Source organism: Oreochromis niloticus, linkage group LG23 (assembly GCF_001858045.2).
Source record: "Oreochromis niloticus isolate F11D_XX linkage group LG23, O_niloticus_UMD_NMBU, whole genome shotgun sequence".
Taxonomy (NCBI): Eukaryota; Metazoa; Chordata; class Actinopteri; order Cichliformes; family Cichlidae; genus Oreochromis; species Oreochromis niloticus.
This window is the reverse complement of record NC_031986.2, coordinates 43,312,939-43,454,645: the sequence shown is the minus strand read 5'-3', so window position 1 is coordinate 43,454,645 and position 141,707 is coordinate 43,312,939. Positions and strand designations below refer to the sequence as shown.

General features: G+C 40.1%; 9 protein-coding genes and 1 long non-coding RNA gene across 25 annotated transcripts in view; 7 read left to right on the top strand and 3 right to left on the bottom strand.

The window, feature by feature from the left end:
* The window catches only part of LOC100710211 (LIM/homeobox protein Lhx8), a 6,111-nt gene extending 2,054 nt beyond the window's left edge, over positions 1-4,057 (top strand). For all 4 annotated transcript variants that reach the window (XM_019352012.2, XM_003440007.5, XM_019352013.2 and 1 more), the window contains 5 exons: positions 637-857; positions 1,010-1,113; positions 1,886-1,981; positions 2,485-2,674; positions 3,569-4,057. In XM_019352012.2, the coding sequence (XP_019207557.1) occupies positions 637-857; positions 1,010-1,113; positions 1,886-1,981; positions 2,485-2,674; positions 3,569-3,645 (688 nt within the window). In that variant the 3' untranslated portion in view covers positions 3,646-4,057. The remainder of the gene's footprint in view (positions 1-636; positions 858-1,009; positions 1,114-1,885; positions 1,982-2,484; positions 2,675-3,568) is intronic.
* A 1,257-nt stretch (positions 4,058-5,314) lies between these two features.
* On the bottom strand, positions 5,315-45,939 carry slc44a5b (solute carrier family 44 member 5b). 2 transcript variants are annotated; one of them, XM_005479111.4, is made up of 22 exons: positions 45,638-45,939; positions 30,364-30,412; positions 23,894-23,967; positions 21,658-21,742; positions 21,293-21,377; positions 21,046-21,159; positions 18,946-19,006; positions 18,721-18,844; positions 16,858-16,941; positions 15,243-15,355; positions 14,811-14,942; positions 14,070-14,169; positions 13,877-13,969; positions 12,484-12,571; positions 11,762-12,024; positions 11,560-11,654; positions 11,354-11,457; positions 11,165-11,238; positions 10,182-10,252; positions 9,651-9,739; positions 8,593-8,677; positions 5,315-6,922 (listed from the first exon to the last, which is right to left on the bottom strand). In XM_005479111.4, the coding sequence occupies exons 1-22, from the start codon at positions 45,672-45,674 to the stop codon at positions 6,825-6,827; spliced, it is 2,118 nt and encodes a 705-aa protein (XP_005479168.1). In that variant the 5' UTR covers positions 45,675-45,939; the 3' UTR covers positions 5,315-6,824. The 2 variants fall into 2 exon arrangements, with proteins under 2 accessions (XP_005479168.1, XP_003440056.1); XM_003440008.5 differs by lacking the exon at positions 5,315-6,922 and adding an exon at positions 7,047-8,355 and having other exon boundaries at positions 45,638-45,926.
* Positions 45,940-54,605: 8,666 nt separating this feature from the next.
* st6galnac5b (ST6 (alpha-N-acetyl-neuraminyl-2,3-beta-galactosyl-1,3)-N-acetylgalactosaminide alpha-2,6-sialyltransferase 5b) lies at positions 54,606-81,052 on the top strand. Of its 2 annotated transcripts, XM_003440009.5 has the most exons (5): positions 54,606-54,762; positions 55,347-55,568; positions 73,533-73,942; positions 77,643-77,750; positions 79,836-81,052. In XM_003440009.5, the coding sequence occupies exons 1-5, from the start codon at positions 54,742-54,744 to the stop codon at positions 80,077-80,079; spliced, it is 1,005 nt and encodes a 334-aa protein (XP_003440057.2). In that variant the 5' UTR covers positions 54,606-54,741; the 3' UTR covers positions 80,080-81,052. The 2 variants fall into 2 exon arrangements, with proteins under 2 accessions (XP_003440057.2, XP_005479166.1); XM_005479109.4 differs by lacking the exon at positions 55,347-55,568.
* Positions 81,053-88,091: 7,039 nt separating this feature from the next.
* On the top strand, positions 88,092-92,938 carry ptgfr (prostaglandin F receptor (FP)). 2 transcript variants are annotated; one of them, XM_003439810.5, is made up of 4 exons: positions 88,092-88,259; positions 88,582-88,641; positions 89,010-89,818; positions 91,676-92,938. In XM_003439810.5, the coding sequence occupies exons 3-4, from the start codon at positions 89,024-89,026 to the stop codon at positions 91,985-91,987; spliced, it is 1,107 nt and encodes a 368-aa protein (XP_003439858.1). In that variant the 5' UTR covers positions 88,092-88,259; positions 88,582-88,641; positions 89,010-89,023; the 3' UTR covers positions 91,988-92,938. The 2 variants fall into 2 exon arrangements, with proteins under 2 accessions (XP_003439858.1, XP_019206717.1); XM_019351172.2 differs by having other exon boundaries at positions 88,092-88,641.
* Positions 92,939-94,852: 1,914 nt separating this feature from the next.
* On the top strand, positions 94,853-101,208 carry btf3l4 (basic transcription factor 3-like 4). Its single transcript, XM_003439811.5, has 6 exons — positions 94,853-95,043; positions 95,378-95,439; positions 98,329-98,442; positions 98,566-98,767; positions 100,496-100,555; positions 100,828-101,208. Exons 2-6 carry the CDS (start codon positions 95,386-95,388, stop codon positions 100,872-100,874), a joined length of 477 nt encoding a protein of 158 aa, XP_003439859.1. The 5' UTR covers positions 94,853-95,043; positions 95,378-95,385; the 3' UTR covers positions 100,875-101,208.
* A 196-nt stretch (positions 101,209-101,404) lies between these two features.
* zfyve9b (zinc finger, FYVE domain containing 9b) lies at positions 101,405-110,631 on the top strand. Of its 6 annotated transcripts, XM_005479108.4 has the most exons (16): positions 101,410-101,659; positions 103,052-103,761; positions 103,897-103,996; positions 104,089-104,291; positions 104,415-104,526; positions 105,864-105,986; positions 106,210-106,365; positions 106,477-106,701; positions 106,780-106,862; positions 107,004-107,108; positions 107,190-107,340; positions 108,023-108,103; positions 108,343-108,505; positions 108,767-108,872; positions 108,957-109,136; positions 109,944-110,631. In XM_005479108.4, the coding sequence occupies exons 1-16, from the start codon at positions 101,596-101,598 to the stop codon at positions 110,103-110,105; spliced, it is 2,724 nt and encodes a 907-aa protein (XP_005479165.1). In that variant the 5' UTR covers positions 101,410-101,595; the 3' UTR covers positions 110,106-110,631. The 6 variants fall into 6 exon arrangements, 5 of the variants coding, with proteins under 5 accessions (XP_019207237.1, XP_019207238.1, XP_019207239.1 ...); XM_019351693.2 differs by having other exon boundaries at positions 101,409-101,659; positions 106,780-107,108; XM_019351694.2 differs by having other exon boundaries at positions 101,409-101,659; positions 106,477-106,862.
* A 692-nt stretch (positions 110,632-111,323) lies between these two features.
* On the bottom strand, positions 111,324-124,404 carry elovl1b (ELOVL fatty acid elongase 1b). Of its 2 annotated transcripts, none has more exons than XM_003439813.5 (8): positions 124,247-124,404; positions 113,640-113,740; positions 113,326-113,516; positions 113,049-113,129; positions 112,886-112,942; positions 112,687-112,792; positions 112,329-112,465; positions 111,324-112,237 (listed from the first exon to the last, which is right to left on the bottom strand). In XM_003439813.5, exons 2-8 carry the CDS (start codon positions 113,707-113,709, stop codon positions 111,842-111,844), a joined length of 1,038 nt encoding a protein of 345 aa, XP_003439861.1. In that variant the 5' UTR covers positions 113,710-113,740; positions 124,247-124,404; the 3' UTR covers positions 111,324-111,841. The 2 variants fall into 2 exon arrangements, with proteins under 2 accessions (XP_003439861.1, XP_005479161.1); XM_005479104.4 differs by lacking the exon at positions 124,247-124,404 and adding an exon at positions 116,592-116,741.
* A 3,431-nt stretch (positions 124,405-127,835) lies between these two features.
* mob3c (MOB kinase activator 3C) lies at positions 127,836-132,627 on the top strand. 3 transcript variants are annotated; one of them, XM_005479107.4, is made up of 5 exons: positions 127,844-128,163; positions 128,454-128,585; positions 129,780-130,393; positions 131,230-131,432; positions 132,193-132,627. In XM_005479107.4, the coding sequence occupies exons 3-5, from the start codon at positions 129,976-129,978 to the stop codon at positions 132,220-132,222; spliced, it is 651 nt and encodes a 216-aa protein (XP_005479164.1). In that variant the 5' UTR covers positions 127,844-128,163; positions 128,454-128,585; positions 129,780-129,975; the 3' UTR covers positions 132,223-132,627. The 3 variants fall into 3 exon arrangements, with proteins under 3 accessions (XP_025758598.1, XP_005479164.1, XP_025758597.1); XM_025902812.1 differs by lacking the exon at positions 128,454-128,585; XM_025902813.1 differs by lacking the exons at positions 128,454-128,585; positions 132,193-132,627 and having other exon boundaries at positions 127,836-128,163; positions 129,780-130,389; positions 131,230-131,416.
* Positions 131,701-132,842, bottom strand: LOC112843798 (uncharacterized). Of its 2 annotated transcripts, none has more exons than XR_003216310.1 (2): positions 132,720-132,842; positions 131,701-132,186 (listed from the first exon to the last, which is right to left on the bottom strand). It is a non-coding gene; the product is annotated as an uncharacterized LOC112843798 (long non-coding RNA). The 2 variants fall into 2 exon arrangements; XR_003216311.1 differs by having other exon boundaries at positions 132,729-132,839.
* Positions 132,843-132,875: 33 nt separating this feature from the next.
* Positions 132,876-140,048, top strand: mknk1 (MAPK interacting serine/threonine kinase 1). Its single transcript, XM_003440011.5, has 14 exons — positions 132,876-133,019; positions 133,629-133,691; positions 134,174-134,276; positions 134,398-134,496; positions 134,574-134,671; positions 134,837-134,916; positions 135,017-135,090; positions 135,203-135,307; positions 135,414-135,469; positions 135,566-135,661; positions 135,779-135,973; positions 137,004-137,168; positions 137,275-137,318; positions 137,646-140,048. Exons 2-14 carry the CDS (start codon positions 133,638-133,640, stop codon positions 137,863-137,865), a joined length of 1,389 nt encoding a protein of 462 aa, XP_003440059.1. The 5' UTR covers positions 132,876-133,019; positions 133,629-133,637; the 3' UTR covers positions 137,866-140,048.
* Positions 140,049-141,707: the final 1,659 nt, after the last annotated feature.

Here is a 141,707-nt window from a genome sequence, read left to right as displayed (position 1 = left end):
ATCGCCCTGCTAAAGATGCTTATCAGCGCAGATTAAACGATAACATAAGTTTGGGTCTGTTTTCGTTAAAGGAAATACCCATGAAATCCGATCTGTAAAAAAAAAAAAAAAATACTACAAGTAATGCATTTGAGAAATTAGATATATCAAACACTGAGTCCTGTTTTATTAAGCTTTTATTACCGTACTTTCATTGTAACAATAATAATAATATACAATGCAGTCGGACCTGAGATTTGTTTCTGATTTTATTCAAATATCATGTATATCAAATTAATAAATGACCAATAAATGCATTATTATTTCTTACATTAATTTCTGTGAGACGACGAACTTCATAGTGACATAAATAAAAATAAATAAAACGACTTAGAGGATTTTTTTCCCCGTAAGTTTGGATAATTGGAGCAAATTGTGTGCCAGGTCCAGGGCGAAGGTCCATCTTTTATTTCATGTACCGGGGCCTATATCGAGGTCAGGTGGGGTTTTTCACCGTTCCTGTTGTTGTTTAGACTAAATTGTGGGATGATTATTTTGTGCAACTACGCGCATAAATAGCAGGAATAATTATAGGAATTTAAACTGTTATTAGCCTTTAAATACCATCAGGCTGTCTCCTTTGACCTTCACCTGCAGGAGATACGGCACTTGGTGCGCGTGCTGCGGACGGAACATCCACTCCACAGACTGGGTCCGCCGGGCGAAGGGCAACGTCTATCATCTGGCCTGCTTCGCCTGCTTCTCCTGCAAGAGGCAGCTGTCCACCGGGGAGGAGTTCGCCCTGGTGGAGGGAAAAGTGCTTTGCAGGGTTCACTACGACTGCATGTTGGACAACCTCAAGCGGGCGGTGGAAAAAGGTGAGGCCGAAGTCTCACCCCACCAAAATGACCGAGAATAATTTGCTCTCTCTCTGTTTTTTAAATATCGGTTTGACATTTATGAATCATCAACGAAGCCCCCAGAAACGGTATTATGTCTCATTTTAACATATTAATATATTTTGCTGCAGGAAACAGCGTTAACATGGAAGGAGCTGTGCCCACCGAACAGGAGATCAACCAGCCCAAACCCTCCAAGAGAGCTCGGACCAGCTTCACTGCTGACCAGCTGCAGGTTCAACTCCTCCTCATCCTCTTCTTCATTCATCACATAAGAATGCACAGAAAAAACAAGCAAAGACAAGTAGATTGTGTTTAGGTAAAAAAAAAAATGAATTAATGTATAAAAAAAAGAAAAAAGAAAACAAACAAACGCTGAATTATTCTATTTCTGGCCCTTAAATTGTTTTTTTTGTAATTCTTTTTCCTTTTTTTTTTTACATAGTACATATACTTTTTTTTTTAATTGAGGAAATTCACTTATATGTGTCAAAAAATAAAAATAAAAACTCAAAGGATTCAAGAGGAAAAAATGCCCTGATATTATTTTCACAGGTGGATAAGATGCGTCATTGTGTCTGACCGTCAGAGATGACATGATACAAGATATTTAATACATTTAGTCCCAATGACACGGAGGACAGAGAAGAAAAAAATTAAGTCAGAAATCTGTTTTTTAAATTGGACCATGTGCAGTTTGTCCTCTCTTAGCAATAATAATATTTATAATGCACATTATTTCAGCAATTCCCATTGTAGTTTTGTTATTGAATTAAAATGTAATAAATAAATCATTTAGACTTGTGCAGAATATCCCCAAATGCTTATATTTTCCACGATTTGATTAGAATGATCTGTCTGTGTGAATTAAACCCTCTTTGGCAGACTTTAAAAGGCAACTCTCAGATCTCCTCACAGTTACTCATGTTCAGATGAATCATGGATTTCCTTCCCACGGGACCACACAGTAAACCTTTGTGTTATTTTGTTACTTTGTGCACATGCAGGTGATGCAGGCTCAGTTTGCTCAGGACAACAACCCAGACGCCCAAACACTGCAGAAACTAGCAGAGCAGACAGGCCTCAGTCGAAGAGTCATTCAGGTCAGTAAAGATCGGTGCATGAAGACAAAGCGGATGATGGATATATCATCTGTTATGACATTTGTTGTTATGGCCAAAGCTGGATTTCATGTATATCAAGTGGTGTGTATAATGTATTGTGTGTAATTACTGCACTATCCAGACGACGTATGTTCCCAAACAAACTCCTAAATGACCAAACAGTTCAACCTGTAAGCTGGAATCTGAGTACAAGTAAAGAAAAAAATGCTGAGATACTTTAAGCAGATTTGAAATGCAGCTTCTAGTTTGACCCTTTTTTAGATAAGACACCTTTAACTGTTCTGACTGTTGCTGACTGTCCAAAAACTACAAGACAGTGACAGAGGTTTTACTCACAGGACAAAAGATGACTCCTTGACTGTAACTCTGTAAAAAAATGATATTTGTTTTGGCTGATGGAGTTCATGAGCTAAAACAGCGACACGCTTCTATTTTGGCCTTCAAATGCAGTCCTGCTAAAGGCGCTTGTCCCGTTAACTCAGGTCTGGTTCCAGAACTGTCGAGCACGCCACAAGAAGCACGTGAGCCCCAACCACACCTCCAGCACCCCCATGACCTCACTGCAGCCCAGCCACCTGTCCCAGCCCACCCCGACCCCTGAGGAGCTCCAATACACCGCCTACGGAGGTCCAGAGGGGTCGATGCTCTCAGCACTACACTCCTTCATAGACAGTGAGCACAAGACTTTTTATACATTTCCATGACTGTAATTAAATTAAATAGATTTTTTTATTCTTTTATTTCTAAACAATATATATTTATTTTATTTTAATTGCCCCCATTGAACATATGCATGCATTTAGGGTAAATGGACAAATATCTTAAATTCCAAACACAATAATTCTGAAATAAAGATGACTTTAAATCCAGGAACTTTAAATATTACAACCAGCATTTTATTCCATCTCCTGCTTCACTTTGACCCAGACAAACAGACAAACAGTAGAAACGACTAGAATAAATCCAGACGAAGAAAGAAAAACTTTATCCTGTTTGATATTTTGTCTCAGTAAAATAACGTGAAAAAAAAATCCCTTTCAAAGTTAGAGGAGTGGTAGATGACGAATGATGAAATGACGCAGGTAATAAAAACTGATGTGGCAGCCACGCTGCACATGATGAGATAGGGAAGTTTTGTCGTCAGATAGCAGATAATCAACCTTATGATGTTTTTTTGTTGTTGTTGCCATTCTTTTTGTGCTTCTTTTGGTGTAGCATTTCACCCTCCCTGTTTGATACTAGGAGGAGACACAAACCCAGCCAGGGAGGGGTGTGTGTGTGTGTGTGGGGGGGCATCTGGAAGGGCATTTGGCATAAAATCTGTGACAAAGCAAACGTGCGTCCGCTGGGATGTCCTCGGAGAAAATCAGGGAGCAGCTGCTCTAAACCTTCTGGAGATGTAATATTTGACCCTGTCAGGAGCGCAACGAGGAAACATCCAATCAAATCACAATGCAAATATATAACTGTGCTGTTGTCTATTGTGACTGTTACATATTTGAATACGATTTGTGGAAAATTGACCTGGATCAATATTCTCACTCTGCTCTCTGTTTGTGCCTGCAGTACACTCGCCTCCATCCTTGTTTCAACCGCTGCTGCCAGCCCACGCCATGACCTCGCTGCCTGTGTCTAACGCCTGAGCTGCCCTCTCTCTCTTACACTCACACACACCTTACCAGTGTTTTTCCATTATTAGCAGCAGTATTCTGCTACGTGTGGTAAATATAATTTAAAGTTTTTGTGAACCATAAAATCTGCCCGTAATATTGTTTGTTAAGCAAATTCTGGATCACTATCATTTACAGCCCTAAATGTACTGATGTATGATGGAAATGGCAACGCTTCGGTGCACGGCACACACGACATTATATATTTATATTTGTTTGTTGTCTGTTTGTTGGTGACAAAGTCTGATTGTGCTACTCTTAGTGAAAGCCACCAGCCCCACAAAAGTCCACTCCACATGAAGATGAACTGAATAGCAGTGTTGCAATTTAATTTATTGTATGTGTCGTCTCTTTTGAGAATAAATGTCTAATTTCACAAACCTGGGAGAGGAGTCTTTGTAAGCTTTTACACACGAGAGCTGAGGCCGTGCTGCGTTCAAGTCTCGGCAGATTTAGAAATTAGGAAATAGAAAAAAACAATTTATTGATGAAAGCAAACATTATTAAAATACAACTATATCTGTATGTCAAATGATGAACTTACACACAGGCAACATGTGTTGATAACACAAAAACACCTGAAACTTTTAATTGCATACATGGAAGAAAGAAATGAGCGAATATAGATAAAACTGAAGTGTTGCTCGTCTGTTTACGACAGGTTAGAGCACTGCATCTTCAGAGTTTGACTTTTAAGAGCTTGTGGTTAGAAAACTGTCTCGCATTATACCAAGAGAGACGTTTAACTTGTGTCTACTTGCTGACTGTGGTTGACCAAAAGAATCCAATTTCCAGACACAGGAGGGAGGAGAAGGCATATAAAAACACTTCTTTTACTTGACTTATCAGATCTTACGAAGTCACACTACCTGGAGTGAAACTGAACCTGAGTTACAAACGCAAAAAGATATCGAACTCCGACAGTAGTTATTTTGTGTGGAGAAAAGAAAGAAGAAGAAAAAGAAAAAGACAGAAAAAAAAACAACCTGCTGCATGCGTAATAAGCCCCACTGTGCTCTACATGCATCATTTCTCTTCTTTCTTTCAGATACACAAGGAGTTGTTTTTCTTTTTGCCTTTTTTTTTGAATGTTACATGTCCCAGCGTGCTCAGCTCCAACAGGGGCGGGAGGTGTGTGAGGCAGTCTGGCAGTGTTGTCACTCAGAGGCACCATGAGGGCAGGTTCTCAGGATTGACAAGCACGGCGCAGAGACTCACAAACATGAGTCACATCTGAAAGATCTAAAGGCGAACATCTTTCTAAGCGGTGCGTGAATCTACTCTGGTAAAAAGCACAACCTAGTAAAAGGTTGATGGCAGTAAAACACAAGGATGACAACTGGAGGATGGGGGTGTGAGAGAGGTGGTGTACACCCTGGGCAGGTCGCCAGTCCATCACAGGGCTGACACGCGGAGCCGCTCTCGCTAACATCGATGCCTGAGGGAAATTTTAAGCCACAAACTGATCTCCAAAAATCCTCTAAATCTTTTTCTTCCCAGACAGGAATCAGCTTCATCTGTGGCTCACCAACTTATCTAATAAATCTGTCCAACGGCAGCTTTGACAGGAGTGACTCACTAGTGTTACAAACAACCATGCAAGAACAGGACACACAGTAGCAAAAACACTTAACACTGTTACTCCAATAACAAACTTTGTTATTGTTTAAGGTTATTAATACAAGACTCAAATATTTTGTGTGTATTTAAAACCTATTAAAACCAATCCAGCATCTTTAAACCAGCTCCTCTACTATTTGTTTTCTTCTGCCCCACAGACATGTTACATACGTTTGCCACATAATGGGACCTAATTATATATTTCTTAAACTTATCAAAGATAAAAATGGTCAGTAGAGAAGCAGGGGTTGTGTGAGGCATCATATATTAAAAAATACATATCGATACTGTTTTAATAATACACATATGATTATATCACAAATAATCCAGCAATGAGTTAAAACTCGGACGTTAAGCCTTGTGGATTTGCTGTTCATCAGGTCACATGGTTGTATTTTCACTATCAATTAAACGTAATTGTGCCATTTATGTTTTCATTTGTACAGTTCTGGGTACAGACTCTTTCCACCTCCTCGGCTGGTGGTTAGTGTCATAAAAATAGGAACAAAACACAAAAACAACAATATTAAAGATGACTTAAACTGATAGCATTATTTGCTTTTCAATGGTCTGTACAGAGATGATGATTTTTATCTTTATTTGGATTAGTCTGACCACGATAACCACGCAGTGAAAATACGATACCATGACAGCCCTAACTGTAAGCGTGGTTACAGGAAGCGTCCAAGGGCACTCGGATTAGTTTGGAAATCCACAGTCACTTAATTCAAAGTGACCGCCGTCATCATCCTGTGATGGAAGCCTTTAAATCCAGTAAGAATGGACTCTAACACCAATGAGGTAACTTTCAAAGATTATCACTTTAACACTTTTTATACCTGTCACTGGTTTCAGTGCATTGTGACTGACACACAAGCCCACGTCAAAACACATGCAGAATTCTGAGTTTCTGCATTTCCTGCTGCACACAAACACAAACACGTCATTCTGCTTCACCCACACCTAATAAACCAGACCTGTTAGACATCTCTTGCTGCTAAATATCCCTTTAAGAACGTTGATAAAGATGTTCCAACAAATTAAACATAAACACAGTCGGCAATGAGTGGTGAATATTTTTCTCAATGTGAGACACCTGGAAAACTGCGAGAACAGAGATGAGCTGAAGTTTGACCATTTCACGGCAGGAACTCAGCAGTGCATCAACAACAGCACAGAGTGTACAGGTCATCTGCTAACGACTGGCACCACCAAGTGGTGAACATTGGCAACTACATGTTCCATTATTGTATGTGGCAGTAAAACGTACACAAATACACACATTTCCTTTACATAGACACGTATAAAAATATTCATAAAGACTTTTCACTTTTTAAACTATCACTGAGTCCATAAATTACTATGTGTGGGTGAATCTAATTATTCATGTTGCTTAGCTACAAGTTGTCAATTATAGTGTACAGCTTCAACTTGTGTACACTTCCATTAAATATGGCAAAGTGTTTATTCCCATATGCCACGTGGGTTTGTACCATGCTTTGGTGTTAACCTTTATTCTTTCTCCTTCCGGGCTACTTCCTTCTGTTCTTCTTGTGGAGGATCTTCCTCAGTGTTTTGCTCATGCGGAAGGGCCGGGCTGGAGCGCCGTCGTTCACCTCCAGATCCCACACTACGAGGCAGCAGCAGCAGCAGCAGCATGTTAAAAACCAATGGCGAGAGAATCATGCAGCACATCAAAATTTAACCTGTGATCACCTCGATTGTAAAAAATGAACGCCTCTGGAAATGCACGGGTCAGTAGTTCAACCATTTATGTTTATTCGCAAACAAAGATTCACATTTTCATTGGATTCATTGATAAAAAAATTCTCCTATACAAAAAGAACACTGAATAACCTCCAGACAGATGTGTGTATTATACTTAGTATTAAAACAGCACAACATCTGAACCATCCAATAAAAAAATTTACCAAAAATGGCTTTGACATCCTTTTATAAACTGTATCGCAAAGGTTCCTGGTGTTAGGTCTAAAACAGAATAAGAGGAACATTTTTTTTAATTTTTTTTTTCACATCTAGGCACATAAACTAGTGGCTGCATTCAAAAGGTTCCTGAAAACGGTCAGGTTCGGTTCACATCTTTTTTCTTTAAGCATAAACCATTAAATGTCTTTTAAAGTCTTGACCTCCAACAAAGCCTCTGTCTGGTTTACAGTACATCTATGAGCATAATGAAAACTTTAATGTGACGCTGTGCGACTGATTTAACATAAGACAAACCTGTTTTGCTAAGTGCAGAGTTCACACCATTTTTGGATCTGTGTGCTTGTGTTAGTATAAATATAGTGGTTATAAAACCAATGGTAAACACCAACAGCCAGCAAAGTAATCATGCTACACAGAAGAAAGAAATCACATGGTTTGTTTCCTGTATGTGAAAGTGCATACAAAACATGATTTTACATTAGAAGACCAAAGTGCGACAAGAGGGTGCCCCATAAGTCCACCACTTTTTTCATGGTGATGCCTTATGTCAAAGTGGCATCTGTACATTGTTTATGGTCCTCGTGTTTGTTTGGGTTAAAAAAAAGAAAGAAAAGCTTGTCTCGTTTTTAGTTTTCAGCCTGTGCATCCATCCTGCGAGTTGATGTGTTCCCTCTCGGTAAGGCAGAGGTCAGCAGAGAATACAGACAAGAAAATGACAAAGAGAAAGAAACACAAAAGTGTAGCAGAAAAAAAGGCAAGTATCTGAGTTGGCTCGAGAGAGGAAGTGAACAGTTAACTTAGTCCCCTATGCCTTTTCTGCGAGGACCCAAAGTAACAGCATGTCCTTTCATGTACAGGTCATCCCTGACAGGCTGGGTGGGGTGCATCCAGTTTCGATGTTTAGCCCTACAGTGCTTGCTCTCAAGCGTCCAGACCCCCACGCACACGGCAGATATGGAGAAGTGAGTCAGAGAGCCAAGAGTTTAGTAAAATGCATCACTCAGGAAGCAGCGCAAGTTTTGGCACCCTCCTCTCCTTTGCGCAGGATCTTGTGCAGGCCAGGAGACATGTAGTAGGGCCTGGAGGAAGAACCATCATTCCTCTCCAGGTCTTCACCTGAGACCAGGTCCCCGCAAAGGAACAGGAGGAGCAGGAAGAGCAAACAGCACACAGAGCAGCAGCCACAAAGAGAAAGGAAAGCAAAGACTCAGCAGAGATGATAAACAAGAAGATATGCAAGACAGCGATTATTTAAAAATGTTAAAAGGAAGAAAGAGTTACACAAAGCTGCTGACAGGAGTGCTTCTGCACCGTACAGTATAAAACAAACTAAACATGAAACAGCATACTTACAAAAGCACAGGAACAATGTGTCCACACACATAGCATAGACGTTAAAAAAGCCATGTGCGATCATGTAGGATCCAAATATCACCGTCTGAAAGAGTTAACAGGTGAAAGTCTGAACGTCTTACACTTTTCACTATAGTCTTGTGTTCCTGCTTTATTGTGCACACTGCACTGCAACAAACGGCAAAAACATTATGAAGAATATAAATCGCTGAGTCATAAATTCTAGAGCAAATTAATTAGTTTGTGCAGCACTGTAAAAACTGCAACTGTGTAAAGCTGTGAAGCTTTCCAGAACAACTCTGAATAAATATGTCATTACCAAGTGTTAAATATTTATAATTGAATATTTGCCAAAATAATGTTTTGACTATATTTAAACAAAACACAAGTAGAGGAGCGCTGCTTAGAAGCGCTGGTTGAGTCTGAACTTAAGAAGTGATTTTTCCACCGTACCAAGAAAACAAAGTACAACAAAGAATATAGATTACATCATTTTTTTGTGCACCGTGTAAAAGACCAAGTCAGAATATGAATATATTTTTGGACAATTAAACATTTTTCGTGATTGTGCCTCTGTAAAGAGAATTTTAAATCAAATCATCACGATGTGATTGAAGTCCAGACTTTCAGCTTTAACATTATTTTTATAGTAGTCCCTCATTTTCACTTTTAACTAGACAAACTAACATAACTTTATATGTTCATAACGTTGTTGCTGTTTTTTTAACCATAGAAATAATTCTGCCATCAGTGAACTCTGATAGATTTATTTGTATGATCTAGGGTTTATATATGATCTAGGGTTACTGAGGCCATCAAACTGCTTGCTAGTAAGTAGTCCAATTACTTTTGAGCCTCTGAAAATTGGGCACTGTGTACCTAAGTAAGTCCTAAAGATAAAACAAACAAACACATTTTTGTTAAACCCCATGAATAAAGGTAAAAGTCTACATTTCACTCACATATTGATTGTTTGATTTCTTTTTACAAAAATTCTGTCATTTTCCAAATACTAACTATATTCATCACAGTATAGATGTAGATTCTTAATTCCTTACCAATAGGGGGACCCAAATGTAATTTAGTGATGGCACCTCCTCTTGAAAAACTGGTATTTTACGTGAGAAGAAGAAAAACGCAAGAACACCTGAAAAAAATAATAAAAATCTGATTGAGTAACAAGCAAATATATATTTTCTTACATCATTTGAAATAAACAAAAACTGTCAAATCCTCATCGGCTTTAAAGGAGGTTAAGCACAGAGTGGGTAGAACTTGAAACAAGGGTCTCATGATATACTGAAGGTTTACAATAAAGGACGTGCAAATATAAAAAGCTGCTGAAACAAAACAACAAAGTGGTTAGGCCATGCAATAAATCCTTTCAAACACTGCAAGTATAAATTAGAGTAACTGCTAGAATCAAGGTTTACGTTTAATATATAAGCTCTTATAAAGTGAAGTGAAATCAAGGTCCTCCAAATTCATGTCAGCCACCTACTGGGATGTAAGTGTCAACTTATAATGATGCAAATTAAATAAGTAAATAAAACAGAGCTTATTGCATGAATCGAAATACAAAAACTCACCAACACTTCCTGAAATAAGCAGTTTTCCCAAGAACAGCAGAAAGTCGGTCACCTTGTCCAGGACGGCCACCCTGCGAGGAGGAAGACAACTTGAGTAAATGGACTGGTTCTTATTATAAACAGGGGTGCACATAAGTGGTCCGCAGGTGCGCATTCGCTGTCAAAATAAAAGACGCGTGTGCGTTTGCGTACATAAGATTTTCTGGAGGAGGACAGACATTTGTTTAGAACTCTTAAAGATGTCGAAGAAGCTCCTTTAAGCAATTACTTTGGTGTTCCTCCACCTCCAGAGAAATGTCAGGAGTCCGAACCGCAAAAGAAGCGCGTATTCTCGGAAAAGTGGTTGCAGGAGGTGAGCTGGCTTCAAACAAATGATGAACGCACAGAGATGTGGAGCAGAATATGCCGTGGAAATCCCACTCTAGCGGACAAAAACAGTGCCTTTTATATGTACGCAAACGCACGTTGCAACTTCTTATCTGGTGCGCGTCTTTTATTTTGACAGCGAATGCGCACCTGCGGACCACTTATGTGCACCCCTGTTTATTGTGCCTGTCACCTCTAGCTGAGCACCCTCATTCACCCATTCTAACATTTACATTCATACTCCAATGGACACATCAGAGAGCAACTTGGATCTTGCCCAAGGATATTTGGCATGCACATGGGAGCAGCCAGGGATCGAACTACCGACCTGCTCTACCTCCTGAGTTACGGCCAACCTCAAGTTGAGGTAGAAGAGAAACACAAACAGCAGAGACACAACCTCCCGTGCATTACGTGAACTGAAACTGCCCCATTACTTCACAAACATGAAAACAGTAAATATACTTCTTTGGTTTTTTTGCCCATATCTGTTACGTTCTGGCATTTTTTATGGTAAAGAAGAAGCTTTAGCTTTACCACCTCAGCAGCGTGACATCTGTACTCTGCTGAGGGTTTTTTTTAGCCATGTGGCTCTAAAACATTTAACTGGGACTTACCGAACAACATTCCTCATTAAGAGGAAGAAAGCATCCTTGGAGGAGGTGCAGAAATTCTTCCCATATATTGCCATCTGTTGGTGAGAAGCAGAGAGCGCTGGGTTGCGGGTAGTTAAGCACCGAAGCTGGACCAATTAACAGCTGCTAACAGATGTCTGCAATAAATGAGTGTTACTAGAAATTACTCACCATAATGAACGCATTTCTGTTTAGAAACTTGATAAAATGTTCCAGGCACCAGAAGCAGCATTTGAGGCAGCAGAGCAAGAATCGAGCGCAGGCATTTTGAGAAACTGGATAAAAATCAGGAACATAAATAAATACCATCAACAAAAAGTCATTTGAAATAATCAGTAATAAATTAGTAAGAGGCCTTGAAGGGTTTCCAAGCTTGCCTTTCAGTTTGTGATCCAGGTACTCGAGAACAATTCGGATCATCTGCACCACAGAAAGGATTAGCGACCCAAAGGCCAGAGAACCTGTGTGATAACTGCACCACAAGAGTGTAGAATATTAAATGAGAACACTTTCCTCACGTTCTTACTTTCAGGTTTCAGCTTCTTAACGGATTTGCGCTTGTTTTGGGACTGTACTCACCGTATAGCCCTGCTAAAGGAGGAGTACAGGGGGCATGCAGGGATGTCTTTTGGCTTCTTCAGGGCCCAGTAGTAGGAAGCGAAGGCCCCGGCCAGGGTGCACTGGCCCAGGGCGATGGTAAAGTTGACCAGCCAGAGGAACACAAAGAGGTTACACAGATGGAAAACTAAGATGTAGCGATGGTACAGACTCTCCCCACCGTAGAAGGCGAACATACACTGTGACCCGGGGCACACCTTGGTAATGTTGGTCTTACTGAAGGTCTGAAATAAAGCAGCAGATTAGATCTTGATGTGCTGTCAGATAGTAATAATAGGATTCTATTTGTCACCATAATCAAGATACTTAATCGCCACTATTCTCTTCTGGTCTTTCCTGCCTCTACCTTGAATATAAATTATTTCCACATGAATAGCTTTAAGGGAAATCCTTGCATATTCATCTTTTTACATGCTCAAATTACTCGTTGGCTGATAAATAACATCTGTCAGATAAATGTTTGTCGCTGCCAGCCACTAATTGAACTCGATTTACATCGGAACATCTAATCTATTTACATTGAGACATTTTATTAATAAGACATATTACACCTAATTTGACTAATTACGCTTTACTGCAGAGAACAAATCTGATCAAGAGATATTTTGCATGCCAAGTGATGGAGAAATTACACGGTAACTAAACATTTTCAGTAATAAACTGTAAGAGAGCATCGGGCTAACCTGTGGATTGCATGTGAGGTTTGCATACATGCATTTATCATCAGCAGGTGTGACCTTGTAGACTGCGTTACCCGATGATGCTAAGAAGCTGAGGGTAAACTAGTTAAAGGAAAATTTCAACACTCAAGAATCAGTGAGTTAAATAACATGTAGTTGGACTTCCTTGACTGCTTCACTTACTTGTTACAATGACTCACAGGCCATTTTATTAGGCACACCTGTACAACTGCTTGTTCACACAAATATCTAATCAGCAAATCACAAAGAAGCAACTAAGTGCTGAAAATCTCTGGGTGAAAATGCTGAAGTCAAAGGTCACAGGAGAAAGGCCAGACTGCTTCGATCTGATAGGAAGGGAAGAGTAACTTAAACAACCACAATCATTCTTATCAAGGTTTGCAGATGAGCATCTCTGAACGCACAAGACATCGAAACTTTAAACAGACGGACACAACAGATGCTACTCCTGTAAGCTCAGAAAACTGATGCAGCATAAGTTCACCAAAATTGGACAACAGAAGATTAAAAAAAAGGTTCCCTGGTCTGATGAGTTTCAGCTGGAAAAATGGGATGGTACAGTCAGAATTTAGCACAGACAATATGAATGGATGGCATGGATCCTTCTTGCCTTAATTCACTGGTTCAGGATGGTGATGGTGGTGTAATCATGTGGAGGATACTTTAGGCTGTTTAGCATCAACCATTTCCATCATCATGTCAAAAAATAATCTCAAATAATCTCAAATTAGTTTCCTGAACATGACAATGAGTTCATAAACTCAACCAGCCTCCACAGTCACCAGATCTATCCAACAGAGCACCCGTGGGATGCAGTAGAACGGGAGATTTGCATCCTAGACGTGCAGCCGACCAATGCGCAACAACTGTGTAATGCTGTCAGGACAACATGGACCGAAATGAATATTTTCAGCACCTTGTTGATGCCATTAAGAAATAAGGCAGTTATGAAAGTAACAGAGAGTCCAACCTTGTGATAACAAGGTGTACCTAGCAAAGTCTCCTGTGACCATATGCAACAACCAATCCATGCAGAGGTCTGACTTACCTGTGCCTGGTTCTAGAAGACTTTTTCCTCTCCACTGTTGCTGAATGCACGCTCAAAGGGAACTACTAGCTTTCCCTCTAATACTGTCGTCTTTACTTTTCTATTTCAAGTGTCCTGAGATAAATTATGCTGTGGCACAACATCAAAAAAGCTGAAAGACCTGTTTAATCTAACATCTTTACTGATATTACACATTATCTTGGGGATGATTCTAATTAACATGTTGCAATTCGTCTGTAGTAAGAAACAGATTGCTTCAAGGCAGCTCAACTCCTTTAATTCTCTACATGAAACTCTGCTTCAGTTTCTCAGTATTTGGAAGGATACACTGCTGTGACAGCCCAATAAGCGATGCAGATGGCCAGAAGGAAAAAGGTGATGACAGGGTAGAAGAGGGTGGACATGATGTAGCCGATTGCCCTGAAAAAAACCCAAGAAAAACATTAAATTCGTGAAAAAGAGCAAAACGCACTGTTTATTATTATTATGTTTAATTATCAGAAGCAGTATCCATACTCACTTGCTTCCCTCCTTCAGTAACGCAATAGCGATGCGCAGCCTTGACCTCAGAAATATCAGCATGATCACAATGACGGCTTCAGTCACAGAGAGCAAGATCACTACAAAACAAAGGTCGAGTCAACAGCAGCGTAACAAATATGCTTTTAGATATTTAGAAAGTGCTAGCTCAAAATGAGCACATGAACTCGTGAGTCATGGCTAAAAAGTGCTGGTTAGATCACAGTGGCCTTGAATACTAATTTCTGATCAGGTCATCCGTGAGTCCAAGTCAGTTTGTGCCAGATGTAAAGCAGTTCCCTCTGGGTGCTCCTGATAATTCAGATGACCTGACAGTCAGTGACCTTGACCTTTGATCATCTAAATCTAATCAGTTCAAACTTGAGTTCAAATGGACATCTGTGACAAATTTAAATAGATTCCCACAAGGAGGTCGAGAGATTTCCTTTTCACAAGAATAGGATGTCTGTAAGTACAGAACAGCATACCAACCTGACACGACAGCAAAGGCTGGGATTACACGCATAAAAGATCGAAACATTCCCAGTTCAAGCATCTAAATCAAAAATATTTGCTATAATCACAGTTTTGAAAAGCTCACCAAGACAAACAATGTCGACAATTTATGTTTGGTTTGTGAGGAATTAACAGCAGTAATACATATAACCAGGAAACTGCTGTGCACGTAAAGCAGAAACCAGCGTTACAGGAAGTGCTGCTTTGCTAGTGGATGACAACTTACTGAAGATGAGCCACGTCTGGCTTTGCTGAAGATAAATGCTGAAGTCTGTGTGGAAGCCAATGTCAGTGATGGTGACATTGGAGCCCGGCTTTCTGCTCAGATTGCTGTATTCCCAGTAACAGTGCCAAATGCCTGAGAGAGAGAGAGACAATGAAACAGTGAAGATGATCTACCAGTCTCGCCATGATGCTCACAGCACAACTGGTGGGAAAGGCACAGGTAAAATAATTTCTTTTAACATCTGCGAAGGTTCTCAGTCATCCAGGTCATCGCAGTCTAAGGAGCTTAGAAAGAAAAGCGTCTGGACTTCTTTAAGTTTGAAAACGTTTCAACTCTCATCCGAGAAGCTTCTTCAGTTCATTCACTTCAATTTCTTTTAACACTTGGACTAAATACACAGCAAACCAAAGGCAAGTGTTTCTGCATCCTCACCGTATCCCACTGCAACGATGACACCAAAGATGACGAGCCACAGTAGCACACCAGCAGTGTAGCGCAGCAGCAAGATGAAGAGCAGACTGACCACCATGGTTATCACCAGACCTCTGCAGCACCACAAACAAAACAAAAAAACAATATAAAGTCTTGTGAAAAACAAAAAAAAAAATATTTTAAATACCCAGACAAGCAACACGTGGTCATCTTTGAAAACAAGTTTTCAAAGTTTTTTTTTTAAAGGGAGGCTACGTCCACACTAGCCCAGATAGATTTGAAAACGGTGTTTTCGTCTGAAAACGCTCCGCGTCCACGCCGTCGTTTTCAGTCGTTTTCACAGTCCACATTGAAACGGCCGAAAACGCTTATGTTCCAGTACTGCGCATGCGTGAAACGCTAGACGATTCAACCTGCCTCATTTCTGTCTGCCGTTTATTTACTTTCCGGCTCTTTGATGTTTTCTAAATGGACTAACAATGAGGTGGAGTTGTTGCTGCGAGTAACACAAAAGTACAAAGTTGCAAAAGCGAGTGAGAGTTAAAGAATTTGAAGGAAAGCTATCTGGAGCATGTACAGACTGATATTAATCTTTAATAGGGCTGTCAAAACTGAGAGCAAACAAAACAAATGCCCCCCCGTTATCTTAGTTTAATTGGTCACATGACTGCATCACATGACTAAAATGCGTCATCGTTTTCGAAAAGGCTCCGTTTTCACTGTCCACACTGCGACGGGAAAACGGCGTTTTCAGATGTATCAGCTTTGGAGAGCGTTTTCCGTCTCAGTGTGGAGGGGAGGCCAAAACGGAGAGAAAAGATGCGTTTTCAAAGGAAAACGTATTAGTGTGGACGTAGCCTGAGTTAAAAGCATCTCAGAGCCTTGCTTTCATCTTTGGTGTCAAGTGTTGTGACTGCAATGTGTTTGTGACGCTGCTGTTTAGAAAAAAGTCTCAGGCAATAGTCCTCAAAACAGTCAAACTGCTGTTACAATCAGTGTCTCCAGGACCAACGTGAAGCTCAGAAGACAGGAATAAAACATCCCCGAGTTGTTTGGGCGTTCTGACAAGTATGAAGCATGGTGGTGCGTTATGATTTAGGGTAGCTGTGCTGCCTCTGGCGCTGGGCAGTTTCAAGAATTCTCTGTCATATCACAGCAAATCCACCGATCCGGTCAAACATGTCAGTAAGCTGATGTGAGACTGCTGAACAAATGTGCAAAACACGTATGAGAAATAATCTCTGCTACAGGTGACACAACAAATGTCTGAGGCCTGGGATGTACGCCATACAAAAGAATATAAGATCTATTAATTTCTATTTGTTAAAGGATTTATATTATTAAAGTATATCCCCTTTTTTTTAGTGGATCAAAAGTTTGGTTGTTCAAATATTAAAAAAAAACCAAACAACCTCCTCTTTAAACATGACTGCAAATACTGTGAGTTGACACTGGCCTGATGGGTTAAAATATGATAAACAGCAGGAGCATTTTTCTATCAAAGTAATAATGTGAACATTTTCATAATCTCATAAATGAATCGGTGATTTTTCTCTACCCACAAAGAGTCATTCATATGAATTTAATCACTAAAATTACCAAAAGCCATTCTTACATGAGGATCCAGATCCAGGAGTTTGCATAATCTTCGAAGATCTTCATGCCGACTTCTTTGGCATTCAGCAGACTGGCGATACCTCTGTGGTTCAGTAAAAAGGTGAAATGGAAAAAAATAGGAGGAAGAGGAGTTGACAGTGATTAAACAGCACAGGGACGCACTTTGGTGGATTTATGCTAATGCCGCTTAGTTCACAAGGATTTCTCAAAAACGTTTTGACACCCGATTGATCTTTACTGCTTTCATCATTGAACAGAGATAGCTATAGCTCTAAAATGTTTTTGATAATGTCAGTTGTAAGAGCTGCTCAAGTTTCATCAAAAAGCCACAAAACAATTAGTTACATGAGCAGTACTGGCGGCTGGTACAGCAGGGTGGAAAACAGTATAGAAGTGAATATCATTCAGAGGAGCACTTTGTGGTAAAGCCAATAGTATAATAGTGTTAGATCAGGAAGTCACGTTTTCATTTCCACAGTAATAAGTAAACGTCGCAGATTCAGTATTATCTTAATCTCCACTGAAGATGTTCTGCTTTAAAACCCACATAGAGTTTTTGTTGAATATCAGAATTCAAACAGAACAGGAATCAGAAATTTTGCACCAGTAGGTGTGGATGTGAGAGTTTGTGGTAGTTTGTTTCTCGGTGTTAGCATGTCCAGGGCATACCACACCTTCTGCCCAATGTAAGCTGGGATAGACCTCAGGTCCCCTTCACTCTAACTCAGATAAGCACAAAAGAAAACGCCTGTTTATTTCACAGGAAAGCTCGCCTTCTGGGTTCATTAAATAGCTCCACTTGTCATTAAACACTTGGGGAGTATTTAAACTACAAAACTGGCAGCAAAGTCAGAATATGATTACTGAAAAGTTTACTGTAGAAGTGACTCAGGTATATCTTGAAATTGGTGAGACATAGAGGGCAAGATAACACTGCTGTGGGACAAACAGGACACCAGCATCAATTCTAAATCTTACTGTCTAATTAAGCTTCCTAAAGGTCACTGTCACATACAAGAGTTTGGATCGCTCCCAAAATCTGCGCCAGGAGAGCAAAACTAATGACCACCAGGGGGCAGCACAGCACTCTCTATTTTACTTCACACAGAAGGTAGAGGGGATGAGAAAAGGGGATGACTTGATGTTTTGAGGTATTAACTTGCCCTATTTTGCATCTAATGCCACAAACAAAAAACTATAGGAATGTATTCTTATTGATAAACAGCACAGGTGAGAAGGTTAGTCTATATAAAGCAAGTGGCTAAAGCAGAAGCAAAGTTAAAAAGCTGAAATAAATCATTTTTGAGCCCTTTCTACTTTATGTTGGCGGTTACTTGGCTAAAGAAAAAAGCATCAAGTTATATTATTCCAGGTAGATTACTGCAGCCACACAAATCATGTATGATCATGATATCAGCTCATTGGTTTAAATACATGATTTTTGAAGTTTGCTGCCTCAGCCCTTTTACATGCTGATAACATATATACATATATACAAAGCAGCTAAGCTTGTAGAGACCCATAGTGTTGGCTTGGGTTCTTGAGCTTGTAGGTAAGCTTTATTTTCATGCAATAAGCATGCAGATGACTTTGAATGTGACTGAACACATTCATGGGCATCAGTAAAATGCCAACTGGTCCTACCCTGTAATATCTGTCCAGATCTCTCTGGGTGCAGAGTTGGCATCCCTACAGACAGTATAACAGTTTAAAACACTTTATTCTAGAGGGGATTTTTTTAAAATGTAGTTTCATTGTTTGTTTTGTTTGCCAAATCTTAATCTGTGATTCTCCTACTGCTAAAAATGAACCCGTTAAACAAGTAGGGCAAAGACTGGTGTTGCAGGGGAGCAGATCTTACTTGGCAGCATCTTTGAGGTCGTCGACACTTCTCTTGTTATTTTCACCGTCTTTGAAGATGGTCTGATTGGCTACAGTTAAAATTCCATTTCTTCTAATGAAATCAGGGAAGCACCGCTGAAGGACTAAAACACATTTGTAGATATTTTTGTTGTATTTACCCTCTTGGCAGAACAAACAGTAACTTATTGAAACAATGTATTTAGAGTTGCTCGGATTCACTTACAAGGTCTGCTTGGCACAATCATAGACGGGCAGTCTTCATCTCGTATGACTTCTCTGACTGACTGAAAGGGAACAGAACAGATAATAATTCAAAGAGCTGAAAACAAGTGACTTTTCCCTGAGCGTTCACTCCTCACAGCCTTTATTACAAAGACAGAAAAGAACTTCTTTTCTATTAAACTTTGCGATCTTGTTTTGCTTGAATCTGTCATGTCTGCTTGAGTATTTAAAAAAATCTTGTATGTTTCTCTATCATTCACAAGTCCTGCAATGAAATGTCCAACTGAAAATGCACCATAAATAAATGTAATTTAAAAATACTTATGCAAGTTACAATAATTATCATTTATCTAAAAACTTACCTAAGTAAACTAAACACACAACTCAGATTTTACAGACAGACATTTTATCAACCGATTCACACTATAACCAGGGTTTGCCTCTTATCACTTCATTTAATTTTATTTAATTTAATAACGGTACAGTACTCTGTTTTTGGTAACCATTGTCCTTGATGTAAATATGTAAAGATTGTGTATGTTTCTGTTCTGTGTCTTGTGTACTGTTTGTTTGTATATGTGTCTTTCTTGCTGCTGTTACACCCAAATCTCCCCTTGTGGGACAATTAAAGGATTATTCTATTCTATTCTATTCTATTCTATTCTATTCTATTCTATTCAGAAGGCCACATTCTTTAGGTGACTGCAGACATGTTGCATGCAGCATCATACACGTCGCTCTTTTTAAAATTATTTGGAAACAGGAAGTCCTTTCCAATGCGACACTGAAACATGAATCAACTGACGATAAGCTGGCAAGAGAAAGCCCAGTTTAGTGACAGCACTGGGACTTTCCCCAACTTTGTTACGTGTTTACACGTGTTACAAAGAGCGAAGAGATGCCATGCATTAATGTGCTGGTTCGGTTCTATTCTATTCTATTCTATTCTATTCTATTCTATTCTATTCTATTCTATTCTCTGTGACAGAGTTTGTCATACTTAGTGATGACGTGGAAAGCGGAAACTATGATTCAATTCAGACAGTCTGACTGAGCTGTAAAGTACTCCCACACAACACCTCACTTTCATGTACCATAATGCCAGCGTCATTGCCACCGAACTGCTGCCAGTTGACGGAACAGGGCTGTGATAAGCATGAGTGGCTGCTAGCTCACCTCCGCCCAGCTCTTGAAGCTCACTCAAAATGCGCTCTTCATTATTAGAAAGACTAAAACTGATGAAATCGTTTCAAAAATGTTCTAGAAAAAAAAGAAAAGGTCCAAAGAGCTCTGAAAAACTCAGAGCAGTTCTGTGTTAAAGTCACGAGTCATCTCTCATTTCTTTGTAATAAGTGTCAGGCCTAAAAAAATACCTAAGAAATAGGAAAAAAATATCCAACAAAGTCCTGAAAGGAACTGAGAGATGCACCTGACCATTCCACAGTGTGTCTGTAAAATATGGTGGAGGCTCAGTCGTGGTTTGGGGTTGCATTTCAGCCTGTGGTGTTGGGGTCTCGTTCAAATTCTGAACATAGAGAAGTACCATCAGATGGTGATCCTTCATGTAATGCCATCTGAAAATGTCATATTGACGGCGACTTAATTTTCAGCATGACAATATTTCCAAACACACTGCCAGTGCAGTACAAGCATTCCTGGATATAAAAACACAATGGACCACTGTCAGTCATGGATTGGCCTCCTCAGATCTCAACAGTATTAAAGCCGTGTGGAATCATCTTGACAGAGAACAGAACAAAAGGCAGCCAGCATCCAAAGAATAGCTTTGAATGTCCTTCAAGAATCCTGGAGAACTGTTCCTGAAGACTACTTGAAGAAAGCTTGCCAATAACGGATCAGGTGGTATTTAAGAATAAAGGTGGAGATACCAAACACTGACTTTCAAGCCTCTTAGATACTCCTATATACTCTTTCTATATTTATTTTTGCATGTGTCATTAAGTAACTGCACATATTTCCCAGCTAAGTGTCCAATGTATTGTACATGATCTGGTCTCAAAGCAGCAGTGATTTAACACTATCTCACACGTCCATCGAGTTTGCAAAAAGGCAAAATGCCCTGTTACCCTCCGTCTCTCACCTTACTGCCAATCTCGAAGCCTGGCTTGCAGAATTGCTTGTAATATTCCCAGTTTTTGGTATTCATTGCATCCAGGAGAGTGGCAAATCTGTCAGGGCACTTTGAGACGCAGAGCTGAGGAAGGCAACACATCGTCTTAATGAGAGCGCCCATCAATCTTGCATAATCGTGCGTGGCGAAAAAGTTGGAGAGAAACATCAAGCACTGTACACTGAGCTGCAAAACGGGGCTTCGTTCAATCTCCTACCTGGGTTGTAGGGCACTGGAGGTTAATTAAAACTGCAGGATTGGCACATTTCAGCATGTTGAAGTAGAATAATATGGCTTTGTTTCTGTGAAGACAAAAGATGAAGACAAAAAAGGGGAGTCAGATTAGACAGATCCAAAAGTCCATTACTGTGCAATGTTTTATCAGCAAGCATGGTGCTCACACTCACACAGCGTGCTGCGCAATAAAACTTGCCAGGATTAATCAAGAATCATCTCAGTGGACTGAATGGTAGACAATGGCTATTGTTCATGTAAAGATAACAACATAATGCTGACAGACAAATTGGACAACATAATTATTCCACTGTAAACAATTTAAGAAGAAGACAGTTTTCCACTCACGCATTGGGGGTGTTCTGCTGGCCACAGAACTGACCGCGGCTGTCTGTTGGATAGACGACCTTCCTGGGGTCACCGTGAATCCAGGCTGAAACGACACCAACAGAGCTTTTCATTTCAGTTGCTTGAATTTTAAAATCTGCACAATCATCCCCAAAATCATTTTCATGTATACTCAAACTGTCTCACTCAAACTGGTCTACCTGCTTAAGAACATGAGGCCACTGGCCAGCCCATTACCCCAGTTCAGACTGTCTGTATTCCTAAATGACAAATGCTAACATTTTCAGACATCTACTTTACTCTGAATATAACTAAGAAAATGATCTGCTGATAAAAACCAAAAGACACACATTAGCATTCAGATACAGTTAGAACAAAACGAAACCTCTGCACTATATCAATAACATTTCTGAGTGCCTCATGCCAAGGCCATGTATGTTAAAAGTAACCAAAACAATTAAGAATACAAAAATGCAAATTTATTTAAGCAAGGGTATGAATAGTAATTAAGAAGAAACACAACAAAAGACAAAGAAATCAATCCTCTAATTTGTTCTGTTCTTTTTCTCTAGATAGGACGGTGGCAGCCCTAAAAATCAATTTTCTGAGCAATGCTTGTGTTTCATTAATTTAGCCAAGCTAAACAACACCGTGTTAAGGCCTTTCACCTTGCCAGTCAATGAAGGACTGTGCTGAATGTGAGGCAGCACAATTAAGATGCTCTACAAGTCACAACAAGGACGATGACACTGCAAAGGATGAAGGCAGAAGGCCACATTCTTTAGGTGACTGCAGACATGTTGCATGCAGCGTCATACACGTCGCTCTTTTTAAAATTATTTGGAAACAGGAAGTCCTTTCCAATTCGACACTGAAACATGAATCAACTGACAATAAGCTGGCAAGAGAAAGCCCAGTTTAGTGACAGCACTGGGACTTTCCCCAACTTTGTTACGTGTTTACATGTGTTACAAAGAGCGAAGAGATGCCATGCATTAATGTGCTCAGTGAAATAAAGTCTAAAGGAAGAAAGGTTAAATATATCCAACTTATTCTACTTATCATGAGAAACTCCCATTCTTTGATGGAGCTGTGGATATCAATTCCAATCAGACATTTTGTAAAAAGCCATCAGAAATTCTGAACAGGTCAACCAAACAAACCAAACAAACAAAAGTGCTGACAAATGTAGTTTTCTTTTGTTTGTTTGTTTTGCGGTAAACCTCAGCGAGTACACACTGCTACCACAAGTTAATACACTTCCAAGGTGGAAGACGGTCAAATTTTAGGAAGTCAACACTGCAGCAACACATCATTAGATACATCTTGTTAGTAACAAGTTGGACCCCCTTTACCTTCAGAACTATCCAAATTTTTTGTCACAACAAAGTGCTGAAGTCAGTATTTTGGTCCACATCCCAAAGGTGCTCTACTGGACTGAATACAGTGGACTAATTTTCATTTTCAAGAAACCAGTTTCAGATGATTTGAGCCGTGTGACATGACACATAACAATGTAGTTTCATTGTTAGCAGCAGCACTCAGGTTGGTTGTGGCATTTGAAATAATGCTCAGCTGGTACTATGGGTGCCAAAAAAAGATCCTGGTTGAAGCAGTCTGGCCATTTTTCTCTGACCTCTGATATCAACAAGGGATTTTCAGCCAGAGAACTGCTGCTCTCTGGATATTTTCTCTTTTTCTCCAAACGTTAGAGATGGTTGTGTTGCAAAATCCCAGCAATTCAGCAGTTTCTGAAATACTCAGACCAGCATGTCCGGCACCAACGACCATGTCAAACACAAAGTGACTTAAATCACCTTTATTCTCCCTTCTGATGCTCGGTTTAAACTTTAGCAAGTCGTCTTGTCTGCATACCTAAATGCATTCAGTTGCTGCCATATGATTGGCTGACTAGATATTTGCATTAAGGAGTGAGTCCGGTGAGTGTATCAAACAGCTTTGGTCAAGCAGTAAAGTTGTTTGATATACTACAAGTGTAGCTGGAGTTTTGACCTCTTCAGACAAAACCTCACTGGCAGAGCACACAATTTGCATTCACCTTTCCTTTTTATACCATGAGCCATATGGTGCGCCTTAAACTACCTGCAAGGACAGGGTATCAAAGAAATTCATTCTTCCGCACCACAGCCACACATACCTCATCATCGTGCGTACATGTTTGTGTGTCATTAAGAAAGTTTGTGTGATGTAATCACTAGCAACCTGTCAAACTCACCCACGGTACCCAGAGCGATGTATCCAAGGATGACAATGACAAAGATAACACAGCAAACCACATCAGTGCAGCTCCTGGAAACAGAAAAGGGATGTGGGAACAGTGTGTGACACAGGAATCCAAGATTACGAGTGGAAAACAGTCTAAATCAGTAATATATGCAAATATATTTAGTAATGTGTCCCCAGGGAGAATATGAAATTAGCTTCACCTCACAGAGAAAAAAATGTATAGTGTGTGTTGACAATGTAATTACTATTGCATGGTAAAGGAGTTCAGTACTTTACTTCCAGAGATGAGTAAGTGTCATCTGTGTACTATGTTTTCAGAGAAACTGCAGTAGAGCTCTACTGACTTCCTGATGAGACTCTGAATCCCCCTCAGGGTTAACTGTCCCGCAGCCACAGAGACCGTTATTTGAAGTTTTCCACTCTCACTTCAGCAGCCTTAGTCTGCTAGTTTAAAACTGCATCTCAGAGTCCTTCTCCCTCTGAGTCTTTATTCACCGTCTCAGTGTTTCCCAAATAACAAGCTTCCTCCCCCCGGCCCCGCCTTCCTTTTTAAAAATGCTGTCCATCCAGGCTGTTTTCAGAACCTCTTAGTGCCAGCCTCAGCCATGAATGAAGCCAAGTTTAATCTACCGTGCCCAGCAGTACCATACATGCATAACCTCCCCTTTACACCATATGGTAATGAAATTGACTTGAGACCCTCATCTCCTCTGGATTTCAAAGCCAAGGTCAAAGGAGGCCTAAACTCAGAGAAGTGCAGTGTTTCCTCTGTGTACGTCTTTGAACAAGTGAACTGTCCTTGTTTTGTATGCAGCGTGGTTACACGCTTGTTTACAGGCACTACTGCTCTTCAGCCTCCAAACACTACTTCACAATTACCAAGCAGGCAGTAAGGACTGAAGCACTGATGTACAGACATAATACACAATGTGGAGGAACCCATGGAGACAGGGAGAGTAGCTTAAATAGACAGTAATGTGTTTACAGTGAGTGAAGTAAATTGAAAGCATTTTTAGGGAAACAAGCAAAACTATTTAGACTGTATGCTTAGCTTAGACTCTGAGATTTAGGCTCTGCTGTTTAATTTAAGCTTGGATTGCAAAGGATTTAGGACTGTTTTCAAGTGCAATTAGCAGATCATTTTTATAGCCCTGCATTAATAACTGCGGTAAAGCTCACAATCTGTCTTAACAGCGGTGGTAGCTTGCTGAAAACAGAGGGCAGGAAATCTCTTCTGTCCCAGCAAGGCAGCCTATACTCATTGTTTCCGGTTTTAAAATGACTTTATTATCATCTCTATTATCTGAACTGCACTAAGACTGCAGATAATTGCAAACACAAAACGTGATTTAGCCACTCAAAACCTGGACCGTGCTTTTAAAGATGGCTTTACCATATCTGGTTTCATATTCAAGATCAATATTTTGATTATGGAGTGATGGAAACTGGGAGATTCTCTTTTTACAGATACTTCCCTAAAAATTGTGTTACAATTTGAAACAACTTTCTGGCATTTTATAGATGAGACAATGAATTCAGAGAGTGACTTGACTGAGAGATTTAACTGATAATTTAAATAGACACTTGGCACTTGTGAAATATTTTGAGGTGTAAACCATTTTCTGGAAGCACTGCAATTATTTTTTGGAGATAAGAGAGGAACAAAGGCAACTGAAGTGGGCACGGCTCTCCCAAGTGAACACAGCGGCAGTTTTACACTGACAGTGGGTATGCAGTGTACAAAGACAACCTGCTACACTACCAGCAAAGGGAGGCAAGAGAGTATCGTTTCATTTAATTCAAAAAAGAGCTGTCAGTGTTGCTATGGCAATTATTGCATTCCTTGCCTCTGAATCCCTCTCTATCCTCCAGCTGGTAAATAAGTTAGCTATCACTCAGTCACACATCCTATTTGATGAGCTGGGAAGATATGAGGGCTGGGAGTCTTAAGCTGAAATCGCTTCATCGTCACTTTAATATGACTGTTACTGTAGGTCTGTTGTGATTTTCATTCCCCTCATATGGAAACAACTGCAATTAAAAAAAAGAAGGCCAAAGTGCAAACACAGCAACTCGGCGTTAAAAGAAAGTGACCTTTGAAACGTGCTACGGTCAGTGTTGAAAGGAAGCTGACAAAGTGAGCAGAGTGAAAACAATTCAGCTTCGTTCTCTTATCTCAGGAAAACATAATTAAACAAAATCTATTTGGCTTCCAACCTGGGCTCAATCCCAAGCTTTAGATCTCTTTAGATGTCTCTTACACATACCTTCACACGAACCAACACTTTTCTCTGCTTGTGGACTCTGTTTGCATGCAGTACTGCTTAGCAAGAAAAAAAATCAGTCCTGGAACCTTTGTCAGTGCAGCGGGAAACTTTTGTGTCAGTATTATATTTGCAAGGCTGATATTCTGCAGGAGCCAAGGTGACACAGATGGCAGAAGTGCCACAGAATAGCGTGGGTGCCATTGTGGTGTGAATCTGCCAGACTGTCCCTCCTTTGTAACAGACATTTACAGGAAGGAGGGCCAGATTTTCACACAAAAGGGATATTTCACATGGTCATGAGAGCCATTAGGGACAATTTTCCAAGTGAACAGTATTCCTGACAAACATTAGGCCCAGATAGGCAAGTTGTCACATGTAGTGGGCGAAGAGAAAGAATTGGAAGCAAAGTTTAAAGGCACATTTATTGAAGGGCTAATTATAAAAAGGACTAAATTAGAGTGGTGCAGATGTGGCAATGACTGCATCTTTGACTCTTATAGGCAAATAAAATTAGCACTACAGCATGCCCACTTCTGTGTAGCTTGCAGAGGACTGCTCAATCAACAGATATGGTTACTTCATTTTGGCTTTGAGCTTGCATGAAAAACAAGACGACCACAGAGTTGGTTCTCTTCCAGTTCTCATTAAGAAAAAGCCTTAGGGCCACAGAAACATCAAAGTATCCTTGGTGCCTTCACCCACCAGTAGCGGAGAAATGGGCTGGAGAGGGTGGGATAAAGAGGCACAGGAGAACTGGAACATGCCTCCGCAGCAGCGTGCCAGTCTGACATCGAACATGAAAGAGGTAAAAACCTACATTATCTCTGAAAATGACTAATTCAAGAAAAGCCTACAGCGACACCCTCAAGGAGTTTTGCTTCATTGCAAAATTCCACCTGCCATTGTAATAAAAAAAGGTTTTCTTACAGTATAAATCTAATTTATCAGGTTGAGGAAGGATAAAGACACTACTAATATAAAATCTTTTCATCAGATTTACAGCCATGTGAAAAAGAAAGTATGGCCTTTTTACATGTTTATGTATCAGGACATAATAACAATCATCTTGTTCTTGCAGGTTATATAATCAAGTAATTACAACCTCTGATGAATAACAACAAATGACATCTTTATTCCCATCTTTAGCCCCCCCCCCCCCTCCCTGCTTTAAAATGACATGCCCAACGTGAACTGACTTTTTCTCTGCAATTACAAACTCTGTGTAAAATATCTTGGTATCAAAGTAAAGCTGACACTTGTGAGACTTCATCACAGGTGCAAGCATCACAGCAAATGCCATTGTGTCAAACTAACTGAGGATAAAACACAGAAAAATATAAAGGAGTTTTTCTGGTCTGGTCTTTTATAGCATATAACACCCTTGAAAATGTGCTGCGGCAGATCACAAAGTAATTGTCTTAAAACAATATGAATCAACATATGGACAAAGCTTGATGCTGCTGAAACGAAGCAGAGAAAGTTGCCCAGGTTTTATTAGATACACAGCTAAGCGTTTTGCAAAATTTGGCATGATTTGTGAAAGTTAACATTTCTTTGGTATTGAATAGCAGAAATTAGGCTTTCTTGTCAGAGTCACTTTTGGGGGAAAAAACAGCGTCCGACAGCAATGGTAGACCGGTGCATAACAAGCAAATGAATAATGCAGAAAATAGAGCTGTTTGATGGAAATCTGGTCTCAAAGCACACTGAGTGATAGAGCTATGCAGGAAATAAGACAGCAAAAGTAAGAGGGAATTCATGACAATGTCTTTCAAACATGGAGCGTAGTTTTCGTCTTCTTTTGCTGCTGGTTCAGTGAATTCTGGAATGAAAGTGACGAAACTTGTAGTTTCTGAATCTGTGAGATGTCGGCTTTCAGCACCCATGTACGTGCTGTGAACGGGAGACGTCTACCTGCTCTTTAATTGTTTGCTGTTTTAGCTGTTTGATGTCGTTGAAATGGTTTTGTGAGCTTTTAGTTGAGATTCTGATGAATGGTTAACTGATGGTTAACAAAAACGCAGAAGCCCTATGTGAAAATATTAAATATCAAATGTCAGTTCACCAGCAAGCGTGACCGCCTCTATAAAAACAGACGTTTTAGAATTTTTCAGGTCTGGATTTTGAAGTTAATATTAACACAATGTCAAGAAGGAAAGTCTCAGCAATGACCTTAAAGTGGCTATTGCTGCTGCCCATTATTTTGGAAGGACATTTCCAAACAATTTCAAGTCTATCATTCTTCCTGTAGAATGGAACACATTCAAGACAGTTGCCAGTCTTCCTGAGAGTTGAAGTCCCAGTAATTTCACCTCAACATCAGACTGTGCTCAGAGAAATTGCAACCCCCCCCAACCCAAGAGCTACATCTCAGACTCTACAAGCATTAGCAGACGCTTATTAGCAGCTCTTGACAGCACAATTAGAAAAAAGACTGGATAAGAATGGCTTGTTTGGAAGAGCTGCCAGGAGAAAACCTATTCTCTCTAAAAAATACATGGCAGTATAGCTTAGGTTTGCTAAGTTGCATCTAAATTAATTAGATTTCTGGAACAATGTGTTTTGGACATTTGGCAAAACCCAAACATAGCATCTCAGCACTAAAACCAACTATCAGCATGGTGGTGGAGGTATGACGGTTTAGGCTTGCTTTGATTGAGTCAACTTCCACTGTATATCAGAGTATTCTAGAGTCAAAAGTGAAGCTGTCCATCTGTCCAGTGACTAACGCTTGGCTGAAACTGGGTCACGTAGCAGGACAATCATACGGTGGCCCTGAGAGGCCAAACGGACTGCAAGCTAAGAAAACACCAGCAATAAGAAAAAGGCTGCAAAAGCACACAAAACACAACGGAAATAGGAAAAACAGATTTCCAAAAGCACAAGGGAAGTGTTTCAGGGGAGACAATAACCTGACGGACCAGTTGCAGGAACCCAAACATGCTAAGAATTGCGCTGGGAGACACTTAAAAGAAGTGGAGGATCCATCGGTTTTGTGATGAAAGAAAAGATTAGAGGTAAGTGTGTTAGCCTGACTATTAGCCTAAAACTCCGTCATCAGTATTAAATGAGTTGTGAAATTAAAACACACTTACCTAGCATGTTTTGATTCCTGCAACTGGTCCGTCGGGTTATTGTCTCCCCAGAAACACTTCCCTTGTGCTTTTGGAAATCTGTTTTTCCTATTTCAGTTGTGTTTTGTGTGCTTTTGCAGCCTTTTTCTTATTGTTGGTGTTTTCTTAAGTTGCACTCCGTTTGGCCTCTCAGGGCCACCGTACAATCATCCCAAGCACAACAGAAAATCTACAACAGAATGACTGAAGAGCAAAGAATCAAGGTGTCACACTGGCCCGGTCAAAGTCCAGACCTCAACCTAACTCAAATGTTATGGCAGGACCTTAAGAAAGTTGTGCATAAACAAATGCCTTCAAACTGTAAAGAAGAGCAGGTCTAAATGATCCACAATGATGTGAGAAACCGATAAAATCTGACAAAAACAAATACTCCAACTTATTGCTGCTAAAGGTGGTTTTACAAGCTACTGAATCATATTTATTTTTTCCACACACGTAATATGTCAGACAGCGGCTACTACAGACATAAGCAGTGTCAAGCTCAGTATTTGCTATCACTTTACTAGCTGAAAAAAGCTAATAAGAGCCTCAGTGCATTTTCGTATAATGTTAACACTTAGTAATGTGAACATTTTGTTCCATGAGCCTGGAGACAGAGTACTCGTTATCATGAAATCTCTTGTGTGTACATCTGTTTCGTGTGTGTCTGGCTGGCTGCTAATGTGTGTCATTGGGTTAACTCCAGCCACCAGCTTGACTTATGGCCATTGATCTGTGTGGTGGAGTGGAGAGATCTGCCAGCACTCAGGCCTCAGTCTTTATTAATGTAGCATGACAAATAATCAATCTGTCAGCCTCAAACAGCAGTGTGCGCCCAAAAAATGATACACTGAGCAAACTCAATACACATGTAAGGAGTCAGATGTTTGGAAGGTCAGTTCATCAAAATAAAAAATGCATATTACGCTAAAAAGTTGTATTGGTGTCTTCTGTCTTACACATTCCAGGTGAATAAAAATTAGCTTCTTGTTATAAACTATCGAATGAGGGTGATGTTATAATGTCTCAAAGTGTGTCTGTAAATGTATTTTACACAATAGTCTGAAGATGCTGAGTACCTGTTCTGAACAGGCCCTCTGAAGTTTGGGTCAAACTTGCGAGGTTCACCTATAAGACAAAAAACAGTACGGACAAATTAGTAACAATACTGTGGAGCAATCAAACGAAGCAACTATTCACTGACAGAGTTAGCAAACAGTGCACAGAGATAATGCTACAGGAAATCAGACAAAGTATTCTTTAAGTCAGATGACAGTTTTTATGATGCCTCTGCTTTTGAGCAAAAATGTAGAGCAAAAAGAAACATTACAAAAGCAGGATAATTTTGCAAAAAATCTGTGAAAACACTTTATTACAGCATAGGCAATGAAAATGTTCACCTGCTGTGGCATTCAAATGGTCAGCACCAACTAACTAGGTCATTTCACAGTGCAAGTTTCCTAGCAAATCTGGCAGAGTGGGAGCACTACAGTAAGGCAGTACAGTAAAGGCCAAAACAATATGAACAGGGAAGTATAATAAATCATCTTAACGAGTCTTAATCCGAAGTCATACTGAGGCTTCCCCATTTGACCCAACTTGAAACTGAAGCACAGTTGCAGCACTATTTGTCACCCAAGAGCCTAACTCTGACTTGTATGTGTAACAGATGCAACTGTATTTATCATCGGTTGCTTCTTTGGTCTATAAGTAGCCTGCACCCTGGCTGAAACTAATTATGACGTGTTGCTGAGGACCTATTAATCATCACACATGGAGTGCAATATCTGCAAGCAGCTGGGGCAGACTTCGGGGCATCATGAGTGGGCCTATTTCCCATCTGCCTTTTTCCCAGGCTGATCCTGTCCAGACGTATGAGCCAGTTTTGCTTCTAAAAGTGTGAGGAATGAGTACACTGTACATAGCAAATACATATTATTCAGCCTGTTCTTAATGTACTGTACTATTTTAGAACACCCACATTTCCCCCCAAAAAATCATGTTTGTATCCACTAAAAAGACCAGAAATCAATACATCTCCACAAAGAGCATTGCCAGTTTGACTTTGTTTGGTTAAAAACATTTACCGTATAGTAATGTTGCATTTTAGTAATCAAACTGCAAAGTATAGCATGCTTTCTGCTCTCCTGAACAAGGGAACTCAACCGTTAGAGCACAGAAAGTAAGTTACTGCATTTTCTGTAGCTCTTATTTATTTGTCATTACTGTTGAAAAACCCCGCATTCATCACTTAAATGAAAAAAGGAAATGGAATGCATGTTTGTGTTAAATGCTAGTTCTATTATCAGGCCTAAAATGTGCTCCCTGTAAGTATAAAATCAAGATAATCGCTTTCGTCTGATGTGGCTTTTTACCTGAAAAACTGGAACAATCGCGGCTGAAGAACGCAGGACACAGAGAGTGAAATCGAAATAAAGTCTTTAATTATTTGCAGAGAAGCAGTCAAAGAAGGTAAACAATACAGGGGCAGACAAAAAGGCAAGATCCAAAAATAGGCAAAATGTCCAGGGTGTTGGTACAACTCACTGGGCCGAGCAGGCAACGCATATGGTGTTAAGCTTTTGCCTTGGGCCAATAAAGTCTGAAGAAAAGTTCCAAAATAACAAACAAAAAAATAGTCACAAGATGAGAAAATCCAAGAAAACACAAAGAACAAATGAAACAATAAACAGGATAAACTACAAAACAGGAGGATAAGCACAAGCATACAGCTAGAAAGCTTAACAAGGAGAGTAATGTCAAATACGAAAAAAAAACAACTGACACTAATGAAGACGGGGCAAACAATCACAAACGGGTCAAAACAGGAAGTAAAACTAGCAAAAGTATAAGCAGGTTAAGAGTTACAAAATAAAACAGGAAGTGACTTAACAGAAACCCAACATCAAAAACAAAAATATTAACACAATGAAGGAGCCCAGCTGAACATTGAAGCTATGGTCAAAGTTAATTCATTTGAATTAACTTCTGCAATCGTGCATGAGTTACTGCAGAGGTTAATGTGAAATGAACAAAGCATTGGCTCAACTTTCTATCAGTGGACTGTGTACACTTGTGCATTTGTAGAAATACATATTCCTCTATAGTCTGTTTACTACTGTTCATGAAATGTTCAGTTTATCTTTAACCAACCTGTATCACGTCCGTCTTTCAGTAAAGCCCAGAAGCTGCTCCTCACAAACTGCCAGATTACATTACGGATCCCTAAGTGAGTGTTTTACCACTCTTGAAAAAGTGTTTGGCGTAGTGTTATTCCTATGTGGTGTGACAAGAGGGATTACTAAAGCCAATATTGCAGTATAATGACAACACACTGAAAGACAGTAAAATGAGTCAGAGTCCTTTAAAAAACACTTTACTTCCTCTACTAAAGTGCTGCAGTCTGAAGGACAGAAATGCCAGAACCATCACCCAAGAGGAAAGAAATGGGCTTGCGGCAAGTGAACAAAAAAAGCTACACACAAATAACGAACCATTTGTCATTTATGGATGTACATGAAGCATAAAAACACAAATAACAAGTGAAAAGTTCATCAGACAGTGGGTCGAGATTACATTTAAGCAAAAACGGTCCCTCTTTTGTTTTCCAGAGAGACTGCATACCTGCATGCAACCAAAGCCTGCTGAACATTAGTGGGTCATTACTCAAGACTACAAATAGAAACCAGAAAGCTTCAAATATGAAAAATTTTGTCAATTGCCAAAATATTCAAGATATCTGTTTGTAGAGATAAATGCACCCTGAGCACATCAGGCACTAGTCTGAACCACTGGACTACGAGAGTAAAACAGAGGAAGTGGGTGACCAGCGTTTTCACTAGCTGTTGCTTAAATAGACTGTATAGTTGTGATGGCAGCAGACTTGGCATGACACAGATCTCAATGACTGAAATAGCAACTGCTGGGCTTTGAGCTACAATTAAGGATGACGCACGCATGTTTAATGTTTATAGCACCACACGCAAGTGAAGATCAAATAGCAGTACAGCAAGACATATCCACAGCACTAGACATTGAACCACACCAGCATCTGAAGTATAACAACCCCAACCAGCGTGGATGCTGTGTGAGACTGGCCTTTTTAAAATAATAAGAACCAAACGCATCAGGAAAATGTCACACTGTCTTTCTTGACCACATTATCTGAAACATCCAGTTATATGAGGCAACAAACACATCAACTGTTCACGGATCAGTGGAAATATAACACTGTGATATCACCGCAGTATTGTGAGAACACAAAAACAACGCTCGTAGACCTGTTTTAGGGGTCCCGTGTTTTTTTCCATTCTGATAATGAGGAAAGAAGAAGATCAAAGGTTTTAAAGGATGTACTGTAGGTGTGATGATGACCATTTCAGCTTCTTTGTCACAGAAGCAATAAAAACTACGAGCTGTCCCCCTCATGCTACATTATTTGACACGAGAAGGTAAATGTTTCCTTTCCCTTTGTCCTTGCTGTTAAAAACTTCAGTTCCCAGCCATCTGCTTGGCTATCAGTGAAAGTCACTCACTTGAGTGGTGTTTTAGGTCTAAAAATGGTAGATGCTCTGGATTAATTGTATGAATTCCTCACCCAAGGACACAATGTCACAAAACCAGGTGCTCTTTGCAGCTTTTGTCGCACTGCTATTGAATAAGACGACGCTGAGCTTATTGTTTTTAACTAAGAAGTCTGTAAGGTTCACAAAAGAGCTCGCACAGAAATGCTAAAATGATGTAACAGATACACAACAGGTAAATGGCCTGTATTTATATAGCACTTTTCTGGTCCCTAAGGACCCCAAAGCGCTTTACATATCCAGTCATTCACCCATTCACACACTGGTGATGGCAAGCTACGTTGTAGCCACAGCCACCCTGGGGCGCACTGACAGAGGCGAGGCTGCCGGACACTGGCGCCACCAGTAGGTAACGGGTGAAGTGTCTTGCCCAAGGACACAACGACCGAGACTGTCCGAGCCGGGGCTCGAACCGGCAACCTTCCGATTACAAAGCGAACTCCCAACTCTTGAGCCACGATCGCCGAGGCAAGCTCAAATAATCAATGCTAACAACAGGGCAATACTATGAGACCCTCCACAAATATTTTAACTGCCAAGTACTTTATGTCAGACAAAGAGAGAAGCAATTATAATCCTCTTTATCTGCACCTGCAGTCAGGTAGACTGCACTGGACTGCAGTGTGCACCAGTAGTCCTTGTTTTTCTCTGTAGCCTTGGCACGTAAACCCGTTCACCACCTGCTGCAGGTTCTGTTTGGTGTAGCCCAAAGATACAGATACAGATAAGAATAAGGGAGTGTGCAGTCTGATTCTCTGAATACTGAATACCACTAAAAAGGCGACCTTGTTTGTCTGCCTGTGAAGAAACTGTAGACAGTAAGGGCCGGGTTAGCTGGTTAGCAGCCAATGAAGGCAGATGATGCTGTTCATTCAAATAGATGTGATGAAATAAAAGAAAAATGCTAAAGTAGGTCAACAAATATATTTGGGTGGTTGTTAATACAACTGGGCTGCCGACCAAAGTAAAATCTTTGTTTGGGGAAACACTTCCCTATAACAGCATCATTTCATCTCATTAACATAATATTTCAACTAATTAGACTATTAGACAAGACAACTATTAGTACGAATACAGATTTTATTTTAATATTACAAATATGTGTCCGTCTCCACAGTGCTGGAACTATTGCGGTGAAAACAGGTTAGTCCATATGGTGAGTGGAGCTGAATCACACTGGGATCAAGGAGAGTCAGTGGTGAGAAGACAGATTGTGGTGCAATAAATGTCAGGGGGCACAGTTTTTTCCAGGTTTTTCACAGCAGGGGGACCAAGCGGTCTGGCACTGGTTAAAACCCCAAACTGCCAAAACAATGCTGCAGTAGGAACTTAAAAACCTGATTTCTACAATAGCAGAAATATTCAGCTACTCATATCTAAAATAAATACCTAATATCTAGATATCTAAACAGAATCAGAATAAAATATCCAAACCTAAAAAAAAAAATCTCACACCTCTTCATTCTAACACAGTAGCACTGAGGAGAAGGAATATGTGCCTGAGCTAAATTTAGCTTTAGCTGCTTTCCTGACTCACAACACGAGCCTGAGTACTTCCACCAGGCTTTTGTACCTTTCTCTGACCCTCAAATCAGATTTCAGCGAAGGGTTAAGAGAAAGTGTTGAAAATCATCAGCGATGCCGGGCCACCAGCAGACTCTGCATTAGATAACGGCTGTTTAGCCTGCGCTGCAGTCTGCCAGTGCAGGAGATGAGTCTGGTGGAGTGGATGTGTTTGCTGGCCGTAGTCAGACTGAATGGGGGTCTGTAGTCAAAAACGTTCGGAAAAAGCCTGGCAGGCATGCTACACTGGGACAGCTAGAGTCGCTGTTAGATGCATTAACTGCTGGTCTCCTCTATTGACATAGTGTTAGATAATGCCACCGTGTCCTTCTGTGACTGAAAGATTTATGCACAGCCCAACGATCATGGTGGTAATCGAGAGCTCTGAGAAAATAAGGCTTCATGGGTTGAAGAATTACACATCAGGATCAGACAAAGGCTTTGGCAGAAACATCTCTCCACATTTCCACTTGTATTCGTGGCTGGTCTCCCACAGCAATAGGATTTATGGAATAATTTGGAGGGGTGAGAACATGCATAAAAAATAGTAAAACACTTTCGTTTATCATAAAATTAACAGTATATCTGCATACAAGCAACTTCTGCTCTCTAATAAAAGATGTTTCAGCAGTTGATGGAAGCAGATCCTTTTTTTTCTACATGTTTAAGTTTGTAGAAGAGCTAGTGTGATGAGGACCCTTGCTGGCCTTTTACACACTACTATTTTCATTGCACTAACAGAAATGAGCTGTCAAGTTGAGACAAACCTTTTCTTTCACTTTACCAAGATTGCTCCTGTTGTATGTGTGTCAGAAAGACGGGGTGGTGGGTATATCATGTATTCCACCTGTGATTATTGTATGATTAATGTTTCTTTTGTGTCATCAACATATATATTAAAAAAAGATGCTGCATAGCCTGAATAATTAATGCAAGTCTTGTTATTTAGGCTAAAATGAACTAGTGACTGCAGAAAAAAAGAAACAAAACACTGATGTTTTATTTCACTCAGTTTCTATCACGGGTGACTTTGGTTGGTGGTCAGTGCCAGTGGATGGTCAATCAACTTGCCTGATACACTTTTTTATTGACCCCAAGCCACCATACCATTGTTTATGTCCAACTGTTTCCCAGAGTATATCTGAACGGACTAACTAGGTCTATCTGGTGACTAATTTGAACATTTTCTTTTACATTTATTCACCTCCACACCACGTCCGTGACTGATTTAATAGAGCAGAATTCCCTTGATGCAGTTTTGAAAACTCAGGCACATTGACCAGCTAGTCCCAGCAGGACCCCAGGACGCTGTTGTGGGAGCCCTGGATATCATTAAGCTACCTCTTACGAGATTCTCTTGTTTTGTAGTCGGACAACCTCCAGCTCCATGATCGTGGACTGCAGCCACCGAAGGTAGCTGTAAAAATCTGCTGCCAGTTTTTACACTACTCTAACCAGAAAGTGCAGGAGGTGGAAAACTGGGTTTCTACCTGCTAGATCAAACTCACCAAGGTGGCAGAGCAGAACAGACTACCACTGCCAACTCCGAACCCAACAACATGTTTATTGTTTAGTGAATGCACACAAGCCAGATCTATGCTAAACATATCATTTTAAGGGACATCTGTGGACAATTTGACGATCAATATAAACCAATAAGCAAAGGACTGGGTGTATTAACTCATCAGCTCTTTTCCTCTCCATTTGCCTCTTCCCTTCTCCTCTCTGTGCTCACATATACTGCATTTCAATACAGCTCCATTTCTAATAAAGCTGTTCTCATATACACATTTTTCTCTTTCTTCTGGAAGGGAACAAGCATAGAATAATGACTTGGATGCGGCCAATTAACTACGTATTAGTTCACTGACACAAAACATCTTTTTCAAGCCACTGCACTGCTGAAATCCTGTATTTACATTTAAAAATAACTTCTCAAACAAAATGTTAGAAGCAACAGACTTAACTCCTGATCAGCTGCTGTCCTGTCAAGTGAATGCTGCTCTCATTGGTTCTCTGGTACTCGCATATACGTCTTCCCGAAAGGGCGTAGGCAGCAGTAGCCCTGCTGAAATTAAAGCTACAGATACTGCAACAGGCCACTGGAACAGCGAACAGAAAAAAAGTATATAGAGAGATGGAAGAAAGAATGATCTGTGCTTGAAAGACACATTTTGGAGATATGTGAGACTTGCGTTAATGTGTTAAAAGGGGTATGATATGGGACCTTCAAGGCCCATATTTCCTGTCAGATTCTGAAGTACAGGATGTGCTAACACTGACTACAGAAAATCAACTTCAAAGTGACAGTGCTGGAAGCAAACTAGATCTAACAACTGCCCTGGAGCGATAAAACTTCAGAGAAAAGTCAGAGAAGCAGTTCATTTCAGTGCATTTCAAAATTTAGGAGAATAACCTGCAGACTTACCTCCTTTGCATCACTTTTAGGAAATCTGCTCAGAGATTACACGCACATTTACTGCGCTACATCATATATCGATTACCACACATAAAATGGGTGGAAATATTAACTGCAGAGTACAGCATAACACACCCTCCAGACTACAACTTGTTCACTTCCCTTAACCTGTTTCCACCCTTCCCCTTCCCAGGGTTACTCAGCTTGTAGCCATAAACACATCCAATATAGACACATCAGCACAGGCAGACACAGGCACCAGTGTCCCCTGGCTCCACTGTCCAACACAGGCCTCTTTCATACCGTGGTCAGGCAAACAGCTCGAACACTGCAGGTGCTCTGCATGGGTTGGGTCAGAGGAGCCATTTGGAAAGGACTATTTTTTTTGTTGTTTTCACTCTCTGTATTCATCTACATTTCCACATTTCCAGGAGCCGGAGAGAGTGAAGTGCTGAGAGATTTCACTTCTGTCAGAGCTACGTTGGGTTAGAGTGTTAGATCCAGCAGTAGTTAAAAAGAAAAAGAGAAAACAGAAATTTTAAAAATTCAGCATAATGATGTTGCTCAGCAGGGGAGGCATAGTCTGTAAGTCTGAATGCTGTGTACAGTATATTCATTCATATTTGATCAAAGCCTTGGCTTTTGCCAATCCACAGAGGAAAGCAACATCAGTAATATGGCTTTGGGATTTTGTGTTTTCCTGTAGTCTTTATTTAAAAAGCTACACACATTCAGGTTTCTTCTGCATGACACAGAGGCAACAGACCTACTTGGGTGGATTAACTATAAAAGGAGATACCAGGATTATTTGTAAAGCACAGGTTTATTGTCAAGGTTTGTTGAATCAGGAAATGCACACGTAGGACCACACAGGGTCATGAGGCCAAACATTAACTTGCAAGTCTCCTACAGTTTCCCACAAAAAACACAATCATCTGTTCTGAAAGAAGACTTGTTTCCTTTTTTTAAAAAAGGAAAGAAAAATGGGCAAATCTCTATGTAGCATCATCTCACCCTTTTTCTCTGCCTTTCTTCTACTGCCCTTCTGTACAGAATCATATTTCTTCCTTTCTTGTACTTTCTCTCTTTGGAGTACAGTACAACCTTTAAAGTGCTTGTCTCCTCATTGTAACAAGACAACAACATCTCAAGCTCTGGTTTAGGTTTACTTACTGGAGTCCCTTGGGATCCTCTTAAATCTTGGCAGATGGTAAAGAACTGTACTTGGAGTATCTGACTTGCTAGTCCTCTGAGTTAATTCCTATTAGTAAATGAAGAGCATTTACTGGGCACATAGTGGTAACTGACATCCTTTCAAGCAGTGAGAATAGTGGGACACGGGTTGGGATTCAACCCCCGAGAGGGGTGTCAGCATCTGAGTGTCAGATGCTGACAGCTTGGCCTGCTGCTCCAAGCAGAAAAGTAGCAGTATTGTAGCTGATTCTTTGTGACCTTGGTTACTTCTGCTGGAGCCTACAGGCATGTCAGTGGCAGCCCTGGGTTTCTGTGACATGAGACTCGCAACTGCTACTGTAGATTAGTGACATGCTCAACTGGCTTAGGTCAGGATTTATAAAGACTTAAGAGTAAGAGGCTAGATCTCAATATCCAAATACGCAGTAAATCAAGGTGAGAAAACACATATTTAGGGTGTCGTACTGATACATACAGAAAAAAAGGCCATACTCCTGCAGTTACCCACTGTGTCTTTTACAGTGCCTCTGTAGTGGTATATGATGTAGGAGGCAGCCTTAGCCTTTAAAGACAACGAAAACTGATCAGCTCTGATAATTAGTATATGCAGAAAAAGTTACCATACATAATCCTACCCTTTAGGCAGGCTTGTTTGCATGACTTAGGAAAATTAGATTTTAAGATTTCTGTAATCACTGAATGACTAATTGAGATGAGTTTTTTTTCCTGTTTATGCGCCTCATCTCACTTTACACATTAAAGTTTAACAAGTTTTATGTGAAGCATGATGCAATTGGGCTTTTATGAGTAGCAGCACAGTAGGAAGGATGTAACACTGCTATTAAAAAATTTCATCATATGCACTGTTTTCTACTATTTTTTTTAAATAAAATGAAAAACACATTGAAGTGACAAAAGGCTGGCAAACTGCTGAAGCTCGAAGGGACGAAATGCTTCGCAGAAATAAAATCCAGGTCTTTAAATTTAGTCTGTCATTAAATGTCAAGCACCTGACTTGTAGTACTGTAATAATTAGTCCATTAATATATTAGGTGATTAAAGCAAATTGATTTATAATTGTTTTAATAACTTCATTCACATGTATGCAAAAATGTAAAAACATTTGCTGTCTCAAATGCAAAACTTTCTGCTCATCTTCTCTGTTTTTAGGCATACTAATTGCAAAAGCTCTTCTCCAAGGGAGGCTGGGGACATTGAGAGAGTGTGGTCCATGGTCCACACGTCCATTGTCGACACTGCTGTAAGGAGCAGCAGCCACAAGGTGGTTGGCCCCTTAACCAAATGGTGGGCAGCAGAGGTGAAGGGAGCCATCAAGCTAAAGAAGGAGTCCAAGTGAGCTGTGGTGGCTTGTGGCAGCTGACGGTTACCGACAGGCTAAGTGGAATTTGCATATAGAAGTAGCTGAAGAGAAAACTGGGATGTGGGAGTAGTTTGGTGAGGCCTTGGAGCAAGATTTTCAGTCGTCCTTGAGGGAATTCTGACAAACAATCAGGTAACTCAGGAAAGGCAAGAGGTCTAAGGAGCTTGGAAAGAAAAGCGTCTGGACTTCTTTAAGTTGCTTGAAGATGTTTCACCTCTCATCCGAGAAGCTTCTTCAGTTCTAGGTTCAAATGGTAGAGAGTCCCTGGGACACCCCCCCCTCCCGAGAGGGACAATGGACCCCCTAATGATCCTCTACCTAATCACGCGAGCCAAGGAGTGAAAACGGGTGTGGGTCACAATCAGCCAAAGTTTCAGGTGAACCTGCTGTGAAACCTGGCCCCACCCTGTCATGTGATTTCCTGAGGTCAAATGGCCCAGGATGTGAGTGGGCGTTAAGGCGTCTGGGAAGGGATCTCAAAGCTGGATTATAGATGGCAGACAGTTGGTGTCATAAGCCACCGCCTCTGTTCAAAGTGGATATAGATGGCTTCTTTCACTTCTCTTTCAAACCATCTGTCTTCTCTGTCCAGAATGGGAACATTGGCATCCTCGAAAGAGTGACCTTTGTCCTTTAGCTGCAGATGGACCGCTGAGTCTTGTCCTGTGGAGGTGGCGCTTCTATGTTGTGCCATGCGTGAAACACCTTCAAGCAACTTAAAGAAGTCCAGACGCTTTTCTTTCCAAGCTCCTTAGACTACGATGAGCTGGATGACTGAGAACCTTCACAGACATGAAAGGCAAGAGACTTCAGCTGAGAATATAGTGACACAAGGATCTCCTCTATCTCAGTGACACACCTTCTGTAATGGAAGCAATTTGGCAACTATCACTGTGACTGAGGTCACTTAAGTATTCAAAATGACAGCCCAGTTTCTTCAGGCTCTGGATATTACTGAGCTGTCTTAATTGACAAGCCTTTGTAGCATCACATGTAAGTCCAGACCAGAGAGTGTGCTCCAGTATCAGAGAGATCACATTCCTCTGCCTGTCTGGGAAGATCTATGCCGGGGTGCTGGAGAGGAGAGTCTATCTGTTAGGTGAACCTTTGATAACTTGGAAAACACATCTGACTTCACCCCTCGTGCCTATAGGGGGTGTTTTTGGATTATGGGGTGAATAACTCATTGCTACAGGCCATTCAGTCACAGTACAACCTTAGTGATGACGTGTTGGTAGTAAGACAGGCCCATTTATGGTGACACTTGCAGACTGTCACTGGTTAGGTTCGTAACTTTTATGTATAGAATTTCTAGGTGGAGCCTATTGGCAAAGGGTTTCTGCATTGGCAGCCTCAGGATCACATTTCTTCTCTTTGCAGATGATGTCATTCTTCTGGCTTATCAGGCAGTGACCACCAGTGTAAATTAGGGTGGTTTGCAGCTGAGTGTAAAGTAACTGTGATGAGAATCAGCATCTCCCACTTTAATACACTGATGCTCATTCAGAAAAGTGTGAAGTAATAACTCTAGTTACTGACACATGTATTCGTGCCACAGCTGCACTCCTGCAGGAACCATTTGAGGTGGTTCGGTAAACTGACTAGGATTCCTTGTGGACTCCTCCTAGGTAAGACATTTTAACCACGTGGGCACACACTGCAGAGATTATCCCTGTCAGATGACCTCGGAAAGCCTCGATGAGCCAGAGGAGGTGGCCCGGGGTAGGGAGGTCTGAGCGACTGCTGCCCTTGTGATCCAAATCTGGATCAATGGCAGAAAATGCATGGATTGTTTGAGTACAGGTAGCCATGCTGTCAGTCTTTTCTAGTTCCACTGATCACCCAAGACTCAAAACAACTCAAGACTGTGTGCCTGGCATGAGCTGTTTCTCATCTCCCTTTTATTTTTCAGTGTATCTTTGGGTCGTGTTTCATAAGTCACTTTCAGTGTCACTTAGCCTTTTAGTCCTAAACAAACACTGACTATATTTGTTCTGCTAAGTGGAGATTTCAATTCTGCTTGTTTTGCCCACAAAAACCTCTTTGCTAAATGTCTTTTTCGCAGACTCAAATGAACGGCCATCCAGTGTTATGCAAAAGTGAATCTCAGAAAATATTTACTGACACACCCTATCACAAGTGTGAATAATATAGTTCACATTTCAGGCACTGGCATGGCTATTGCTTAAGAAAATGCACACAAAAGCACATGCTCTTGTTAAAAATAATGAGAAGAAATGCCATAAATACTAACAAAATCCTCTGCAGAGTGAGCATTAGTCTTTATTTGAAACAGGTATTTGGAGAGAATTAGTGACACTTAAAAAGCCTTTAATAACACTTAGTCTAGGGTGCAAAATGGGCCATTCAGCCACAACCTTCTCCAACTGCAATTTCACACGAAGATACTGTGAATGTTTGGATTCTAAACCATTGCCCTCAGCTTCCTGTCAAGAGTCTGCATTGACTCAGTATAAAAATGCAGCGTTTAGGGAAGCTGCCCATGCGAGAAATTTGTTAATTAACAGTGTGCCCGACTCAACACTTTCTGTGGTGAATGGAACTCATATCTATACTGTTACTTACAAAGCTGTCACAGAATGATTATGAGCTACTCTCCTATTTTTCTGACTGACTGAACATTTCAGCAGTACAGTGAACACTTGCTACATAGTTAGAAATGTTATATAATAAACTGGCCTCAAGAGAACACTTGAATCTGACTATTACCAAATATAGGACAGCTGAATGTGAAGGATATTATGGCTCTATGCATTATGTTGCTCCTTTTCTTACAAATACGATCATTAATAAGCGAGCTCAACTTTATATTAGGGTAGGTAACAGTGTGACATCAACAATGTCATGATGTACAGTATTCTGGTATTAAATTTGTCTGTTAAAACAAAGCCAAAAACCTTTACTTTGCTCCTTTGCCAAGCTAGCCGTTTGAATAAAAGCACCAGGGAGTCAACGACATAAAGTAGCTGACCTGAACACTGGGAGGCACAATAACTCCATCCAAAGCTCTACTAACTAGGTGGTTAGATGCTATTAAGGCTAAATTACATCACCTAATTAATTGCTGCCTTCTAATTCATTCATGCAATAGAATATAAATGCAGGTACAGTAAACGCTAACCGTATTCTGTACATCAATAATGTATACAAAATTATACACGTGTTTGCTTCAGTTAGCCTGTTACTCATGGCATTTTACACATGTCAGGTTTATGATGTGCTGCAAAGTACCAGCTTAAAATCGTGAACAAGACCTGACTGGGGTCTGACATTCCCAGTGGTGAGCTGTATGTCTGTGGAGAGCACTGAGAATCAACTACTGCTGACAGGCTGCAGTCTTGACTGGCAGAGTGCTGGAGTCATGAGGTCTGGGGGACAAACAGGGGCAGAATATAGGGAGGAAAAAAAAAGAAAAAACAAAACACAGCAGCTATCCCCATTAGAAGCTGTCAGGAGCAGACCTGACAATGCCTGTGCTACTTTGAGTTATTTTGTGGGCATTGCGACTGTGTACAGTTTGGTCAACAATTCATGATAAAATGCATTTGTACTTGATAATGATGCAGAAGGCTGTGTGGAAATCGATAAGAATGACATATCATCTATCAAATTAAGTTCTGCATCATCCCAGCGGTTGAACTGAATAACTGAAACATATCTTTTGGTATACCTTTGATTCTTTCTCACATTTCTCACATAAAAGGGCCAAAGATTTGGCCTATCACTGTGGCAGATAGCTTTGTCTGGATTTCAGTGACACTGTAGTGACACAGCACAATAGTACCAGCTGAAAAAAGGAGTAAATCTGTGAGATTTACTGAAAAAAAGGTCAATTATTCAATAGAGAGAAAAAATAGTATTAGCTGGGGAACTCTTTGTTTCATAAAAAAAAAATACTCTACTGTCTGTGTAGCATCTGGTGTTGATAAAGGATTATATTGTTTTGATGAACAACATGATTACTCAAGCGGGTTAATGGACAGTGGATCTGCACATGGATTATATATTCCATTATATGCCTGCAGGGGCAAAAAGAGTGGGAGAGAAGAAATATCCTTTGTTACGGACGAAGGACAACTTGCTGTGAACCTTTACCATAAGACACATTATCTGCAATGCTAAATTAGGAAACAATGAAAAAACTCTACACCTCAATTATTCGTGCACATTTTATTTAAAAACCCAAATGTTGTTGGACGTCAGATAGGCTAAACTGTCTTCTCAGGAGTGGACACTGGTGACCTACCTTGCTTAAGTCCCTGTAAATCACAGCAGGGAGCATTAATCGAGATTAAAAGGATTACACAGAGTGAGCAGGGGACTAGTTAACTTCAAATGACGAGTGCATTAGGTGACTGTCACACGAATGCATTGTCAGCTTTATAAAAAGCTTTAGAAGGAATTATCATCTGACTGTTCCAACTAAAATATCATTAAGTATTATGATAAAATTATATTATAACGACCCTGCCTCTAATTAGCTACTTAGTTGGTCTTTTATCATAAAACCTGATCATCTTTTGGCTTTGGATTGGTGTAGGACAAAACAAAGCAATTTGATGACATCATCTGGAGCATCAGAAAAAAAAAAACGACGGGTATTTTTTTTTCTCTAACTAAAAATTGATCAATTAGTCGACAGAATTATGTGCAGATTAATCGATAATGGTGGCTAACTGCAGCTCCCACTAAAACCCCAAAGCTGTCCCGTTGTCATGATGTTATACAGCAGTTATAGAGCATAAATACATCGGCGTTAACAACAAAGGCGACATAATAAGTGGAGCAGAAAGTGGAGATGGGACTATTCTCCTATGGTGGGCACTTTTACACCTGGTAAACAAAGCAAGGCAAAAGATCACACCACTGCAGTTAATCAAAGCCAGACGCACGGATTCTTTTCGAAGCATATACTGCAACGAAACTCGAAAACACGTCCTTCTACTTATTTGAGGCAACATATCCGCTTGAAATGTTGTCATACCGTTACTGCGTATTTCACGCCAACCTTTAAATAGCCCTACAGTAGTTAGCAGCTGATAGTGCAAGCTAGCTACCGTCCCTGAACGCCACAGCAAAGGGTTAATAATAAAGACTCGGGCCAAAGAAGATATTGTTAAATCCTGCTGTCATAACGTTACAGGGTACAAAGGCAGAAAAAAATCTCCTACAACAAAGACAACCCGACTCACCATAGTAAGAGGTGGGGATGTCCGTTTTTCTAGCCATGGCACTTAGCAGGACAGATGCAGCACCGTCGTCTTGGTTTTGGAGACTGCATATGAGAGTCGAGGTGAACCCCAGCTGTTTTAATGCCTCCCAGTAGTCCCGTCGTGAAATAAACACAGAGGTCTTGGGCTCTTGGTCGGAGGATGCTTCGGCCACGCAGCTGAGCGTCAGTCGTGTTTACAGCGCGACGTCATTAATTATTCCAAAACGGTCTTAAAGGGGACGCTGCGCACCCCGGGCCCCTGTCCCGCTTCCCTTTGTTACATTCAAAGCTCGCTCACACACGCAGGATGTTGTGCAGTTTGGGCATCAGGCACCAGCCGATTTAAGCAGCTGGTGAACTGCTAGGCAGGAGTTAGCACGCTTCCTGCACCTCCAAAAGGAGTAGCCGCTACTTGTGTTAATTAATAATACAGTCATTTTTGCAGCAAGTATTTTTAGGCAGTGGCAACTCTGTCCGCACTGAGCCGTCCAGTGGAGAAACACTGACCTCAGCTGGGTTTTTCGTCACATTGCACATCTTCCTGAAGTCACCAAAAGTGACAGAAAAAATCAGAGGTTCAGGTTTGCGAGACATCGGTTTTTAAATCAGGTCTGACCCTTGTTAAAAATCCCCTAGTGTTCAACATTGGAATCACACAGTCGGCCTTGAAAATAAATGATGCTGAGGAGGCCAGCTGCACAGAATAAGTAAAAATACCTTTGTGAGCACACGAGCAGAGATAACAAACTGCAAAACGTGTTTGCATATTCTGAGAAATGTGGTGAAAGAAGGCCAGTCTTGCACTCATGGAAAAACATTGATTGTGGGTACTGTAAGACTAACCAGGAAACCAATGAGCAGAAGAGTTGATTGGTCACCATACCTATTAAAGCTGCAACCTCAGAGATCTGCCCTGGATGTTACCTCCATTATAATGGAATATAATCACCTTTTAATGACAGTATATCTGAAATGTTAATACCTAATGAGAAACTGGACCGGGCATTTGTATTAAACTGACATCTAAAAAGTGATGTCTCTCTTAGAGCGCTGTGGATGAAAGTAATGAGAGCTCAGGCTGCCAAAGGCTGGTCATTAAGAAGGGATTGACTTCCCGGGGACAGATTGCATGTTGATGTGGCAGATTCACTGCCAGTAGCACACCGGGAGAATCAGAATCACATTATAGCCAAGTGCAATAAAGTAAATGTAGGACAATTTGTCTTTGTGACATTGGTGTAGGACAATCGTTTCTCAGCTTTTTATGGATGAGAACAGTTTAAATGAAACAACACAGAGATCCAACTGAGACCCTCAGGCGTGACTAATACAAAGGATAGTGAAATAACAGAAATACATACATACATATATATATAGATAGATAGATAGATAGATAGATAGATAGATAGATAGATAGATAGATAGATAGATAGATAGATAGATAGATAGATAGATAGATAGATATAGAAATACATATATAGATAGATATCCAGCATAGCTTGGTCAACAGAAGAACAGAATTTAAGTGCTTGTGTTTCAATCTTAGATTTTTCCTGTGCTTTATATCTTTGAACTTCTTTTTTATCAGTGCCAGATGCCTTTGGATTTTAAATAGATTGAAAAAAAAAAGCCAAAAGGAGCCTATTTTTAAAGCACTGCTGAAAACATGTTTTTTTTCTTCTGAGTATTTCTACATTAATAGAATCGAATGGTATCAATACTTGTACATTAGTAAATCTGAAAAAAGAAAGAAACATGGTCTTAATAACGAAAGTGAATCTTTAATCTAACTTGCTATGTGTTTAATGATAGAGCTATGAAGAAGTTATCGAATCAAACAAAGAATCAGTTTATTGCCAGCACTGGGAAAGCTCATGAACCCTCTGAGAGTTGAATAAGAACAATAACACGATTCGTACAGTAGGTAGACTGTGGCTCCCTGCTAACTGTATTATCCAGAGTTTCCATTTGCATCCATCTCCTCCACTGTCATTCAGTGAAAGAGATGGATGCCACCAGCTTGCTTATTACGTAATCATGAGGGTACACAACAGATGCAGTCACATTTTACACTGTTTGCAATCTTTTTTTTTCCACCTTATGAAAAAAAGGTAATTTCTTTATCCACATCAGCTATCCTCTTGCAGCTCGTGAGAGTGAGTTGTTTTTTTTTTTGTTTTTTTACTTTTATAATCAGAGGCAGAAGGCGATGCTTTTAACACAATCACCCTTTGTCTTTTTCTTTCAGTGGTTACAATTGCTGCAGTTTCAATCAACTCTGCAGACACTTACAAATTGAAACCCTCCATAAGTTCATTCATAAAGGGTAATTTAGTGTCAATGTACAGACCCAGTATCGCCGTACTGATGAGCACAACAAGTATAGAGTGCAGCAGGTCATTGGTATAGTGTTTTTTTCAATCAGTTGGATAAACACAACAAATCTGAGAGACATACATTGCACAATGGGTAACAGGAAATTGCATCTGTGATTGGTGAGGATGCCGGCCGAGGAGTCAATGATCTTTGTGTAAGGGGAGACAATTTACAAAGAGAATGGACACTTTGTATTTCCTGGGTTTCACAATGCCAGAGCTTGTATCTAGCTTTGGATACTCTCTCTTTTGTGTGATAACTATAGGCTACAGTGTTTGTCTGGAAGAGAGAGTGCAATAACATTTTAATTGCCACACCAACACCTGCACCATTCTTAACTTCAGGTGCATTACAGACTTATTTTGGTAATACAGCTAAACTGGTGCATTGGTTTTTCAAATTATTTGTAAGGATACTACTGGGTATTTCACTTTCTTCACTATTATTCATCACTTTGCAATAACAAGGCAATAATTATAATGTTAATAACTGTAAGGTCTAGAAGTATCTTTTTGTCTAGGCAGCTCTGCTAGAGAGAAAATAAAGTGCCATATCACTTTTAATTAAACCAGTGAATATATATGAAGATGCTCAGCTCTGATTCATTTGTGAGACGGCTTTACAGTTGGTCAAACTTTTCAGCGTTTTACTCTTTAACATAAACAACTTTGTTAACTGGGGAGGTAAGTGCACTGTCTCGACTTTTAGCTTTTTAGGTGTCACCTATGTACTCTTCAAACTGGGGACAATATAACGAGTAATTGCTATTGGCACAGCAAACAGGTGCAAAGAGAGCAGATTATTTCCTTCATATTGTGTTTGGCTCAACACAGCCAGACAGCTGCCTGGCGCCTCACCGGATAGGAGGTTGGAGTTAATTAAAAAAGGTTTTGTTCCACAGACATTTGCCTTGCTTTGCTTGCCGTGTGCTCCCCGAGGCTGTGTTTTGAGATGCGTTTGAGACCTCGGGGACTCGTCTAATCAAAACACACAGACTGCTAGCCACCTAATCCTCTGAATTCACAATAACAAGGTGCTGTATGAGACACTGCTCCTTGGTGATGCAGATAATTTGGCGATTACAAATAGTCTACCGGTGGTGTAGGCTTCTATCATCTAGTGCCACAGCAAAAAAAGTCAATAAGAAAAACTCTTTACGAAACTAAGGTGTGGATGTTATACTGCATATCCATTGCAGGTAATCATTACTGCCTCAACCTGCAAGCTGTGGTTGTTTCTGTTATATAATTCATTTTACCTTTGGCACTGCTCTAAACTAAGTGTGGTAGGTCATACGATATCATACGTTTTTTTCATTTCTTACTGGCCAACTCCACTACAATACAACTCACTTCTTTAAGCTGATCTTTTGTTAAATACAAATGTACACACATGACAGTATCTTAACTTTGGAAATCTGTGTAGGCCTTAATTTAAATTATACTGACTGAAATCAGCAAACATGACCTGACAGTGTTGTTCTCAGATTCTTAGGTTAGTAAATGATTGCTTTGAACGTCTATGGCTGAAGTACATTATATAACAAAGTAAATCAAGCCTTTGTACACTGGTTTTCAAAAACAGTTGTATCTGTCTAAGTTGTACAGTATTCGCTTATATTGACATACGTATGTCTGTCAAAAACTAAATATACTCTTATTGCTTCCATAGGAGTTAAGAGGATAAGTAGCAGCCAGGTGCTAATCAAATGCGTTTGGTTAACTGACCTCGAGCAAGTGTGAGCACATCTATAAAAGCAGAAGTTTTGGCAATATGTTGGTCTGGATCATTCAGACCACAATCTTCCTAGAAGTGGACGTTCCATCAGGTTCCCTTAGACACTACGAGCCTCTATTAGCATTTTAAGTGTTACAGTTCAACACTGTACAATTAGAGGAAGACTGAACAAGTATTGCTTACTTGGAAGAGTTGCCTAGAGAAAACATAATCTCTTTACAAAGAACACAACAGCAAAGATTTGCAGAGTTGCATGTAAATAGATCAGAAGACTTGCTTCTGAGACTGAAGTGGAGATGCTTGGCCATAACGCACATCATCACAGCAAAACTAAAAACAGGACCTCAGCACAAAGGGCTCATATTTACTGACTGTCAAACACAGAAGTAGAGGGGTGATGATTGGGCTTGTTTTACAGCCATGGGACCTGGTCTCTTTGAAATCATCGAGTCGACCGTAAAGTCCAAGTGTACCAAACTATTCTTGAGTCAAATGTGAGACCATCTGTCCAAGAGCTAAAGCTTGGCCTAAACTGAATCTTCTTTTTCAAATAACTGTATCTATTTTTTGGATGCCTTGAAGCACTGACCCTTTTCCTTTCTGGTCTATGAGACCTTAATACCTAACACAAAGCAACCATGACTCTTTCAACATGGATCTTATGTTGTCTCATGCGTCTTCTCTCACTGTTTCATTTTGAAGGTGTCAACAGACAAAATCTCAGTGAGTGTTTCACACAAAAAAAAGTCAGGAAAAGTAACCATCTTTTTGTGAATCTTCTCACATTTGGTGTAAGTCATCTTGAGACCCTTTAGATTAATCTTGTCATCTTTTGCACGTTTGAAGCAGAATCCCAGCTCGGGAATAAATGAGCAACTGAGAGGTTATAGAAAACATTTGATGTAAAATAAAACTGGAACATAAAATTATAATGTGGTTATGCAATAACACTCTGTCTTATTAAATATTACTTTTTCTTGTCTCCTATGCTATCAAATTCTGTGGTAACACATTGAACCATATGACACAACTGTGTTGTAATATATTGCATTACCTTGTGTCATCTTGTATCTTTTTATATTCTATATGAATCAACGCATCTCTCTTTCATGCGGAGAATGTCTGAGCTAATTAGTTCAACAAGGCAGTTTTGTAAATCCGGGCCAAAAACATAAAAGAGGAGACATGCTGCTCCCATCGCTTTTAAGGAGGCTATTCAGATTTTTTCTCTCTTGTTTTTAAAGATCATCTTCTAATTGTTGTACTTTGTGCTGTTTTTTCACATAAATTTCTTATCATTACTGTATATACATATACAATTATTAGTTTATACTAGACGAAGCCCATAAAAAGATGGCTCCTGACTTGATTCCAGCTTCTAGCAAATCCATCTCCCATGAGGAGCTTTAGCAGCTCATGTTGCGATGAGAAATAAAAAATATATATCCCTGTCCTTAAATGGGATATTCAAAAATCTACTTTACTAATAAAAATTGTGTTGCACCAAACAATTGTCATCATTTTTGTCTTTTATCCCTGACATAAGGACATAAGGAAGAAAACATTTAGGTTTCTCCAAATAACTCAAAAACCATTTTCTGAAATCACTCCTTCTGTTCCTTCAGCTTATACTGTGCAGCACAAGATTCATTTCAAATACAAAAGGCTTTCACTCCCTCGACATATTTAATTCATGATAAAAAGCCAGTACATGACTACAGCCAAAATTACATTTCCTTTTCTGACTGTATACAGATACAGGGAGTGCAGAATTATTAGGCAAGTTGTATTTTTGAGGAATAATTTTATTATTGAACAACAACCATGTTCTCAATGAACCCAAAAAACTCATTAATATCAAAGCTGAATGTTTTTGGAAGTAGTTTTTAGTTTGTTTTTAGTTTTAGCTATTTTAGGGGGATATCTGTGTGTGCAGGTGACTATTACTGTGCATAATTATTAGGCAACTTAACAAAAAACAAATATATACCCATTTCAATTATTTATTTTTACCAGTGAAACCAATATAACATCTCCACATTCACAAATATACATTTCTGACATTCAAAAACAAAACAAAAACAAATCAGCGACCAATATAGCCACCTTTCTTTGCAAGGACACTCAAAAGCCTGCCATCCATGGATCCTGTCAGTGTTTTGATCTGTTCACCATCAACATTGCGTGCAGCAGCAACCACAGCCTCCCAGACACTGTTCAGAGAGGTGTACTGTTTTCCCTCCTTGTAAATCTCACATTTGATGATGGACCACAGGTTCTCAATGGGGTTCAGATCAGGTGAACAAGGAGGCCATGTCATTAGTTTTTCTTCTTTTATACCCTTTCTTGCCAGCCACGCTGTGGAGTACTTGGACGCGTGTGATGGAGCATTGTCCTGCATGAAAATCATGTTTTTCTTGAAGGATGCAGACTTCTTCCTGTACCACTGCTTGAAGGTGTCTTCCAGAAACTGGCAGTAGGACTGGGAGTTGAGCTTGACTCCATCCTCAACCCGAAAAGGCCCCACAAGCTCATCTTTGATGATACCACCCCAAACCAGTACTCCACCTCCACCTTGCTGGCGTCTGAGTCAGACTGGAGCTCTCTGCCCTTTACCAATTCAGCCACGGGCCCATCCATCTGGCCCATCAAGACTCACTCTCATTTCATCAGTCCATAAAACCTTAGAAAAATCAGTCTTGAGATATTTCTTGGCCCAGTCTTGACGTTTCAGCTTGTGTGTCTTGTTCAGTGGTGGTGGTCTTTCAGCCTTTCTTACCTTGGCCATGTCTCTGAGTATTGCACACCTTGTGCTTTTGGGCACTCCAGTGATGTTGCAGCTCTGAAATATGGCCAAACTGGTGGCAAGTGGCATCTTGGCAGCTGCACGCTTGACTTTTCTCAGTTCATGGGCAGTTATTTTGCGCCTTGGTTTTTCCACACGCTTCTTGCGACCCTGTTGACTATTTTGAATGAAACGCTTGATTGTTCGATGATCACGCTCCAGAAGCTTTACAATTTTAAGACTGTTGCATCCCTCTGCAAGATATCTCACTATTTTTGACTTTTCTGAGCCTGTCAAGTCCTTCTTTTGACCCATTTTGCCAAAGGAAAGGAAGTTGCCTAATAATTATGCACACCTGATATAGGGTGTTGATGTCATTAGACCACACCCCTTCTCATTACAGAGATGCACATCACCTAATATGCTTAATTGGTAGTAGGCTTTCGAGCCTATACAGCTTGGAGTAAGACAACATGCATGAAGAGGATGATGTGGACAAAATACTCATTTGCCTAATAATTCTGCACTCCCTGTACACTTTCAGAAAAAGCACCTTATTCAACACACTGTCACTATGGTGATACCATCTAAGGTTTTCCAACAAGGGGTACTTATTTGTAACATTGTGCATTAGGAAGAACACTGGTAGACCTCTGGAAATTGTAGGAAAAAAATCAAAATTGATTAGAAATACCAATTCAGTTATTTATATATTAATGGATAAATTTAGAAACATTGCATAGTGCTTACTAACTAAAGCTCTATCTCACACCTGCAGAAATCATTGTCTTTACATTGTGGTAGGAAACCAGTGGATCCATCAGGTAGAGGGATACACAAAATGAAATATGTGTAAATGTATTGAATATTTTTATTTACTGTAAACAACCAGGTAAACTTAAAAGTTTAGAATGTAATCATAATATTACCTCATTTGTTTTTCTATTTTACCAAATGCCTTACATCTAGAAAAAACGGTGCAACATGCATCTTTTATTTCTTGAGGAGATACCGGATGCTTTATCAGTTACATCTTGCTAGTACAGTTCCTTCGGCCTTAATTGTTCATGGATTAAACAAGGTTCTGGAAACATCCCTATGGTTTGGTCCATATTGATTGTAGCTGTAGATTTGTCATCTACACATCCATGATGTAAATCTCCCATTCCACCAAATCCCAAAGATGCTCTGTTGGATTGAGATTGATTTGAGATTGACTACTGAGGGCATTTGAGTGTAGTGAACTCATTGTCACTCAAGAAACCAGTATGAGAGTATTTGAGTTTTGAGACATTGTACAGCCATCAGAAGATGTGTACACTGTGGTCATAAAGGGATGACATGGTCAGCAACAATACTGTGGTGTTTAAACAATGCTCAGTTGGTGCCATGGAGCCCACGGTGTGCCAAAATAAGATCCCCTATGGCGTTATACCAGAAACAGTGAGCCAAAGCTGGATGGATTCATGTTTCCCATTCTTGGTTGACATTAATGACACCTACCGTGGTCTTCTGTTGCTGTTCATCTGTTTCAAGGTTCAACAAGGAACAGAGATGCTCTTCTGCATCTTGGCGGCAACGAGTGGTTATTTGAGTTGCTGTTGTCTTGTTATCACCTCACAGAAATCGAGCCATTCTCCTCTGGCATCAACACATTTTCACCCAGAGAACAGCGGAAATGCTCAGAGCAGCCCATCCGGCATGGAATCAATTAATGCCCAGTTGATGCTTTAATATATCTAACTAAACTAATTTCTGAGAGCTTTGGGGAAACATGGGGGACAGATGTTTTGGGTTGTTTTTTTTAACCTATTTTTCTTAATCATTTGAAGTATTTTAAAAAAAAATACATTCACATGTCTATAACACCAGAGATTAATACATGTGAATTTATATTTACAGAGAAACGTTGCAGGAGTATTACTGTTTAGAAAAGGCTGTATGTCTCCAAGTAACACCTGAAACCCTCTAAGGAAACGGAGGAAAGTCGGGAAGTTGAGTTGTTTAGGACCATGAGGAGCGCGCTGTTGAATGAGGGCTTCCAGGAGAGAACGGGAAAAGAGTAGTGGAGTGTCGTTTTCTTTAGCTGCGCGGTGATCCCAGTAATGCTGCCGCTCAAGTGTTGCATGCTGAAGAGTCCCGACGCCTAGCATGAAGAACCGCTCTGCGCTTGGACAAAAGGGGAAATGAAGATGAAGATAAAAGTGGTAATTATGAATGAAAGCCGTCGGAAGTATCACTGTAATATTCCACTGTGGGGAGCTTTTTTTTTTAATGTTTCTGCCTCTCAGAAGTGGAGTTGCAGATTGAGCTCTTTCACCAAATGTGACCCATTTGCACTTTGCCACATACGCGTAATATTCACAGAGAATAATCCTACAACAGCTCGGCCGTTTAAAGTTTTTTTTTCCTGCGTGTGTTGGGAGTGGGGATGGGGTTAAATATGACACGTCTGAACTGAGCAACCTAACAGTATTTTTGCAGCCTTGTTTTAAAACGTGTTTCCTTGTTGACAGAGCATGTTGAGCGCATTTGAGAAGAATAGCTGGCATTACGTTTTCAGCCTTGCACGAGGAAAGCGCTGTTGTGTTTGCTATGTTGCATTTGCTTTGAAAGCTGGCAGTTAATTAGTCAAAAAGAAAGAAAGACCGAAAAACAATCCTGACCAAAGGTTCAGATTTCATCCTCAAGCTTATGGCTGCGTTGGTCCTGAACTGACTGAACCTTTCAGATCAAGTGCTCTGGCGTGATGTTGAGATTTGTCTTTCTGGTGTTTCACGTGTCCCTGCAGTGCCAAGGGGTTAGTGGCATCATCATCGTTACCATGGTTACCGGCTTTTTGTTGGTGTACAACAGCAGTTCTGGTGACAGATCAGCTTCCTCGTCAAGTTCTTCCTCCTCATCGTCCTCTTACCGTTTGGATGCGCGAGTTCAGTCCACTAAAGCACCGGACAGATCACAGAGACTCCAAACAACATCTCTGGAGGGGTACTCAGGTGTCATGGATCATAAGGTAAATACGGACCATCTGTGCCCCGTGAAACAAGTCAAGTCCTGTTATAGGCGGTAATGATGCTGCACCTGGTTCTTTGAAACTCCAAAGCACTTGCATGCATATTACAAACAGAGATATTATGGTCCACATTTGTTTTTGCTTTTTTGTTTTTTATAAAAGCTGCTTAGGAATTGAAAATGTGCAGGATATAGACCATCTCAGATGTTTAGCAGTAATGTTATCTCACCTGAAAATCAAAAATGAAACTGTTTCCATTTTCAAAGATATCAAAGATATAACATAACACACAATGGCAGTGTTTGGAGTGTTTGGGTCCTTGCCAGTGCATTAGGTGCCTGCACAGAGAGGAGGAGGAGGTGGTTTAGTCCTGGAAAATATATGTTTGGAGGTGAAGTGAAGTGTCTGGTGGCTAAGTGTGTTTTGATTTAGGCACATGGATGCACAGAAACCAGTGACACGACAGAAACTCATGGGTCATAAAATACTGCAGAGTGACAATGTTTGGAACAGAGCAAGAAATTCGAATTCAGCATCTTTATGATGTTTTTGACAAATTAACAGTGCTCCAACCATCTCCATCAGACTCTACATGAAGGAAGGTGAATTCACTCTATGCATTTGGACATCTTTGTAATCGGATGGGCATATTATGAACATCTATCCCTCAGAAAGAACATTGATTGCGCTGATTGCTTTTTTTTTTCTTTTTTTTTACCAGCTGTACCTAATTTGTATTCTGCTGTCATCCAGATAAAGCAGAGAGTAGCATGTAGAGTTCAGGTGTGCACTAAAAATGTCTTTTTTAAAAGTGACTGAAAACTCATTTGTGTATTTAATTTTTGTACTACTTTATGTGCCAGACAGTTTTTCTTTTTTCTTTTTTTTTCAGCAGCAGTGAGGTCTTTTCATTTTAACTTTTCACAATTTCCAACAATAAAAAAGTTCTAAAAAACAGTTAATTAAATTGCTTAACAAATTCCCTTAAGAAAGCAGCACGAGTCTATTAAAGGTTTATTTTGCCCTCAAAGGCTTTTATAATACCATCTGATCTCTTAAGCATGACCTCAAAGTTCTCTTTATAGTTTACTCTGTTGCTTAATTCATAATTAATGTCTTCGGCATGAAATATTTAGTGACAAACGCACTTAAAACAGGGCTTTATATTGTACAGTAGATCGCACAATAATACATACAGAGAAAAACCCAACAATCATATGACCCCCTATGAGCAAGCACTTTGGCGACAGTGGGAAGGAAAAACTCCCTTTTAACAGGAAGAAACCTCCGGCACAACCAGGCTCAGGGAGGGGCGGGGCCATCTGCTGCGACCGGTTGGGGTGAGAGAAGGAAGACAGGATAAAGACATGCTGTGGAAGAGAGACAGAGATTAATAACAGATATGATTCGATGCAGAGAGGTCTATTAACACATAGTGAGTGAGAAAGGTGACTGGAAAGGAAACTCAATGCATCATGGGAATCCCCGGCAGCCTACGTCTATTGCAGCATAACTAAGGGAGGATTCAGGGTCACCTGGTCCAGCCCTAACTATATGCTTTAGCAAAAAGGAAAGTTTGAAGCCTAATCTTGAAAGTAGAGATAGTGTCTGTCTCCTGAATCCAAACTGGAAGCTGGTTCCACAGAAGAGGGGCCTGAAAACTGAAGGCTCTGCCTCCCATTCTACTTTTAAATACTTTAGGAACAACAAGTAGGCCTGCAGAGCGAGAGCGAAGTGCTCTAATAGGGTGATATGGTACTACAAGGTCATTAAGATAAGATGGGGCCTGATTATTTAAGACCTTGTATGTGAGGAGCAGGATTTTGAATTCAATTCTGGATTTAACAGGAAGCCAATGAAGGGAAGCCAAAACAGGAGAAATATGCTCTCTCTTTCTAGTCCCTGTCAGGACTCTTGCTGCAGCATTTTGGATCAGCTGAAGGCTTTTCAGCGAGTTTTTAGGACATCCTGATAATAATGAATTACAGTAGTCCAGCCTGGAAGTAATAAATGCATGAACTAGTTTTTCAGCATCACTCTGAGACAGGATATTTCTAATTTTAGAGATGTTGCGCAAATGGAAGAAAGCAGTCTTACATATTTGTTTAATATGTGCGTTGAAGGACATGTCCTGGTCAAAAATGACTCCAAGGTTCCTCACAGCATTACTGGAGGCCAAGGTAATGCCATCCAGAGTAAGAATCTGCTTAGATACCATATTTCTAAGACTTTCAGGGCCGAGTACAATAACCTCAGTTTTATCTGAATTAAGAAGCAGAAAGTTAGCGGTGTCAGGAATAGAAATATTGTCCTGCTATTAGTTGCTGCTATTTTTATAATCATCATTAACATTTCAGTATTAATAGTGAGGTTGCAGTTAGATGCATTCAGATGTTCAAATATATGGTTATAGCCTTTATTACAGGTCCAAAGAAGAACCATTTTAAAGGGTTGAGTTGAATCTATAATTTAAAAGTTATTAATGCTTTTATGATCTCTGTGTAGAGGGCAGAGACAGGAAAATACTCTCTGTGCCAAAATGAGACAGGAAACGAAACGCGTCTGCAGAGCATGTTTTGCAGAAGTGAAACCGAAAGCAGAGTGACTGCAAGCCAAAGAGCAGGGTGTTATGCATGTATCGTTGATTAACACACACTTAGTTAGAGGAATCACTGATAGGGGAAAGTTCAGTTAAGGTCAACTAAGGTTCAGAAAAGCAGATGCACGTACAGACAGACAAATAGTGAGAGGTCATGACACGTACGCAGTACACAACATGCACGCGCCCTTGCACGTGTACGCACTCACACACACACCAGAACAGATCTATTTTGGTAGGGCAGAAATGCAGAAGTGTGCCGAAGTACTTAGAGGAAGTGCACCCGACAAGCGACAGCGAAGAGGGGAAGCACCGACCCGAAGACAATGTTTTTTAGAGCAATGTTAAAGGTCATGGAACATTTTGTGGTTTGGATTGACGTAAGCTGTACCTTGTCTATTTTTGCAAAAGAGGGGGGCTTTGTTATTGTACCCATATAAAACCTTGTCTCATGATTGTAAGTTCAGTTCAACACTGATTGGGTTGTTGAACTCACACATGTGTTCATTAAAATGCCGTCTAAATTGCACACGCCTGGATCTGTGGTTTTTATGGATTCTTCTCTCAACATTGAACCCTAACATTTGGGGGCTCGTTCCGGTGAGAGAGAGGGAATGTTGGGGTTTTGGTGAGATCCGGGGTCCGTGGTAATTGGACGGGCAGACGGTAATCAGTGGTGAAAGTGAGTAGGCATTCCCCGGGGCATTTAAAGGTAAGACACTGCCTGTTGAAATATATTTCCAAAAGGTGTCACATTGGGCATGTCAAATTAAAGTCTACTCACTGAAAATTACTGGTAAATGTCTGTTTTTTAATTTTGGTGAAGTTTTCATGAAGTTTACCGGTTGAAGTAATGATAATGAAATGGAAGTTTATAAGTGACAGTACTGAGTAATGAGAATAAAGGAATGAAAAGAGAATTAAAGCAGTTGGACTGCGAAGTGAACTTAGAAGGATAGGGAATTTGGTCATTGTGTGGGGTGAAGCCCCGTTGGTCATTTGATCTACGTGTGATGGTCAGTTCGTGGGTTCAAGTCCCTTTATGTCCACAACGGGAGATCTGCCTCAATCTTAATCCTGATCCGGGTGTAGATTGTTGTTTCAAATTATTATAAATTTTTCTAGGACGACAGCGGCGTCTGTTAAGAAGCGCATTTTCTCCTTGGTAACGCTTGCACCTGGGCAGGACGCTGACCCTTGGCCTACCCTGAAGAGTAGGGATAGTACCGTCGACAGCGGGAGAGAACTTGGGAACCTCTGAAATTGCTAGGAGTTAGAGTCTCCTATTTTTGCGCTTATTGGGTATGCTGGCAAATTAAGTTAGGTTTAGAGATCTGGACAGGACAGTCTGGGACCGCCCTGGTGAATTGAGCACAAAAAGTCTGGGACTGATCGGTTGGAGCCGTTATGTTCTATTATCGAAATTACATAGGAGTTGAAAAGGCCTAAAAAAAAAAATCTGTGCAGTTGTAATTTAAGACGTCTGTAATATAAAATATGAGATCTATGAGTAGGATCAGTCTCTGTGTTAGTCATGCACAGCCGGATGTGCACTGATTGTGTGTGTAAATGCAAATGAGCAGCAGTGACGCGCAGAGAGGGTGGTTTCAGTTTTCGAGAGGACTGAGCTTTTTGCTAAATGCCTGTATATAAGAGGTTGGTTTTGCTTATTATGAGAGTGTAAATACAGTGTGAATATATTAGTGTGGATGCATAGTAAATGACTGAATTTTGATAGATGTATAGTTCGTGAGCCATAAATGTTGGTGTGTTCATTTTCAGTTATGTGTGTGGGGAGAAGCCGTGAGGATGATGAGAGGTTTCAGTTTTCTTTTTCTTTTTCTTTTGACTTGCTCTTTCTGATCATGGAAGGCATGTCCAAAATACTCGTATGAAAGCGTATTTCGAGTGATTTTAACTGTGTGAGTGCTGTCAGTATTTGATTTGAGTGACTCTGCGTGAGTTCTCTGAGTGAGAGAAAGGCAGTGCGTGTGAGACGATTTATGGCGTCTGAAAGAGGTGAGAACTTTTAAAGGTGTGTATGGAATAAAGGAGTGTGAAATATATTTCTTGGGTGATGAAAAAGTAGGATGTGCTAAAGTTTGAAAGTGTTTTTAATTCAAGAAAACAAAAAACAAAGGAGTTAGATTAGTTTGAGGAACAGGAAATATTGCTCTGTGTATCGGGGCTGCAGCAACAGGAAATAGTGAACAGGAACTGTGCATGCCCATATATGGGAACTGAGTGTGTGCAGAAAGAACACAGAGAGACAGACGAGGAAATGGGAGCAAATGAAGCCTTTAAGAAAAAATGAATATAATACTAATTATATGGTCAATACAGGTGGGCGTCTTTCAACTTTGCAACCTTGAGTTCAGCAGCAGAAAAGTAGATTAAAAGAATTGGGAGAATAAGCCAGTTTTTGGCTCGAAATTGTGCGGCTGGATCTCTCACTTTGTCCCTGAAGCGGAGAAGAAGTTCAAAGGACAGTCAATCGCCTGATGAAGACCGATAGAACATCGTGAACTTGAATACAGCAGGCAAACGACAGTGCCACTGATCCATTAACCCTGATGACGACTGACGACCAGCAGCAGCATGTAAGAGTAATGTAACATGTACTGTGAAAATACAGGCTGGGCAGTTGAACAGTGGGATAAAGAATTGTGGAAGAGCACTGGACATTGAGTGATATTTTGCCATGCTGGGACTTAATCTGAAAGAAAGACTGTAAAGAAACAGAGAAGAAGACAGCAGCTGAGTTGAGACTGTGTTTGCTGGAGCTTTGAAGCCCGAATAGGACATTGTGCAGAGAGGACCAGTGAGAGATGAAGCTGGACGAGTTTGACTGCGAGAATATAGGATATAATTGGATTGAAAATTGAAACCTGAACTCATGAATTGTTTAGGGATGTCCACCATAGCATAACAAAGAGGTAAACATTAGAAAAGGTAGGAATAATGAACGAAAATAATTGTCATTACCTTAATGAATAGAAAACACACATACAAATTGTTACATGTGAGATTATTTTTGAAATGAATCAGAAGTGAGATAGTTTGAATCTAAAGCTCAGTGGTGAAATGCATAAATTAAATATGAATATATAGGATGCAATGAAGAAACAGCTTACACGTAGTGTACATTAACATGAATACATCGCAAGGCAACGAAGAACTCAATGAATTAATTTAATGAAGAAGCAGTTTACACCCAATTAACATAAAATGCAGGGAAGAACACGCTTACATGCATGGCATAATTGGTGTTTCTGATCAGAGATAGAGAAATGGGTTATTTAACCACTGGTGATAATAATGAAAATGTCTTAGTTTGTTATTTTCAGGGGTAAAGCAGACCCAGGCCAATTCTCCAGATGCAGGAGTCTGAAGAAATTACAGGTTAACATGAATGGATATGTTAAGGCAAGTTTCTGGTTGAATTGTTCACAGCATGATGTGTCCAGGAACCTGAAAAGCAAGCCCCAGCTCCTGGCTGAAGACCAGGAGGGCGGTAATTTAAGGTGGGAAATCAAAATGTGGGTTAGTAACTCGGGGAAAAAGAAAACTGACTGCTTAACTGGAGAGTTGGGAAGAAGTCTGGGAGACTGTGAAGTCATAGATGCAAAATAACATATACCCATACACACACAAACAGAAAATGCATTAACCTTATAAAGACAAGCTCCTGAAGCTTAATGAACAGATATTGATTAAAAACCTGGCTAAGAACATAAGCATATGCAATGAAGATCTGCTTGCTGCTTGTATGAGTGAGAGAATGGTGTGAATGGTTAATACAATTGATGGAAAGATTTAAAATAGATGGAAAAAACAAAAGAAAAGTGTCTATAAGAGTGACTCAGGAGTGCTCTTGCACTGATTTATCAAAGTAAGTGATTAGTATAGAAAGAAAATGAAAATAATTCAATAACGTGATAAAGTTTAAACATGTATTCCTCTTGTTAAGTTGGCTGTTGAGCTGTGGGTTTATGCAAATTAGCTGGAGTGAGTGAGTGACAAAGACACTTCCTGTGTGCGTGTGTGTCGGAGGCTTTCGGTTCAGTTCAAGAGAGAGCAGTGGCTGTTGAAGAGTATTGGGAGAAATATATAATGGTAAAGTATCAGGATATTTGATTACGGTGGTCAGGTCTGTTCAGAGGGGCAGATTTGGACAGGAAATTTATAATTTAAGGATGATATGTGGTTGAAATTGGTTTTTATCTTGTGCTGAATGAAAACGGTCTTTGATCTTTTGACGAGGTTTTCGGTGTGTTGAACGGGTGAAATTTAAGATTGTTGAAGATTTTTGAGGTTGTTGTTTTATTTTTAATAGAGGGAGTTTTGATAAACATGGACATGTCTAAAAGGGCCCATAGTTTTTATAACAGTGCACTTAGAAAAAACCTGTCAGGTGATTTTGTTTTGTACTTTGAGGAGCTAATAATCAGCTCTCTTTTTTCATTTTTGTTCTAAGCAGGCCTGGAAGAGAGTGAACGGACGGCGCTGACAAAATTACCAAGTACAAAAATCAGGTGGGCTTTACAGAATTATAATTGATTACAATCAGAGACTGATTGGCGGCAAGTCTCTGTCTAAAAATGGATTGTATCGATTCAATCCAGTCAAAAGTATAGAGAACTATTTTCCTAAACAGGAAAACGAAATAAAACGAATGATAGAGCTCATTTTGCTGATGTGGAGCATCTGATGACGTGCGCAGGAGGCTGCAGATCAGCAAAAATATCATGTGTGAATGCATGTGAGTGAATGTGAGTGACTGGACTAAGGTGGGAATGAATAAATGTGGACAGATTTATCATGTGAGGAAAAGAAAGGGGATGCTTTGTTTTGCTTTTGCCATAGGCAGGACAAGTGGGAGACTTAAATCTGGGGAGGCTGATTTTGGGATGCTGATGTTTGCTTTGAGAAAATTTCTTTTTACGGGGGTTAGATTATGGGATTACATTATATTGTTGGGAGAATGCTAAATGCTAAAAGGGAAACATTGTTTGATGAGATTCAAGTTACCATTAACTGAGGTAACTCAGGATTAATAACTGTTCTGTTCAAGTTTATTTTTTGTTATGACATAGACGGGATCATAAAGGGAGAGTTGAGTATGAAATGTAAACTACAGGTTTTGTTTTCAGGAAGTTCCAAGGATCCAGACCTTGCATGGAGCAACGAGTTGGAGAAGATTTGACATGATGATTAAATTGATTTTGTTCTTTAAACACAGGTTTTCAGGGCTGAAGCAAAACACCGGAGAGGAGAATTGCTGAGCGGTTCTGGGAAATGAAATGACTAACCTTTTTTCCTTTTAATTTGTTAAGCTTGGGTGGAGCATGTTGAGTTTTTTGCCACATGAGATGTGTCAAAAAAGAGAGGGATTTAAGATTTAATTTGTTTAATTTGAAAGGGGTTTTACTAGGATTTTATAATGATTGGGGTTGTTTGATAATCTAGATATAGTAAAACTGAGGATTTGTTAAAAGAAAGGATTAAAATGAACTGAATTAGGTTTAGAAGATAAAATGCGGTGTTCATAAGAAGTTGTATACAAAACTTAAAGGGGAAACTGTGGGAATAAAGGATATGCTTTGGGGAAAATAGTGAACATTTTATGAGTAGAAAATGTGGGATTTTTCTTTTTGATTTTTAGGATAAGTTGTAACAGTGACATAATGCTAGAATGTTGTTATAAGGTAGGCTTTAGGGTAGAGGAGAGCTTTTTATGAGGATGTTAAAAGTCTCGCTGACTCAAATGAATAATATTGGAGATTATATATGTAGAAATGATTTTTCATACACATTGCATTTTGGTGCCTTTAACGGAGTTGTGGCTCAGAGAGTCGTCTCTTGAGGGTCATAAACTTTTGGTTAACGTTATGATTAGCCAATCTACTGTGAGAATGACCTGAGTTTTGAAGGATTGCACACGCTTACAGACATACAGAGTTCATCAACACACAGGACAGTATTGATTTGAGGCCTAGGGCCTGAAATTCCTTTAGCTTTTAACTGAATTTGAGTTGGCCCAATAACAAATGACAGAAAGAGGAACTGAATAGGAGTTTTGCTTGTAACTAAACTGAGTGACATATAAAATATTGAGATAACAGATGCAGCTCTAACTTAGTCCTCTTATATAAAAAGCAGTTACAGAATACAGAAATACAGAAAACAGAAGCAAAGGGAGAAAGCTCATATATTTTGGTTAAGTCTGATAAAGTTTAAGTTAGAAGGAGTCATTACATTAAAAGCAGCAAAATGAAATAAAATGATAGATTCAAACAGGTTATTACCCAGAAAATGGGAGTTCAAAATACAGTTAGAGTTCAGCTTTTAGCTATGATGAAGTTTATCTAGGAGCAATTAACTAGGTGCTTACACTTAGTGATTAAAGTGGTTGTTTTTTCTTTGATCCTTTTAGTAGAATAAGCCCTTATAATGATTTTATGATGATTTTGCTGGTGAGAGGTGACTTTAGATGAGAGGCACTTGCAGCAGCAGGGACAGTTTTGTGCACAGGATGTTGATGATCAGATAAGGAAAAACAGGAAACGTATGACAGCAGTGCTGTAAGACTGTTAGAAAGCTGTAGATTGAGATGAGTGATGTTTAAGATTATATAGGAATAAAAGTCAAAACCAAATACGAAATTAGGTTCATGTTTTGAGAACAATCGAGGAACAGAGTAACTTAGAGCATAGTAGGGAGAAAGTGTTTTGTTTCCTTTGCAGGTGGCCAGATTTCCACTAGAGTGGGACCCAGAAGAGGAGCAGAGACCACTTAAGCATGAAGTGTTCTCAAGTGGGAGCGGGCATTTTATAACTAAGACCACCTAGATGACATGAGGTTGTCTGATTTGTTAAGTCACAGGATGCCAAGAGAGGGTCAGAGCTAAGAACAGTGATCCTAAATGTCCATGATGTCTGGGATGGACAGGGGAGCAGCTGAATGGGCCAAGGAGTGACCCAACACACAGTATGGTGACCTCTTGTGGTCAAGAGGTCAAGAGTGGGAGTGTCAGGAATAGAAATATTGTCCTGCTATTAGTTGCTGCTATTTTTATAATCATCATTAACATTTCAGTATTAATAGTGAGGTTGCAGTTAGATGCATTCAGATGTTCAAATATATGGTTATAGCCTTTATTACAGGTCCAAAGAAGAACCATTTTAAAGGGTTGAGTTGAATCTATAATTTAAAAGTTATTAATGCTTTTATGATCTCTGTGTAGAGGGCAGAGACAGGAAAATACTCTCTGTGCCAAAATGAGACAGGAAACGAAACGCGTCTGCAGAGCATGTTTTGCAGAAGTGAAACCGAAAGCAGAGTGACTGCAAGCCAAAGAGCAGGGTGTTATGCATGTATCGTTGATTAACACACACTTAGTTAGAGGAATCACTGATAGGGGAAAGTTCAGTTAAGGTCAACTAAGGTTCAGAAAAGCAGATGCACGTACAGACAGACAAATAGTGAGAGGTCATGACACGTACGCAGTACACAACATGCACGCGCCCTTGCACGTGTACGCACTCACACACACACCAGAACAGATCTATTTTGGTAGGGCAGAAATGCAGAAGTGTGCCGAAGTACTTAGAGGAAGTGCACCCGACAAGCGACAGCGAAGAGGGGAAGCACCGACCCGAAGACAATGTTTTTTAGAGCAATGTTAAAGGTCATGGAACATTTTGTGGTTTGGATTGACGTAAGCTGTACCTTGTCTATTTTTGCAAAAGAGGGGGGCTTTGTTATTGTACCCATATAAAACCTTGTCTCATGATTGTAAGTTCAGTTCAACACTGATTGGGTTGTTGAACTCACACATGTGTTCATTAAAATGCCGTCTAAATTGCACACGCCTGGATCTGTGGTTTTTATGGATTCTTCTCTCAACATTGAACCCTAACAGCGGCCATCCAGGTCTTTATGTCTTTAAGACATTCCTGCAGTTTAACTAATTGGTGTGTGTTACCTGGCTTCATGGATAGATAGAGCTGCGTGTCATCTGCATAGCAGTGAAAATTTATGCTATGTCTTCTAATGATGCTGCCTATGGGAAGCATGTATAATGTAAACAGAATTGGTCCTAGCACTGAACCCTGTGGAACTCCATAGCTGACCTTAGTGTGTGAAGAGGACTCTCCATTTACATGAACAAATTGGAGTCTATTAGATAGATATGATACAAACCACTGCAGCACAGTACCTGTAATACCTACAGCATGTTCTAATCGCTCTAATAGGATATTATGGTCAACAGTATCGAACGCAGCACTGAGGTCTAGCAGGACAAGCACAGAGATGACCACTGTAATCTTTTGGTCGTGTAAGCGGCACCTTCAGCAGTAATATAGTACAAAGGCCCAATTCTCTGACCCACTGCATTATCACAGGCTCGTCTTTGAGATAGATGGAGCATTCACACAGCATTATGTCTCCCCTCGGTGAGAAAGATATACAGCAGGACACAGCAGAGTGGAAAGCATGCTGCAATGCTCAGGCAGCACTGGACAGGAACGGATTTGGAGAAAAAAAGTTTTGCTTAGTGTTCACCTTACACTGCTCAGCGATCAATGAGACGAGAGTGTGAGAGTCATGCTGCTTTGAAGAGAGGATTGATCCTGCTTAGGCCTGTTGGATTCGTCTCTGTGCTATCTTGAGTAAGCTTGATTCTAAGATCAGCGCTTCTCTGAGATGTTGAAACAGTAATCATATCCCTTTAAAGCAAATGAAAAAGAATCATTTATCTCAGATTTTGCAGGTAGTCTTAGGAGAAATGAATGCAAGCTGCTTCACTTTGGACTTTGCGCGTGGGCACTTTATTATTCATGGTCTCTCCTGTTCATCCAACCCCTCCTAGCTGACAGGTGATTTGTGATGGATCCACACTGCGACAGTTTCATACTGCTTAGTGTCACTCTGTACCTCCCTCCCATGGGGGGAGATTCAAGCTCTGCTGCTGCTTCATCCTCTGTCAGAGCCCAAGAATGACTAACCAGAGCAGACCTGCTGCAGGATCTGTGGAGTGGGTGGATCCTTCCGTATAGTTCCTTTTAGGGTCATCTCAGGTCTGCTGCTGCTTCTGGTGGAGGGAATCTTGGCTTTGACACAAGTGTGTGTGCAGACACAGAGACACACACCATCACACAGCACGAGTACACTCACGCAGACACGCTGTTAAAATTTTATGCCCCCATCAGAGCCAGAGATGCTTGGGAATGTGAGAAAAGCTCTATCTGGTGTGCCTGCTGGACCCTGATTATTGCCTGTATTAACTTATGTGCATATCTTGTTCACATGGGCTGTGATTTCACTAAGGTGGGTGGTGGTCTGTGGCGGCTTTGCTCATTTATGCATCACCCAAGAGGTGGCAAAACACCCAGCACACATTAATCACTAAGACTGTGCTGCCTCATGTAGCAGAGGGGTATAGGCTTAACATTTGGCTTTCCTCTCTTCTCATTTCATTGCTTAAATGTGTGAAAAGAAAACAGCAGCGTTGAAACCCACAACTCTCCGTACTGCAACATCACACATCAGAGTTATGGTGCATATTTGTGTGGAATAGTTTCTCATTGTATTTCTCTCTGTATGACTTCTGCAGCGTCTGCAAGTTTTCTTTTTGGGAGATTTCTGCCTCTAGTATGTGTTTCTTTTCTTTGACGTGTTGCAGTGATTAGCGCTGCTGACTTGAACAGATTCTTTCACACACACACAGGTTAACACACTCTCGCTCCATTCTTCTGCTTGGCCCCTCATCTTCCCAGCCTCACTGATGTTTTGCCGATTCGAGTTAAAGAGATGTTGACCTTTGAAGAACTGTCAGCAGAGCCAATCTACATTGGCCTTTATAGTCTCTAATCACAAAGCCGGTGTGAAAGCACGAGTGTGGACTGTGTGCCAGCGCAACTTTATGATGTACCTACTTATTATGGGCAATGCCTCTTTGTGCTCTGACAGCTTTTAATGCAGCCAGCCTGGGAGGAATGGGTGCCATTATAATGCTGCAAACTTATTCTGTCTTTACCTGTCTGACGTTCAATTTAAAGCCGTCTCGTAGTGTACAAAGGCAGCTTATATTAACAGTCAGCGTGTGAAAAAAGCAGGAACAAAATAAATTCAGCTCTTTGAGCTCACTTAATGGATGACTTAGGATATACACATTTAAATTCAGCTCAAGGTAAGGGAGCACTCCTGGTAAAACAGGCGATATTATCAGCTATAACACTCAGAATGATAATACAACGCCTAATTTGTTGTCTAGTTTTTACTGAAAAATTAGGCGAATAGCAATAGTCACGAGGAAATCATAAATATCACCAGAAGAAAATGATTTTTTGTCTCTTCTCTCTCTCTTAGTTGACTTGAGCAGAAGAAGAAGACAGGTGCTGTTATTGTCTTAACTATTTCCTCAAATTGAGAACAGATTTGGAATTGCGACCTGATTGTGTGTCATTGGCAGGAGCTTAATGAGATGTCTAGAGGAACTGTCGGGAGGATTTCATTGTAATTAATTGGTCTCTGGGAAAAGAAAGCAGCACTGATCGTGAATCCCTCATGCCACAGAAGAGGGGCTTTTTCCATCTCCTCCTGCTCTCAGCTGAGCCACTAGCCCAATTCTGTGCACTTTGGAAAGTATTCAGTGACAATGTTCAACATCTAAATGATTTTAATTCATTTCTAGAAAACGCATCTCGTTTTTTTCCCACTACTGCTCCTATCAGAGGATGCTACCATGACAGGATAAGTCTTTCTATTGCTCGCTATAATCAGAAATCCAATAAAAAAGTCTAAAACCAAATCAAACAATTATTGTCTGTGCATTCTTTCTGTGTATGCAGAGAGCGTTGTTATTATCTGAACATGATTACAAACTAATTATTGAGGCACACTGCAGATAGCATGTTTCTACAGTTAAGCTTCCATAAGTGAACTTCAAATCTGCAGCTGAAAATAAAATAAATAAAGCCCTAATTATTGTTCTTAAATTGTTTCTGAAAATGTCTCTATGGAGACCACTGGGCTTGAGTCTAAGAGTCAACTGAGATACAATATGGAGTGTGCCCACTCAGTTCTGTTGTTGTCAGCCTATTGCCATAGATGCCAGCAGACACATTACCCTCTAGCAGTCTCTGTAGACTAATACCATTATGATCAGTGCTAAACAGACACCAGAGCAAGTTACCTGGATATCTAACAGTCATATGAACAAGTGCACAAAAAATCTCTGATTGAAGGTAATTCAGTTTCGTAATGTGCTTGGCTAAAACATGCTCTTTTTCCAACCTTAACCCTACATGTTGATCATAAACCTAACACGTAGCTTTACCTAAATCTAAAACAATAACTTAGTCCAAAAGATAAGTCAGAAACTGATGGTGAGAGACAAGCGGGTGTAAATCTTCACGTTCCTTATCTGGGGTTTAATCTGTGGTTAATTACGACAGCAAGAGACATTTTTCCCAGGTTTTCTTCATCACTTCTGTCTGACCTCTAAATATCTCATCCCAAGACTTCTTCCTGCAAGTCTGTGCGATGTAACCTTTTTAAACCGAGCAGGTTTGCAGACATGAATTTGAAGACTGGAGGCACAATAGAAGAAGCTCTTGTTCAATATCAAAGGCTGACTGATGGGGTTTGCTGTGAAAGCAATTATGATCTTGGGTTCCCCTGGGAAGTGTATAATCAGGATCATACTGATTAGTCTGGAGTCAGTGAGTGGGCGGTAATTGACTGGGACTGGAACCAGAGCCGTACTCCGAACTGCATCTTCTTGTCCTGCTCTTAACAATATGGACCTCATTAATCCAGTCAGCTTCACATCATGTTTCAGTGAACAGCCTCGGTTGAAATTAGTGTCTTTTTAGGTCATGTTAATGCAGGAAAGCGTATTGCTTTAAAGGTTGTGCATTATTGATCAAGGTAGACAACCTTCTGTCTGCATAATAAAGTCTGAATATGGGTGCGTAGGAGTCAGCAAGTGTTAAAGTGATGGTTGTTTCATGAATCAAAGGACAAATCAAAGGTAATTCAAGGCTGATTATGAGTGAAAACTACTTGTAATGAATTCCATTCATTTATTTATCCAGTCACTAGTCTGTGGGTTGCACCTTCAGCTGCCTGGCCTCTGAAATATTCTGCTTGTGATTTTGAAAGCCAGTCTCGCTGTGATACAGGGTTTATAAGTGCCTATTTCCCAGCAACATCAAGCTGTCAGAAGCTCTGGGAGCGAAGCTGGAACTTCAGCATCACTGTCAAGGACACTTTTATTATTTCACAGGCACTTTAAACTATGACACCAGCCTGGCAACCTTCACTTGACTTTCACTTGTTTAACACACCTTCCTGACTTTTAACATTATTATAATTTGGATTATGCTTTGGAGTAATTGCTTGGACAGTGCTTAGGGGAAAATGCACTTTCTCTCTCTCTGTTGTCTGCAGAGAAAGAAAGACCTAAAAGGACTGTGATTCTTCCCAGCCAAGACGGGGAGGGTGTGTTTGTGCAACCAAGTGTGTAATTTGCTCCTACCTACCTGATATTGAGAGAGCGCGCACATCCCAACAGGGATGATTTTGGGGGGGGGAAGTCTGCTGGAGAATGGAAATGTGATGAGTGTTCCTCTGCGAACAAAGACTTATTGAGTGTGTTTGTTTGAAGGAATTCCAACTAGTTTTGGATCTAGATGTTTTTCAGACTGTTGCAAATTCTTGCCAGAGAAACGTGATCTCATTACATATTTTGGGGCTACATTGAACTCGCCACACAGATTTACAGACATCTCCAGACATTGCTCTCCTACACACAATTACAAAGAGACACACATGCACACAAGGCAATCATTCAGCGTGGGGTCACAGAGATAGTGGGGGTGTATTATAAATATAGCTGTGGTAGCAGTGCAGCCTCTGGCGCTGGTAAAATCACCTGTCTGCACACATACACACACACACACACACACACACACACACACACACACACACACACACACACACACACACGCAAACACATTCCCACCTCAGAACCTGATGGAGTGTGAAGTACCGAGCACAGTTCAGAATGCCAATGTAGCTCTCTATTAGGGTGGGGAATAATTCATGTGAAGAGTCTCTGGGTGTTTGCTGTCGGATCATTCAGTCTGAGCTCGCATTTTTCAAGTTTGAAAAACCTGGTTGGATGCCACAACATGAATACCTGGTTCATACAATTCAAGCCCAAACAAGCACTCTTCACTTCAATGCTGCAGAAAGAAGCTTGCATGAACAGGATTTTGACCAGTGCATGTTGTCCCTGTTTTATGTTTTTTTTATTTTAAGTGAAAACTGCTGAATAAATGTGTGATGTTGATAGAAAATGAAAGCACTGTGTCAAATAGCCTCTGCACTATACTGTCAACTGTTTAAATAACAGACAGAGGAGCCCAATACAAATCTAACTGCTTGATTCAAGACCTGTCTGGATGCAGCCGAATCATAATCAATGATTGAAAGGGCACTACTTGAATTTGCTTTAAACTCCAGTGGTAAAATCTTCACTTTTGCCCAAATCTCAAAGATGCTTTATATGCTTCAAGCTTGCTTAAGCTTTTCGTGGTTGCCACTAGAGATGGACCGATCCGATATTACGTATCGGTATCGGTCCGATACTGACGTAAATTACTGGATCGGATATCGGAGGGAAATAAAAAATGTAATCCGATCCATTAAATGTCAAAAAAGCACCTCACGAAACTTGCAACACCGCGTAACTCGGCTCATAACCGTAGCACGTCTCACGTGATAGAGCGGCTGTGTGTATTTGGAGCCTCGCTACCAAACCAGCATTTCATCTCCCAGAAAGTTATCCCAGAGAGAAGTAAAGCAAGTGTGTAAGTTCATCTCTGAATTTTTGTAAAGCATTCCCATGTTAAGCTTAACAACCGATATATGGAGCGACTGCCTCTCTCTCTCTCCCTCCCCTTCCTGCAGCTACTTCAATCGTGAAACTGCTTAACGATCAGCTGATCGGCTTTTCTGTCGCGAGTCCGTCTCTCTTCTTTGTATTTGGCCCACTTTGCACCAGAAAGAGGAAACCAGCGGCTGAACAACAGCAGCACGTTTAAGCTTGATAAGCTGTTGTTAGAATTTATTTAATATTACTTTCTACACCAGGATCCTTTTCTACGTAGCTGACGGCTGGTAACTGTGCAGGGGCGGATCTAGCAAAGTTTAGCCAGGGGGGCCGATAGGGCATTAACAGGGAAAAGGGGGCACAAAGACATACTTTTCTTTCTTATTCTCATTTAAAATACGTGGCTTTTAATAAATAATTATCTGAATCTTACACCCAAAGTTTTAATCTCTGATGTAAAATGTATAGAAGTCCATTACTGTATATAGTAACTATTAAGTCTAATATACCCTAGTAAGCTATAGTACTTTTTCCTTTGGGAAGGTACCATCTGTGAATTCTGCAATTCTGTTGAAGAAAGATGTTGAATCTATTTAATTCTTGAAAAATAATTTATTTCTGTGCATTTTTTTTCACCCTGCATCAAATTAAAGTTGATTACATCGATTAAGCATCATGAGGTGGAGGGTGGGGGGTGGTTCCCTATTAGTTAGGTTGCTTAATATTTCTGCTAAGTACTCTTTAAAATACCAGAATAGGGAGGATGGAGTAGGTTTAAGTTTATTAGATTGATCAGTGTTGCTGAACTATGAAATATTTTGGGTGCAGTGTATTTTTTGCATACAGGTATAACAGAATAGCTTTAGTGTTATTGTTTATTTAAACTTGAGTATGAACTTATACAAAATGCAGCAAGATATTAAAAAACAGTTTTATTGATTAAAAAACACACTATATCGGATTCATATCGGTATCGGCAGATATCCAAATTTATGATATCGGTATCGGTATCGGACATAAAAAAGTGGTATCGTGCCATCTCTAGTTGCCACATTTTAAAATCAAGCAGAGCATCTCAGAAAAAATAAGATTTGACTTGATCGTATCTCATTTCCCACATTTAAATATGTCAACAACTACTGAACGCAAATATTGTTGGTTTTTGGTTCTCAAAGGCTAAAAAACACTTTTTAACACACTTTTTATCTTCATGTGTTTAAGATACATTTTCAATCATGTAAGTAAAAATAATACAGTATCTTGCACATCAAGTTGGGATCTCGCTCTGAAGCTACATCTGGTTTTACGGAGTGCCAGAGAGATTTAAACTTACTGATCTGAAACTGTTAAGTCCATCTGCAACTTGTGGTTGGATTTTTCTCTTCCACCACTTTGTCTCATTAGATAATGTGAATGAAACTGCAACAATGTCTGACTTTTTCCCCTTTGAACTTCACAGCTGCTGAAAATGCACTGCAGGACTTGTGCCCTGGTGACCAGCTCTGGGCAACTGACAGCGAGCAAGAGGGGCGAAGAAATCGACCGCTCTGAGTGTGTTATTCGTATGAACGATGCTCCCAGCCTCGGGCATCAGCAGGACGTCGGTCGGCGCACAAGCCTGCGTGTTATAGCTCACTCCAGCCTGCAAAGGGTGCTGCGGAGCAGGCAGGAGCTCCTCAACATGAGCCAAGACACAGTGTTCATCTTCTGGGGACCAAGCAGTTGCATGAGGCGTGATGGAAAAGGCCATGTTTACGACAACCTAAAGCTTTTAAACCAGCTGCTACCCAAACTTAAAATCTACATTATTTCCAGGATCAAGATGCTGAAGTTTGATGAACTATTTAAAAAGGAAACTGGGATTGACAGGTAAATATTCACATGATGAGTGAGTTTTATATTTTTGGGACTTGAATGAGACAAGATGGAGAGGTGAAAAGAAATCAAGAGACACACAACACACAAAAGAACTGTCATTAGTGTTTACATTTAAGGGGAATATATTCCAAAGATAGGTAAGAAATTAGTATAAGTGCTTTCCAGTTTTTTATGTACAGAATTCAGTACACAGCAGATGTATGTTTTTCATAAGCAAAGGCAGGAGTAAGGGATTCCTTATTCATTATTTTTTGTTTTGATGCATAAACGTAAACACAGTTTAAAGAATGCAAAAACAACAGGATGCACCAGACACTGATATTACCTTCGAGATGTAAAATACAACTTGTGAACAAACTCCAAACCTACCCTGATTGTGCAAACAGGATGTGACGGATATATGAGCTGAGCGAGAGGCTGCGATTTGGATGAGGCTTTAATGAAGAGCTGCAGCAGCTCCCAGACATGCCAGAACCCTTTGATACATGTGACTCAATCTTTGTAGATGTAACTACGTGAGTGGCTGACACCTTTGCCAGCATTCGTGATAGTTTTGGCAATCTCCCCTCAGGAATTTGCTGACATCTGTGAGTCCTTATATTGAGGCTATGATCATCATTCGCTCGCTGATCTGAAAACTGGAGAAAAACAAGTAATGTATGGGAAGAATCCATGCTATAAACTGGCTAATCACAACCACTGCAGGCTGTGTTAATGTGACATGTAGTTACATTTCCAGGGAGCAGCACATCAATTCAATTCAATTCAATTCAATTCAATTTTATTTATATAGCGCCAAATCACAACAAAAGTCGCCTCAAGGCGCTTTATATTGTACAGTAGATCGCACAATAATAGATACAGAGAAAAACCCAACAATCATATGCCCCCCTATGAGCAAGCACTTTGGCGACAGTGGGAAGGAAAAACTCCCTTTTAACAGGAAGAAACCTCCGGCAGAACCAGGCTCAGGGAGGGGCGGGGCCATCTGCTGTGATTGGTTGGCGTGAGAGAAGGAAAACAGGATAAAGACATGCTGTGGAAGAGAGACAGAGATTAATAACAGATATGATTCGATGCAGAGAGGTCTATTAGCACATAGTGAGTGAGAAAGGTGACTGGAAAGGAAAAACTCAATGCATCATGGGAATCCCCGGCAGCCTACGTCTATTGCAGCATAACTAAGGGAGGATTCAGGGTCACCTGGTCCAGCCCTAACTATATGCTTTAGCAAAAAGGAAAGCTTGAAGCCTAATCTTGAAAGTAGAGATAGTGTCTGTCTCCCGAATCCAAACTGGAAGCTGGTTCCACAGAAGAGGGGCCTGAAAGCTGAAGGCTCTGCCTCCCATTCTACTTTTAAATACTCTAGGAACAACAAGTAAGCCTGCAGAGCGAGAGCGAAGTGCTCTAATGGGATGATATGGTACTACAAGGTCATTAAGATAAGATGGGGCCTGATTATTTAAGACCTTGTATGTGAGGAGTAGGATTTTGAATTCAATTCTGGATTTAACAGGAAGCCAATGAAGGGAAGCCAAAACAGGAGAAATATGCTCTCTCTTTCTAGTCCCTGTCAGGACTCTTTCTGCAGCAAATGCTGCAGAAAGAGGATTAAAAACATCCTGATTATTATCAGGATGTTTTTAGGACATCCTGATAATAATGAATTACAGTAGTCCAGCCTGGAAGTAATAAATGCATGAACTAGTTTTTCAGCATCACTCTGAGACAGGATATTTCTAATTTTAGAGATGTTGCGCAAATGGAAGAAAGCAGTCTTACATATTTGTTTAATATGTGCGTTGAAGGACATGTCCTGGTCAAAAATGACTCCAAGGTTCCTCACAGCATTACTGGAGGCCAAGGTAATGCCATCCAGAGTAAGAATCTGCTTAGATACCATATTTCTAAGATTTTCAGGGCTGAGTACAATAACCTCAGTTTTATCTGAATTAAGAAGCAGAAAGTTAGCGGCCATCCAGGTCTTTATGTCTTTAAGACATTCCTGCAGTTTAACTAATTGGTGTGTGTTACCTGGCTTCATGGATAGATAGAGCTGCGTGTCATCTGCATAGCAGTGAAAATTTATGCTATGTCTTCTAATGATGCTGCCTAAGGGAAGCATGTATAATGTAAACAGAATTGGTCCTAGCACTGAACCCTGTGGAACTCCATAATTGACCTTAGTGGGTGAAGAGGACTCTCCATTTACATGTACAAATTGGAGTCTATTAGATAGATATGATACAAACCACTGCAGTGCAGTACCTGTAATACCTACAGCATGTTCTAATCGCTCTAATAGGATATTATGGTCAACAGTATCGAACGCAGCACTGAGGTCTAGCAGGACAAGCACAGAGATGAGTCCACTGTCAGAGGCCATAAGAAGATCATTTGTAACCTTCACTAAAGCTGTTTCTGTGCTGTGATGAGCTCTGAAACCTGACTGAAACTCTTCAAATAAGCCATTCCTCTGCAGATGATCTGTTAGCTGTTTGACAACTACTCTTTCAAGGATGTTTGATATGAAAGGAAGGTTGGAGATTGGCCTATAATTAGCTAAGACAGCTGGGTCTAGAGATGGTTTTTGAGTAAAGGTTTAACTACAGCCAGCTTGAAGGCCTGTGGTACATAGCCGATTATTAGAGATAGGTTGATCATATTTAAGATTGAAGAATTAATTAATGGCAGGACTTCTTTGAGCAGTTTTGTAGGAATGGGGTCTAAAAGACACGTTGATGGTTTGGAGGAAGTAATTATTGAAGTTAACTCAGAAAGATCAATTGGAGAAAAAGAGTCTAAATGAACATCAATGGTACTAAAAGTAGCTGTAGATAATATTACATCTGTGGGATGCATCATGGGATTTCATCATCAGTGTAACGTTTCAGAGGCATCTACAGATATAACATACCTCCAGTGTACATTTTATGCAAAGGTATAATTTTCCAATGGGAAAGGCTAACAAGTGTATGCAGCTGGTTGGCATCAGGAAGTGAAGTGCTTGCACTGTAGTCCCAATCCTGCATCTCAAATAAAATTATCTTTAATATTGCATTAAAAAGTAATAACATTCTAAAGAAACAGCTCACAAAAGTCTTGGCTGGAAAAAAAGAATACATTTTATCATCAAACAATTCAAGCTGGGTTACCAAAGAGGTATACACGTTCTTTGCTTTTATAGAGAATATGAAGCGGAGGCACGTTTCCTGACTTTTAACACATGATAATTGTCTCTTTGCATACGCGGGACAGGCAAAGTGAAAAATGGCTGAATGTGACCTCGCAAAAAAGACAAAGGCAGACAAAGACACCTCACTGTCGTGAATGCAGCTATTCATCTAAACTCATTTGCATGTGAACAATAAGCCAACAGAATGAAAAACGGAATAAAAATGTTGCATTTGAATGGTAATCCAGTCACTTCTGCTCTCGTGTAGCAATAGCCGGTGTCAGAATGAATGTTTTTATGTATTTATTTTATTTTCTATTCTATTCTATTTCTTTTTTTTAACAGCCCAGGTATCAACTGTCACACAGTTGGCTACAGGGTTTCCTCTTAAGCGACTGATCAGATGAAATCTAAAAAATATGATTTTACCGTCTTTAATCTTTTCTGAACAGGCAGTAAGAAGGAAGTGCGCTCAGTATATTTTTGTAAAAATGGTAAGCTTCTCTTTTCTTCCAGGAAGAGTTCCAACTCCTGGTTGAGCACCGGCTGGTTTACTATGGCTATAGCCCTGGAGCTGTGTGATAGGATCAACGTCTATGGCATGGTGCCTCCTGATTTCTGCAGGTAGATTCCTGCAGTTTCTTTTTCTTCTCCAAATATTTATTAGCTTTGCTTCATTTTTTTTTTTAAACTTAGCATTCCTTAACTGTTGGAAGATTAATATGACATGTAGATATTGATTGATAAACCACCATGGCAAAAACATAAATCCATCCAATTTAAATATTTTGGTTTTTAGCAATATTGTGTCAGTTTATAATTGGGTAAAAAGCCAGCAGGGTTTTTATTTTATATTATGAAGTAAAGACCCTACCATTCTAAAATATGATATCTTTTTTAGTACCAAGGCATGTGATAGTAGTTTTAATAGACTACAAACTATTATGTAATTACTGTATAATAGAGCATTGAAAACCTATGATGAAATGACACATTATTATTGGCAATGTTTAATTTTACAGACGTACAGTTATTTAGTCTTGAAAATCTTGTTAAATACATGAATTTTTGTCATATTTGTCAGATTTTACACAATATGGTTCCTCCACTATTTAGTCGGTTTATTACTAATAGGATAAACAAAAAACAAATGGAAAGAAGTCTGACGTTACAGGACTCTATTATTTCTTTGAGGAAGAGCTCTTTTGGTCAGTCTGCATTAAATGTAAAGGTGTGTAAGAGTGGAGCACTGTGTCAGCGTCAGAGAGCAGAGTAATACTTTGAAATGCCAGTTAAATAAATTAATAATCAGTTGATTGATAAGCAGATTGTAAGCAGTGAGTTGGTTATTCTCCTATTGCCAGCTTGTTTCCCTTCACTTTGGGGCTTTTGGTATGTTTTCTTTTTCTTCTTCTCCTTTTACTTTTTACTGTTTTTAGGTGCCTTTTAAGATGTAGCCAGGGACCACATGTTTAAATTATCCCAAGGCTAACTCTTGTGTCTTTACAGCAATGTTTATTAAAAAAAAAAATATTTAGATAAGCTCCTTAATCATCTGAGCATTTGAACTGCAGCACAGCTTTTGCTAAATTAGCCCTGTGGTAAGTACAATATGGAGTCATTTGGTGATGGTAAGCTAAGTACCGAGTTTCTCACTGTTTTGCTCTTTTCCGACTCCCAAAAGAAATATCAGTGTTCCACCATATTTAACATCTACTAACTAGCTTTGTCTAATGGGTGCAGTGGGTTCGGAGCTGCACAATGCAGCAGAAAACAAGACATACCAATCCGCCGAATGCATTGTTATTAGAATTAAATAATTGTACTGAGAGAGAGTGTGTCACACATGCAAGTGGTTATTTATGGAAACCAGACAATTAAAGTGATTTCATATGCACACACTTTTAACCCTTATTCACTGGTTTGTGAGTGTTGTTTTCTCCTGAGCATGGAGTTTTGTCTGTTAAAATATGCATTGAGATGCTTTATCCTCACGGCAGGTTCAGTTTGTCACTTCCTGTTTCAGCCAGTGGGCCAAATAGTGCATGAAGCAAATGGAACAATTCTTCTGTTTTGTGCTGCAGCCTCACTCTGTGATTTAGTGTGTGCCGACACCACTGATGTTTCCACATAAAATCTTGTCTAGTGCATCTTTAATGATGTCTTCCAACTTGTAATGGTAATATAGCATTTACTCCCTGCAGTGGCAACTTCATGTGTCTGTTACTGCCTTGCAGTCAGGCTGCTGAACGACAGCACCACTGAAAACATCTTCACATTTTACAGTGAAATAGCGCTACTGAAAATATACTGTACAGGTTTCTATCATGTGTTTTTAGCATTTAAGAGACACCGGAAAATTTGTTGATTTTATTTTCTGACATTTGGCCACAATGACAAGAACACAAAGAACATTTTGAAAATTCATGGCACTCTCACGTGTCACAGAAAGCTCCTCCACTGAGCTTGGTGTAAGCGTGAGTGTCAGATGAATAGGAGAGTGTGTAATGAACATTTCTGTGAGTGCAGATTCTTCTGATCTTTCTGTTTTTCTTTGTTCCTTCTTCTCTTTATTCCCCTCTCCGACTTGTTTCTTTCCCCCTCCCCAACCATGAATCTCATAATTACACACTATTTCGACATCCCTCCTGTGCGCATTGGCTTTCATGCTATTTCATGGCTTCCTCCTCTCTCTTCTCGCCTGTGTAGATCCTCCTCCCATCCTACTGTACCATATCATTACTATGAGCCCTCGGGGCCCAGCGAGTGCTCCATGTATCTTTCTCACGAGAGAAATCGGCGAGGAAGCCACCACCGTTTCATCACAGAGAAGGCAGTATTTGCAAACTGGGCTCGAACCCGTGACATCCACTTTTACCAGCCAAACTGGAAGCCCTCTCCCATCGTCACCACCGTGAATGGCTCATACACTGCAAATCCAGCCGGATCCTGAAATGCACCCCAGAGACACCCCAGAAATGTGAAATATGTGTGTGGATGATTTTCAGCGTTCAGATTCCCTCTCTGGCCAGTATGAATACACAAGACAGCAGCAGGACAGAGCGAGCTGCTTGTGGCTGTTAGCCGACTGTCTAAGCAGCTTGGCAGAATGGGATCATTGCGTAACAGCAGCACAAAGCCTCAACAATGCTTTGGAAGTGTAACTCTAAAAGGATGAATTTCATACTGGAATCAAAGCCATGAAGGTTGTCTCAAGTGTGCTTTTTACACAAAATGCTGCTTTAGTAACACTTGAGCTGTCAGAGAGGAAACGGGCAACAGGAAAACAGTAAACACTGAAAAAATGGGTGCACGGCTCATTTATTTCTATCAATTAAAATGGAATAAAAACTCTTCCATATGACGCTAACGTCATGCCTTCAGTGTTGTGCTGATGACGCATAGGATAGTAGTAGGCTAATAGACCACTTTACTGCTGGTGTTCACTGATGATTATGTCTTCAGATTCACCACGCATCTGAAATTGTGAAATACCATGCTTACCTGCTATTTTTTATGCACAGGTCCATTCACGCGTGGCGAGAAAAGAAGGGACTATATTCATCATTTTCATGAATAATAAACCTAGCTTTATGATTTTCGACTAAAGTGATCGGAATTCATGAGACACTTCACTCACAAGCACAAATGTCAGCTTTATGGTGGATGTAAAAGCGTATCCTCTTGGGATATAAATGTCTGCGACAAATTTCACAGGAATTTATCCGATAGGTGCAGTCTGAATGAAAGTGGAGGACCAACCAAGTAACAACGCACGGCTGGACTGGATTTTTACATTACTGAGTTGGATCATTTACGCTCTCAATGTCTGTATTTCCACATTCCTGTAAGAAAGTCATGTATAGTTTGCCAATATTTGGCAAGATTCATTAAGTGTGATGGAAATAAAATTCTTGTCACAAACATGGCACAGTACATCATGTGTAAATGTAATCTACCCTCGATGGAAATCATATTTAGACACAGTCCAGTTTATAGAGACATGTTAATTAGGTCTCATTTTGCTCTCTAGCTCTCTGTAACAGATTGCCCCTCAAGAAAGCCCTGCCAGCCCATGTGTCTGATACTCGAGGCCATGATTTGTTTTGTGATTAAATCCAAATGTCAGAACAAGTCCTCAAAGGCTTTTTCCTTGACTACCAGCCAAGTCAGCTACTCTACCACAGATAAAAATGATTATATCAAAGTGTCCTGAGCAGCCGCTCCGGTCTTGACCCACAGGCTTCTGTCTTCTTTCTGTTCAGCATACCAATAGAGGGAAACTGGATTCTAGCTGGGCATGATATTGACCTGTCCAACCATATCTCCTGGGTTAGGGGGAGCAGCATGACTACTGCAGAATTCAAGGTGTTTCATCCCGCAGAGGTGGCCTGCAAAAAAAAGGCAGAGTGCTGCCTGTTTCTGTGTTCATTCACTTTTTACCAGAAGGACCAGCACTCAGGTTGAATCTTAATATTGTAAGGCTCTCAGGTGCTCTGAGAAAAGCCCATGCTGTGCTGCGGTGTCATGCTAAGTGGACTCACTGCTCCTTAGATCTGAACAGTGTGCACTGTGCACCAATTACTGGCTCTTCAGGTAGAAAGGTTGAATTTTAAAGACCTGAAAGGACAAGTTGGCTGCAAATGAGCCTGCTGTTGCTATCCTAAACACCTCCTTGAGGCCGCATAATCATTTCCATTAAATTTGGAACCGTTCAAAGAAAAAAAAGGATAGCATCAATGCTGTGATGTAGGCAATTTGGAAAATAAACAGAACATACATCTTGGATGCCAAATGGCATTTAAAACATCATTTAAACGTAATAATACTTTATTAGATAAATAGTTTGACTAAAATATTCTGAGTTAGATAAAAAGACCATTACCACCATTATCTCTGTAAGTAAAAATGACCCAGAGCCCAAAGACACTTAGCTTAACTTATTCCAAGAAAATCACTGGAAACAGAGGGAAGCAATAAGCCAAGCCAAGCTGAGTTTATCGATATAGCACATTTCATGTGACAAACATACTATAGAAACATTATAACATTAATAATAAAGCATTCACTAATAATACTAGTGTGTAAAATGCCTTTGTTTTCTTTGCTGGGCTACTCCCTGACAAAAAATAGGCAAACTGTGAGTGTGTTTACTATTATGTTGGATCACACTGAAATATAAATCATGTAACCTCCTCTGGAAACTGATTGTAGGAGATTAATCATAAAATGTACACACACACATATATATATATTCCATATCAAACAATAATGTTATTCTGTACATTTCCCCATAGCAAGAATATGCTTTATGTCTCCATTTTTCAGTTCATATAAGAATTATCATCATAAACAAGATATAAAGTAGTACGACAGTGTTTGTTGCCCTGGTAGTAAAGGTTTAATCCAATTTAACAGCTATGTTTTCTCTGAGTCACTACCAGAAACAGTGTAAAACATCCAACAAATCCCCAAATCTATCATTTCCATTACCAGTGTTCCAATCTGAGTTTAATATTCCCTCTGTGCTTGGCTGTGAGGTCTCTGTAGGAGTAATTGAAACAGCAGCAGGATAAAGTCACAATTTCCTCTCTCCAGGAGTATTTTCCATTATGGTACATATCACATATACTCTGTGGAAGCACAGAAATTGGCTAGTGACAAATATGTCCTATTCATGACAGCTGAGTTTTATCAGCAAGTCTGCAAAATACCATCATCCTATATGGAGCCAAGACACATAAGAGATAAGAATTCCTGGTGTTTAGTTTTCTCAGACTACACATCATCAAGGCTCATGATGCCTAAAAAACTGTAAATTATCTTCAAAGAGAAATATTCGAACAAGTGCTTAAATCATATATTGTAATGGTAATTTCCATTCAGGTCTGTATGTTCTGAGTCTACACTGACACCTGGTGGCTTCACAGATTATCAGCATTTTTTTTTCACTGATCCTCTGATAACATCTTAGTACTATATATGAGAAATGTGTCAGGCTGTATTTATACCTGTAAACATGGTCACGATGGCCTGTTGAAGTTCAAACTGATCATCAGAATGGGGAAAAAAGGGTGATTTAAAGTACTTTGATTGTGGATTTTATTCATTTTTTTCAGATTAGCTGATCTGAGTATTTCAAAAATGGCTGATTTACTGGTATTTTGCTGTACAACCATCTCTAGGTTTGATAGAAAATAGTTCAAAAAAGAGATAAAAGATATCCAGTGAGCAGCAGTTCTCTGGGTAAAAATGAACTGTTAATGCCAGAGGGTTGAAGAGAAAAGCCAGACAGCTTACACTTGTCTTCACAAAAGATGTGAAGACTGCTGTGCGAAGTACACGTTAGATTTAAAGCAACCAAAATGTACTAAAATGGTTTTGGAATGTTTCATATCTCAATAAATTTAAGTGCTTTGTCATGTGAAAGCTTTCTGCAACAGCACCCCCAAATGTTAGATACATTTTGATAAAATGTTACTGTTTTCCATGAAAGTAAGATTAGAGAATCTAATTGATTACAACACACTAAAATCATTGTTGCCTTTTTTCTACCATGCAAATATTTTCTTTATAGTAAACGTTGTAATGATGAAATCTGAATTCATCCAAGAAAAGTTTGGTCATCTTACTGTTTTTTGGGGAGATGGTAGAAAATATACTCACTACATGTTGATGTGACTTATTTTGTGTACATCTTAAATGACTTCTTGATATGCTTGATATTAATGTGCACATTGAATGTGCATCATTTAACTAAAAGATAGTCTAAATAAAAATACCTTTGCAATATTATTAAAAATTGAATTCTGATACCTTAAACAGTTGTTTCAGATTATCATTACATAGTTCTGGATTTTTAAAGCTCTGTCAGATATTATCAGAGAAAAACACATATTAATCTTTATGTTATAAATCCCTGTAAACTTAAATGCATTGTACAAGACATTAAGATGCAATTAATCTTTTCATCTTAAACCCAGCAGGTGGAGACACAATAGGCTGTTTGCTTCCTGTAACTCTAGTGTCAGGAGGTGCTATGTGTGCAACAGTGTGCTCAGGGACGATGTGTGCACAGGGATGATGACAGAAATCCAGTAGTGACTGCCCCTGGCACCGGGCACACAGAGATTTTGCCAGATTCTCAGAATCTTTTGAAGACATTATGTACTGTAGATGATGAGATATTCAATTCTTCACAATTTTGCATTGAGGAACATTATTCTAAACTCATCAAGAAAAAGTTTTCCATACAGGATCAGTTGGGGGTCCTTGTTAACAACAACAGCCTCCAGTGCTGTCTTGTACACGTCTGTAAAAAAACAAAAAAACAAAAGAAACAATCTCTTTCTTTTCTTGCTACTCTACATGTTGCTAAAAGAAAAACAGCAGCAGCAGCTACTTTTCATCTGTTTCTTTATTCTCATTATTCATATTCTTACCCAGTGCTTGATTTATAAAACAGGTCTTGGAACACAGACAGGGAGCTTTTCCAATGAGTCAAGGCAGAGAAAAAGTGACAGAACACATAAATAATCTGCACTGCCTGGAGAGTACTAGAGCTGGCTGCCCTAACACTGCCTGCAATCATAACACTTTTCCTATAGTATTCCTAATTCATAATAAAAAAAAAGCTCATGCCAATGAAAAAGAAGCCTCAATTTTCTCATTGATTACAGAGTTAAAGTCTGAACATGAAAAAACACAAAAGACAAAGGCGTACTTGTTTAACATGCTGGAGGAGCACACAAAGGTCATTAGCTTAATGAGACTCAGGAGAATGTAGATCTGAGTAAATACCAACAGGAGCTGAGTTTGTTTGTTGCTTCAAGCTGTTTGTAGGAGTCTTTCCTCTGAGCTTATTTGATACCTGCAGCTTCACAAAACTACATACACCAGCATCCATTTGTGAGTTCTCAGAGCCAGATAGTTGTGCTTGTTTATTTGCATGGCACAGAGTGGAAACTTTATTAGTTATTTATGAGAATCTGACATGATCATTTCAAAAATAGAAATGTAATGACAAAAAGAAAGAAAGAAGAGACTGTTAACAAAACAGCAAAGACAGAAACAAGTGACACGAGATGGAGTTACAAACGCTTGTGTTTTTAGTAGGTTTAGTCAATTAGTATTTTAACTTTACTGCAACGACAGCAGATGTAAGATGAGACCATAAATCCTTTATCACAATATAAGTTATGTCCCTACAGATCTCTGTCGTGCTGCAGCTTGTATCCAAGGTCAGGAAAGAGGGACTATGACACAAAATTACAATGTGGATCTGAAAGGTGAGCCAGGATCTGACAGCTGTAGGCTGTTGTTATTGTCAGATAATCCACTTCTCTCTCAAGTGTTAAGTACTTGCATGATCAAATTTGTGCTGTATCTGAAAACGAGGTTAACGTGAGATATTTGGCCTTCATCCAACCTGTGTCCAAACTGCTGAGGTGACTCCATTTTGAGCACATTTCGCTACTTCTCCCACTTTGCACCAACTCTGCTGAATTAACAATTTCAAACTGAAGGACATTTGCTGGGCAGGGTTGCAGAGACTGAGTGACAAATGGGGCAAAGTAATGACGGTAAAGAGAAGATGAGTGAGAACAGAAAGTACGTTACCTGTGAATCTTTGCTCCGGAGTGGTTTTCTGAGAAGATGGGAGATGTGAAGAAGAAGTAACAGTACCACTGGCAAAAAGCCTGCATTATGGGTTATTTTCCCATTTTGCCCCATCTGCTCACAGTTCCATCTGAACCCTGCTGAGTCAGCCTGACTATTAGAACAGCCCCATTAGATACACCCAACAAAAGAACGCGATTGTGCTCCCATGCCTGTGCTTATGCTGGTTCTGCTACTTGTCAACACTACAGTAGAAGGTGTAATGTCACCTCAGATGATTGCATCAGGAGTCACCTTTTCGGATAATTAGTGACCACCGGGCCCCATAAGACAGCAAAGAGAAAGGTTTCATTACCACTTCAAGATGACGAGACATTCTGTTTTCGCAATGAGAACAGACAGCGGTAATTACAGACTCAGGAGATAAAATCTGTGTGAATGGAAAAGAAAAGTACCTTTTCTCCTTTTCCTTCATCTTTTCTTGTGGTTATTGAAAGCTGTATTATGACATGCAACTAGGCAGGCTGCTGGATCATCTCCCACCTGCATTTTCATTGTTCAGACTGCGCTTTCACTGGCAATTTATTTTATGAAAATATAATTTCAGAAATGTTATACTATCTAATTTTATAAGAGTAGGTATGTTTCTTTTATTACTAATTGATTCTTCCGGCAAAATATATCATTATTATTCCTGAATGAAAGTCTTTAGCATTTTTATCTTTTTTTTGCTTAATGGTTTGCCTTATTTTATTCAAAGGATGGAAATGAATAGCAAAGAAAAGACTATGGTGCTCTTATTAATACTTAAAGCTACTGATACAAATCAATAAAGGCTTTGATCCAGGAGCTATAACTTCTGTGTGGCTGAGGTAACAGAGATTATTGGGTCACAAAAAAATACAACTTTACTGTTTCTAATATATAAAATTATGAATAAAATCTTGTTTTTAAGTAAAACACCATCATTGTTACTGTTTCATTGTTTTCAGTGATTTAACACCCAAACCTCTTTTTCATTTCCAAATAATCATATGATTCATAAGTGATCATAATCATGTGAGTATCAGTAGTATGTGTGCAACTAGTTTCTTCTTCTTCTACTATCCCCATGCAGTAAATAATTCCTTTTAGAAACCTTTGCTCCTTGTTGTGAGCAAGTAAGTGTGGAGCATGTGGAGTATGACAGCAATTTGTCCTCCCTCATCAGATAAATCACAAAGGATCAAAAAGATCGAACTTTGCCCCCAGAGCAGACAAAACTGCACTTCAACATATTCCATCTGGTTTGTAGGCAGCGCTAGAATCATGTGCAGTGTGTATAAACAGCACTCCTAACAGATTTGTTGTATTTTGTCAGAAGCGAGAATCTCTAGAATTAGACTTAGTAGACAAAGAAAAACGTACAAATACGATAGAAGGACAGATGTGGATTGGGTAAAGTGTGGAGCTGAACCACACTGAGTCAGGAGAAGAGTCAGTCTGTGAGAAAGACTGTGGGGAAGTGAGCTGTAGCTATGGAAGAGTATAAATTCTTAATTGCTGCTGACCCACCAGTCTCCAGATAGTGTCAGCTTTCAATAAGCCATAAAACAGCTGCAGTTATAGCTTAAATCTTTATTTAAATAAGTAACTCTACAGATTTTACATATCAAAAAAGGTTTAAGTAATTTTTGCGTATGTGGGGGAAAAAATTATTTAAATTATTTTGTGACTTCAGGAGTACCTGAAAGAAATCTCATGCACTGGATCAAGTAATGCCTCGAACCTCTAAACCCCTTTTCTTATATCAGATTGAGGCTGATGGCTCCAAACTACACATGCTGCTTGTCACCTAACACAAACAAATCTCCGGTCCAGCAGCCGCCAGTGGAATTATGATGAGCAATAAGAAGAAAAATGAGGGCAGTGATGATAAGATGACATTTACTTTTTTTGGCTCTGAACACTGAATCGATTTCGATCGAACTCTCCATCGTCTCCACAGACTGCAGTGATGGTTTAGTATTTCTTTAAAATAGATAATAATGTTAAGCACAGCATGTCCTTCAAATGACTTTTAAAACTTCTGAGAAAAAACATCTAAAATGGGTTGTTTCTTCTGACAGAAATGCGCACTTACTTAGAAGGTCGCTGACCTTTCCTGATCCTTTTATGGGATTTGTGTTGCGCTCAGTTCACCAGCCTTTAGTTTGTTCACATTTCTTAAGGTCATGGCTTCTTTCTTTAGCAGACCTCCATGGAAAACGAGACGCCTGATGGCAGATGAACAAAAATGACTTAATGTCCGGCTGCATTCTTTGCCATGTGGAGAAAAAAAGGCGGGGTTGACTAATCTGGAGTGCAACAAATAAAAGGACACTGGCCTGAAGAGCCTAACGCTTGGGCACGTCCATCAGAGAAGAGTGATGCGGTCTTAGGGCGTTTGGGTTCAACTTTATGTAGACATTTGTTATCGAATATTCAATTCATGAGAAAATCCGATGAGACGCGTCCGACACTGCTGATAACTGCGTAAGTACTAAATACATAGAGCAATACAGAAAAGAGAGGAAGACTTTTCGATGAATTTGCTCACACGTGGAGACGCTGGATAATTACAATCATCAATACAATGTTAGCTTGGCAACATTTTATCAGTCGGTGCAATCCCCAATCAGAGTGTTGACGCACATAGAAGAGGACGAAAGCAGATTCCTTGGTGTGCAGCCTCTTGAGTTGTGTCTGAGCTCACAGCTCGCCTATGCGCTCTCATCGAGACTTGGCACCTGCTGCAGACGGAACAAGGACTGGAACAACATTAACTGGCGCGCTGACGTCTCTTCTTTTTTTAAAGACAGAGACCAAGGAGGCTTTTAACTTATGGAGAGTTATCCCAGCGAAGCCCAAACCTGAGGTAAGGAATTATTTATTGTAATTAACCAAACCGAGGAATCTTCAATAGTCAGACAAAGGTCATGAATTTGAGGAAAGTAGCGTTCACTGCACTCTGATGTGATCTGATTGTTCCTATTGGAAAGAGAAAGTAATCTAAATGTTTGAACGGGGACCCTGAAAGTGGACAGATGGATGAGTGGGAATTACTCCAAAAGCCATCGCAATAGGAGTTTAAAGTGTATATAGGCTTTATTCTTGAAAATATTAATAATATTAAACTTGTGTCTTACTTGCTTCCAAGACAATTTTATCAGTAGATTTCATCCAAACCATTATTTTTGGTCTAATTGAATCACACAGATATTTTCCATTTACCTTCTCTTTCAGACTTAATTCCAGCCATGTCAGCTAACGGGAGTTCAGAGTCCAGCTGCAGGTCAGAGGTTAGACCCACCAATAACACCTGTTTCCAGAAGGAACTGTCTATCACTGCATCAGTAATCTCTATGACTGTTGGCATCTTCTCCAACAGCCTCGCTCTGTTTATTCTGCTGAAATCCTACAGCAGCATCCGCACAAAGTCCAGGGCATCCTTCCTGCTGTTTGCCAGCAGCCTGGTGATCACAGATCTGCTGGGTCACCTCATTAATGGATCCCTGGTGCTTTTTGTGTACAGCGCTGAAAAGAAATGGGAGAATTTTGATCCTTATCAAATCATATGCACCATCTTTGGGGCGTGTATGGTGTTCTTTGGCTTGAGCCCCTTGTTCCTGGGAAGTGCTATGGCTGTGGAGCGCTGCATTGGAGTCACCAGGCCTATCTTCCACTCCACAGTGTTGGCATCACACCACATGAAAAGGCTCCTTGGGGTCATCTGGCTGCTTGCTGCACTGGTGGCTGCGCTGCCTGTAATGCTGTCGAGGCCCTACAAGGTTCAAAGCTCCAGGAGCTGGTGCTTTTTCCATATCGAGCAACCCAAAGACTGGCTGGATGTGCTCCTGCCGCTGCTATTTTCATTGCTGGGGCTGCTGGCACTGCTGCTCTCCATTGTCTGCAACACACTAACAAGCTGTGTTCTAATACAGGCTAAACTGCGCCACAAGCATCACTGCAGAAGCATGCCTTATCACATAGAGATGATCTGCCAGCTCCTGGCTATCATGCTGGTGTCCTGCATATGCTGGGGCCCATTACTGGTAAGACCTCCTCAGCACACCTTTAACTAACAGTTAAAAATTACAGGGAAAAATGAAAAATGACAGAGCGTAGAGTGACAGTGAGGAAGCTAAGCTGGATTTGTTCCCTGCTACCTAAAGCCTTGAGTTAAAAGTCTTTCCATATATCTTTGTTAAAGCAATGTTATGTTCCCTCATACTGTTGCATTTCTGATCATTAAACTACTGCTGTTGGTTAGTGTGTCCGTGATGCATTTTGAAGATGAGTAAGTACATAGTATCCACATTACAGCAATAATGGGAGTTTTTTTTTTTAATACTAGAATTGTTAGCAAACTTAACAGCTGCTTACTGGAGGTCAGAACAAGAAACCACATCACACTCCCACAACAATAAAAGCCTAACTGAGCATAACTGAAATATTAATGACAGCACCACTAAATGAATGCCTGGAGATTAAATATTACCAGTCATCTGATTCTTTGCAGCATTAGCATTTATTTAATTAAGAAACCCAAATAAAACAATAAATTAAACTACACTAAAGTCAGTGTAACCAAGTAAGATTAAAAGGTTAATGTAAATTAGATTAAACACACAAATTTAAGTAATGTTTGCATTTTCACAGTAGTTTAATAACAGTGTTATCATAGTTACTAAAACTAAATGCTAAAACCAAAACCAGATGTGAGCAAACATTTTAGTGAGCTAAATTAAAAATAAAAACCAGATCTTTGAAACTGCCTTATACTGAAAAAAGAATGTAACAAATTTTACAGCTTCGCTGATGAGACTTTGATAGATGTGTTTACTGACACTCTGCATGTCTGCAAGACTGTGAGTCAACTGCTTTCAAAAGGTGTTTTTATTTTAGCACCTATATTGATTTCCATAAATCTTGCTTCTGACATATGGCCTCCATGCACTAATAACAATAAAAAGACTAAAAGTAACACTGAAACAAATGAAAACTAAACTAAAACTGAAATTTAAATAAAAAAACACTCTGGAGCAAACTGAATTAAAAACAAAAAGTCAAAATGAAATTAAAAAAGGGGAATAAATGTGATAAGATGAAACCATTTGGAAGAAAATCGATTGCAGAAGCATGAGCATGAAGACAGAGAGAAGAGTCATCACAATGCAGACTCCCAGATGAAGGTGGTGGAGAGTAACATGGCCCCTGTAAGCGAGCGGTGATGGAGCTGAGTGTGATAGGTGACGGGGGTTTTCAATCGAGAGGCCTTTAAAAATGACAAGGAGATGGAGATGAGAAGGAGGAAAGCGAAACAGAAGTGATGAAAAAAATAAGCAGAAATAATAATAGCTGTTATCACCAAGAGGAACGGAGACAGAATGTGAGAAAACAGATCCTCCCTAACTCCGGTAATAACATACCCGAGCACGTCTGTGGTGTTCTAAGCAAGCTCTGTTTGTCTGTCTTTGCATTTTAAAGGGGTCGATACAAACAGGTTTTTCTCCACTTCCATCACTGTTCTTTTCTGTCCTTGTCATCATCATGTAAAAGATGTCTGATGTTTAATTGTTGTACATTTGTGGAAATCAGTAGATGTATTAATTAAGGACTTGTGATGCCAGGCAATAGATGCCATCGCTCCTGGACAGACAAGCTTTGAAGACTCTTCCAAATAATCATGGTTTTGAATTATTCTAATTCTAATAATTTTTAAAAAAAGAAAGTAAATGCTTTGAATTAGAGATCTCTTAATAACAACAAAGATGCAAAATTGCACACACTAATCTTACCTCGCTTTTCCTGTAACTTCCCAACCAGTCTAACACAACCAGTCTAAAATTGTTTTCTATTAAAGTATTTGATAAATATTTAGAATAACTGTTTTTCTACCACTCCAATAGATCCATGTCACCATTCTGAGTACCAGAGCCACAGATGAGTCTCCATCTTTTAGTCTGCTGACTATACGCATGGCTACGTGGAACCAGATCCTGGACCCGTGGGTCTACATCCTGCTGAGGAAGGCTGTTCTCAGGAAAATCTTTGTGTTGCTTCACAGCTGTTGTGGCTTGAAATTTTACACCCTCAATTGGTGGCAGCGCAGTATGCTCCACAGCTCAGTGGAGTCCAGCAGCTCCAGTGGTGCTCCATCTGATTGCCGCTGCCTCGGTAAAACACCTGTGCATAATGTTGTCATCAAATCCATCACCTGAACCTTGTCCTGAGTCTTTTATCTGAGAATGCCAAGGTACTGAAAAACAAAAGGAAAGAAAATCATTTGGAATACTAGAAGGACATTTCTAAAGAAGGCTTATCCTCAAACGAGGTCACTGTCCGATTTGCAATTTTAAAGTGACCCAGGTCTAAAACAAAATTCCCTTGATTCTTCCTTTGCATGTGCTCTTCCTCTTTGCAAAGTTTCATCCCATTTCAGCTTGGTAGTCTCTTGCAGATGAATAAGACACACTGAGACACTAGAAGACTTTCAAAAATGCACTTACACAAACCACAAATGTTGTAACATTTGCAAAATGATCACCATAAATTGTCACTATTACTGTATATTGTGGTATTGACTGTTTGTTCTAAACTTTTAGCCCCGCTTTCTGCATCAGGGCCATTAGACAAGTTCTATCGAGAACTGTCACAGTGTTAGAGATGAACTAACAGTCACTGTTAAGTCGTAGACATTGTTTTATTCATTCCTGGCTTTGTCCCACATGCAGCTCCAGCCTGCACCTTTGCACTAATATTTATTGATTGTGACTGAGTCTTCTTTGACCTTACATGTTAACTTTTTATTATAAGGATTCCAGTATAATGTGTTAATCATTTGGTTTGCACAGATGTGCATGACATGATAAACATGCAAAAAATTTATAGATAGACAGATAGACTGCAAGGCGTGACCAAATGATCATCCTCCACCAGCATGCTGACAGTCACTATGATGTGTTTGTGCTAATATTGTGCTATACTTTGTTTTCATCAAACATGGCTGTGCATTAATGCCAAACATCTCTACTTTGGTGTTGTCTGTCCAAAGCACATTATTCAAGAGGTCTTGTGATTTGTTCAAATGCGACTTTGCAAACTTAAGCCATGTTGCTTTCATGCTTTTAAAGAGAAGAGGCTTTCCACTGGTAACCCTGGCATTTAGCAGGACCAGAAGCAGTAAGTGTATACCAGTACTTAGTGTTTCACAGGACTGTTTTACCTGAAGCAAATATTTTGTGTTGAAAGTCTAGTTGATGTTTAAAACAAGCTTTTCCCAACAATTTCACCACAACAGAAAACTCTTGCTCATTGAGTGTTTTGAATGTTATCAAGTGTTTTCTTTTGTTATAGTGTGTGAGCTGTTAACGATATGGTCTATACTGTACCAGCCTTTAAACAATGTAAGCCTGCATTATGTTATAACATGGACCAATTGAAAACATGAGTTTTGCCTGAATCAGTACATAAGTTTGATGTTTTAAATGGTTCGGGTGTGTGTTGTGCTTTTCTTTCAAAATCTTGTAAGAATGATCAGAGTAAGAAGTTTCTGATTGAAGTATAGAACGCTGCATTCAAGTGTGATCATGATCAGAACGAAATCGGATGTTTTGAGAGGATAGTCTTTCAGCAGATAGGTAGTCTGCTGGTAGGTGCATTATCACTTTGTAAATGTGATTTTTTTGCACCGCTGCTTCTGTATCATGCCACATTTTTTTTTGCAAAAAACTAAAAAACTTTCCAATGTGTTTGTCCTGTACTGTGTAATAAAACGGAAAATGGAAAAACAAACCATAAACATTAAAGAGAAAATGGTGAAAATGTTCTTTTTTTAATGCGTTGTAGTCAAGATAATGTGAGTTCACAGCGAGGTTTTCTCTACCTAAAACATCTTTCGAGGACAGAGTGCGTCTTGTTTTAGCCCCAAGGAGTCTGAAATATGAGACTAGAATAGGCAAGAAATCGGTGATTTCTTATTATAAATTATTATGTATTTTGAAAAAGAATGGATTTTGCCTCTTTTGTGAGTGTAATTTTAAAACTGCATGTTATTATTTAGTTAGTTATTACATCCCATCTGTTGACAAAACAGAAGTATGAGATAAAATCTTTACTTTGAGTGTCCTGAACTGTAGTCATATAACATTGCTTTAAGCACTGTAGAAGTCTACTTTCCACTCCAAGCTCTGTGTGTGATTGGGTGACTAGGTGTCACTTTATGCAGAACTTCACATATTGGCACACATTGTTTGATTAACAATCGTTTTCAAAAGCAGAACTGGAAATGGACTAACATTACATAGCTTATTCTCTACATTAAGGTTTGAATTAACATTAACATGCATGTTTGCATGATTTAGGACAGTGGATGGAAGACAGGGTGCTTGGAGGAAACCCGTGAGTGAGAACATGAAAACTCCAGACAGAAAGGCCCCAGTTGGGGTTTAAACCAGGAACCAGTGCACCACAACAGCACCCACCTAAACATGTTTAAGTCTCTCACTAAACCTGTGGTTCAAAATGAGCTCAGTTAGTCTATAGACAAACTCACAAGTGAGACAGAACAGCAGGTGAAAACGGGATACATGAATAAATACTGGAGCACTGTAACCAAAATAATTTCCCCTAGGGATCAATAAAGTATTCTGATTCTGATAAGCCTGTTACAGAAGGCCATAAAAAACAGACTTTTGCTTCCATCCATGCTTAACGTAGCACTGTTCACTGGGAAAATTGCATTTGCAATGACAACCCTGCAACTGTGCAGTTTGTGACTGAGTGAGTTTTTAAAAGTTAGATTGATCAGGCTTTCAGTGAAAAGTCCCACACACATACTAACGGCCACACATTGTTCCCACACTCGGCATACGTTTTTTTTGTTCTGTAATATTGACTATAAGGGGATATGTACACGGGTAAAAACCAGAGTGGGTTCAGTTTCCCACACTGTGGTCCAATCCGCTGACAGTGTCACTTTACAGTATTAGTGTAGTTTTAAACAGCATCCCATAGGTGGCAGCACGACACCAAATCCCTCCCGCTCGTCGGAGACGAAGAAGGGGTGGGACGGTGGGGGGAGATCGGCCATATGATGTATGACGTCATCTCTTCCTCATCACCTCCATCTTTCGGTGTCGCATGCCTCTGTGCTTATTGGAGCAGGCTCGTTCCCGTAGATGTTGGCTTTTGTGAGAGAGGTGCGGTTTTTGCGGTCCGTGCGGTTGTTGGTTTGCGGACGGAGCGCAACTGCCGGCGCGAGCGGAGCAGCGATACGGTGTGTGTTCACTGTGCTGGGCCGAGTGTTGTGTTTTCATCTCTGCAGCTGTCTGAGGCGCACACACACACACACACACACACACGTCTGCTGTCAAGTTAATGTCAGCTCCAGTTACAGTTGTATCTGCTACATCTAGCTTTCCTCTCTCTTTAACATCTCTATTGTCTCGCCTTGTTTTTATGATAATAATAATAATAATGATGATATTTTTCCGTATTTTTGTAATTTTGCTCATGTTGTTGCTCCAGCTAATGTTGCAGCAGCATGCAAATACTCCTGTTGTTTTAAAAATAAATGTGTTTTTGCCTTTATTTTTTTTTTCCTCCTATAGTTGAGAACATGAATCAGGAAAAACTGGCAAAACTTCAAGCCCAGGTGCGGATAGGAGGAAAGGTAAGTTGTAAAAATGAAGGGATTTTGATTGTTGAGCTGGTACAGCATCACCTAGGACACAATAAGCAGGGTGGTTATTGTAGTTCTGCAGTTCGTTGTTATAATTACCAGTTACTGCCCTTTTTTTAACTTCTTCATTTAATTGTGTTGCCTGCAGAAAAGAAGCACTGATTGCACAATCAAATTGGCTGATTAAAAACAAAAGAAAAAAAGGAATCAAGTTTTCATTAAGGTGCCCATTGAGTGGTGTCTTAAATTTCTGATATGATATTTTATTTATTTGTGTATTTTATTAAAGTTTTTCCTCATTTTAAACAATAAAAAGCTAGATCATATCAATCCTTTTAGAAAAGTTGCCTCATTCTCCTCACATGCAAAGTTTTTAATGGTCTGGCCCATCATCTCTTAAAGACCTCATAGTATCATATTATCCCAACTGAGCATTTGGCTCTCAGACTGCAGGCTTAGTTGCGGTTCCTGGACTTTCTGAAAGTAGAATGGGAGGCAGATCTCCTTCCAGCTCCCAGTTTGGATTCATAGACAGACTCTCTCTGCCTTTAAGGTTAGACTCAACACTCTCCTTTTTGATAAAACTTAGTTAGGGATGGCTCAGGAGACAGTAAACCATCCTTTAGTAATGCTGCTATAGGTCAGACTGCTGCAGAACTGCATGTGATGCACTGAGTGCTTCATCTCTTTGTGTTTATACACCACTGCAACGTGTCATTAGATTTGTATCTTCTCTCCCTCAGTCTGGGTTCTGTCCTGTCCCCCTGTGCTCTCCTTTTCTGTTCTCTTCTCTTTCCTCTCACCCTCCCTATTGCTTGTGGCAGATGGCTGGCCCTCTCTGAGACTGGACCTGCTGGAGGTCTCTTCCTAATTAAAGGGAGGTTTTCCTTCTCACTGTCATTAAGTGCTCGCTCAAAGGGAGTCACTTGATTGTTGGGGTTTTCTCCAGTTCTGCCTCCAGACACTTTACAGAATAAAGTATCTCGACAAAACTGTTGTTGTGAATTGGGACTATATATATATGAACCTGAACTGATCAATAGAATTGAAATCATTGTCTGATATTATCAGCTGATATTAAAAGAGTAAAGAAGAGATGGAAGAAATTTGGAAGCTTTTTTTCATCACTGAAAAAGGGAAAACACATTTTTTTATTATTAACTCAAAATTTTGAGCTACTAACTCAAACTTCTGATATAATAACTAACTGAATGTTAACTTAGCTCAGGCAGTCAGGAAGCTTCCATAGAGAAATACTTTTTAACCATGCTATGAGTTTTGACGTTCCACAGTTTGACCACCAGAGTTCAATTAAATTTGATTCAATTCAAATTCATTATTAATATAGCACCAGATCATAACAACAGTTGAATCAAGGCGCTTTATATTGTACAGACCGTACAGTAATAGACAGGAAACAGAGAAAACCCCTGCTGTCATATGAGGGCACATGTTAGGGAAGTCCATTTTACGGCTTATGTGTGGTATTGTTGTCACCAAGTTCTCAAGTTTGTGAACTTGAGAACGAAGCAACGTAGGACTTAAATTGATACCATGTGTACCTACTAAAAAACTTGGACGAGTTTGAATATCGGTGACGTCGACCTCAAGGTTAAGGTCGGACTTTAAAATTGATAAATTGACAGGTGTCTCTACTAGGAGGTTGAGGGGTACCACTGGCCACTACTGGTATTTTTGTGTCTGAAAGAAAAAAATATCAGCTGATATAATAGAATATTAGATTTTTAAATGACCACTAGTATCACTCTTATATCGATTAGGCTTTACTTTTAATCCTCGAATGATTAATTCGTAATAATTCATAAAATTCTGTCATTCGACAAATGGTAAATGGCCTGTATTTGTATAGTGCTTTACTTAGTCCCTATGGACCCCAAAGCGCTTTACACAACCACTCATTCACACACTGGTGATGGCAGCTACATTGTAGCCACAGCTGCCCTGGGGCGCACTGACAGAGGCGAGGCTGCCGGACACTGGCGCCACCGGGCCCTCTGACCACCACCAGTAGGCAGCGGGTGAAGTGTCTTGCCCAAGAACACAACGACCGAGACTGTCGAAGCCGGGGCTCGAACCGGCAACCTTCCGATTACAAGACGAACGGCCGACTCATGAGCCGCAATCCATTATTTGTTTTGTGTCTAATGGCATGATTTGGATTCAGTATTTGATTTATTCTCTAACCCATTATTTCTTCTAATCTTTAACTGTTTATATTATAATGAATGGCACCCTGCTGCCCTTATTAGGGGTGTGAATTGAAAACCAGTTTCAAAGTTGTCTGCTGTTATTGGTGTTGACATGTTTTGTTTTGAGATGATAAAACATTTGAGTTGATGCTGTATATACCTTCTTTATCCCCCTCCTCTCTCTTTCTCTCTCTCACACACACACACACACACACACACACACACACACACACACACACACACACACACACACACACACACACACGCACGCACGCACACACATATGCAAACTGAGAAAAAAGATCAGCCAACACACTTCCTAGTGATTAAAGTTAAAGTCTTTTTATAACTGATTAACTCACGATGGTATTTTTATGCAACAGACTCTGATCTCTCTAGTTGCACAATAGTTTACTTTTGGCTTCAGGGTGACTGGCTGAAGACATTGTTTCACTCTGTAAAAAGTTAAATGATGACTAAAATTATTAGTGAAAGGGTAATTTTGTGTTGTCCAACAATAAATAGTAAGCAATCAAAACTGGACAGAGGATTTAAACACAATATTTTGTAACTAGCCAAACATTTTCTGTCGCTGTATTTTTCTCCTTTCTTCTTTCACAGCCTATGACTTAGAAAAGTGTTGATCTGATTGTATATTTTATGTTCTCAGGGCACTGCACGCAGGAAGAAGAAGGTGGTTCACAGAACTGCAACAGCTGATGACAAAAAGCTTCAGAGTTCACTAAAGAAGTTTGCTGTCAACAATATTGCTGGAATTGAGGAGGTAAACTGACATAGGTGAATGTGCGGTCGTGTAGAGCAGACCGCTGTTTAGTTTTTCAAACGCATCAGTAACGTGCATGGACATGAGTGACTTGAGAGAACTTGGGTGATCTTTTCTCTTCAGGTGAACATGATCAAGGATGACGGGACTGTGATTCACTTTAACAACCCCAAAGTTCAGGCCTCTCTATCCGCCAACACCTTTGCGATCACCGGCCACGCTGAGACCAAACAGATGACAGAGATGCTGCCCGCCATCCTCAGTCAGCTTGGAGCAGACAGCCTCAGCAGCCTGCGCAAGCTCGCAGAACAGTTCCCTCGGCAAGGTGGGTCGCCCTTCAGGGCTTTGATTTTTATTATTTCATTGACTTTATGTTCATTTTTGGTATCAGCTTAACTTGTTTGTACCAAAAAGAATAAAAGAGGTAAGGGACACAAAGGTAAGTTTACCTGTTAAGTAGATGACTCGAATTTTTCCTCTTAGTTGGGATTCATTTTCACTCGCTTCCTTTTTGGGAGGATAATTTGTAGTTGACACCACAGGTTGAATATACTTTGATTCATGAGGAAGAAATTCTTGCAGCAGCTCATGTGAAATATATTCACACCCTCTTTCAAAAGCATTTACAGCTTCCGGCTTTCTTGGGTAAGGCTCTACAATCTTTGTCCACCTGGAAATGTGCAGTTTATCAAGTTCTTCCTGGTAGACGCCTGATTCTAGGAACGGTTCAGGTGATCAAGTGCTTCTTGGAATGGTTAAAGCCACATTAACATCACAGAGGTCGATTGAGAGCCGTGTGACCTTGTGGTGGCTTCTTCTTCTTTTTTTTTGTCTTAACATTCAGTGTATATGCAGGTTTCTGCCTTTCTAAGCTGCTGCATGCCCCGTCAGCTCAGTTTGCTCCATTTGAACCCCAGTCAAGTTCTAGGCACGTCTCATATTTTGGGTTATTGATAATAGATTGACAGGAAAATGTAAATGTTGTCAATTTCAAAGAAGAGCTACAACACAGTTAAATATGCAAATTCCACTTTATACTTAATATTTACTTTGCACAGTGAAGCAAATCTTTTAAAGATTAGATTTTGCAGATGAGCCAAGATGGTATAAACATATACTGGCCACTTTATTAGGTACATATGTTCATCTAGTCTTTAACAAACATATCTAAGCAGCCAATCACTTGAGAGCAAGTCAGTGCATTTAGCACAGAATCAAGCATCAGAGTGGAGAAGAAAGGTAAAAGTGATTTTGAACATGGCATGGTTTGTGGTGCCATGAAAACGTTCGTCTGAATATTTCAGAGGCTGCCGATCTACAGGGATTTTCCCGCACAAGAAGGTAACCTCTAAGGGTTTACAGAGAGTGGTCTGAAAAAGAGAATATATCCAGTGAGTGGTAGTTCTCGGGATGAAAATGCCTTGTTAATGCCAGAGATCAGAGGAGACCAGCCAGACTGCTTCAAGCCAATAGAAAGGCAACAGTAACATGTTAGAATCAAGTTTTGCAAAAAAAACATCTCAGAACCAGCAACCTGTCAGCGAACAGCAGGAAACTGAGACTACAATTCAAACAAGCTAAGGCAATAAACGACTGGAAGAAATGTTGCCTGGTCCAATAAGTCTCGATTTCAAGTGATATGAGCCAATACTGTTATATCATAGAGATCAATACCAGCATATATGATAGAAAACTCTCAGCTCAACAAAACCTCTCAGCTCTGTTTGCCAAATACAGAGACAAGCAGTGTGTCCACATGCCACCAGTGCAGCTTCAGTGCTCCTTTCATTGATTCTTCAAGTCTCTGGGACTCTGTTAGAGGGATGGGCCTCATTGTTCTGAAAGCTATTCCCTTATTGTGGAGAATGCTAACAGGGTGATGCCAAAGGCCACTGCCTATGATCCATCGCTCATGGTTTGTGAATGGAGTACTGTCATACTGGAAGAGAACACTCTTATACAGATATGCTTCGTCATGGGTTAAAAGTCATTATTCGAGGCAACTTTCTATCACTTTCCAGCTAAAATGTGTTTTTTGTGCATTTCGTCTTAGCTCTTGAAAGCAAGGCTCCAAAGCCAGAGGACATTGAGGAAGAGGATGATGATGTGCCAGGTATGCAGTGTCACATGTATAAAAAGAAGAATGGTCAGAATAAAAACTTAGAACACAGCTACACTGTGTTAAAGTGCTAAATTACACAAACTGTAAAACAAATTTTCATTGTAGTATAGAAGATTGCTCTTTTAATTTAAGTCAATTTGCTCTTTTGAATATTTTTCTGCAGCCCTTAAAAGTTAATACAGTTGAACTCACGTATGTGACTTTAGACTTTAGATTTTTCCTCTAGTTTAACTATTTAATGCTGTGCTTTTGCTGTTCTGTAGATCTCGTGGAGAACTTTGATGAAGCATCAAAGAACGAGGCAAACTGACAGAAAAATTCACTGGACTGAAGTGAAGCCTCCATCTGTCTTTTTGAGTCTAGTTATCAGGGAATATCAGACACTATCTCCAAATATATCCCACAGACTTTTACGTGTTCCAATGACCTACAGATGTCTGAGTCACACACTAGCACTACTAGGTTGTGTATTTAGAAAGAGAGAGAGAGAGAGAAGAACAAGAACCCAACGCTCATCTGGTAAACGGTGAATCCCTTCCACACTGTCAGTCACTATCAGATTAATGTGGTCTTTAAAGCCAGTCTTAAGAGATTTTTTGTGTGTTTTGTTTATTAAACAAAATAAAGACGTTTAACATTTTTTTTAAATGATGCTGTGATCATTGACCGAATGTTCTGAATGTTTTTATCAATAAATCAAAGAATTTTGTGCAGATTCATGTGAAAAGAAGCCTTGTCAGTTTCCTACAGCATGACAGGTCGTGCATAAGGCTTGATTTTTATATTTGGCACCTTAGCTCTGCTGTCTTGGCTTATACACCGTCCTGCGGGCTGTGTGGACAGCAAACTGGGGAGGGACATTTCTGCACACCTCTTGAGTTTCTTCAAAGAGCTGCAGAGAGGCATAGGGGAGGAGGGAGATCACACAGAAGGGGGGTAAGAGAGAGGCGAAATCATCCCATCTTTCGCTTGTGAGCAAGGCACTGCTGCTTGAATCCATTTTCCTCTGCGCTCAGATGTAACAGGATAAAATGCTGAAGTTCTTCACAGCGCGGGACGATGAGAATGAAAGCCTTTTGGGAGCAATAACTGAGGGTAAGACGTTTGATTGCTCTGAAAATGCCGGGGTGGGAATGCCTTTACTCCCATTCATTGCTTGTGCGCGCGCTTGCGTGTGTGTGTGTGTGTGTGCCACTGAAAAAAAAAACGCTGATATAACACTTGGCTGCGCGCATAGACCGCATCATCTGAAAGCGCGTGCGCGTATGTGTGCGTGTTGCGCACTTTCGCGTGAACACGGGCTGCTTACATACATACTCCACTGGAGCCTCAGTCAGCGTCACCTCAGTAAAGTGTCCCGGCTGCTCTGGTGTACCGGGGTGCGGGGTGAATGTCGCATTGCCTCCGGCCTCTGTGCCTGCGAGCACATTAAACATTTGCACGTGTGTTCAATGCGTCACTGTCCCGGGAAGTGAGCGCTCAGTGAGCCGGATCGGTGCAGGCAGGCACGCCGCTGTTTCGGGAAGTCTTCACTTTATTGCCTACGGTAGAAATGACGCCACCAGCTTTTTATTTTTTCTTCATGTTTTTTTAAGGATGGGTTTCTGTTGTAAATGAGCTGCAGTGCAGTTTAATGTGTACAATTAATCAGTAGTACCCAAGGTTTTGACTAGACTTTCAATCGAATACTCAAATACATGACGATCTGCATTTAAACCTATAAGAGCCTTATCCCCTTAAACCGGCCTATCATTCAGGAAACGCTGGTAGCTCAATGAAACATCAGTTGTGCATACATTAACTCCCTTTGCGCTGCCGGCTGCTAATGTGCTGGGAAGGGCACTGAATCAGTAATTGGCTGTAATTACGGGAGGTATTCTCAATGTAGAGTCCAATGCAGACACGTTGAATGGAGTGATTGCAGAATCAAGCGGCTTACTTGCATATATTTATTCTGAAACATGCAATAAACACAGTACTCTCATTTGAAACATCTTTTATTTGTTCATTACACATATTTAACATCCGCCTCTGTGTGTGTATTTGTGTGTGTGTAACAATATGGCTCAATATAAGGAAGCAGCAAAGGTTTTGATCAGTTACATCAGTCATATCTGGGCATCTTTACCACATAAGCACGTGTGAGGTGCTGAACAGACACGTTTAAACACAAAATTACTGCTCAACTTTTTGTTCTCTAGGGAACCAGCTGCTATGTGGTATCATTAATCTCTTGTACAACTACCACTGGCTATTTTGATCATCAGATACACCTCTCAAGGGCAACCACAGTAATGCTGCCTTTAATGAGGACTGAAATCTATAAGATGTCTATTTAATAGACACTTCATGTGAACAGCTTTTTCACCTTAATGAGCAGGCAGGGGATGCATCATTGTATATGCTAGTGTGTGTATGTTTGACAGATAGAGAGATGGAGATGTTGACTTTCTCTTCTTGCTGGTGATGTCATTATCATCGAAACAGATGAAGGGGACAGTGCGTCTCTTCAGGACACCAAGCACCACTGGCTGAACAGACCCTGTCTGCTGGTGCTCAAAGATGGAGATGTGTCAAAACCTGCACTGGACTGTAGAGAAATCAGACAGCAATCTCCATCTAAAGCCACGTCGGATGCAACGCTCAGAAGCAAATCTGGACCATGTGAGCAGAAACCTATTGAACATCCCACTGAATCTGCTTCCCAAGTGGAGAATGGCAGCTGCACTGTGACTTCCATCTCCACATGGGGTGAAAAGGAGTCCCCCGGCCCTCTAGTGTTGAGCCCAGCAGAGGCTGCGTGGGCAGAGGAGGAGGAAGAGAAGAACCAGAAGTCCCCGGTTCTCCCATCAAAGGAAGACTCGGTGATTGAGGAGAAGGAGCGGGAGGAAAGTGGGCTGGAGCAGCAGGATGATTCTTGCAGCTTGGAGGGACCATCTCGAGGAGATCAGACAAACACCAATAAGGCTGGTGCAGGCTGCGGGGAGGAAGCGATGGGTGAGTGCGCTGCTTCTCCTGTGGATATCGATAACATGTCTGAGACAAGTCCTGTTGGCATTCTGTCCAAGGATCGAGTCACTGTCCTTGGTGAGGTGGCCCCTGTGTGGGTCCCCGATGCCGAAGCGCAGGTCTGCATGAAGTGTGGTATCAAGTTTACATTCACCAAGAGGAGGCACCACTGCCGTGCCTGTGGGAAGGTAAAAAAGGATTTAAAAGTTCATTTTCTGTGTAATTAAATCTGAATTGAAATAAAATTAGCAACTTGATAGTTTATAAGTGAAGTGTATGTGTGTGTCTCTGTCCATGTGTGGTGTGTGTGCATGTGTCGTCAGGTTTTTTGTGCACTTTGCTCCAGTTTGAAGTTCAAACTTACACACCTGGATGGGAAGGAGGGACGAGTATGCATCTCCTGTCATTCAGCACTCATTAAAAGTGAGCACAATTTTTTTAAATTTGTTTTTTAGGTATTGCTGTAGTTGTATTTTTCAAATCATGCAGAAATCATTCTTGTATCTTCTCTTCAGGGATGTCTCCAAAAGGAAAAAGAAAGGTGTGGTTTGCAGACGAAATCCTCATCAATAAGCATTCAGAGTCTGCCCCGACCACACCCATCAGGGGGCCCGCGTTCTCACCGCTGATGAGTCGAGTGCTGGGCGGGCCTGTTAAAAGTCCTGTGGGTTCACCCCAGATCAGGAGAACTTTGAGGCCACATGGAACAATGATTGGTGTACGTTCACCCAAAATGTGCCACTAAAACTCGACTACAGGGAAAATGTTGTTGTTGTTCTGTGATTTAGAGGAAAATGAGTGATGTATGTAGTCTCACTCCTCTGCCCCCCCCCAACTCCAGGAGGCCTGTGGTCCCTACGGCTGGGGAACCACAGCTTTAGTGAGCAGCTCTGCTAACCTCATTCCCTTGGATGGCTTGCCACCCATACTCACCTCCACAGGAGTCAAAGGAGGTAGGGCTAGCTCGAATTTAGAGTTTAAAAGTGAAAGGTAAACTTATTGTGTTTCCTCCTCAGATCCAGATACTTCTTGTTTTTCATTTAATTCCCCCCTTTTGTTAATGCTTTCATGTCTTGCATAGTGCACGGTGCAAATATTGATGGCGGGTCACAAAGAAATAGGAGTTCTATGCAAATTCGGCAGCCCATGGCAAAGGGAAAAAAATGGTCTCTGATTTTAAGCAGTTAATAGTTTAGCGATGAAGAGCAGATGGAGTAAAGTGAAAGCAGCAATTACAGATTCACACTGAATAAATTAGTGGTTCCTCAATTTTTTTTCTGCTAACCCTCCTTTGCCCATAACATTCCTCGTAGTTAATACAGAAAAACAACTTCAGCGTGCAAAAAAGGAAATGAGGAACAAGTGACTCTGTAAAGTGTCCATCTTGTTCCGCTACATGCTGTCAGAAGCTGCTATTTACTGACAAGAAAAACACAGTGATGTCTCTTCATAGCCCACTATGGTGAAGCCAAGATTTGCCTCGACATGTTTTTCTAGGCTTTGATATTTGGATGGTTAGTGTAGTTTTATTTTCAACCTTATTTAAGCATTAACCAACAATACCTTTCACAAACCTGTCCATGGATTGCTTTCAGGACAAATGTTGTAATTAAAATTTAGTTCACTGCCCCTCCCCTTTTATAACTCTTATCCCAAACAAGTGGAGCCAGTCCCACTTGTTTGGGAACCACTGACCAGAAATTAGCACCTTTGTTTTGGTTTAAGCACTAACCAGAAGGGACAACTACAGCAAGTATTACATATCTGCATGATTTCCACCCATTAATCTAAAGAGCCAGTTCATAATTTCACAATGCCAAATATGCATGATGAATCTGTATATGCCTTTATGTTACCAACAACTTGAGCCACATTTTACTACTTTGCTGTAAATAATTCCAAATATTTTTTTCATGCTCACTCAGCTGCTCTAGCTTGTGCACATGCTCCGATACTTCTTTGCTGTTCTTTGTGATTGCATTGTTTAAGAGAACCCGGCAATCCTTCCACATGTGTGGTCCATATTTATGTGTTGGGTGTTCTGACTTACTACACTCGAGTGCTGCTACTTTAATTTATTACGTGGACACTGTAATGCCTGGTTAAACAGGGCAGTCCCAAGGCATTAATAAAACTGATCTGTTATTAATAACAGCTACCTGCTACTTGTCATCTTATTTAGAGCCACACTCTAATATTAATCTTTAATCTAACACTGGGCTGTTTTTTGTGGTGAGTAAGAGTAGATTAGAAAAAAAACGTTAAAAGATGTTCTAATCTACCCCCCCAGACTACACTGTGGAGGAGCAGCCCTCCGAGATGCTCCTTATTCAGGAGTTGGAGAGCGGCAGACCCAGGCCTCTGGTGTTTGTTCTCAATGCTAACCTGCTCGCTATGGTGAAGTTGGTCAACTGTATGTATCTTTTACTGTGCATTATGAACTGCATACAGAACTTAATGTACACATTTAAAATTGAGCAGTGATAAGAATGACATCACTATGCAGAAAATATTTTGATCATTTTTTTAGATTTTAAATATAATTTCTGAGTATATATTTCTACCTCTTACATCTTGCATTTGTTGTTTAAAATGTCCATATGTGACTGCCAGCTTGTGCTTGATTTGCCTGATAGACGTTAACAGGAAGTGCTGGTGTGTGACAACAAAGGGAATGCATGCTGTAGGGCAGGTGGAGCTGGTGGTGCTGCTGCAGTGCCTACCTGAAGAAAAAAGCTTCCCCAAAGACATTTTTAGGCACTTCATTCAGCTGTACCGAGACACCTTCACAGGTCAGAGACATTACAAGCCCATGTACAGAATATTATCAGTCTCTACTTAATGACTGTAGTATTTTTCCCTCTTATAATTACACACGTTTCATTATCTTTATGTTTCTGTAGGGAAGGTTGTGAAACACCTGTCACTCTCCCTGTTTGGCAGCAGCTTCTTTGGCAGTCAGGATCACGCAGGCTTCCTGTACGTTCGCTCCACTCTCCAGTCCCTTCAAGGTCTACCTCTGCCAAACCAGCCCTACCTCTTTGGCCTGCTGGTCCACAGAGCAGAGGTGGCCTGGGCCAAAGCCTTTCCCTTACGCCTCATGCTGCGACTGGGGGCTGAGTACAGATGTAAGCCAGGCAACTATGTAAGCTCTCTGAGTTACAGTGTTTCTTCCCCAGTTACCCACTTTCTGTCTCTTGTTCCAGTTTACCCATGCCCTCTGTACAGTGTACGCTTTAGGAAGCCCTTGTTTGGTGATATAGGTCACACAATAATGCGACTGTTAGTGGTGAGTATGGCATTTTGTAACATTTTTTTTGTGTCGTTGCAAAACCACCCTTCCTGTCAGCAGTGGAAGTTTGGTGTCACAACTTTTATTAAACATGGTGTAACAGGCACTGGGTCTTTTTACCATTCTGCTGTGTTTCAGGACTTTAGGAATTACCGTTACAGCCTACCAATGGTATCGGGGCTCACTGTGGACTTAGAAGCTCATAGGACTTGCATAAAAATACCGACCACTGGGTATAATGAGGTAACACTAAGCCTCACAGAGTTAACGCTCTTACATATAGATTCTTTCTCCATCTCTTACCCGTGTTATCTCCCATGTTAGCTAATGAAGGCTGTGAATAAGTCCAATGAGCATGTGCTGGCAATAGGGGCATGCTTCAATGAGACTGCAGACTCCCACCTCATCTGTGTCCAAGCAGATGATGGCCAGTATCAGACCCAAGCCATCAGCATCCACAATCAACCACGTAAAGGTAACAACACAGGACTCAGGTTGTTCCCAGCAAGGGATACAAGAACCCCCAGGGGTTACTGTTGGGGTAGGAAGGGACACATGGAAAGTTTTGCTCAGCTAATATGAAAATCTGAAATTACTTTATTTAAGCTGAACAAATGAGGCTAAAACAGCAGCTAAGAAAGGCTAATACTTCTCCAGTTTTGTTAAACGATGAGGATCTAATAAATCAGCTAAAAGATATGCATAAGCTTGAAACAGCTAAACATGATCGATAAATGATCAATGAAATCTAATCGCTAACAGTAAATCTTTAGCTGAATATACTCCAGAGAACGCTGAAAGCAAAGAATAGATTTAACACATTTCAAATTTAGAAGGCATTCAAGTCAAATTGCTGCACAAACTGAATGGATTCTGCACAACAAAAACATTGTGCAAACCCACTGAATATTATTACAGTGCATCTAAACATATGTAGCTCATGGAACTGCATCTAAAACAACACTGAGTTTGAACTTAAGTGCAGCGGAGCAAAAGTAGGAGAAAATTAGAAAATGAAAGAACAACAGTGGTTCGAGTTGTTAATCGCAGCCAGTTTCAGTTATGTGACTGTAGGTGGCAGTGCATGCACTTGTAGTTTTTGCCTTGTCACTGTAAAGACTGATTAAAATGACATTCCTTCCTCCCTTCCCTCCTAGTTACTGGATCATGCTTTATTATATTCAGTAGTGCACTGAAAGCATCAGCAGGATACCTGGCCAAATCCAGCATTGTAGAAGGTAGGATATCCTCTGACCAGAGAAGCCAGGTTAACCATTACTTTTTCCTCACCTCTGAGGATATTCATCATTTACATTTTAAGTAGAGCGTCCCTGCTTAAACTGGCTTATTCAGAATTTGTTGATCTTTGTATGTGTGTGTCTGTGTACATTTTAAAAGACTGTTTGTCTAGGCGTGCGTCTCCCCATTGGTGTGTGTTTGTGTGTGTTTCTCCTGTATCGCTGTCCCCTCTTCACAGATGGGCTAATGGTGCAGATCACCGTGGAAACCATGGCGGAGCTCCGTCGATCACTACGGGAGATGAAAGACCACACCGTCACCTGTGGACGGCTGGACCAATCAGAGAGCCAGGAGCTTGTTTGTGTACAGTGGGTGGAGGAGAAATGCACTGTGAATAAGGGGTGAGTGTGTCCAACTGTTTGAAGTGCAGGAAGGCTTTTGTGCTCAGTCCAGTAGAACAATATAACACCCATTTAAAAGGTAGCTGTGAAAAACTAACGGTGGGCCATTAGTTGAATAGAATTTGGAACAAAGAGCTGCAAAAAAGCGTGTAAGAGTCCTGTGTAAACAGGAGGGCTGGTGTTTAAATCTATACACATCCTTTTCAGTCTGTTTTAAACTGTATGTACATGTAACCACCTATCAATGTTTGTGTTCTCCAGCATCATCAGCCCCATCGATGGGAAATCAATGGAGTCTATCAGCAGTACCAAGATGTTCCAGAAGTCAGAATACAAAGAAAATGGAAAGATCATCCGCTGGACAGAAGTATATATAATGATCTGCTAAAAATGTCAGCATGTCCATGTGTACAGCCACCCCTCTTTACATTTGCATGTATATTTTGTGCAGGTGTTTTTCCTGCAGACAGGTGATAATCCCAAAGGAGCAGTGACTGACTCTGCTGAACACAACCGGCTAACGGAGAGAATCGCCCGGGCATTTTGCTTGGCACTGTGTCCACACCTTAAACTGCTGAAAGAGGACGGCATGGCCAAACTGGGACTGCGTGTCACTTTTGACTCCCAAGAGGTCTGGAAAGAATTTGGCTTCTTGTAGCCAGAGAGATGTTTAACTAACTAATGTGTAACCTATTTCTGCCAATTTATCTAGTTAAACTGGCCTTGTTAGCATCAGACCTGAGCCATGTAAGGTGGTTACATCAACAATAATCAAAAATAAAATATAAAAAATAGTCAGGGTTCTTTATGGTAAAAATCTAGCACTGCACTAGTAATTTAAATGGAGAGCAGAGTGCATTTTTAACTATTTAAAATTGGTTCACTGGTCGAGACAAATTAAAAAAAAAATTTAAGTGACAGAAAAATAAGAAAAAAAAGACACTAATGCAAAAATGTTTTTAGCTAAATTGAATGTGTATTGGAGCAGGCCAGCGATTTATAGTAGCAAAACCTTCCATTCATAAGAACATGAACAGCAATGACTGAACCAGATCGCATACAGTATGTGGTGATTAAGACGGATTTACCCAAGCTTGCATATCATAGGCTGTACGTGTATGCAGACTGTGGCCTATAGACAGATTATCTCAGATAATCTGTGAATTAATGTGTTACTTAATGTGCTACACCCACTTCTGCAAGTAACACAAGCTTTGTTGTGAAATAAAACCGCTTGTGTTACTTCAGAATATGAACTCTGACTACAGCAACACGTCGTTCTCTTGTGGAAAAAAAAAAAGGAACACCTAGCCTAGAATTGCATTTCATTAGTAAAGAAACCTTTGAACAAAGTTTAGAAAACCATTGTGGCTTTAAAAAACAAAAAACAAAAACGAAAACAAAAAAAACCTAATAAGTGGCTTATTTGTTATTTCAGGCTGGATTTGTGGCAGGGAGCAATGGGCAGCCTCTCCCAGCTCAGTACCTCAATGCGCTGAATAGCGTGCTGATTCCCGTCATCCACAGCAGGGGGCGCAAGAGGGACGGCGAGCCCATAGTGATGGAGCTCATTTTTTACATCCTTGAGAACATCACTTAGAGAACTCAGACTTTCCACTAATTCATCTTCTTAACCCTGACCACTGCTTCATCTCCAGCACTTCTCACCAGTTTCAGGGCAATAAAAGCATTCCAAAGGCAAAGCGGATCATATCCAAGGTCTGCATCCATCTCATCCAAGAGATCTGACTCTTTGTGGTTTTCTGATCTCACTCGGCCCAGCCACAATCAATCAGGCTACGCATGAAACCTACGATGGACCATTAGATAAGGGTGCAGCTCTCGCACTGTAGTAGCAATTTCATGGCTTGAAATCATTAATGTCACAATGTTTAATACATATTTTACAGTCAAGAATACCTTTAAAGTGATAGCTCACAACCTTAAAGCTAAGAGAATGACTTGAAGTTATGCATCAAATCCAAATAGCAGCTTCATGCACACTGAATGAATGCCTGGAGAATGTTTTAATATTGGATGAATTTTAACTGACTGCTCATGAAATGTAATGTTAGCTTGGAATTAAACTTGCAACAGTGACCGAGTTCTTGCCTATTGCCCAAGCACCCTGAGCGGTTTTACTGAAATATTGCCATTTTTCAGCAAGGAATTCAGAAAGGAAGGTTATGCTTTTTACCATTTACCCCCCCAAACTCATTCCTAGAGAGTTTTTGACTTTTGCTCCTTTAAGGCCTAGAAACATGTACTTGTGACCTTCTTAGGTTGCTTTTGGAAAATGACAGTTTTAAATAACCATCAAAAGGCGTTATATTGCAACTATAAATGATTTAGATCTTCCACAACTTATATTTAAAAAAATAAATAAATAAATGAATAGTTCTGACTTGTTATCCAATTTATAACAATTCTAAAGTTCATTTATAGCTGCCTAAGCAGATAAGGGAAGAAAATTCTGCAGTGTAATTTAATGATTTTAATGTCATTTTATATTTTGGATAGGCAGATAATTCATCCTGTTTGACTAACACAGGCAAAGTAAACCTTTTTACAATCACCCCATTCCTGACCCCGATGAACTGATTTGAGCGGGAATTGTTCGAGTGGTTCCGGTCTGCGGGATGCCATTTCTGCCTTGTGCCATGAAGAATAATAGAGCCCTTGTTGACCTCCTACTTGCTGCACATATTTGGGATGGCAGAGACAAGAAGCACATGCAGTTAATGCAAATACTTTTGCTGCAACAGCAAGATGTTGGAGCCCAAAGATCTGCTAAGTGAAATCAAGTTACAGTCAATGCTGATCATTTAAAATTGAATTTATTTGCATATTAATTAAATATAAAGTAACAAATTTTAGAAAGTCTAAAGCATACCAATACAATTAGTTTCTTTTTTTTTGTTTGTAAAACTATTTACAAAATGCATCTTCAAGTTTGATAGAAACTGTACAGTCATCTGTCCACAGTGTGTCAGGAGGACATGAGGGTCAGATAAGAAGTGAAGACAAGTGTGGTGAAAGGCCACCAGAGTGATACTGAACTAGGAGGTCGTTTGCAACATCAGTGAAGACAACATGGGTCAAAACATCTTCTCTTCATACATTGTGTTCCATAGATGGTTCCCCAATGCAAAGAAACTAACAAACCAAACAACCAAATTTGGGACCCCACCTGTGGAAGTCACTGACCGCATCATTCTCCCACATTTTACATAGAAAACTAAAAACAGAAAAAGAAAGGAACAAATTATTTGGAATCGGTAGTAGTTTTATCAGGTTCACAGGGCCATACATCTTGGGCTTTTCCTTCCAGACTTCCTAGGCCTTCTTCATCTTGCCCATGTAGGAGCTGCCATTCTCGTGGTGGACAGAGCCATTGGTGGTGCCGTTTTTGGTAACCCCGTTTTGGATGCCGTTGGTAACCCCGTGTGATACACCATTGGTAGAACCGTTTTTCACACCGTTGCTGGTGCCATTCTCATAGTATTTGCCATTTTCATGGTGTTTGCCATTTGTGTGCACAGCTGTGCTGTTCTGACACTGTTTCGGCAGACGCTTGCCCTTAATGTAAGCCTGGAACCAGAAGTTGGAGAACAGAACAAAGAAGAAGGTACCATACATCCAGATGAGGTGGAGGATCACAGGGAACTGGTAATCACAGCTGTTCATGAAGTAATACTGGGTAGCATGGAGAGATACCAGCACAAACTGGATCTATTGAGAAGAAAAATGAGACATTAGCCAAACACACAATAAAAATGTGCTCTACTAGTAACACCGCTGAGTCAGTATAGGCTATACGTACCAACTGAATTGCAGTCATGTACTTCTTCCACCACAAAAACTTCTGGAAGCGAGGTCCAGCAGCAGAAAGGCCATAGTAGAAATACATGACAACATGGACGGAAGAGTTTACCATGGCATGGAAAGATCCCATTCCACCTGAAGTGATAACCACAAACATTACACCGAATTCCCTTGGTTAATCATTTTCATATCGATAGTCAGGTCATCTGCACAAAGCTCCTTGAAAGGCTTTAAAAAGACCATCTTATCTTCAAGATTGGTATGCAGGATGAGGTAACTACATAACACTTCCGCAATGCTCCCCCTCCCCCTCCCTTCTCCATTAACAACTTAAGGTTTTGTTAATATGTACTTACCTGGAGCATACCCAACTCCCCACCACCAGGTCCAGGGCATGAAGGAATGGTGGAAGATGTGTAGGAAGGTAATCTGGCCGTGCTTTTTCCTCAACACAAAGAAGACCTAACAGAGGGGATTCTGGTCAGAACACCGTTTACTAAAACTGAACATTGAGGCACATTTTATAAACCATGGCATCAGAGTAGGTGAACTTACTGTGTCCATCAGCTCAATAATCTTTGAGAACCAGAAGAGCCACGCCACTTGGACCATCTGACAATGAGAGACTTTTTAGTTTGTGACTCACTGGAAGGAAAGTTAGTTTTTATATTCATTTTCTTTAATAATAGTAATTGTTATAGGAGTTAGGGCGACTTACTCTTAGTGCTTGAGGACTGTTAGAGGTATCAATTGCATCACATCTCCAAGTATATGTTGTGACCCACCCAGACATCATAAACTGCAAATAAAAACACAAGTTTATCAGGACTTTATCTTTGCTGAGGGCACTGATCCTTACAGATGCAGGTTCAACCAAATAAATATATCCAACAATATCCATTGAGGAAAGCAGTCTTGAATAAATGATGAAATGCTAACAACGTGCATTAACTTCATTCTTTTAATATTTTAAATGCTAGATAACAGATTCTTACTTCATATACGATGAATATTGACAAGGCCACAAGAAAGAAGTTGTAAACTATCATAGGCTCCTTGAGCTGGAAAGGTTTGCGATTGGCCATTATGCGAGGTCCGAGGTACAGTACAAAGAACAGGTAGCCCAGCAGTATTGTCGTCATGGGTATGGGATTCTGCATCAAAGGATAATCTCTGATCCGTGGATCTAGAGGGGAAATATATTTAGACAAATAAACACGAGTCCGTATTTTCTCAGTGTTTAAAAAAAATAAATAATAATAATAATAATAATAATAATAAATAATAATAACAATAACAACAACCCTACCAAGTCCCGACAGAAGGAAATCATAGATATCCTTGGCATGTGAGCCCATCTCCTGAATCTCCTGAAGCATATTGGCTCTTGTATTGTTATGACCCAATTATCTGCAAACAAATACACAAAAAGCTCATTGTTAGTTTCAGCTCAAAGGAAAACACTGCAACAATCCTTCCAGAGCTCCATGAGAATATCCCAAGGGCTGAAATTTGACTCAAAGCAAAACAGTATTTGTTTTAAACTGTGTCAAAAACAGGCTTTTAAGGTCAAACCTGTCATGCCTGGATCGTTTTTCCTGTTCAAAACAGAACCCTGAACAGATAAAATTTTTAAACAGTTACATTTCTAGAGAAATTAAAACATGCAAAATAATACAACCCCCCCATCATGTCTTGCCGGCGTCCTCAGGGAGGCGCATTCTTACATTTCCTGATTCAGCAGGTCTGAAACGCAATTACTGGAGCAGAGTAGCTCATCCCTCACCAAACAAACACTCCCAACAGAAATTCCCAAGATGCTTTGCCCTGGTTCGAACCACTCATCAGACATGGCCTGATATCTGAGAGGAGGTGCTACAAGGAACTGAGGGCATCCCTCATCCCACACTGAGGCTGGCTGTTTGTGTGCAACAGTCAGGCCACGAGTTAAGGCACAATACTGCCTCCACCAATAAACCCAGCAGTTTAAAAAAAAAAAAAGTTCCTGGTCACTGAACCCTTTAAACTGACAACTGCTCCTTCGAGTGACACGGCAGTTTTACAGAGACCACTACAAGCAGTCGGCACACAGAAATACTGCTCTTCTTTCGAAACTGGACGTTTTCTGTTGTTTAAAGCTGATTTCAAATGTAAACTACAAAACATATTTATACGCAGGGTGCGGTCAGTGCATGCCACACTGGACCCAGAGGATCCATTGTTTGATATGAGTCTACAATGCTCTTTCACTGCCAAAGAGTACAGCCCTCCTGAAGTCAATATAATTAAAAGCTAATAATTTAAGCCTGTGGAATGAAGGTCAGGTGACCCCGAGCTCACACGGGTGTCTAGAGGGGCAAGGAAAAAGAAAAGGACGTGTGGATTCAGGTTATGCATTTTGTGAACAATGAGCTAGATCGATTTCACAAGCAGGAAATCCATTTTTTTTAAAAGAAAAGTTAGAAATCAGATTGGGGAATTTGTGCAAAAGTCACTTTCTCTGTTTAAACACACCCCTCCCCCCAAATGGGATTTCAGTCAGAAACCAAGTCGCAGTGAAAACAGAAGAGAAAGTGACTTTTGCACAATCCAAAAGTCAAATGCATTTTGAAACAGTTTGTGATAAACTTTACTTTTAATATCGCTTGAAATATTAAAAGTTAATTTTTTGAGCATCACAGGATTAGTGTCTCGTGTCAAACTCATCCTCATTCCTCGTCCCTTCGTACACACTACATTCAAGAAATTGTTAACCTAAGCACTGTGTCAACACCACTGTTTTTATAGTCGTCTTTCTTGTTAAGCTTCCAAATTTACTGCAGCATTCTAGACCGCTTCTTGTGATAGCGACATCGCTTCCTTCCGATGACATTGTGAAACCAAAGAGCTGTTTATTTGTGACATGAAAATTCCTGCATCGAGTATGACAATCAGTGTATTTCAGACGCCTCTTACACAAAGTGTTTTTTTGAATTGACGGATGAGGCATTTGGTCAGGCACCTTACATTTCAACAAGAGTATCACCATGTCTGTTGTGTAGAGTCTTGTTCTGAGGGAAAATGCTGAAAAGTTAAATTGATCATATTCTGGTATAGCAAGTGATAATGATTTTCATAAAAAAAAAACAAACACAAAACACTAATACAGCATCACCACTGTTAAAAAGTGCAGGTTTAAGGAAATCCCACCACAATAAGATGAAAGTAATCCAAAAACATCCCATTTTCAAATATGAACAGGCAACATGTGACTCCCTAGAATAGATACTTAGAATAAATCTGACTGTACAAGTCAGAAGGATAGTCTTGTGATCGTGACAAAACAACCAAGAATGAACATTTGTGTTCAGAGAACAGGATGAAAGTAGAAGGTCGAGTCCCAGCTCCCCTTCCCCATTTCTCCATTAGACAAACTAGAATTATTACCACCAATAATGTTTGTCTAACAGCAGTCAGTTTGCCTCACCTGGATAATAAAGTATAATTTATTGCATCCAGTTATCAATTAACCGACACATGACGCCACCCAACTGTCCACCAGTTAAACATAAGCATCACCACAGGATTTGGACTAGCAGTATACTGAAGCCCGACCAATCACCATTTTCATTGCTTATCAGTAATTCCACAGGTCAACACCAACTTCCTCTTATAGTTGAGAGGGGTCCAGAAAAAAAAATAAAAAAAAATAGTTAGATTCCAATGATGCAATGCAAGCTGGCATGTGGCCATTGAAGGCCCTTTCTACTTTGAATAAAAGTAAAAAGTCATTAAAAGCTTTTTAGAATTCCAATTTACACTTCTGAGTGAAGTCCTAAAAGACCAGTCCCACTACAACCACCTATTCATTACTAAATGACCTTGACTTAAATGGTGTGGCTGGATCGCAGCAGAGATACAGTGAAAAAGGAGGGGAAACATTTTCTTAAGAGAGCCATGTCAATGAATCATAGGGATGGAAAAAAGGGAGCTCACGAGTTAAGAGTTAATGATGAACAAACTGGAGCAGCAGAGATGGGGAAAAAAAAAAAAAAAAAAAAAAAAAAAAATTCAGGAGATGGGGGAGGGGGAGCAAACCAGGAACCCATTTGTTAAACATACAGTCAATTATCTTATAACAACAGTGACAAAAAGCAGCCTGACCGAAAGGAACCGAAACCTTTGAGTAAAGAAGCTTAAAACAACCTTGAACTGCTGGAAGTGTTGACAAACTCCACACACACAAGTTATTTCACCTTTGACGCAACATTGAGCAACTTACCCTTGTTGAGACAAAAACTTTCCACTCAAAAAGCACAAAAGCCGAAGTGGACTCCTCTTGCACAGCACGATAAAGCCCAAGTCTAAACTACAAGGACAGACAGCAGCAGCAGCAGCAGCAGCAGCGAGAAGGCAGCAGAGAAGTGACAGAAAGAGATGGGGTTGAGAAAGTAAACTGACAAAGTGTGACTGGTACAGCAGTCTTCCAAAACTCCACCCTCCCTGACTCATACAGTGGATGAATAACTAGTTCACACAAGGAGAGGGAGGGAAAGAGGCTGAGCCTGAAAGAGAGCGAGTGGGGAAGAGAGTGACTGCTCTGTAACAGAGCGGCTGGGGGGGGGGGAGAGAGAGAGAGAGAAAGAGAGAGAGAGAGCGATTACCCCATTTAAATCCCACACTAACTTCATGTATGCATTCTGAGACCGCCCCCAGGTTTCACCAAGCTGCTGTCAAAACCCACCCACCCACTCGCCTGCCCCCTCCTTACTTTGCTCTCCTTGTCACACCCTTCACTCACTTGAAACACCAGAAACCCTACTCTGGAGTCACCCTGTACGGCTTCTCTCAGGGGTGGGCTGATAATATTATTCACAGGGAGCGGGCGAGAAATCAGTAGAGACTCTGTTATCATGAAGGGAGCCATTGTTACGCCTTTACTGGTCCTCGGCCCGGCCAACACCCATAAAGCAAAACTAGCTTCCATTTCTTCTCCTGCACTACTGGACAATCCACGGCATGACTAAAATGCCTCAATAAGGCATACTAGCCTCCTCCTATAGTTTGTGTTTGGCCTGTATTGTCCAACTGGAAATAGTTCAGCTTCATTAGGTATTCATCAAATTTACACATGCAAGTCCAGTTTAAAAAGGAAAAACCCAAGAAGCTTTCCTGGTAGGCTCATGGAAAAAGAGGGAAAAAAAAAAAAAAAAAAAAAAAGTGTTGGAAAAATTTGAACTACAAGGCAAGATAAGAGAGCTATAAAGATGATGTTTGCTCAGGGTTGGATAGGAAAGCAAAAGGCAGATGAAATTAATTGCCGCAATGGGAAGAAGTGACTCATATGGCAATACTTAAAATTCTTTAGTGTTGTGAAAGGAGGTTTCGCTCTCCAATAGGAAACTTCTTATTCTGATCCCACTGCCACACCCAGCCATGCTTAAGGAGAAACAAAAAATTTGCAGTATGACTTACACCACCTGCTTTTGCACATAACTTTGGCATCCAAGGAGTTTTTGGCCTTTCCCAAAGACCAAGACTGATTGATTCTCTTTTTTTTTTTTTTTTTAAAGTGCAAGTATTATAAATGTAATTTAATCTTATTACATGGATAAAGAAAATGAAAGGAAAACACATCTAACATCCATTAAGATAAGAGACACTCATTTGTCCCTTAAAGGCCCATCTAGAGCTTCCAGGAAAAACCTGGTTATGGATCATTTCAGCCTTGGCAACACAGATTTTGTACATGCTAAAGTTTAATAGGACAGAAACACTGGGATTTAATAAACATATTAGTTATATGTAACAAAAAGTGGGTTTGAGTTTTTTTCTTTAATGTGTTGTGGTCAAAACTACAAGCAAAAAAAAAAAGTTGTTTCTAAAATTCCACACATTTATTATCAGTCTACTAGACAGCTTTGTACAGATTGGCAACACACACACACACACACACACACACACACCCCTTTGTTTAAAGAGGCCGATAAGTAAAGGACACACAGAAACAAGAGCCCATAACATGCCTAAAGTACTGATAAAAATACTGGCTTTGACAGATATTAGTTGAACTTGGCCATTCAGCTCAAGCCAGCTGCAAGCATGACACAAATGAGCTTATAATGGAAAAGGCCCTCTTTAGTGAGACAGTATCCCACTGAGCCAGTTTTGCCTGTTGTTCTGGCCCTGGGGGCAACACAGGGGAGTGAAGGTAGCACTCCAATGCATTTCAGCCCTTCCTCCAAATACCAAAACACACCTGACAACAAAAACGAGATCAGCTGCAGTTTGAGGTGCTGACAAAGCCCTTTCAGATATGATAGTCATGCTCCTCAGTGAAACCAGCAACCCTTTTTGTTCCCATTGAACAAAATACAGAACATGACAGAAGTGGAAGTGCCATAAATGGTGGTTTACACGAGTAGCTACTTTACTCCCATACTGATAAACTTGACACTGAGAACAGATTTGATGTTTATCTCACTTCCACTCAGACCATTATCTGCATATGACTGACAGATAAATATTCAGTGTGTTTTGGTTTGATTCTAAGGGAAAGTAAAAGCAACATCTTGATAAAACCTGTATTTTTATTTTTTAAATCAAAAGTTGCTTAAAAGATGTCATGCTTCAGATGTCAAACTGCGTGAAAACCTTCCAAGTAAAAGCATGTACATGCTTTCAGAGACATACGCTGGTAATATTCCACACATCATACGTTGTGTTAACTTCATACACACACACACACACACACACACACACACACACACACACACACACACACACACACACACACACACACACACACACACACACACACACACACACACACACACACACACACACACACACACACACACACACACACACACACACACACACCACACACACACACACACACACACACACAGAGTTTAATTCTGAGCTATTGGTAAATATAAACTGTATAATCTCAATAGATTGAGATGTAAAGAGCACATGCACAGTGAGCAAACTGTGTGCTGCAAATGCTTTATAGCCGTAAGCACAAGTCTCCCAGAATTTCCACTAGAATGTCACAAAGTGGTGTGGCAAATCAGGCTCTCCCGCCAGGGTAAAAATAACTGGTCAAATTACATAAAGCAAAAACCATTACTTCCATTACTCTATAGAGTGTATGAACTTCATCTCTAAAGGCATACTACTGGCAATTTTTAGACAATGAATTGTTTCACGCAAACTGCATTCCTGAGAGTCTGCAGTCTCGCCCCAGGTAGAAAGTCCTAAAGGCAGAACATCAAAAACCTGACAGCACACTGACTGGTTACATAAAGTCAGCTAAATAAACTAACCTCACGCGGCAAAACGCCGGCACACATTCCAGTCAAGCCAGCTGGATGACAGACTCCAGAGAAAACAAAAAAGGTATTAGTAGTATGTTCATGTCCTCAGGGACTGAACTGTCACCTGGGACCCCAATCTTCAGACCAACTGCATTTTATACAACTTTGTCTGAAGTTGATAACTATAATCTCGGCTGTACAAGCGGAGTTCATTCAACACTTGTCAGTAGGATTCAACCGAACCCCAACTTGCTTTGCAGCTTCGTCATCCTGACACACAGTGAAAACATACCTTTCGGACAGATGTGTGCTCTCACATACTTGCAAAAAAACAAGACTAGCCACGTGAGGACTACTTAAACTACTATTGCATAATAAGGACTGAAATTTCAATTTGATTTAGCATCTTGGAAATCAAATGATGATTGTGCTGAACCGTTTAGGGGCTCACACGGAGCGTGGCTGAGAAAGTGTGAATGTGAAAGCATGTATCTGGATGAACACCTGAGTGCACGTGTCAAATTTAAAACACATGTTCGTCGTAGTGTATATTACATAACAGTAACGCTATTGAAAGAATGCTCAACAATTATGTAAATATTTAGGTTTTTTTCCATGCATGCTCAAGTTAAACATTTTGTTTTTATTTTCCTAAGATGTGGTCTAAGAATTTTACTCTTATATAAGCCTAATATAAAAAAAATAAAATGAAAATACTCCCCCACCCTCTGAAGATTCAATCTATAGAGCAAGGCATCTTTAAGAAACAAACCTCAGCATTTGCTCTACAGGCTTTGATTGCTGGCAAAAATACACAGACTGGTGACATAATACGAGTTACATAATCTGGTTTTATTCTGGATTAAATATCCTTTGTCAGGAACTTGTGTGGTATTGGAACAGTGACTAGTCAAAACCCTCAGATTTGAATGCACATTAGCATATTATCAAGCAGCCATAGCAGACTTTACATATGATAAGACTGAAAACTAGTCACTTGGTGAGACTATAGCACATGTTTTAAAAATGCAAAACAAACAACCAAATGCGTAAGTTGTAGTAACAACTACTCCCCGGTACAGGAATGTTGCTGAACTTGTCTCGGGACTGGCATGTTCACGCCACCTCCCCTCAATTGTATTTGGGTGTGTATGCTGTGGGGGGTGAGGGGTAGAGGGGGCTGCATCTCCCCTACCTGCTGGTTGGACGATCAACACTGCTTCCATTCTCTTAAAGCACCTCCCTCCTTCCTTCTGTCAGAGTACAGGTCTCAGATTTCTGAAACTTTCCACAGCCGATAGTCCACTGCACCTCTATGAACCCACCTGACTTCATAGTGAGTGCGTGTGTGTGTGTGTGTGTGTGTGTGTGTGTGTGTAACCAAACCAAAAAGAAAAAACAAAAAAAAACCCAAAAAACAAAACCCACTGCACTTCAGCAGGTGCAGGAAGCATGAAGTGAATTTGCATGGTGCCATAATCTAATCTGTGGTCATGCATAAAGGAATTATTCGAAAAAAAAAAAAATCTTTAAAAACATAAACAAGCAAAGCTGGAGGATGCATATGACTATGCATAAGAGTTTTATTTTCTTAGGACTGAGACTTTAAACCAGACATCAGAGTCATTAATAATATGAAAAGTTGGGCGTTTCCTCATTCAGCTATTATAACACAGGAACTTGACTCTTCCGATTAGTAATACGCCATCTAAACCATTTAAGAGACAAAGCCAAACATGAGCACACTAATGTCTGCAATAATCCCTCATTAAAAACAGAAGTGAACATGCAAGTCAGTTTACAGCACCTAAAAAGTCAGACTTGATATTGAAACATATGTTGAGATTAGGCAAGACTTTAACATGACTGGAATGAGACATTGTGTCTGTCTGGATACCTGTGGAACTGCTATAACAAGAACCTAGGCTTGGTGCATCTAAATGCCTACTACACAAAAAAAAACAAAAAAAACAAACAAAAAAAAAAACTTAAGGGCAACCCCCCCGCCCCCAAAAAAGGGTTTAAGCATTACAAATCAGTCTGTCAGTTTTTAATTTACAGTATTTTTATCATTTGACCTTTGGCACACATTTCCATAAAATGATGCAAGCGAATGGAAAATTGACTTCCATTTAGCCGCCCTAACCAAACATGCTGGTCAAAACACAGAACCAGTCATAGCATACTGAAGGACATAAAACCAGTACTTAAACTGACTTTACTTCCTCTCCTTGGAATTGAAGAATTTAAATTATAATTCAAATATTGGATGCTTATACAGACTGAAGTGCATATCAAACATTGAGCTTTAATTACTTCTAGTCCAACTATATCAACTGTTTAGATCTGTTCACTTAAAAGGCCTCAAACTGAAACCCATACTGTCTACTGCTGCCGTTCATGTGGATTATGGCCCCACCCCAAACAAAAGAAATAACAGTTAATTGACAACTTCACACTTCTTCCCCTAGACAAAGTTCCCTGTCAACATGTGACCACTTAAGTGACATTCAGACATTTGGCCAAATGAAATGCTGAATGTCAGGTACAGTAGCTTCTCCACCCTAATGGAGAAACATGAAATGAGCCTTCTAAAATAATTGTTTATAGACATCAGAGTTCAAATTTACTGCAAGTTCCTTGAACGCGCAACTTACTCCCATTTGGAGTATTTTCCAAGGAAGTTGTTTTAGAACAAGTCGGTCCATAAACAGAGATTATGAAGGCATTTGTCTAAATAAGTAGGACTTCAGAGAGTTTCTGGAAAACATTTAAAGAGCCAATAGAAGCGTTAAGTTAACTGACAGCAGTCAGATCTGCCAAGTTCACACACTGAGTTAAAAAAAAAAAAAAAAATATCATGTCAGGGCAGATCACTAAAATGTCAGTGAACTAACCCACAGTTGGGGAAACAGGATTTTAAGGTTGCTTCCCCATTTAGAAAAAAAAAAAAAAAAAAGAAAAGAAAAGAGAACACAGGTTTGAACATGAGGTGAAGTAAAATGACACATCACCCCACTACACGCTCACTGATAAACAGACGTGAAGTGTGGTTGCACCACCAACACACTCAGCACTGCTGGATAGAAGCATTGTCAGAAAAACACTGTTTAAAAATACCCAGTGTCATTTCTACTGATTGAAGATTATATTTTAAACTACCCAAGGCCATCGGAGAAGGTGTTGACATTTGAAGGTGAAGTGATAAGAGTGTGATGCCGAACTGTTAACAGCCACATCACTGCTGTAGTGTTTACATTGCCATCAGAGATACGGCTGGGCTGGTTGACCTTGAGGTCTTTTGTCTAAGTCACACAATTGTTTGTTGACATTGTAAACATTTGTCGTAACTTTCAGTTAGTAGCCCATAATCTATCTTGGCACACAATTTGGAAACCATCAAAGGCTACTTTCACAGGGACATACATAGGTTTGGGGGGGGTATTTAAACACTTTCATGAACTAATCAAAACTGTACAAAGCTTAAATTGTTTAACTAAACTAGCTCTTGCATCAGTGTAATCTCTCCAGCTAAACAGTGGAAAATTGTGGCAATTCAAATAATGCAGAGGCTGCAGAGACTGTGGGCAATCAAATGCATACCAATGCCATTACATATCTTTGACGAAGACAAATGCATGGCATCCCTTTCTCATATAGTCAGACTTTCCATACATTAAATGCACTTATTATTGTGTAATGTTAACATCCATAAGTTACACCACTTAAAAATACATCCACACTCTTTCTCAATCACATGTTACATAACAGATGTGATGTTTGATGTAGTTCTCCGCCTCGCCACTATAAGAGATCACACATCATTTAGTGTTTTGGCTTTTTTGGAGAATCTAAATTTTGCTAGTGGTGTGAAAGTTGTTTTTGGTTGTTGTCGTTTTGCCCCTTCATATATGCAACAACTTGACTTTGTAACCAGTTTCACCTGACAGATTAGTTAAAGGCGAGTATGTTTCTGAGCTGGAGAAAGCTGAGTGTGCGCTTTTGCGTCGCTCTGGCTTAGCGTTAACCGTTAGAAACCGTTGTGACATTTGACCAGCAGGTAAACTACATTTCACTTCTCGCGGAAACACATTTGGAGCTTGCAGTGCGCACATTAATATGCTGTCTTTATTGTCTCCCTTTAGATGCACGACAGCTACAAAATGGCAATTGACAGCAAACCCCTTCAAAGTGCAGAACAACAATAGGTTTCCCACTGTGGGGAAGGGTGTTCCCCTTTGTCCGGAGCACAGGTGCACAGGCGATACCATGACCAGCTCAAACATTTAGTCCAGTCAACACCGGATATCTGGTTAGGGGTAACGCCTAACTTTGACGGTTTTTGTTTTTTCTTAAAAAAAGAAAAAAGATTATATACACTAAAATTCTAGTTTTTTAAACTTTACTGTAGGCGTAAGAAAAGAAAGAGCCTTTAAAGACAAACAACAAATGAAAGCCTTGAATTTGACATTGTTTAAATTGACATCTAGCCCCCACCCCCGCCCCCACCTCCCTGAGGGAGAAAAAAAAAACTGCAGCACCTTAAAGTAACTCACTAAGTCAACATTTAACTCACTGTTAAACAGTTTGACAACAATGTCCAAAAGCTACTCACTTTTACTGAAGTAAACCTGTGGAGTCTGTCGAATGAATGCTGGAGATAAGACGCAAAGCGTGGCTGTAGTTAGCTGTGCTTCCTCTTCCTCTCGGCTTAAATCTTCCTCCTGACCCAACCCTTTGATGGAGGCGGAAAAAGGTGGAGTCATCTTTACACTGGCGTGAGTCGGTCGCTTAATATGGACGTAATCATCTTAGTGTATCAAATGTCATTTCGTCTCCATTCCGCGGTCAGTCACAGATGTTTCATTGTAACAGTTTGTAATGTAAATTCTGTACAGTTTAGAGCTCATTTTTTGCTCTTTGTAACTACTACTGGTTACAACTGTAAAAAAAACGACTGACACACAGAAATGACTCAGTGTGGTTCCTTTCATATGTGAATAAAAGTATGTAGAGTAAGTTGCCATATCTTTAGAGAAAAACTAAAATTACAATATGCTACCCAAATGATCACACCAAAAGCAGTTCGTGCGTATGTAATAATTACACATATATAGTAGGCCTGAAACACAGTTCACCAACCCGACTGTGCCTTTTATTGCTTTAACAGTGTTTACTTTTTTCCAAGTGTACTGCAGGATATAACATGTGGCATAACACGCTGGTGTTCCTATTCAACAAAACATGATGGACAGAAGCGATAAAAGTCGGCTTGTCTGTCAAACAAGTAGAAGCAACGTGTTTTACATAAACACACGTGGTGCATTCCTAAGGCCAGACGTGTCAGTTTATGTAACACATTTCGATTTTTAATTTTTTTTATTTGTTTTTTTTTTTTTTTTAGTTGAGCTGGTTCTATTTGCCCAAAGCAGTCACACACTCCTGGCCTTTCAAAGTGAAAACAGTAGATGCATTCAAATCTCCTGGGCAGCAGAGTCCTGGTGGTGAGATTTAACTATAATGACCATTGTGGAAGATCTGTAGGCTTCCAGCCAAGCCATGACACCACATATCAGACATGTGCTCTACTTGTGGTGTAATGAATAACCTGCAAATCACCTGTAGTAGGCTCAACACCTTGCCTAGAGCTGTAGTCACGAACTGATGACCTTTGTTCTTAGTGGGGTCCATACAAGCCAACATTACATCATCATATAAAACATCATAAAGCAAATTATGTAATGAATTCCAAGAGTGAAGAAATTGAGCAAAGCTTAAAAAAATATTATAAATAAACAACAATAAAATTAATGTTATGGTCAAAACCATAACTATAACATTTATGTGTGCATGTTTGTTAATTTAGGATTGTTTAATTTTTTTTTTAACTCATCCTTTATTTAATCGGAAAGTCACTTGAGATTAAAATCTCTTTTTCAAGGTGAATGTGGCCAAGAAGGGACACCATTACAAAACAGTCAGCAGGTGGAAACATAGAAATACAGTATAAGAGACATAAACATAAACAGAGTTTATACAGTTCTGAAGGATTTGAAAAGGTCTTCTCGACCCTGCGGGTTAGTAATCCAAAACAGTGAAAATTCATGTTTGACCATGTTTGAGAATAATATTGTAAATGTATGACGTCTGCTTGAATGTACAGTTTAATTTGAAACAATACTTTTCGCTTTTGAGCTCCAGAACAACAGAGTACTTCATGCCAACATGAGTGAAATTCCATGATGAAAGCAATTAACCAGATGACACTGTGTACAAATACTGCTGTTAAAACTGGATTAATATTAACCACAAACTCAGAGCATGTAGGTTTATCTAGCAATAGTTCAAGATACATCACACCAACAGCTGTACTAAACTGTAACTCTACAAAATCGTGTGTTTTATACATTTAAGGCATTTATTTTTGCTTTAATTTTTTTAAAGGTTAAATGTGAAAAAATTGTTCTTTTTTTTTTTTTTTTTTAAAGAAAATCTACCTGCTACATTCAAGGAGTGGAAAAGTATATGGTGCTCAAGGTGGTGTGTTTTTAAGAGAATAATAGCAGAGCATTACACTAAGTGATGGTATGAGGTAGGTGAGGAAATGCCCGACTGGTTCAACTTCCTCATCTGTCACATATCTGGATGATGACAGTCACTCTGACATGGAAAACTAGAGCAAAGGGCCAGGAATAATCATAAATGCACACCTGCTTGATTCATCCATTCTTTTCTGTGTATGTCACGGAAAAAATATGAATAACATTGTAAACAATCATTACATCGGAATCTACTTCAACTTAAGGGAAGGAAATACATTTCAGAGTTTGAATTATTTCTCTTTAACATTCTGCTTTATTATTTATTTATATTGATGAATATACTTTTTGAATAACCCAGATAAACGAGTTGTTCGAATGCTTTTGGTCATTTGACACACAATGATCAGCTGAATAAATAAACTATAATAATGTAAATGTAATAAGCATACACTGATAATTCAAATGTGCCAGAAAGTTGCTGATTCTTTAATACATGGACATTTCTTTTCACAATATTGGAAACAATGCTAACCATTACACAGCCGCATTCAGTTATTGGAGCAGCTTAATATTTTATAGTTAATCTTCAAACCTAGAAAATGAACCAAGGCCAACCTACATGTACTTTCTTTATGTATGTTACAGTAAACTTATGTTTTATTTTAGTGACTTTATATTTTATTGTTAAATGTATGGCATTAAAATACCAACAACAACAACAAAAACAATCTCACCTGTCAGTTCTTTTTTTATCAACTGACATGTAATCATGATTTAGTTATTTAAAAAGATAATCAGCTGCTCATCAGTAAATAGGGAATTTCCCTTGCTGATAACTGACTGATAGCTCTGACTAGCCTCTCGTTATCCACAGCCACACGCCATCATTACAGTCATGCTGACCTCAGGTGGATATGTTGGAGTACTGCAATTTAGATCTACCTTCCCCCACTCCCCACCCACCGTAAAGTTTTGACTGTATGGTCAAATAGACATATCAATATATTTTCACATATATATGGATTAATATGTAGGTATAGACACACAAACATATACATTTTTATCAGCTGGGAGGGAATGATTTCACAAAAAGTATAGACGGCTTCTTTTTGCATGGTGTAGACAGCCTGTGCACTTTAGTATCACCATTTTTCCCCAAGACAAACAGAGCAGCTATCACAAAAAAGGTAACCTTCTAAGGTCACAAGGAATTAGACTGTTAAAGTCACACGTGGCTTGTTTGTTCATGATTTGAATGCAGAGCTTTTTTAGTCCTTTAAAGAGAAATTGTGTCTTTCAAAGAGCAGTTTTTCCATGTAGGGAACGCACTGAATTCCAAAGCAACTTCTTTAAAAGGCAAAGAATTTAAATAATATGTTATTGAGACTTCATAAAAAATAGCCAGGCATCATGGTCGTGGACTGCCAGGCATCCAGAAATGTTTGTGGGATTATTCTTTTCCCTGTGTCCTATAAGTAGCTCAAGAGAAGGGATGTTTTCTCAGGACCTTTACCAGAGGGCTGGGCTTTGGTTGGATAAGAGGGTTGGCTGCTTTGCCTACAGAATGACAAGAAAGAAAAAAAATGAAAAAGAGGGAGGGCAGAGTCGGTGTTTGGGGAAGGCCTTTTTCAGCCCTTCTTCTCTTTCAGTTTATAGGTCCTCCACACACCCACCCACATACTGACACACACACATAGATAGCAGAACCTACTAGACAAAGTCAGGAAGTGACATCACCTACAGGAAGAGAAGGCAAATACTTTTTTTTTCTCTTTTAGTGTGTTGTCTGTTTTCCTGAGGGAAGTTGGAGCCCCTTAAGACCGTTAGCAACTAGCAGAGAGAAAATTCAGAGGACCTAGAGGGGGCAGAGTCACTGAAGCAGGCTTTCACAGGGAGTTTAGAATCAAAGGATCCAGACACTCGAATCCTCCCTGAACTTCCCACAACTCTCCACCACATTCCAAACACTCCGCTGCAGGATTTCGGCCAGGTACAGTGCACAGAGATTTTTCCATTCTGTAATGTCTTGTTTTGCTTTCCCACTGACAATTTGTTTCTTGTTGCTGCTGCACCACGAAATGAAAGACTTTCAAGAAATTGCAGTGTCTGATGGAAAATTGGTAGAAAAAGAAGAAAAAGAAGCATGCATGCGACATTACATGCTCTAACATGCTTCAGTGTGACTGCTGAGGCAAGTAGGGACAGAAATTGGTCAACGGTCACTTCCTCCTTCATACTGTCACTTTCTGTATAAATCATAACTGTTTTCGTATCCCAAAGATTTCCGAGATGAAGCTTTAACTGAACCAGTGTCTCTCAGAGTTTAGGAGTGAATGAAGCTCTGTCTAACTCTTGTTTGTTATGGACATATTCAGAGCTATCTACTGACCACGTATTCAAGTTCCCCCAGTGGTGAGTTTTGAACTGAGATCAGGCAAACTATGAAAGCTAGTGGAAAGAGCCAATGGATATGATCACATCTGTTTTTATTTCTAGCCATTGCCTTTTCCTCAGATTAAGACAGGAGGGACCCAAGTCCTCCAAAAGCTTTACAAACATGTGAGAGGCCTGTGGGTTGTGATTTTTTAGGTTATTTTGTTAATAGAAAGATAACAACACCCATATCAATATCACGTGATGGGAGTACAGACTGGCATGAAGTGACAGAAACATCTGCTAATTCAAGTCACCAGAGCCTCAGTTACAACCGTGGGAAATTCTGAATACGGCAGTTAAAAATGGGACTCAGGACACAATGCGGCTGCAGTATCATGTGTTGCAATCACAGCTGCTTTAATCTAGGTGTCAGATCTCTGGACATTCTTCCCACATCCTTCAAACGGTGAATAGAAATGTACAATTCAATTCAGTTTTGCCACATTAACGCGTTTAAAAAATATATTTGAGACTGTAAAATGTAACCGTCCATCTTCTTGCTTTAAAATAAATCCTCCAAGTTAATATTATATCAAATAAAATACGCAATCATTACTGCTTCATTACCATGACATTTAAAACCTGTGAAGTCATGCTCCCAATACAAGCAAATCACCAGGCAGATGGACAATAGCTTTGCACAAAAAATATCCCTAAACTTTTAATTTAGTTTCATATCCACTTTGTCAAACAAGAATGGGCAGTTTTCTATCTATATTTAGTGCACCCCCCACCCCCCCACAAAAAAAAGAAAAATTAAAGTCCTAGTTCTGCCTTTAAGAGCATTAAAACTATTTCACTCAGGACATTTTCTCTCACAGTTTAATCTTTAGTGGATCACAACATACCAATCATTTTCCCAGTTACGCCTGACTCAAGTGGCCTGACTTTTGGTACAGCAGACTGAAAATGTTGCTATTTTTACTGATAGCTGCAACTGAAAACTTTGCTTTAAGGTCATTTGGTTCACAAAGAGCAGCTGTGACTATAAAAAAACATTTTAGCTGGTCTTCTTTAGGAAAATGTAGGGTTTTTTTGTTTTTGTTTTTACTTTATGGTAGCTATAACAATTGTTGTCATTGAATATTGCATGAATTTTTTTACCTTTTATGTTTTATTCACCCCAAAATGACCACATAAGGTTTAACATGCCTGTTATTATCTTCACAGTGTCATCGCACCAAATGAAAACAAGAACTCCTTGCAGTCTTTACACGACAGTCGCTGACCACCTGTGACCTGATTCCAAGAGCTGAAATCCGACCGGTTCCCCTCTCCCAGGAAGGCTACACGTTCTCATACTCCAACCTAACTATTTTTCACCGTTGCGCATTCTCCCCTTATCTCAGGGGAAATAACTGAGTCAATGGCATTGTGTCTTGGTCAAGTGTTTAGCAAAGACAAAACATTTAGGCCAAAGAAGCGCTTTGAGCCCGGTACGCAGCGGTTTGAACTGTACAAGAAGGCCCAGGCTTCGCTCAAATCTGGCTTGGACCTGAGGAAAGTAGTTCAGCTCCCAGAAGGCGAGAACCTCAATGACTGGATTGCTGTTCACGTGGTGGATTTCTTTAACAGAATTAACCTAATCTATGGCACAGTGAGCGAGTACTGCAGCGAGCGCACGTGCCCTATCATGTCTGGGGGACTGAGGTATGAGTACAGATGGCAGGATGGTAAAGACTACAAGAGACCCACCAAGCTGCCTGCTCTCAAGTACATGAATCTGCTGATGGACTGGATAGAGTCACTAATCAATAATGAGGAAATCTTCCCCACAAGAGTAGGTGTGTGTGAGGAGTTTACAAATGAAACCATCGGACTGCTCTTGAGTGCGTAAGCTAATACATGACTGAGTGTTGGCTGCAGAGATTTTATATTAAAGTGTCAGCACAGAGTGCAGAGGTGCTCTCCTTCATTAAGCTCTCAAATGCAATGATTGAGTTCAAGGAGAGGTTAATTAGACAATAAAATGTTGACATTTAGAGGGGATTGTTGACTAGGTGATCATAGTGTTAAATTAGAGGTGAGAACTTCATGCGTCACAGCAGCGTGAGCTCAGAGCCTCTCTGTGGCGCAGTGGTTAGCACTGACATTCTGGGACTTCTCTTTTCTTATATCAAGCCTAGACATGCTAGTCAGGTATGATGAAAACTCAACATTTCCCACGAGTGTGAATGGGTTTTGGTTGTCTGTTAGTGCTTGACAACTCCTTCAGGGTGTTTCTGTCCCTCCCTTTGCTCAGTTATCACAATCCCCCATGGACCTGAGGGAGAATAAGACAGCAATACTGTCTTCGCTGCACCTTTGCTTAGAAATTAAATACGAATAATTAGATTGTTCTTCACGGGGCCTTTTCAGCTCTTCAGCACAAAACACAGATATTTTTATAAGGTCTTTTGGAATTGAAACACAAACTACTCAATAGATTATTTAGGAAATGAGGTAGATTAATAGCCCTATTGTAGATAAGCATGATTAATAATGCACTTTAAATCTGCATGCATGGTAAATCCATTTACAATTGAGTCCTACAGTTTCCTTTACCAAATCTATTATTTTATTAAACCAGCTTCTGAATAGAAGTCCTTTTATTTCTTATTGTTTTCCTTCTTCATCCTAGGAGTACCTTTCCCCAAGAACTTCCAGCAGGTGTGCAAGAAGATCCTGAGCCGTCTCTTCCGGGTGTTTGTGCACGTTTACATCCATCACTTTGACAGCATCTGCAGTATGGGTGCAGAGGCCCACATCAATACTTGCTACAAACACTATTATTATTTCATCTCAGAGTTCAACCTCATTGATCACTCTGAACTGGAGCCTCTGGTGAGACATCAGATGTATGAGTGTGAAGTGAGGATGCATATGAAAAAGAATCAGATGGAGGTTTTGTAACGGAGGAACTGTCAGTCTAGCAGAGAATATCTACCACCTTGCCAACTTTATCCCAGTTGCGTGAATGTTTGATGTGCTTATTGTTCATCTTTGAGTAGGTGTGTTTTCCAGTTCAGCATACATAAATAGAAGGCACCGACAATAAAAGCTCATAGTGTTCTCACTAAGATAATATATTCCGTATGACTCACGAATTTAATTAGTTTTCACTCAGTTTTCCATCATGAACAAAATGTATCCAGGAAATGGCTAGGTCTGATGAGAAAAGACTCATAAGAGAATCTGCTGACTTTGGATAGTCATGTGATTAAAGATTGTACTTGTTGCTGTTTTCCAACAAAGGAGCCTCTATCGCATGTGAGCTGATGGGGAATGGTGTTCCAAGTGTCAATAAAAAGCTGCAGTTATCATCATTACCACGCTTGGGCTGCATAATTCCCCCTGCAATGTGAAAACAGGGACAAGACATTAATGTCAACACGCTGCATAAAAGATAAATCTTTTGAATAGACCTTGTTTTATTGCCCCACCTTTTGTGCCCCAGGAAATTATGTTTGTTTTTAGTCTTCAAGGAGCAACTGCTTTCTTTCTCAGAATCGGTGTTCTCCATTATGACGGTGTAAATATTCATTTTCTCAAACAATATATTAGACTTGATCTATTAACATCTCCTCTTTTTCTTTTCCTGCAGAAAGAGATGACAGAGAAGATATGCAATTAGACAAAGCCACATGGACAAAGGAGTTTACATTATGACGTTATCTGAGCCCCTTGAGAAAACTTCCGCATCAAAACACTCCAGACAGAGTGTATGAGTGGTTTCCAAGCATATACGACATGGCCCATAAACTCAGTAGACTTCTGCAGATGGTGGCAAAGTTCCTTTACAGAACTTTTCACTTCACATTCATTATGGTGCTGTGAGTTTCCTCGTTATTATTCTGTATTGTTTTATACACTGCATCTCCTGTACTCTGTCTTTCCTCTTGTGCATGTATATGTTTTATCTTCGTGTAAGTTTTGATGCATTGTTTGTTTTCTTGTTGACCAGAGTTTGTATTTTGTACGATGTGTTTTTACTGTTTAAAATCTGATTTAAGGGCATAAAAGTTCTTCCCATCAGTCAGTCGCGTCCGTTTTCATTTTCGCAGCAGGATGGAAAAAGAGAAACCCAACAACAACAACAATAGATATAACATACTTATTATCATTGCTCACTTGCCAAACCTGTTACATGGATAAATAAAGGCCATCATCATGCACCAAAAATCCCCACTACGTGGACTGAGGCGTGGTGACGAACCCTGCCAAGTGACGTTGCATCAGTGAGGTCACGCTACCAATGGGAGAGGAGGGAATCCGGAAAGGGGCGGGGCAAACGTCTGCTCTCGCGTTTTCCCGCCCAGTACGTCATCAGCTGTTTGGACTGATTGATAACAGAAAGCAATGGGAGCTTACATCAGCTGTCACAGGCTTTGACTGCAGGGATTTGGCTGGCGTGGAGTCCACGTTAGAAGGGTTTGTTGCATTTGTGGTTTTATTTTAACGTTGCTTAAACAGTCTCTGAATACAGTTAGCAACTGGTCATGTAAATCGATTTAGTAGGCTATCTATGGGTTGTTTCTTGCTAGCTTGGGCTAACAACAGCCACCGCTAGCTCTGGCTTTTGTAATGCCGTAATGATCTTTTATACAGAATCCCCTCATGGTAACTAGGACAACGTTGCTAATGTTAAGTAATTATCTAAGTGGACGTTGTTGACTGTCAGTACACACAGTTGTTAACTTTAGTATCGGTACAAACTGCTGGTATAACTCCATTAGCTAACAGCTAATTATCAATGTTTTATGTTTTTTCTAACCGAAACATAGCATTTAACTAGTGTGAACTAACTAATTCAATAAACTTTGCTGTAAGTGAATATTCTGCGGTCATTTAGATGAACACTAAAAACACACTCAGAGCGATACACAATGTAATACCAAAGAGTGAAAGAAAAAGGAAACTGGAACACATAAGCTAACGCTGGGTGGTGTCTTCTCCATTGCTCTAGCCTTTTGCCTTATCACTGCATTGTATTTAGTTGTTACGTATATTAACGCGACTAACTATATTTGTATGTGGCAGTTGGCAGATATGGTGAGGCACAGCGTGATGACGGAGTTGCAACCCTTCCAGCCCTCCCTCCAGGTAGCTTTGATCTACTCTATGATTAGTGGTGATTCCAAAAGCTATGACTTCCTGAAACATGTCTGATAAGATAAAACGACCAGAAAGTAGTGCACAGTAGTTTCATCAAAGCACCATGCCCTGTTGTTTAAATGTTTCTGGTAAGGTCCAGATAAGGCCTGTCACGGGGTTTCCAGTATTATCATATTGACCACTGTTTTGGCAGATTGCCATAGGTGGTTGTAATGATCAAAATAGTGGTGATGCATCCCTATAACTGCAGTTAGCCATTTTACAATTGCAAGCCTATGATATGGATAGAACATTTTATTATATTATGGATTAGTGTTTATTTTTAGTATTTCTTACCAAGGCCGAAGCGAATTTTTCCTTTTTGCTTTTTTCATTTGCTTTTTCTCTACTGTACCAACACCTGATTACTCTGGCTGATTTTGCACTATTCCCTCCCCCTGTCCCCCATGTGGCCTCCTTCTCTGTAACAGGGTAACTCCCTGGCTTTGGGCCAAGTAGGGCAAAACTGTGGGAGCATTCAGGAGAACAGAAATACCTCAGAGGAGAGACAAAATCTTTCCCAAGACCCAGCAGGTATAAATGCTTTATTTTTTATAGCATTCCTATAGCTTTGTAAACTTTACAAAGCGAGAGCGCTGTGCAAAAAATTGCAACGTTTTAATTTGTGTGTAAGGATTCATTTCTGCCTCTACAGAGTGTGAAAAAAGCCAGCCAGTGAACATCCCAGATACAGGTAAACGAAAGAAGAAGAAAAGAACTAGAGCGACAGACAGCTCCACTGGCACTTTTGATGGTAAGTAGGCTAAAACTGAGACACATGCAGTACATGTGAAAGCAGGAAAATTGACCAACACTTTATATTTTCTTCAGATCTCTACAAATTGACTCATGAGGTGCTCGGCCAGGGAGCATATGCTAAAGTTCAAGGATGTATCAGCCTGCAGAATGGACATGAGTATGCCGTGAAGGTAAATAAAGGACAGTTTTGCCAAATTAAAATGTCATTTGAACAGGTTGGGTTGCTCTTTAATGGCAACATTTTCTTTAAAGCTGTACTACATTTTTTTTTTTTTTTTTTTTAAAGTCAATCAAAATGTCCATTGAATCACAATTTCTGCTGCTCGCCTTCATAGATCATAGAAAAGAGTGCAGGACACAGCCGCAGCAGAGTCTTTCGAGAAGTGGAGACTCTTTATCAGTGTCAAGGAAATAAGTGAGTTGATTTTTATCTGATTAATATTTTTTTTAAAAAGAAAACATATCCAGAATAAAAAATAAAAAAATTCTAATCACCTAAACATATCGTTGTTCAGGAATATTTTGGAATTGATCGAATTCTTTGAGGACAACAACTGCTTTTATTTGGTATTTGAAAAGCTGCGTGGTGGTAAGTGTGAATAATTAACACAGCATTTATGTAATGCAAACAGAGCTTTTTCCAGATGGCTCATTATGAGCGCACAAATATACCCGTGAGTGATTCTCTTCTCTTTCTGCAGGTTCTATTCTTACACATATCCAAAACCGAAAGCACTTTGATGAACTGGAGGCTAGTAAGGTAGTGAAAGACATTGCCCAAGCTCTCGACTTTTTACACACAAAAGGTAGGTCAAAATTCAAGCAGGTGTTCTGCTGAAATCCAAAGGAAATAGATGTTTCGTTTTCTTTCTTGAGTGTAAAGGTGACAGTGTTTTTGGTTTTTGTTTGCAGGCATTGCCCATAGAGACCTTAAGCTAGAAAACATACTCTGTGAATACACTGATCAGGTAATTGGCATTTAATGAGTTGAGAAAGGCATTAATTATCCCTTAAGGTTTATAATTTAACAACATAATATATGTATTTACTCTCTTTCTACTTAGGTGTCGCCAGTAAAGATCTGTGACTTTGATCTAGGAAGTGGAGTAAAGCTCAGCAGTGCCTGTACACCCATAACAACCCCAGAGCTCACAACACCAGTAAGTGTCTAATTCTAAATTAACGGCCACGTATAGACACATAATATTGTCCAATTAACTGATAAGGGATTACACTGAGTTGCCTCTTCTTTGTTTTTAATCTTCGCCCTCTCTCAGTGTGGCTCAGCAGAGTACATGGCTCCAGAAGTAGTTGAGGTGTTTACTGATGAGGCCTCCTTCTACGACAAACGCTGTGATCTGTGGAGCCTCGGAGTCATCCTCTACATCTTACTGAGCGGCAGCCCACCCTTCATAGGACACTGTGGCTCTGACTGTGGCTGGGATCGGGGAGAAAGATGCAGAACATGCCAGGTATGCCCCCTCCAATAAGCACTGTTGTTTAGTGTTCATCCCATGGATAATTGCTCAGCTCAGCAGTGTTTGCACCACAGAGATTCACTGTGTGTCCCCGCTTATCATTCTGAAATGAAGACATTATAAACAATATAAAACTACAGACTAGAGGTGTTAAAAGAACAACAATAAAACTAATAGTAATTTCGTAGTTTGTCTCCTTTAGCTGGCATTACAGCTTGTTCATCTTAATGCTGACCTCTTTGATTATCATGTCCATGGCAGACAGTTCAAATAAAATAACTAAAATGATTATTTTACACATTTCAGTTGAATATTTTCTGTTTTGCATAGTCTGGTTGTGTGGAGTTTAGATGGTTTCTGGGACGAGATGAGACATTTTAGTATCTGAACTTGGATTCTGGGAAATATAAGAATTTTTTTTCTTTTTTTGCTGTATACTGTCTTAATTAAGAAACATAATTAGTGATGTAGGTTGTAGGTTAAGTTAGGCTTAGATGTAGGTTGAAATCTCTTTTTAAAAATAAAAAAATTAGAAAAGCGGATGCATAGGAGCACTACGGCTGATTTGGCTTTAGCTGCTGACCCGTATGTCAAATGCTCTTATGTGAATTATTCAGAAAAGCCAAACACTTTCAGTACAGAGTTTTGGGTATTTTTTAAGTAGTAGAGTATTTGGGCTGAGAAGAAATGGGAACAGGTTCCGTAGGTTTACCAGGGAAAACCTTGTTTTAGCTTTCACTTCATCTAGATGGATTTTGTCGGTTCTTCTTCCATTATCTTAGCTTGAGCTGAGTTTTGGTTTATTGAATTTTGTGCTGCGTGGAGAAAAAGCTCACTTCTGTAAAGAACGTGGGAGGTCTGAATTTATAATGCACAACAGAATGACAACTTTGTAATGACACTATTACAAAGAATGAATGCAGCACAATAATGCACTATACATGGTGTGCGTGTGCGTGTGTGTGTGTGGAAACGATAGCATGTACTTATCAGTAGGCGATGTTATTTGATCCTCTCCTCTCAGAGTCACCTGTTTGAGAGCATCCAGCAGGGCAAATATGAATTTCCAGACAAGGACTGGGCCCACATCACAGTGGGCGCCAAGGACCTCATATCAAAGCTGTTGGTTCGGGACGCCACTCTGCGCCTCAGTGCTGCTCAGGTCCTCAAGCACCCTTGGGTGCAGGGGGTGGGTATAATTACATTTGAGCACTACTTGTCTAATGTTAGACAGCTGCAATTACTGTCCTTATTTTCAAGCTGTGAGTAATTTTTTTTCTTTTCTTTCTTTACAGAATGCTCCAGAGAGAGGTCTTCCAACTCCTCGTGTTCTGCAGAGGTCTGTCTTTATTTTACCTCTGTTTCTGTGGTTGAAGTAGAGTCAGACCTTTAGTGTTTGTGGTTTTTCATAGGAAACTAGAGTTTCTGCACATACCTTTGTTTATGAACAACTTTTTTGTTAAATTTTGAGAACAATTTAAGGTTCTCTATGCTTCAAGATGGGTTTTTTTTTTTTTTTTTTTTTTTTTTTTTTTGAGATGTAAAATATTTGGATAGATGAAATAAGGATCTAGGATACTATATTCTAATCACATTATTAAAGTGAGAAGTGGCAGAAGTGTGCTTAGATGTCTCATATCTTTTTCTGCCTTCTTTCTTGTTCTAGGAACAGCAGCACCAAAGATCTGACCCAGTTTGCAGCAGAAGCCATCGCCTTCAACCGGCAGCTATCCCAGCACGAGGAGCAGCGGGAGGACGTCGGAGCCATTGTTTGCTCCATGAGGCTTTCTCCTCCTTCTAACTCCAGGCTGGCTCGCAGACGGGCACAGTCCAGTGCTCTCCGGCACGGAGACTTTGCACCCGCTTCAGATGACACCACAGCCTGAGGGTCCTTAACTTCCTTATCATGTTATCTGAATAATTTTAGTTACCTTCTGTGTGGACTTTTATTTTTATAGGGAGCCTTGTAGGATCAGTCACACAGTATGAAAAGTGTTTCTGTTGTTGAAAGTCTTCTCCTTGGCCAGTAGTCTTATCCGTGAGAGTTTGAACATCAAGTGTGCAGTTAAACCTCAGCTTCCGCCTACTAATAGAAAACAGTAAAACTTCCAGGATTTGACCAGGAGATACTTTAAGCTGCCTGAGTATTTTTAGAAAAGGTTTGATTTTCTTTCAGAACAACTTTGTCTTTAAGAAATTTACATATTGTCTTCACAGGTTGGGTTAGTCATTGTTACCCAAAACACCAGAAACTGCTCTCAGTGCCAGCAGTTTTTACTAAAATACATATCATCACCAAAAACAGCATTTTAAGAATCAGGACAGCTACGCAGCAGCAGCTGCTGCTGCTTTAATGCAATATCGTCTTATAGGGAGATTTTTTTTTACTTTTCTTGTTTTTACAGCTGTGAATTAGTTATTTTATTTGAAAGCTTTTTAGTGACTAAAGAAAATGGATTTTTTGTTGCTTTTTTAAAGCATGTTTCCTTTTCTTTTTTATATACATATGATTTTTATGTGTGAATGTATGTGATTTAAATGATAAAACAGACAACACTTAGAGGAGTCTGAGGGTTAAACTGGGCCTTTCCCCTGTTTTACCTGTTGACTCTTTTGTCGAGCTGTGTCTTCATGACTACCTGAGAGTGTGGCTGGATCTTAAAGTTTTTTTTCTTCCTTTCTTTCATGTCAATACAAGCTACCTGCAGCACTGATGTACTTTAAAATAAATATCTTATTTAGTTTGCCCAGAATGGGAGGTTCTTGTGTTTTTAAAGCTTCACCAATGATATGATTTTGACACTTAAAAATAGTATTTATCTTTTCAGCGGTTTTGCTATAACTTCTCATTGGAGGTCATGTTTGGTGTTGTGATGCAGATTATTCCAAGAGGTTTGCTTAATTTCTTATTGTCTTAGTGGTCTTATATATATTTTTAAGTCTAAATTACTTGAAATGTGAAAATTGCATTTGTTTTAAGTTTTATGCAGTTCATGAGACTTAAAGCTGAACCGTGGGACTTTTATATATAATGTTAATGTGTACACACAAAGACTATTCACCGTGTGTGCAGCAGGTATGGTCTCTGTATTTTGTAATGTTCCTGATTCCTGGGCTGGCACGCTGGTTTAGATCAATCGGCAGTGACTGGGTTTGCCAGGGCTCGAGAGAGCTGCAGCTAAAGCAAATGGGATGGCTTAAAAAACTAGAAAGGGACTAAGAGAGATCTTTTGCTGCTTCAGATAAGTGTCACTGGGAGGGAAAGCGGTTGAAAGCCAGTAGAAACATTTAGCAGTGGTGAAGCCTTGTTCTAGATTTGCATCACAAGCACTTGTTGATGATATCTGTGTAATCTACCTGTTACAAGCCCTGCATGGCTGGTTTAAAGGGATTGGAGAATAGTTTATGTTGCACTAGTGAGATACGTGATTCTATTCTGTGAAGTGAGTTTAAAAAAATATTTTTTAACAGTTTTATATTGTCCCTGTGTGGTTTTTTTTTTTTTTTTTGATTTTGTGTCTGTGCCAATGGAAACTGTTATGGACGAACTGAGAATTCTTTCTGATTTTTATCCTTTAAGTTTTAAAAAAAAAATTTTTTTTTTTGAAGAAGCTACTTTTTCTTTGTTGTCTTATAATTTAGACTGTCTGTGTTTGAATGGGATCTCCAAAGGCTCCTGTTTACCATACCCTACAAAGTTTATGTGCCAGTGCTAACTCATTCCCTTATTTCACACTGTTGCCATGGACAACCCATCCCTATAGCAACTAAGGGCCTTCATAGGCTGGCATGAATTGATGGAGATTTGCTCAGAATGAATACACATGTTAGGAAACAACTGCTTGCTATGTTAAAGCCCCCACACTTCTTGTATGAATCATAAAAGAAGCTGTTTGTTTCCCTCCGTCTACTTGAAATGGCCTAGAATGAGATGCAGTAATTGGTATGCGATTATAGAGTCTCTCTGAAATGTGTCAAAGCTCATATGGGGTCCTATGCATAAAGCTCTCATGTGTAGAGCGTATTTTCACTGGCATGTTGTGTTCTCAATAAAAAGCTCTTCAGTGTCTCCTCTTGTCTAAGCTGTGTTACATCAAGACAATATTACTGTGCTGTGCACTCAAAGGTCTTGTTCACGAGAAGTGAGCAAATGGATTTTTGTTTTCCACTGCAGCAGATGTGCTTTAGTTTACAAAGATTTATTTCAGTCAGAAGTGATAAACTCATTGTTTTGGACTGAACAGATGAGGAGGGGACAGGAGATGGTGAATATCCTGTACACACACTGGTAAGAAACACAGATGCTGTGTCCTTGCTAAGACTTCTTTGAAAAGCAAAGGAGAAAGGAGCGAGGCCATAATCTCGAGCCTTTTTTTTTACACTTTAATAACCCCCAGGTTTCACAAACTTTTCCCATTCTTAGATTTAAGGAAATAAACATCTGAGAGATGTAGGAGTGCATTGGTGTGTGTGTTTCCACTTTCCCCAGAGCACCCTGAATGTGACACGTTAAAAGCTTAAGCACTTCAGAGATGGCTGTGATTGGGCTGTTTGTTTGAAGCAGCTCCACAGCGCAGCCAGTGGCCGATATTCAGCAGTGCATCAGCTGCAGATCACTCCGCTGTTCACCTGCAGGAGGAGCAGATCACACCCGCGGCTCCTGTGCAACATGACAGACGGACAAAGCGCCCAAACGGCCAGAGTCATGTGTCCGATTTAAGGTAAGCGACACAGAATGGTGCAGCAAGTGTTGCTTTCAGGTTTGTGTGTGTCTGTGGACCATCGGCGAGAGAACAAGACTGTGTTTTTATATTTGCAGATTCTCACTTGGCATTATCAGCGTTGTTGCCATAGATGAATTGTATCCGCGCTTTAATATTGTTCAGGTTTAAAGTCTCATAACTAATGCGTTTAATTAGAGGGGAATGCTTACAGTTTTTTAACAACTAAAAAATTACTTTGGAAGAAAAAAGTTGCCAGAGTTAAATATCACAAGAATTAAAAGGCTTTAAAACATTTGCACTGCTTCTAAAATGCGTCATGCTACTTTTCAGCCTCTCTTTCTAAAGAGTTTAAATTATCTATTTTCAGCCATTTATCCGATCAACAGCTTCTCTGAGCTCTCCTGAGACATGGTGCTACCTGAAAAAAACTCCAGTTCATCTGCTCCCAAGAAGACCCCTGAGCAGCATGCTCTGAGGCACCAGAGCCTGCCCTCTCCAGCCCTGTGCTGCGCCTGTGGGCTGTGCATCATGCTGGCTGGCATCAACATCACCCTAGTGGGAGCTTTTGCCTTTGGTACCTTCATCCCTACAAGCAATCCTCCCATCTTCATTGGGCCTCTTCTTTTACTCATAGCGCTGGCTTTCTTTACAGGCTGCTGTGTCATCAGCAGGAGACCTCAAGCCCACACTGCCCATAAGGCCAAAGGAGGTGAGAAATGGGCGCTGATGAGGATGGGGGGAGTTGCTTTTGAGATGGAGACAAGCGAGCACACGCTTCAGGACACGACAGCTGTCCAGCTCAGCCCCACCAACTCCCCTAGCTCATCTCACAAATCCAGCTCCATCCAAGGGGAAGCCACTGCTCTGCCTTCCTGTCAGGATGAAGCCACTGAGCAGCACACATCAGAGACCTGTGGCACTGGTGTTATTGGAGATAAACCCACTCTGAGCTCCGACTGCAAGGAGAGCACTTCCACACAGACGCTGCCTGATCAGATCACTAC

Excerpts from the sequence above, each read along its gene's own strand:
- ptgfr (XM_003439810.5), top strand. The coding sequence starts at position 89,024 with ATGTCAGCTAACGGGAGTTCAGAGTCCAGCTGCAGGTCAGAGGTTAGA. Across the intron at positions 89,819-91,675 it reads TATGCTGGGGCCCATTACTG|ATCCATGTCACCATTCTGAG; the intron begins GTAAGACCTCCT and ends CCACTCCAATAG.
- elovl1b (XM_003439813.5), bottom strand. The coding sequence starts at position 113,709 with ATGCTTCAGGAGATTCAGGAGATGGGCTCACATGCCAAGGATATCTAT. Across the intron at positions 113,517-113,639 it reads TTTCCTTCTGTCGGGACTTG|ATCCACGGATCAGAGATTAT; the intron begins GTAGGGTTGTTG and ends TTTCCCCTCTAG. Across the intron at positions 113,130-113,325 it reads CAATATTCATCGTATATGAA|TTTATGATGTCTGGGTGGGT; the intron begins GTAAGAATCTGT and ends TTTTATTTGCAG.
- btf3l4 (XM_003439811.5), top strand. The coding sequence starts at position 95,386 with ATGAATCAGGAAAAACTGGCAAAACTTCAAGCCCAGGTGCGGATAGGA. Across the intron at positions 95,440-98,328 it reads AGGTGCGGATAGGAGGAAAG|GGCACTGCACGCAGGAAGAA; the intron begins GTAAGTTGTAAA and ends TTATGTTCTCAG. Across the intron at positions 100,556-100,827 it reads AGAGGATGATGATGTGCCAG|ATCTCGTGGAGAACTTTGAT; the intron begins GTATGCAGTGTC and ends GCTGTTCTGTAG.
- mknk1 (XM_003440011.5), top strand. The coding sequence starts at position 133,638 with ATGGTGAGGCACAGCGTGATGACGGAGTTGCAACCCTTCCAGCCCTCC. Across the intron at positions 135,662-135,778 it reads CCCCAGAGCTCACAACACCA|TGTGGCTCAGCAGAGTACAT; the intron begins GTAAGTGTCTAA and ends GCCCTCTCTCAG. Across the intron at positions 137,169-137,274 it reads AGCACCCTTGGGTGCAGGGG|AATGCTCCAGAGAGAGGTCT; the intron begins GTGGGTATAATT and ends CTTTCTTTACAG.
- mob3c (XM_025902812.1), top strand. The coding sequence starts at position 129,976 with ATGGCATTGTGTCTTGGTCAAGTGTTTAGCAAAGACAAAACATTTAGG. Across the intron at positions 130,394-131,229 it reads AATCTTCCCCACAAGAGTAG|GAGTACCTTTCCCCAAGAAC; the intron begins GTGTGTGTGAGG and ends TCTTCATCCTAG. Across the intron at positions 131,433-132,192 it reads ACTCTGAACTGGAGCCTCTG|AAAGAGATGACAGAGAAGAT; the intron begins GTGAGACATCAG and ends CTTTTCCTGCAG.
- zfyve9b (XM_019351692.2), top strand. The coding sequence starts at position 101,596 with ATGCTGAAGTTCTTCACAGCGCGGGACGATGAGAATGAAAGCCTTTTG. Across the intron at positions 101,660-103,051 it reads TTTGGGAGCAATAACTGAGG|ATGAAGGGGACAGTGCGTCT; the intron begins GTAAGACGTTTG and ends TCATCGAAACAG. Across the intron at positions 109,137-109,943 it reads TCACTTTTGACTCCCAAGAG|GCTGGATTTGTGGCAGGGAG; the intron begins GTCTGGAAAGAA and ends TTGTTATTTCAG.
- st6galnac5b (XM_003440009.5), top strand. The coding sequence starts at position 54,742 with ATGAAGATGAAGATAAAAGTG. Across the intron at positions 55,569-73,532 it reads CAGGTGTCATGGATCATAAG|CTGCTGAAAATGCACTGCAG; the intron begins GTAAATACGGAC and ends TGAACTTCACAG. Across the intron at positions 73,943-77,642 it reads AAGGAAACTGGGATTGACAG|GAAGAGTTCCAACTCCTGGT; the intron begins GTAAATATTCAC and ends CTTTTCTTCCAG.
- slc44a5b (XM_003440008.5), bottom strand. The coding sequence starts at position 45,674 with ATGGCTAGAAAAACGGACATCCCCACCTCTTACTATG. Across the intron at positions 23,968-30,363 it reads AGAGGGCCTGTTCAGAACAG|GAGCTGCACTGATGTGGTTT; the intron begins GTACTCAGCATC and ends TTCTGTTTCCAG. Across the intron at positions 19,007-21,045 it reads GCTTCGAGATTGGCAGTAAG|TCAGTCAGAGAAGTCATACG; the intron begins GTGAGAGACGGA and ends GTTCCCTTTCAG.